Source organism: Lampris incognitus, chromosome 3 (assembly GCF_029633865.1).
Source record: "Lampris incognitus isolate fLamInc1 chromosome 3, fLamInc1.hap2, whole genome shotgun sequence".
Lineage (NCBI taxonomy): Eukaryota > Metazoa > Chordata > Actinopteri > Lampriformes > Lampridae > Lampris > Lampris incognitus.
Window position 1 is genome coordinate 14,920,342 of NC_079213.1, and position 126,920 is coordinate 15,047,261.

Genomic DNA, 126,920 nt, shown 5'->3' on the forward strand with positions numbered 1-126,920 from the left:
ATCAAACAAATTTAAATATTAGACAAAGATAACACAAGTTAACACAAAATGCAGTTTTTAAATGAAGGTTTTTATTATTAAGGGGGAAAAAAAATCCAAAGCTACATGGTCCTGTGGGAAAAAGTGATTGCCCCCTAAACCTAATAACTGGTTGGGCCACCCTTAGCAGCAACAACTGCAATCAAACGTTTGCGATAACTGGCAATGAGTCTTTTACAGCGCTGTGGAGGAATTTTGGCCCACTCATCTTTGCAGAATTGTTGTAATTCAGCCACATTGGGGGGTTTTTGAGCATGAACCGCCTTTTTAAGGTCATGCCACAGCATCTCAATCGGATTCAGGTCAGGACTTTGACTAGGCCACTCCAAAGTCTTTATTTTGTTTTTCTTAAGCCATTCAGAGGTGGACTTGCTGGTGTGTTTTGGATCATTGTCCTGCTGCAGAACCCAAGTGCGCTTCAGCTTGAGGTCACGAACAGATGGCCGGACATTCTCCTCCAGGATTTTTTGGTAGACAGCAGAATTCATGGTTCCATTTACCACAGCAAGTCTTCCAGGTCCTGAAGCAGCAAAACAGCCCCAGACCATCACACTACCACCACCATATTTTACTGTTGGTATGATGTTCCTTTTCTGAAATGCGGTGTTATTTTTACACCAGATGTAATGGGACACACACACCTTCCAAAAAGTTCAACTTTTGTCTCGTCAGTCCACAGAGTATTTTCCCAAAAGTCTTGGGGATCATCAAGATGTTTTCTGGCAAAACTGAAATGAGCCTTTATGTTCTTTTTGCTCAGCAGTGGTTTTCGTCTTGGAACTCTGCCATGCAGGCCGTTTTTGCCCAGTCTCTTTCTTATGGTGGAGTCATGAACACTGACCTTAACTAAGGCAAGTGAGACCTGCAGTTCTTTGGATGTTGTTGTGGGGTCTTTTGTGACCTCTTGGATGAGTCGTCGCTGCGCTCTTGGGGTAAATTGGTCGGCCGGCCACTCCTGGGAGGGTTCACCACTGTTCCATGTTTTCGCCATTTGTGGATAATGGCTCTCACTGTGGTTCGCTGGAGTCCCAAAGCTTTAGAAATGGCTTTATAACCTTTTCCAGACTGATAGATTTCAATTACTTTGTTTCTCATTTGTTCCTGAATTTCTTTGGATCGGAGCATGATGTCTAGCTTTTGAGAATCTTTTGGTCTACTTCACTTTGTCAGGCAGGTCCTATTTAAGTGATTTCTTGATTGAGAAGAGATGTGGTAGTAATCAGGCCTGGGTATGGCTACAGAAATTGAACTCAGCTTTCCAAAGATGTGATAAACCACACTTAATTTATATTTTAACGGGGGGGGGGGGCAATCACTTTTTCACACAGGGCCATGTAGGTTTGGATTTTTCTTTTCCCTTAATAATAAAAACCTTTATTAAAAAACTGCATTTTGTGTTTACTTGTGTTATCTTTGTCTAATATTTAAATTAGTTTGATGATCTGAAACATTTAAGTGTGACAAACATGCAAAAAAATAAGAAATCAGGAAGGGGGCAAACACTTTTTCACACCACTGTAGGCTATAGCCTAATAAGTTGAAATTGGTTTAGTGTCGAAAGTTTCCACATACTTAAGCCAACCTGGACTTTGTGAATTCGTTTTTGTGATATAAAAATAGAAATCGTATGATTCATTGTCTTCTTAATAATCTGCCGTAAATAATGCATTATTGAAAATGCACTTTTTGTGCCAAACAGCGTCAAACCTGCTGACCGGGTAACATGGGACCTTTCTTTATAAACAGGATCCTATGTTCCCCGGGTGCCCTAGGGGAACATAGGACCCTTTTTATAAAGAAAGGTCCCATGTTTCCCTGCACATACAAAACGGGGAACATAGGACCCTTTTGGGGAAAAGTGGGGAATATAGGGCCTCTGTATACAAAAAGGTCCGATATTCCCCGGTCTCATACAAAGCGGGGAACATAGGACCCGGGGACTATAGGACCCGGGGACTATAGGGAGGACCCCTTTACTAGAAGACCTAAATTGCTGATGGGGTAATCCACTGAATGTTGTTGTGATGCACTGTGTGACAATTTACAGTAAAATCCCAGACTGTCTTTCCTTTAATGCCACCACACTAAATTCCTTTGTTTCTGATCTTTGTTTCAATCAACGCTTTAATGGCTTTAAATGTAAATATCAAATGAAAAATTAGAGAGAAAGTGCAACTTTTTGAATGCTGACTTCCTTTTGGAATGTTTTTCTATTTAGTCAGTAACTGTGAAAGGCAGTTCAAAGATGCTACATGTTTAGTGCATGTGTGTGTGTGTGTGTGTGAGAGAGGGGGGGGGGTATGCCCTCACACACACGTTAAATCACAAAAAAATATTCGTAAAATTGAGGATTTTAGTAAGTTAAACATTAACCTGTCAAGACTGTCAGGCCTTTAATTTTGGAGCGGGGAAATTTCAGTAATTTATTCCTTTTAACATTTAGAAACATCAGGAGATCAAATACTGTACCCTGATTTCCATGAAATGTTCAGCTAATTGGCTTATTAAGGAGGAAAAGAGCCGCAAACATCATTTTTAGCCGTTTTTCAAAGTATAAATTTGTTGGTGAAAATACGACTGGAAATCCATTACAGCAGGGAGTTTCAACAATCTCAGGATAGCAACCTAAATTTGAATAAAGCTAATTTTAATTTATTTTCTCAGACTGGGACTCATTAAAACGTCTTGCCAGTCTTGCCATGAAGGAACCCACTGGCAATTGGCCCAAGACCTATTATAGAAGCTAACCCATAATTCATTAAGCAGACAAACCATTAAAAAGAGATTGTACACACACTATTGTCTCCAACATAATACAATGACCCCGCCAATGGTGTGTTAATTCCCATTTCATTTACTACCAAATGCTTGAAGGCTTATTGACATACGAGAGAAAGACAGACGGATAGACAGACCTGTGACAATTGATTGATTGATTGGCCATTGTGAGATCAAAGGATTTTACATTAGCTCATTATCAAACAGGCTATAAATTAATGTTTTTCTGGCTTCTGCTAATCGAGCACAAGAAGATAATCCCCATACAGTTGAAAATAGGGGACTGTGACCTGAGGCTTACATTTGTACAATGTAAAGATGGAAATAGAAGGAACCTGTTTTTACGACTTGTGCTTTGCAAAATGTTGCCATAAAAAGGTTAAAAAAAATTAGAGGCATTAGCATTGTTGAGGCTCTATGTGGACATTAACTTTTCTTTTTTATGATTGTGCAAGTAATCTTTCTATTCCTGATCTCCTATTTGATATAGCCTATATGACTGAGACTAAAAATAGTCATTGTGTAAGAGTGCAAGCACTTATATAATTTTTGAATTCTGCTAATAAAACCATAACCACATATGTTTGAATTATTCACGGTACATAAATATAGCCTAAAGCATACACCATGTTCTACTGTATGGGTTTACATCTACTGTAATATTCTTTTGCAAGTTGTTCTATGACTATTCAATTTTCTTAATGGTATTGGCAATTAACATCGTGAATGGAAATATTAAGGCCTTTGGGTTAGTTTTCTTCCATGTGTCCTTGAAGCACTTATTTCATTGTGCAATTCAATAGAACCAGCTTTGCTCAAGTACTTGTGGCTAAACTGTCAACTTAAGTACCATGATCGGTTTTGGGGTTTGTGTGTGTATGTCGTCCATGATTACGAGTAGGACTCACTTTTTTTTTGCCGATGAAGGTTATCTTGTTTTGTCCCTACGTTCCATCTTGTTAGATGAAGCTGACCGTGCTGTGGACATCCAGAAGACGTATCCCGCGGTCAGACACAGAGACAGGAGAGGATATTTTCATGACTGCACTCGGATGGGTGAATTCCTCTGGCCCAACAAACTCATCTCGCACAATCAATAACCACCGTGACAACAGCGCCTCTCGTCACAGGCCGAAGAACAAGCTGTTGTGGAGGCCTGACACCGGGAGATAGGCCCTGGAGGGGAGGCTTGATTTACGAGCTAGGGTTGAGATGGAGGTATACTCCCGGTACATCTCGCCCACATATTGTAGATGGTCTTTCTCGAGTCGTATCAGTCTCTCCCCACCCCTACCCCCTCGTCTTTGTCAGCCTCCGCAAATGTCCTCCTTGTAATGTCAGTTTGCCTGCCTGTTGACAGGGCGGATAGGCTATCTAGCAATGGTTAATAGGACATGCCACCCGGAAAAAAAAAACATCAGCTAATGTTTCTCATCTTGAAGTGGTTGTGTTGGACAGTATTGTTGTTAGGAGCGTAAATGGCCCCTTGGCAATTTTCAAAATTATGTTTTACAAACTCGTGTCACGCCATATGGTTCATCGAAATATGTCTGGGGAGAACTGAGAGGAACAGTGACAGTCAGGTAACAGGTATATCAACCTTCACCTCAAGGTACAAAATAAAAAAACACATTTGTTCTTGTTGTAGCTCAGTGTCTGACCATTTGGGAATAAGGAATCATATAGTGATATCCAAATTTCAGCTCAAATCATCTAAAAAAAAAAACAACTCAATTTTTAAAGATTTTTTTCTTTCTCCATGCACCCAAGCTATACTTGCACTGGCCCTGCTATGATTATGGCGCAGCACTGATTTTCTATTTGGTTATTTTGTTGTTTTTGTTTTCGTTTCTTTTTCTTTTCTTTTTTTTATATGTTGGATATATGTTTTTGTAGTTTTTTTGTAGTTTGCATATGTGTTTTTGTCTTTGTGTTGCACTGCTGGGGGTCGGGGGAAATTATATTTCATGAAACAAAACATACGTTAAACATACAATATTTTTATATATATATATATATATATATATATATATAAATTTGGCAGTGGAAAATGGTAGGTAATGACTCTACAAAAAACAGGAAGATGGCGGTACTGGATTTTTCTTTCATAGATACTTTAAAGGGGAAGTGGTATTGGAGAGATGGACGTTTTTCCTCATTCGAGTCGAGTTTACAAGGATATTGGGTGTCGTTCATTGCACTTTCTTTTCCATCTGTTGGAGGACATAATGGGATTGTAAAGCCCTCCAGGACCGCGTTGTGATTTAGGGCTATACGAGTAAAATTTGACTTGACTTCAAAAAGGTCGTGTAGTTTAAAAAAGGGACTTCACGGGTCTTTGCCTCATAGTGGCTGCACGAGCCTTTAAGTTGGTGCTGTTGGGAAATGGTCTTGTTTTACTCCGGCCAGATTTCTTCCAATGCCTCAACTCTTAAATCAGCTATTGGACTTGGCTGCCTGTAATTCCAGCAGTGTCGGAGCGCAGGCACGTCGTGGCCTCCTGTGCCACTCATTGTTAATAGCTTTAGCTATGAGCTATCTAGAAGCTTAAATTGTGAACAATGTTTGGGACTCTTAACGCTTCCTGCGGTTCTCAATCAGGTCCTCAGAGACCCCAACCCCCACCCATTACTGCTGGTTTTCTATCCTGACAGGTAGCTAATTACACTCACCTGTTGTGTCAGGTATTCCAGCTGTCTAATCGGGGGTTTTTTTAGACCCAGCACAACAGGTGAATGTAATTAACTACCTGGCAGAATGGAAAACGGGTATTATTTTGGGTCCCTGAGGACCTGAGTGAGAACCACTGCTTTAGGAAATTAGTCTGTGATCACGCTATTAGGCCATTAGGAGACTAGGTATCCTGGCGAAGGGGGGACGTGTCTCCATAAAAAGCAAGGGCTTAGAATTCGACGACCTTCGAATCCATTGTCACCACCTCCACCCCTACACACACACACACACACACATATGCACACACACGTCTACGTGCACACACACACATGCGTTCACACGCAATCCCTTTCCAATTTATCAGGCTGCTGATGAGCGATTGAAGATGCCCTGCCTCCAAATCTCGCCCGAGCCATATCAATATTCATGGGTCTGCCGGGTGCGTTTGTGCGATGGCTGTCTCATTAGCCTTTGATCCCCTTGCGCGAGGCCTGTCGGAGCGTTACTGCGCCAACAACAGAGCACCGTTTGAAGTGAGGAGAGAACAGCTGCTTGCATTGATCTCCATATACTTTCTTTGCGTTACACACACACACACACACACACACACACACACACACACGGATGTGTCTACATTCATGCACACATGAATATGAGATACACCAACAGACTCGAGCCTGCAGGCACAACATCCAGCCTTGTACCTACTACAGTCTGAGTTGAATCACAATTACGATGAAGCTGCACACATACCATGAGACCTGAAACGGTTTATTTTGTGTACGGCACAATATTCAGCACCAGCCTACACCCTTAAAAATGTAACCCGTGCATACGGTTTGTTGGTGACCCAAAACACCGATGTAAAGATTCGCCTAAAATGTGTTCAGCAACAACATATGTCGTGCACTGTGTAATTTAAACAGATGCATGTTGCTGCAAAGAGACACGCAGGCACGGAAAACATCCTTTCAGCGAATGTGCGGAAATCAGCTCCAATAGCCATTGTAAATCATATTGCCTTGTCAACAGGTTTTAATGTGCACACAATGAGCAAAGTTACAATAATATACAGTATATTGTATATCTAAGTAGCTAGATAACCCTTGCTTTGAGCTAATATGGTTCAAACAATAAAAGGAGTTAAACATGAAGAGTAATATCATTTTTAAGAGTAACGCAACACTCAAAAGTACGGCGTGAGATGAAACAGAAAAGTGAGCGTTCTCACTGGATATCATAGGTGTCCCTTTATAAACGGGTCTTAGCATGACTTCATGCCAGGCACGTCTGAGAAGGACACATTGAAGCAGTGATTGTGGGACAATGACATTGCAGAATTAACACCTACAATGTTGATATTGTGCTTTCACCCTGAAAGCTTTCCAAATAACATGTTTTCTGTGTATTTTACATGCAAATCTACCTCCTATTGGTGTTTCCTGTTCTGCAGCGGCGTGCGCTGAAAGCAGGAATGAGGTGGCCAAACAAGTATGACATCATAACAGAAGCCTACACAGCCACAGCATAGACACGGCTCTGCTCTGCGATTCTTATAAATACCAAATACACTTTTCAGTTCAGTTATTCTCTGTCCTGAACAAAAAATGACTTCATACAGGCTAGTGTTGAGTACAGTTTACACACTGATTTCAATTTCAAATGCCATTTAATTGCTAAATCAAAATATATATATATATACATACATATATATATATATAAAAATAAAAACGCCAAACGCCGGCCTCCTGTTATTTTTGAACAGAGCATATCATGCTGATAGAATAGAACCAATAAATAGTACATCGTGACATATTGTTGGTCGTTACAGTCACAGCACAAAGACGGTTTCCATGCACGCCCGTTCACCAAGACTGTATTGTGATTTTAGAAGGGGAATTGTTAGAAAAACAACAACCAAATAAACAGTTAAAGCGAAGACTGGGAGCTTGTCTGGACTATTGCTCCCATAGGAGTAAGTTAGAGGATCGATATCTGGGATGCTCTTGATAACATTACCCTTTCCTAATGGCAATAATGAAGAGAGCTGTTGATGCGGTCCTGGTCAGTCTCTCAGCTGCAATGCAACTTGCCCACGTTGTTTAGATTTTCAGAATAGACAGGATTCGAACTATCTGAGATCAACTTAAATGCATTTGCATTGGTTTTACTGAAGATTTTTACTTCAAACAACTTAACATCACATTGAATTGTTTAGTAAGGAAGCTTTCAGGTGTTTTTTTTTTAGTTACCATGTTACACACAATAAGAGTAGAGTCACAATTTATAATAGCATGTAACTGACTTGAATCTGTGCATACCTTTAAATACAAATAAGGCTCAGCAGTTGAGAGAATGTGGAAAGGGAAAATATCACAGATTCCTCCTTACTGTCTTCAAAACACTCCAAACGCCTGGCCAAAGACTGGAGTTACCATCATGCCTTGGTCTGTACTGCACAGTCGAGTCAGTTAATGCACAAGACACCTCACAAGGAAGGTTGTACATAGTCACTATTACTCTCTGCAAACAAGTCTACACAATTCTACACACCGCCTTAAAACTGAGAGCCAAAAAGATAAATGAATGCAAACAATGTCACTGCCAAGTGAGAAGGCAATCACCATCTTTTCACTGTACGAAGAAAACCTCTGATTGGAGAAAATCTAATCAGCCTGCAAATGTCAGACACTATGCATTTGTTGAATCGCTGCTGACATTTCGATAAATCACACCCCTGTTTTGTTCCATTGTATTCTGTGCCGCATGCACACACAAACAAGTGTGCACGTGCACAAACACACACACACACTTGCATATAAAGTAGCTATGCATGTGCACACAACTACAGCATGCTGTTGAACAGCATTGTGAATGCGTGCCTCCGCACACCCACGGGCGTGCAAGCACGCACCCACACGTGCACACGCGTACACACTCACACAGGGCTCCAACTTGCTGCTGAAAGGCTTTGCACTTGTCAGTACCTTTACACCGACCTACAGCATATGCACTACTTAACAGCCCAGGAGCCTGACTGAAAACTGTCCAGTCTGAAGTGGTTTGAGGGGAAGATGGGTGCAGGACGCGGTGTGAAGGAGAACAGGGGGGTGAGGATGGGGGTAGACATACCTCACACAAAAAGGACGACTTGGTCTCAAGTTGCGGAGCTGAAGCTGCTGTCAGACGTGGCTGTCGACTCCTCTTCTCTCCTCTCTCGCTCTCCGTCGGCTCTGGGCTGAGGACTGGACCTCCCTTCAGGAGGAGAGGAGCACCTTCTTTGCTTCCCTCCCCCCGGCTCGCTCAGTTACTGTCTCAGTCCCTCTCACTATGATACCTCCCTCCCATGCTGCCCCCTCCCTCTCCTATTTACTCCTCCCACTCCCTCACCTACTCCCTCTCTCTCTCTCTCTCCCTCCCTCCCTCCGTAGTCCTCACCGCCCTAGTCCTTAAACTGAAGGGTGACGGTGGAAACAAGTGGTTTAGTTAATACATTTTTTGAGGCCAGCTTCTGCGGGGCGACATATGCAATTTATTCTTCTTTAAATGTTGAAACAATTTTCCCGAAGCGAAGTTAAATAAAAAAGAAAAGGGGAAACTCATTAATGCTTTTTTTGAAATTGGTGAAATGAATGAAGGGGCAGCTGAGGTTTCTTCATCCCCTTGGCTGAGTCAATACGACCAAAGAAACGTGGAAAACATAAATATACACACTGCCTCACAGAATCAGAAACAGACAGCCTCTCAAAATGGTTGCCGTGTCCCTGGGTAGCTCGATAGGAAGAGCGCTAGCTACACTGACATGGAGGCTTTTATTCCACTAATAATCAGACCAAAACTCTGTCTGAATAAAACAGCATCATGTGACCATCTCCATCAGAATAAGACATCTCATCCTGTATAAGAGGTGTTGGTATCAATCTTTCATAATTTGTTTTGACAGATGAAATTTTGTAAAACGCTCCATCCGAATATTTTCGAAATGTCTGTACTCTTTCTGCGCATGCTGGCCCACTTCAGGCGAAGTGACGTTGACTTGTTTTCAGCACATTGCGAGTGTAGTAACCCTTCTATCTGATTACTAACTGCTGAGCATGTAAACACGACATCTTCAGTTGTTACGCTAATGCTAATGCTAACGTTAACGCTTTTGGGGCAATCGTCGCTAAACCTTAACGTTGCAGGCCATTCGTGATGCAGAAAATATCCCGTAGCAAACGTGTACGATAGATGTGAATGTACTTTAAGGATAGCATGACATTCAATATTCACCTTATGTTCAAGTTGAACAGCTGTTACTATTGCTAAATCCCTGCAACACAAAGAATTCCGAATGCTTGTGTTTGCGACAATATGATTTTGAATTCAACCCATTCAGTGTTTGGTGTAGATTATACTTAACTTCTTCTTTCGACTTGTTCTCTGTTTCTCAGGGGTCACCACAGCAGATTTTACAGTTTCCATGGGTACCATGTGCGGGCACAGCACTAATGGCAGCCGTTGTCAACCGGGCCTCCACCGATCCGGTATAGAGCCTCGACCGATCCGGTATGGTCTTGTCAATCCACATACTGATTTGGCAAATTTTATGTCGGCAGCCCTTCCTGACACAACCACTAACCCTATGGACGGGGCGCAGGTAAAGCGCTCGATGCTATCCCAGTATTCATGGACACGCACCTATGCCTGTCACCAAGTAGATTATACTTAAGATCACATTAAAATAAGGAAGCAAACTAGAGATATAGAAAAGCCCCTATTTTACTCACAAGTTACTCAGTGTTACTAGTTGTCATAATTCCGTTATATTTATTTAACTGGTAGATTACCTGGGTATTTCTGAGTAATGGTTGGGCTTTAATGAAAAGGGTTACCAAATCGTCAATCAGACTGATTTCATTCAGAGAGGGGCTGGGGAAGTTTAATGTTCCACCAATCTTAAAACTACGTCCCACAGAGAGAGAGAGAGAGAGAGAGAGAGAGCGAGAGCGAGAGCGAGAGCGAGAGCGAGAGAGAGAGAGAGAGAGAGAGAGAGAGAGAGAAAACAGCCATTAAAAACCACATGAACCCATACCGGCAGATCATCACTTCCAACCACAGCCTTCCTTCTTTGTTACCAAGAACTCGGTGTCCCTTTACTGCTTATCTGTTTTCTTAATAAAAGAACAAAAACACAAATGGGAGTGGACCGTGTGCTGCTTTGGGTGAAATATTCTCACATTTCATGCTCCACATGAAATATGTGCGGCATATGCATCCCCCCCAATAACTGACTGGTGAACAAAATCCAGTTGTTGTCGGCCTGTTTTAGTCTCTTCTGAGAAATTCGACGGCAATCGACTCCATCCATCCCTCTCTCTCCCCCACTCCCCCCCACAGAGAGCCCTCCGCTGCCTCTGCCCCTGTTTCCATAGTGACACTTTCCCCGACTCTGGCTCGACATAATCAAGTGAACAGGATAGGGGTGGGGGTTGGGGTCTGGAGAGAGAGTGAGTGGGGGGGGGGGGAGTCGGGAATGGTGGTGTGGGTTTTTTTTGGGGGGGGGGTTAGCGAATCAAAGGAATGCCAAAGATGGGGAAGAAAAAAAATCTGGCCAGGCAGCATCAGATAAAGGAGCAAACAATGAAAAACAAGGGCAGAGTGTCAACACAGATGTTTTGTTAGTGGAAGTCGAAAAACACAATCTCCGACGCGGTCCCATGCATTATCGATGGTGAGCTGGGTTCCGATCGGATGATTTAGGAGGCCTTGGCATATGGCTGACATAATTATCAGGCTCATCAAAGGACTGGATGGCCACTTGTGCTTGTGTGACAATACCCCCATCAGAGCAGAAATGGATTACGGGATAGAGATGATCAATCTGAATTTTAATGCAAGTGGTGCTCATCATTGGTTTGCTGTATGATTTTGATCAGTGATTGCGCGAGCACACACACACACACACACACACACACACACACACACACACACACACACACACACACACACACACACACACACACACACACACACACACACAAATACCTTGAAGGGTAGGACACTTTAAAATCTAGGAAATAAACAACAAAAAACGGTCAATTAACTCACTGCATTGCGGCTTCTATGAAAGATGCAACCAAAATGATGCCAGATATTTCAACCCCAACCCCCACATCCGCAATCCCCATAAAATACTTTGCCACCAGGCCTGTTCATTGCAGGAGGTTGCAGTGTTGGTGTTGCCTTCATTTTGTCCATGCAGTATAATTACAAGCCAAGACAATCAATCTGAGTGGTCAAACTCAGGTTTTATGTGCAAATGCTGAATATTCCCTGAAAGAACTGCTTCTAAAAGACATACTGCAAAATCATAAACTCGATAAATCAGTTTCGGCATCCAAACAGTCTCCAATCCCTATCCCTGGTATGTTTTTGTGTTATGTTAAAGATATGCTTGTTTGTACATGGGTGTTTGTTCCTGTGTGACTGCAGGTACCGCAATGACAAGCACCCAGAAATAAAGAACAAACGCAGCAGGTGTATAATTGTGCCGCTTGCAGATCCCCATCTGGTCTGTGTATACTTGCAGAAAACAATCTCTTCCTCAATCTGCCATGATGCCAGCCATGTCACTTTTAAATATCTGGAGCAAAATAAAGCAACCCACCTTCTTTTTCTTAATGAAAACAGAGTTGGGCGGTCGTGATCTATTTGCACCACAGCGTTGGCAAACAGTCTTATCACCCATAGCCCCGGACATGAGAGCACTACCTGACCAGCACCGACTTGTTAGAGAAGATTTATATCGGTCTAACTCTAAATTCCAGTCTTAGGCTGTTAGTTATCCCTGGCTTTAGTTTAGTTGGCCGAATGATTGACAGCTAGCTGATTGGGGAGCCGTGGATTTCTGTGCCCTCAAGATGGATTCTGGAGGGATTCAACCAATTACCGCCCAAGGGCATTAAGACAAGGTGCAGAAAGAGGGCTCCTCTGCAGGTTCCTGCTCACCCTTATGGCACTTGTGAAAGACCCAGAGGGGAGGTTGCACCTGCAGCAGAGTGGATTAAATAAACCCAATCAAACCAAGCAAGGCTATGTCTCTGGTAATTGGTCAAAGAAGACCCGGGCGACGGTACCTGCTTTTAAAAGGGCTTCTTTCGTGCTGTGGAAACAAAAGAGAAAAGCAGCAACAGTTGTACAACTAGTATAGGCCCAAGTACGTGCTATCACGTGCACCTGCTTTTCAAAAGGGCATTTGGGCTGAGCTGCAGCCGTCCTGGGAATTGACTGTCAACTGGGGTTTTCGAATAATGATAACAGCAAATGGGTGAAATTATCTCTTAAAAAAGTATAATTCAGGAAGCTTAATGAAATGATAGTATCTGTTGTTCGGGGAATGAAGCTGGTGCTTTGATACGGACAGACTTTCAGTACTAAAAGTTCAACCAAGCAGCAGTAGTACATCATGTACATATCACCAATAAACACACACCTCGAGAAAGTATGTGTTTTCAGGCATGCAGCAAAGAATAATGGTTAATTTTTTCCATTGATAACCACATATATTTTTTAAATTGCAAGAGATTTTATCAGGCGACAGAGGCCCGATTTGTTTTAAAGAGACTTTTTCAATGCATAACCAACCAGAGACACTTTCAAATGAAGTAAGAAAATGAAAATCACCAAAGTGCTGCTGTGTTCTTTTGCACCCATAACTCTGATGGCTATGTGGTAGTGTGTTATCGTACGTACCGTGTCGTGTACGCGCATCTGCGCGAGACAAGCGCGCACACGAGCTCCACTCTTCATTCACGCCGTGTCACAGAGACCAGACGTCTTCGTGTAAATGATGTCTTTTATCTCTTGCCTTCAGATGTGGCTGCCATCCACCTCCATTACAAAGTATGATCACCTGAGACAGACTCAAAGACGGGAGTGAGAGTACAAAGGGAGCCGAGAAACGCTTCTGCACGTCGACACACATGTGCATGTGTGCACGCGTGCACGGGTTTGTGGAGGCTGTGCACGTGCATGCATAATCACTTAAGCTTAGAAAAAAAAATTATTATTCTTTTTTTTGACCTGGCCGTAGAGTATTCAATTTGAGGACACAATCTGGGAATATGTAGTTGTTGAAAGTGGATGAGCAACACTTCCCTCTCCTGCCACCTATCATTGGGGTGCCCTTTCACAGAGGCACTTTAAGGTCCCCTTGAGGAAGGCACTCACCCCTGTATGGCTGCTCATTGGCCGGCAGTAGAAGGATTTCATTGTATTTGGCAGCTCCCAGGTGTGAATGTGTGCAAATTCATGAATGCGAAACAGGTTGGTGTTGAAGAGGAGCGAGGATGCTCAGCAAAAGCCCCCCCTCTGGATAATGCTTGAGAAATAAAGGATGCAAGGCACAATTTGCTATAGTGTGTATGTATATTACACCACAGGTAAACGGTAGCTACCAGGCCACTAGCACCAATATAACATCTAGCATTGCCACTAGTGCTACTACTAGTATTTCTACTGCTCCAAGTACTACCGCTACTACAATAACTACTGCTGCTACTAGCACTACCAAGACTGCTACTAATTCAACAACTACAACTACTACTAGTTCTATTTCTACAACCACAATAACTACTACTACTAATAATTAGTAAAACTATGAATTTTACACTACGACTAATTCAACAACACAAGAACTATAACTACTACTACCACTACTAATAATAATATTACTACTACCACTATTACTACTACTATCACTACTACTGCTACTACTACTACTTATGATACTCTACTACAACTAATGATAAAATTACTACTACTACTACTAATGATAATATTACTACTACTATTACTTATGATAATATTACTACTACTACTTATAATACTCTACTAATAATGATAAAATTACTACTACTAAAAATATTACTACTACTACCACTACTACTAATAATGATAATATTACTACTACTATTACTACTTATGATAATATGAGCACTACTACTACTACTACTACTACTACTAACACTACTACCACTAATGCTAATGTCTTGATGCATGTTCAATAATCCAGGTAAGAAAATCCCAGAAAGTTGAATCAGTTCATCTGGACACGATGTTTATTGAGAGAAATGTTTCATCACTCATCTAAGTGACCTCTTCAGTCTCAACTGACTGCAGGAATCCCCACCCTTATAAACACCCTGCAGTCAGTTGAGACTGAAGAGGTCACTTAGATGAGTGATGAAACATTTCTCTCTCAATAAATGTTGTGTCCAGATGAACTGATTCAACTTTCTGTGATACTAATAATATCACTACTACTACTACTAATGATAATATTACTATAACTAATTCAACAACAGCATCTACTACTACTTATAATTATAAGGGTGATAATAATAATACCAATATTAACATTGATAATGATGATAGTGACAATGGCAAAACAAACTATTCTGTATGGTACTTGGAAACAGTTGACAAATTACTTATTAGTCCACAAAATGCACTCCACAAGCAACAAAAAAGCAAGGCTACGGGAAGCAACAAAAACAACACCAAAAACAAAGTGGGCAGAGAAACATCAGTACATGAAAGCGTATCTGCAGGAATAGATAGGTCTCGGTGTAAAAAAGGGGATTTAGAAGGGATAATAATTCGGGGAAATGCAGATCCCAGTGCTGCTCCATAAACAACCAATTACAACAAGTCCTTTTTCCTTCTGTCATGGGCCGGACCACAGCCGTTAGTAACTAGGAATTAAATTTTCTTTTCAGTGTCTCCAAAGTCCCATTTTATTCTGCATACCAAATGCTAATGTACCCATGTGACATACAGTCTCTTTTCTCACCATATATAATAAGTAATTCATCGCTCCCTATCGTTTATTCCGGCAGGGTGTCCAGCGTAAGTACCTATAGGGTTCATCTGCAGAGGATAACGCTTTATTTGAGCCCATCGAGAAGCTTATCGTTTCATTTTCATTTATTCAATTCATCCCTGATTTATACGGGCCACGTCCCGTTCGGATCAAAAAAAATTTTGCAAGGGAGATGCTGCCATATGTACACATAACATACACAAAATCAATTATGCAAGATTAAAATATTCTATAGCATAACCAAAGACTCATCTTGCGCCTGTATTCAGATCCCTTTAGAGGGTGTGTGTGTGTGTTTGGGGGGGGGGGGGTAAACAAGACACCACATTTTCCTATGAGGTTTAACAAACCAACACGTCACCCCCCCTTTTTTTGTCCCCAATTGTATCCGGCCAATTACCCCACTCTTCTGAGCTGTCCTGGTCGCTGCTCCACCCCCTCTGCTGGTCTGGGGAGGGCTGCAGACTACCACATGCCTCCTCCGATACATGTGGCGTTGCCAGCCGCTTCTTTTCACCTGACAGTGAGGAGTTTCGCCAGGGGGACGTAGCACGTGGGAGGATCACGCTATTCCCCCCAGTTCCCCTTCCCCCTGAACAGGCGCCCAGACCGACCAGAGGAGGCGCTAGTGCAGCGACCAGGACACATACCCACACATCCGACTTCCCACCCACAGACACGGCCAATTGTGTCTGTAGGGACGCCTGACCAAGCCGGAGGTAACACGGGGATTCAAACCGGCGATCTCCGCGTTGGTAGGCAACAGAATAGACTGCTATGCTACCCGGACGCCCCCCAACACGTAATTCATAAGGGAACGGAAACCACATACCTGTCGTTTATAGAGGACCCATTCCAGATGAGTGGAGCTCCAAGTTTGTTTGTTTTTGTGTGCACCTCGTCCATCGGTAATGCCAGAGGCGGTCGCTAATCTTCCCGCATGGGGTCCCTTTAAACACAATTTGACCAATTAGTACACTGACAACCATCATGGTTTTATGCCAAGCAAGTCACAGCACAGCACAAGATGACCGATACTGATTAAGTTCAACTCCAGGAGGCCAAAGAACATTAAAAAAAGGGGGATTTATTATCAAATGAAAAAAGAGAAGCAGGAAAAGAGGTAGAAGTGAGTGGAAAAAAAAGAAGCAAAGAAATGGTGGTGATGTGGGAAAAACGATTGTAATTAATGTTGCATGCAGAAAGGGCAAACTGCACGCCTCACCTCGGGCGCCGCGGCCCCGGGCTTCATTAAGTCCACCGGACTGCAGGCTGTCACTCCTGAAAACGGGAGAGGTGGTCCAAGGAATGGGAAAACAACAACACAGTAATAACATTGACATTTGCAATAGGTGTCGGATATCATATCCAATTTCTCCCTGCACACCCTTAATTCCTTTTTAATTGCCTTTCCGTGCCGGTGCCGGAATAAGGCTGTCTGTCCTCGTTTATGAATATGGAGCGATGGGGACACCGGTGTGGAGGATGGGCGGCAGTGGAGGAAGAGTGGTATTAGATACTAATGAAGACGTTGGCTGCTGGAATCTTCTCTAGCAGCTATTTTGGTGCGTTGTTATGAATGAGATAATTGGTGCACATCCCAAACAACTGAAATAAAATACACGGGGGCTCTTTAATGAAAGCCATTAAAACACTTGTTACTACCTTTGATGAAAACTACTCTGTCTGCAGAGTTAGATGGCAACACGTTGTGTCAACAGACGTGATTAATAAGTATGCGGCAGACTGGTAGTACATCGCCACATGATGCTGTTCATTATCTAAAGGTATGCATGTGGATTTTGTCTTAACAACGGATAAACTTAGCCTAACAGCAAAGACAAAAAAAAAACACCTTTTGCAGAAGGATGTCATAAAAAAAGTATATATTTTCAGATAAGGTGGGCATTTGTGACGGTTGACAATCGCCACATAATGGCTGCAAACAAGGCACAGCACAATGAATCCAGCTCCGCTATCAACTAAGAGTGATACAAAGCACACAAGCAGGTAAAATGTGGCAAACATATTGTACCGTCCATGTTATGATGTGAATGGATTTGGTCGATAGACTGGAAAAAAGGCTGATTTGGCACAAGTTTTTTTTTGGGGGGGGGGGGGGGTCCCCCTTTTTCTCCCCAACTGAACTTGGCCAATTACCCCACTCTTCCGAGGCATCTCGGTCGCTGCTCCACCCCCTCTGCCGATCCAGGAAGGGCACCACATTGCAGTAGTACATATTAGTACTGTAGTACCATATGCCTCCTCCGATACATGTGGAGTTGCCAGTCGCTTTTTTTCACCTGACAGTGAGGAGTTTCGCCAGGGGGACGTAGCGCGTGGGAGAATCACACTATTCCCCCCCCAAAACAGGTGTTCCGCCCGACCAGAGGAGGCGCTAGTGCAGCAACCAGGACACATACCCACATCCAGCTTCCCACCCGAAGACATGGCCAGTTGTGTCTGTAGGGACGCCTGACGCCTGGAGGTAACACGGGGATTCGAACCAGCGATCCCCGTGTTTGTGGGCAATGAAACAGACCGCTACACCACCCGGACGATTTGGCACAAGTTTTGACCCCTCTGCCACTGTGGCTTTGAATGAAGTACCCCAGTGATAGTCCAGCTGTTTGTACTTACTGTATGGAGGTATTCACGTGTATGTGTATATATAAGAATATATGAAGGTCAACTGGTATTTTTGGTGTGATTGACTATTTTGATGCTTGGAAGTGATGTGTCCACACATTTCCTCAAGTCGGAAAATATAGAACGTGAAAAGATCTGTTAGTTAGTACTGTAATGGTATGTTTGGATGTCCCCCTGGCCAAATTTTAGTGAAACAGGAACAGTTTTGAAGATTAAGTCCTAAAACCTTTGCTCTGACTTGGATCAAGCTGCTGACACCAGACTGGAGAATTCCAGTTCCATCATGCTGCCGAGTGACTCGTGGCAAAGCCCAATGCATCAGATAACTTGGCAACCCTCGAGTTACTTTTATCCAGCAGAGTGTGTGGTGGTTAATCAAAGCCCATCATATCCATAATTCATGGATGCCCATCTGTTTGCCACCTACTCCCATGCCCAGTGCAGAATAAACAAATTCAGGAGAAGGGCCAAGGGGCTATTTAATGACAGCTCCAGCCAGGGCATGTGGAATTACACCCACACGCGTGCACGTGCATGCACATATGGGTGCGCACACGCACACAGACACACACATGAAATGGTGCCATCCATCATCTGGTAAAACTATAATGCATTCTAAACACAAACATTAAAAGCATGTAAAATACAACAGTCACATCATAATGAAGAGACGGCTTCATGTTATTTTTTCATGAGCACCGACTATCTATCCCAATCTTTTTGCATCTTACGAGACTAACAACCGGATAGCATCTCACAAATAAAAGCTCTGATTCCTGTTTCGGCAATTTCTCGCAAAAGGCTCACCACAGTGGAGCATCATACAGATTTTCTTTCTAATAAAGCCAAACATCTTTTTACGTCAATGCAAGCCCCGAGTCGGCTCGCTTCGACTCAGAGGAGCTCAGGACAGGAAAGCAGAACACCATGAAACTGTGAAAAGACGGTTTGGTGAATGTATTAAGGATGAGTTCTCACCTAAATAATACAATCCTTCCATAAAGGGCAAATTTTGACCCTTCCCAGGACCCTTACTTCCCCTGCAAAGTGAGAATGAGCATGATACTGCAGATTTTGCTATGCAATTTAATTACATTTCAGAACTGATTTTTACATCTTCCTTATTGAAAGACATTGACCCACACCAAGATGACACAAGCCTTAGAAAGCCACATGACCCGGGGCTTCGTTAAGACATGTTTGGAGCTGTCTGCTTTGGCAAATCGAAAAGGTTTTTTTTTGTTTTAAAAACAAGATTTTAATCCTTTGTTTGTTTTTTCATAAACCTCAATCAAAATCGCACTAAAATAAACTATGGTACTTTCTAAACAACGGCAGGTTGCTAAAGTATAAAGTTGATGGACTTGTAACACTTAACAGGCGAGATGGATATATAGTGTTTGGTAATAGAAATCTTCAATTATTGTCTGGTGTGAGAAGGTCACAGATCCAATCACAACTCCCTGACACAGCTGACACCGCTCTATTAAAGCACTAAGGCTGGAATGTGCCGGGTGAGACCGGACAAATGGAGAAACTTTTCCCTCTACACAACTGATGGAGAAAAATAGCCAAACTTAACAAGCTTTGTGAGGTATCCAAAATATCGCGGTGTGTAAGTTGACAACATATACGAATGAATCTCAAAAGCATATACGAATGAATCCTTTTTTCTTTTTTTTTGGCCCTCCAAATTCCAGGGAAGATATTGTCATTTGATGCTCTCTGATGTAGAGCTAGATACCAAAGAGCTTGGTGGTGGGTTGAGTATTGAAAAAGGGGTAGAGACAGTAATTTGGGGTTTTTCTTACCTTCAACAAAAGGTCGTGATGATATCTTATCTTGTTTATTACTCTCACACAGGTCTGTCAAGTCATGCCAATTTTATTTGTATAGCCCAATATCACAAATTACAAATTTGCCTCAAGGGGCTTTACAGCACTTACCGTCCACAGAAATGACTGGGCCCCAGCAAAAGTCCAGTAAATGCCCCCCCAATCTGCATGAACATGATTATTGCTGGCCTTTATGCCAGGTCCCAAAATATATTGACTGCCAACGTATTAATGACTGACAACTTAGCTGAAGACGTCCGCTGAGATCTACTTTTAACCCCGATTTCCATTCAATGCAGACTGTAACACACCCAGATCCTTACCCTGACCCTCAATCACACCTCAACTTAAAGCTGCTACAAATCATTTTTCACATTATTCACTCATTTTTTACTTTGGTGCCGCTATGACTGACAAGATCAAATGGACCCCTCAGTGAGAAGATTAGATTTTGCCTTATAATGACTCCAACGGTCTTTCTCAAACCAAAGAACGCAAAAAATGGACTTGTGTCCTTTGAGGGGAACGTTCTTGCTAGTTGTCCTTGGAAGAATGAACTCACAAGTTCACAAGCACACAGAACGCTCTTGACAATTTCAGACGATGTGTTCTTTCTGGTACTGCGCAATATCTCCAGCACAGAGGCTGCCGGAAGTGCTGCAAATCAACAGCTGGGCTTTATGACCCAAAACAATTGATGTTGTACAATACACTAAGCTCAGCTGATTATGCCACAACTGTACACTAACAATGCAATGTCTATTTATAATAATAAAGCAACGTCAGCCCCCTTTCGTACTACTTCTGTTCTTTATTTTTTCCCAAAGGGCTTTAAAGTGAATTTTCTGTACATCACGAGCCAACAGTGGGGGGGACTGGCAAAGGCTGCTGTTTATGCTTTTGATTCAAACAATAAAGGTAATAAAACTATTACAATAAAAGATGGACTGGGCATCTAAAATATTTATTCATTAAAAGTACAACAAACAATAATCAGGAACTGAAAGATTAAATGTAAATTATCTACATTATTTACAATTTATTTTGAAGTCTTTCAAAGAGAGACAAGTATCTCTCTGCCCTTTCAGAGGCTGCTCTCTCCCTCGACACTGTCTGCTGTTCCCGCTCCTCTTCTCTTTCTGCCTGCGCCTTCATAAAATCCAGGAGCTCCTCACTGACCCTGACCCTCTTTCTCAGTGGAGGGTTGGCCCGTTCTTTGGAAGGTGCAGAGGACAGGGAGGTGACAACACCACCTGTAGTGACAGTTGTGTTTGCTGCAACTACCAGGGGCGGGCTGATTGAGTGCTGCCCATGGAGTGCAGCATCCATAAGACTATACCACTGCCAGGTGGCAGCAGTCACCCCAACCACCTCCACTCCTTTCCCTATGGGAAGATCCCGAAGTTCTACAAAACAATTCATCAAAAATGAACACTGTAAAAACTTCTGTTGAACATATTTGCAGTCCAAAAATGTTTCTGCAGTTTGAATGGCTTCACAAATGTTGTCTATTATGTGTTTCTTGCAATGCTATTCTGCTTAAAGTCATATCTTAAAATAATATACAATTATTTTAAGATATCTTGCAAAAATGAGGGAAGCTGAAATACTGATGCCAAAAATTTTGTGTAATACCATTATCTGTTCCTAGTTTGACTTTTCTGAGCTGATGACAGTGTTGGAGTCGAGTCACTAAACCTCGAGTCCCCAAAGAAGAGTCCGAGTCGAGTCCGAGTCAAGTCCCCATTACCTGAGTCCGAGTCATCAAGGTTGAGTCTGAGTCGAGTTCCAAGATGGGCTCCAGTGCTCCACTCTGGCACCGTAAAAAAGATGACATACAAATAAAAAAGGTCTACATTAAACAAAAATGACACAGCTGTCACCATTTCAAAAAGGAGTTTATTTACTTGGTGACACAATAGCCAAACAAATGCACTCGCAAGCATGCGCGCACGCGCACACGCACGCACGCACGCACGCACACACACTTTAGAACAGTCTGAATTTCTTTGACATTCTGAACAGTGGATGTGCTTCAAAACACATTGATAGTGTGAATAGTGTGACATTAGTAAATGGTGGATACAGTATAAATATTCGATAAAAGAAGTATGTTCCATAGCATAGAATAAATTCACAAAAACTAGTCAAAAAGACATTTGTCTCTCAGGATTGTTAGGAACAAAAGGCTGGCGACACTAGTGTTAAGCATACATGTTGCATTTCAAAAATATAAGCTCTGACAGCATGGAACTACTCAACCTTGCACGGCGAGGCCTCATCAAAATGCCTACGTGACTAAATACCCTTTCAATGGGCACACTGGAAGCAGGGATAGAGAATACCTGTGTGCCAATCTGACAGAAAAATATCCACATATTCATAGTATGACACGTAACAGTTAACGTTAGCTACGAATCAAACTTTGGTTGAATTACACATCATATTGTAACGATCGCTAGTGTTAGTCTAAGTATGTGGATCTTCTTCTGTGCACTGCTGCAATAGGGAAAATTCTAAAAATAGTAACTTAGCTAAGCAGTATGTGCGATCAAAAAAATATTCTTGTAGCTTTCTAACAATAACGTTACTTAACTTATCTATAAAACTGCACTTGGTTCTACCGTTCTAGTGATTTGATATACCCCCACGACCTAACCGAACATCTTGGACCCAGTGGTTGAGTCACTTCAGAGGCTAACGTTACTGTAGCTAGCTAACGTTAACGTTAGCTTGTCAGTCAGCCAGCCAGCTATCAACAGTCCAAGTAACGTTATTTTCTGTGCACATGACATGTTGTGTGGGCGACAATGTAAAAAACATACATGTAGCTAGCTTTGGAAAATTCACGTTATCTATAAAAAATCAACTTGGTTCTAATGATATGATTCTACTGGCTATCGACACTCATGGCACACAAATTAGTAAGCTAGGTTAGGTGTATAACTTGGCGAACGTTGGCTAGCTAGTTAGCTAGCTAACGTTAACTGATCCCCAAACATATCAACTGATTGCATCTCACTTACTTTTCTGGGTGCATCCTTGAGAGATGTCTGTTGAAGTTTGAGGTTGTCCCGGTCTTCTCCTCAATAGTTTGTTTACATATCAAACATCTAGCAGTGCTCTTGCTGGAATTTGATGTAAAATCCATGTAAGCAAAGCGCACAATTCGGGGCGTCTCTTTAGGCATCTTAGCCCTGTTACTGAACATGAGGGTATGCACATGAATCCGCATATAGGTGGAACACACGTGCCTGCCCTTGCACGAAATTGAATAATGTTACGGTATTAATATAGCTATCAACATCTTATAACAAATTATTAGGGCCTATTACAAAAAACTAACAAAAACAAAAAACAGTCTTTATCAATTAACAAGTCCGAGTCCTGATCTCCAACTTCCAAGTCCGAATGCAGTCAATGCTCGTGTCCTAGTCCAAGTCCGAGTCATCAGTGCTCAAGTCCAAGTCAAGTCACGAGTCCTGAAAATCAGGACTTGAGTCGGACTTGAGTCGAGTCCTGGACTTGAGTACTACAACACTGGCTGATGAATTCCACACTTATGAAATAACAAAAGTTATGTAGTTTAGTTTACAGTTTTAGCACACCTAGTGTTAAATAAAGTTATTTGTCCATGCCCACTGCATCTGTAGAATAAGTTTTCTCCACTGGTCAAAGTAGTTGCATATTAATTTGACAAACTTAGCTTAAATTGTCAGGCATGCCCTACCACTTCATCACTGAAAAGCAGATAAAATGGTAGGTTACCTTGTATTTTTCACTGAGGTTGTTCCATTTCTTCTTGGCCTGTTTGGCTGTGATGGTCAGGCCAGACTGGTCCTCGAAGACTCTCGACAAAGCAAAAAAAAAAAAAAAAAAGAGCCCTGTGACGTCCTGGCAGCCTGTCCAGGGTGTCTCCCCGCCTGCCGCCCAATGAATGCTGGGATAGGCTCCAGCATCCCCGTGACCCTGAGAGCAGGACAAGCGGTTTGGATAATGGATGGATGGATGGAGACAACATAAACATCATATTACTGTGAATAACACACAAATTGAGAGAGTCTATTGATTATGATGTAATTATTGTATGACAATACAGAAATTTAGAAGGCAGTATTGCACTTTGCTGTGCATGGCAGTACATGCATGCAGGGAAAAGCTGAGTGACAGTTCTACAAATAAGTTATTATTATCACTAATGCTAGTAGTATTAAAAATGGTGTTAACTACATTATAATTGTCACCTGTGCTATTTCTTTTGCCTGTCACTAGTACTAGGCACTGTTTGATATCGCACTACAGCCCACTTTAAGTCATATCTATTCATCAGATTACAATTTACACAACTTCTTTAATTCCTAGGTTAATATTTGCTTTCTGAACCTTATAGTATATTTTTCTTTCTTTCTTTTTTGATGCATCAAACTTTTCTAAGAGGCTGGCAAGTGTGACACAACTAAACACACCAATCGCCCACCACCCCTGACTAACAATAACACAATAGGCATACTCACTCCCATCCCTTTTTGGAGGTATTCCTCCGACCGGTGAAAATGGTCTCATTTGCGGCACGCCATTCCATTAGGGCCCTGGTTTCCTCAGATGTCCCTTGATTTAAGCTAATAGTGTTACAGCATTACTCAAAATGTAATGACATGACAGCGGTAGTAGCAGTACTCCTTACCAGAGATGGTTAACTATTAAGCCAGGTTAAGTACTAGCTACTAGCTAAACTACTTAATTTTTCTCAAAAACTAATGTAATGATAGAATAACAGTGGAATGAACATTCAAAATATCTTACAGTTGTGGGCCTGGCTTTCCTCTGCCATCCTAACGTTAACGCTGCTGCTGTGGTTGTGTCGTGGCTGTGGGGCAGGAGGAAAAGGAAACAGGACAGGTGTGTGAGCAGACAGGCCTGCTGGCGAGCCAGTTTGTGGAGCTGCTCAACTCCGAAAACGTTTGAGCAAATGTTCTATTCGCCATCCATTTTCGTTAAACTGCCGGTATTTGAAATATACATAGTTGATTTGTCGCCTTAACATTTCTAAATGACTTTAATGATGAAATACCATACGAAAAGTGTAAAAAACTTACCGTTGCTCGCCTCTGCCTCCGCTGCTTTCAGCGCCGCGCTAGAAGACCGAAAGGAATGCTGGGATATGTGTGTTGAAAAATTCATACATGTTACCAACAGATGTATCCTAGGTAAAATGGGCGCGTCAAGAACACTTCCGGGAATTTTAACCGTTCTTGGCGTAACGCCAACTTTTGTATTGGGGCAGTACTTGGGCTGCGTCTGATGACGCTTTACAAGGACACAAGAACGCAAGCACAAACAAGAACGCAGATTGAGAACAAACGCTAGTCTCCAAATTGGATTACCCGCGAAATCTGACGAAACGATTTACGACACACCAACACGAAATACTGTAACGCTGGCCGCCGGTTGGCGGATCTGAGCCTTTAGTCTAGCGGTTAGCGATGTCTCCTGCGGTGCGGGCGAAACAGGTTCGCTTCCCGGCCGCGGTAGTTCCTGTCGTTTGTGTTGTACCCCGAATTCGCTACAATACATTATTACCTCATCGTTGTATATCTTGCCAACACATGTATTTCAAAAACATCCCTACATCTCTCACTCCTTTCTTCAAAGCAGCTACCAGAGGGTGAATGGAGATCTTAGTGATGAGGTGACGAATATGAGAAATGAAGTCGTTCTGTGAAATACAGTCGTTTCTTTAACATAACACCTAAACATAACCATTCATAGAATTACAGCTAAATTTATTCAACTATTTCTGATCTAAGAATTAAAAAGGAGCTAAACGCCAGACTATTTTTGTGAGTTTGCTGACATCTGCAGGTTAAGGTTAAAACATGCCAAGCTGGTCTTGGTACTCTGATGTTAGCATAGCGGGACAAATACAGCTGCAACTAATAGCATTAATAATAGGTCTGTTGAATTTTGGTGCAACAGTATACCTATCAGCATTGATAGACAGACAGAGCCAGTACTAATTGTCAATGCGGCACACCTACATCCAACAAAAGCATTATTAAGGTTATTAGCTGCAGCTGTGTTTATCCTGCTATGCCAACATCCGAGTACCAAGACCAGCCTGCCATGTTGTTAAACTTTCTACCTTGTAGATATCAACCTCACTAAAATGGACTAGGTTTTATAGTTACTCTTTAATGCTTTAGATCTGCATTTGTTTTGATGTAATTTAATGTACAATGTGAACCAAATTTAACAGTGTCACACAGAACAATGCTGCAAGTGTCTGAAGGTTGAGTCGATCATAGGAAAGCTAATTTATTTTTCTTCCGTTTGACAACTTACCTGACACAATATGAATGGTCTTCCACTGTTTTCACTTTCCAATAAACATGAGATGTAAAAAAAATAAACTGACATAAAAAAGTCAAATCTCTCCGAACTTTGTTATAGTTCCCAGTTATATTTACAGAACATGTTTTTTTTACTTCTTTATTTTACATATTTCTTAGTATTTATTTTCATGAATTTACAATTTTGATCATTAGTGCCAAAATAATAAGCCAAATGAAGTCGTTTGGCATTTTTGAAAACAAAAAAAAGATGTGTGTGCATTAACAAACAATAATAAAAAAATGCTAATAAATAAAACATGTCTCGTCTGTGGGGCGTTTACATAAAGGAAAGCAGGTTAATGATGTTAACCAAGCATACTTCATCTTAACCGGATGCATTTTACAGTGTAGAGTTCATGTAAACAGTTTGTTTTGGCAGAGGGCTATTTAAAGAGGCACAATTCCAACAATATCCTGATAATCTTCAAAATGATCAGGAAATAACCACTTTGTTGTTGCAGTTCACTTTCCAGATAACTTGCTCTCCTCGAGGGCCACACACAAGTTCAAGTTGTCCCAAAACTGCAGTTTGATCGATGGGGCCAAATGTACAAGTTCAACTTGTGAAGTAACTTTAGACATTAGCTTAAGTAGGGAAATTATTGTTCTAACAACTTTGTTGCAATACAAGTTTAACTTGTCAAAAATGTCAAGACACCATATGTAAGATTGACCATCAACATTTTTTCTCCATTCTTGTCCAGACAATTGCACACCTTAAAATACCCCCCTGCAAAATACGTCCCGACTATAAAATTTCATATTCACCACATTACAAAAGTGTCTTTCTCAGAGACTTGACATCTGCTCCCATAACAGCTTCATCATGTCAGATGTACCGTATACACAGTTTTTTGAAGCACCAGTTGGCAAAAAGCAAAACACATCAGCTGTTGGAACCTTTCCACTTCCCTTTCAGCTACCTTTTCACTGATTCTCGTGACCCGAAACTGGACAAGCATTCAATGCAAGATGACTGTGTGTCAGATCATGTAAGTTTCATCATCTCTCATCAGACTTCACTGTGAAAAGGCAGCTGAAAGTGAAGAGGGGAAGTCATCAACGTTCTGCTCATTCACACTCAACCTAGGATCTAGTGTAGTTATGCATACGTAAATCACTGCTTTTCCACTTTGACTATAAAAACCCCAGTATGTAAATGTAATTTTTCTGACTGCACTTTTAAAGGACAGCAAATCAAACCTAAGATGAGTCGACGCTACCTTGGTAGCTGCCAACTGGAGCCAAACTTAACCCACCGCCCCTCGTTTCATGCTTGCAGAGCTGCCTATTGAATGGTGGCATTAAATGAGAAGGCTCGGTAAAATCCAAGCTCCTCAGCACTACTCACATTTCAAAATACTCCAGACTGTTATGATATGTAGACATTATTTACAGTTTGTTTTTTCTTTTCAGTAAGGCATGCCATTAGTCAAAACTTTGCTAACTAGCCGTCGCTGTGGTTCTTATGTTAGTGGGTTACAGTCTCTGTCACAGCTGAAGTCATGATGATAATACCACACACCAAGGGGAAAAGTTTCACAACCGGGCGACCTTTGTTAGTCAACTTGTGTCACGGTCTCCTCGAGTCACCTTCACACGGCACAGCAAACCGTGGCCCTCGACCCATGATGGGATCAGCGGGTATATCGCTGAGTGAAAGTTACTCTTGTTGTACATTCACAGTTTTAATACCAGCTTTTCCCAATGCAATAAGTGTCATTCAAATTTGGGAAACCCGGGATAGAAACACTCTTTTGTCTGCAATGAGAGGTATACATCACCTAGACAAGTGGGCCAATGGATTATGAACCAGACCAGATGGTGAAATTGTGGTTTAAAATTATTTCTTAGTTTGTTTTCAACCTGCGCAGAGCACCAGCTGGGTGGGGTTTACCACGTCAGGCCGATTCAGGTAATGTCAAACTTTCAGGCCATTCTTTGAAAAGTGCTGTGTAACAAACCTTACCCATCCACCTCCTCACACTGTAAAAACAAACTATAAAAATAATTTTTGACCCTGGTCTCAGAAAACACTCCACAGGCGCATTGCTTGTACATATAAAAAAAGTACATTCATGTAACTGGTATGTTTTTGTCACACTAGCTTTGGTTCATATGAGGACATCTTTAGTTCAGAAAAAATAATTAGTAAACAGACAACACAGTTACTTCATTAAAAGGTTACTAATGAGGAAAGGACGTAGACAAATGAATATAGCCTGTAGGCAAAACACTGCTTCTTGATGAACGTGTGTGTGTGTGTGTGTGTGTGTGTGTGTGTGTGTGTGTGTGTGTGTGTGTGTGTGTGTGTGTGTGTGTGTCTTTCTGTCCTTCCCTACTTGAGGAACATAGCGACACATTGAATACTTTGCCAGCATAGGAAGTGGCGTCTCAAATAATGTGTTGAAAGTTAAAGTGCTGATTGTATGTCACAGAACAATACACACGGTATCATATCAACAATGTTTGAAAACATATACATTTGACTGAAGACCATGTGCGGGTTCACCAACCCCTATATGAATAATATATAATCTGTTGCTACCTAGTGGTCAAGATCGGTGGTGCGTCACTCCGAGCAAGCCAATAGAGAAAGCTGGATTTACACAGCTCAAAGGCCAACTCCAGCGACCTCACCGCCTCATTAGTTTTTCAAAAGCTCCCCTGAAAAGGACTTACCGCAGAAGATGATGAGATAAATCATTCTGGGTTGCTCACAAAGCAATTTCCTTCCGTTCTAATTTGTTGTTCAGTTTGTGTGTTTTCCCACCGGTTTTACGTGACACACGTAAAATTGCCATCCAATAATGTAAAATACGCAGCAGGTAATTATTGATATACTTCAAACACCAACAGAAAAAACTAAACTCAACTTGTACAGATGGAAAAAAAAAATTCAACACTGCTCTTCTGTTATTTCTACATCAGCGACCATAGGAATCACCTGAAATGGGGATACACATTTTGTCAGCTATCAAAGTAATGTGGTTTGTGTATAAACATCTTGACCTCCTTTTTTTTGGGGGGGGGGTGTTAAAATCAGGAATATCGGAGTAAGGCAATTGGATATGGCTATGGTTATAGCATAGATCTCAACTAGATGTGTGGTGTGTATGTCGTTGAGCACGTCTGTGTGTATGAGTGTGTGTGTTCATGTTAGTCTCTGTATTTGGCTATGTATGTGCATGTGTTGCATTTGTGTTCAAACATTAGAACACAAAACATATTCTCTGTTGACTACATTGTTATCTAACAACTGATCACTAAGTCATTTACAGTATGCAGTGCAAAACAACGCAGAACTAAAAAAAAAAAAAAAAAAAAACTTCATCTGCAATGTTTGCTTCAAACCTTATCGGTCATCAGAAAGTCTGTCAGTCTGCCAGCATCAAACATTTCTACACAAGGCTGAAACCAGGATTTTGCTTTTGTTTCTTTGCTTGTTTTTTTTCCTCCATTTGTTTGTTTTGCTTTTTGTTTTTTTATTCTTCAAACTCAAGCTGTTGTAGGCTGTCATTGTTTGTACTCACTATTCTGTATATATAGATGGTATATCTAAAGATTTTGCAGCGCCTAAGTATACTGACATCAGTTTGACCTCCTCACAAGATGGAAGACATGCCACTGAGTTGATTTGCAGAGTTTATGGGGGGGGGGGGGGTAGAAAGGTGCAAAAAACATAAACTAGCTATGTTTTTCTCTGTTGTCAAGCGTTTCTTTAGAGATACTATAATCGCTCCTCCATTGGGGGTATTTTGTCTCTTGGCATGCCCCCCTCCACAGGCAAGGTCGACTCGCAGGGTAATCTACAGAGCGTCACCCCTGAAGCCCGGGGGTGAGATCAGTGTCTTGCACAAGGACACTTTGGAAAGTTTTACACTTTGGGTGTAAATGGGGGTCACGGGAGGTTGAAACCTCGGGTCATGGGATATGGTCCCTCCATCCGCTCTGATGCTCAAACACTGGCTCCTGGACATTTCCGAGGTCAAACGTAGATGCCCTCGGGGTTGAGGCTGGAGGTGACAGCGTTCTGCAGGGTGCGGAGGTCGCTGGGTAAGGGACGTGAGGAGCCCAATCGTTTCAGCGAACCACAGTCAACTTCTACGATGACATGGATGAAAGAGGACGAAAAACAAAATGATTATCATTATCTGTGTATCCATTCATAAAGCGGGTGCTGCTTATTTGAAGAACGTTCATATGGTATTCTTATCTTCAAGGACAGTCACTAAGCAGGGATTATTTTCAGTGTTTTACAGGGGGGAAGAAAACCAAAATCTGCTATTATTCCATATCACAAATGTGGGCGATGCAGTCAATAAAGGAGTACTCGTTTTTTCAACCAAAGACATAATCTAGACACCATTCTTTAAAAAGTACAACATTTATTATGGTTTTGTGGCAACAATATAAATTGTTTTTTAGATCAGAACGAGAGCAACTTTGGAAATTAAAATGCAAGCAAAGATCACTCACCTGATAAGCATTCACATAAGCAACAAAATAGATTAATTTGCTCGGCAAGTAAACATTACTACACTGTGTAAGCCAAAAATCAGTGAACTTACTTTCAAATTTGTGATTACATCACATACCAAAACTGCTGATCAGTCTTCTTATATAGACCCACAGTAAACTCAAAAAGAGGCTAGTAACAAATCGTAAAGTTATAAATTATAGATCATTGACCCAGCCCGAAAATCCTAACCTATCATTCAAAATGTGTCCACAAGGTGGCACTACAACCATACTTATTTGCCACGACACCGTGTACTGTATGTTGGTTTCTGAAAAACAATGCTTTGGTTGAATAACTAAAAGTTGATGAAATTTCCACTCGTCATACTTATACAATGTGTGTGTGTGTGTGTGTGTGTGTGTACCATTGTTGTTCTCCTCACTGGGTTGAGCAGGCAGGACGGTGACCTTGGTACCAGTCTGCTGGATGAACTGCTGGAGGTTAACCTGTCTCAGCTCCTTGGTCAGCTGCTCCAACTCCTGCTCCTTCTCCTATGTCAGGGAAAAACACCAGGAGAATCAGACAGGGGCGTAGGCAGCATTCTGTTCTTCGAAGCAAACTACCGTGAAAAATATTAATCTCTGTGAGGGGGGGTTCCCATGCTGAAAATGAGACAATGTCTAAACCAAACGATGATGAAATGTTAACGGTCCATCATGCTTTTTCATTTCGCTTTTACATTTTTGTCAACAGTTTACACCATTGAAATTAGCACTGGTGGCACGGCAGCTTAGTGGTTAGCGCCAATGTCTGACAGAAAGAGGTTTGCTCCCCTGTGGGTTTCCTCCAAGTACTCCTGATTCCTCCCACAGTCCAAAGACCTGCATGTTAGGTGAGATGAATTGAGTTTAACTACACATACGTGTGAACAGAGGGTGTATGTGGGCTTTATAATGGACTCATGACCTGTCCAGGGTTGACTTCCACGCTGCATGACCCCAAATTAAATTAAAATAGACAATGAAATAATGGATAAATTAGAGGGTGTCTGAACCTGAGGCTGTCATAGGTAAAAAAAAAATATATATATATATACACACACGGAGTTTATGAGATATTGGGGTCACCTTCTTCATGGTGAGCAATTTGTCTTGCTAACATTGGTATAGAAAAGTATTGACATTTCAGAGAATTACACACTGCATATTGACGTACTCCCCACAAGGACAACAGGACCTTTTAACTGGGTGTATCAAGACGGACAGTAGGGATACTCTTATAAGACGTCACCTTTACGCACAAATATAATCTCAGTGTTTAATTGCAGTACCCGCTTTGGAGATCATAGGTTTATTGTTCCATATCTTAACTGTAAATCAACTGGATTTTAACCCTGAGCAGGTCATAGTCACTCGGTGACAGGCAGAGAGACTATTTGTTAGGTGTAGATCACTTTGGTTCTCAAAATCCTTATGCAGCTGAAAGCGAGGGATTGTGTCCTTATCCAGGCCCCTTTCTAATCAGCCAAAGAATGCTGTAATACCCTCCTCCCTTCCCCCTTTCATTACCTCACACTCCCCACACCCTGCTGGACCATACCCGGAGGTGTAGCGTTTCGATCCATGCTCGGGTGGAAGAAGCCAAAGATAGTCTGCAGTCCTGAAAGCCCCACATTAAACTCTACGTCACCTACCAAGAGCCTCACGAGCTTACATTTCTTTTGTTCTAACCGTATCCAGGGGTACTTTTATAATACTCGGCTCTGAGGATTTCAAACCCCCCTGCAATTACTTTTTAAAATCCTTTTTAATTCGTTTCTTTTATCCAAAAGTTCAGCTGCATGTCAAGATCTGTTTGTGGAGCAACATTACTTGGAAAACAAAAGGAAAAGACTTATTTTTGACACAGAAATTTGATGAATTCGAAGTTGCAACTTTGAAAACAAGTTCAAATACAATCAGGGAAACGTGTGTTGGACCTGCAGTCTTTTGCTGGAGTGTCCCAGAGAGCGGTCCAGCGACCTGCAGCTGCTCTCCAGTCTCGTCGTGTGTTGACTCTGCATGTCCAACTCTGCCCTCACTTTCCCCAGTTGGGCTCGCACCTGATAGACACAATAAGTGAGAACCAAGAATCAACCAATCAATCAACCAACCAATCAGTCAACCACTTAACCAATTAATCATCTCTATCTATCTATCAATTAATCATATACCCTGGAATCAATCAAATCAATCAAACGATCTATCCTAGAATCTATCTATCTATCTCAGTTAATCATCTCTCTATCTATATACCCTGGAATCAATCAATCACTCAAACAAACAAACTATTTATCCTAGAATCAATCAATCAATCTAACATTCTAGCTATCCTAGAATCTATCCATCTATCTATCTATATACCCTGGAATGAATGAATGAATCAACCAACGAATGAATGAATGAACCAATCAATCAATCAATCAATCAATCAATCAATCCCTCAAACTATCCATCCTAGAATCAGTCAGTAAACCTGACATTCTAGCTATCCTAGAATCTATCAATCTATCTTAGGATCTAGTCAATCAATCCATCCATCCAGTCATCTATCTCCTATACAATTTTCTAGGCTGTCGGTTGTTACAGAGGTTCGTATAGAGACTCTTCAGGAATGTTATGACTGAATGGGACTGTGATAACATTAACAAAGAATGTAGAGGGGATGTGAACATGGACAAGCCTTATTTGTTCATGTGTTTCACGTTTAAAATCGAACACTGGAAGCGAAGATGAACTGTGTGTCTTATTCACCCTTGGTCAGTGAGAAGGTTTAAAAGATTTATCCGAGTCAAATGCAAAAGGCCAAATATTCCAAGTTGACCAGATTTTATCCAAGATATTCCCATATGATGATACTTTTTGCTTGACACGGTGTGAGTGAAAACAGTTTTACGTGCTATGGTTTACAAGGCTATGGAACAAATTCTACTAAGTGGAAGAAAGCTAACATAAGACCCCGGAAGACCCTCAGAATATCAATTGGAAAATACCGTGAAAGACTAAATGGACATTTAATAATTCATCGTGTGGTCAGTGTGGCTGACTCATCACTGCATTGGATCATATATGTCCATCTATATTATAAGCAAGCAAACATGGGGTTTGTGTATATGCATTGTTTGCTTGAACCCTCTTTACAAAGCCACGGTTATATGACAAGTACACACACACACACACACACACACACACGCGCAAACAATTGTGGCCACTTGCTTCTCACTATTTCACTATAGTCTTAGAAATGTTATTTCTTTGTGATGTATTTGTGCATTTCTTTTCAGTGTATTCTTCTTCTTAAAGTTTATTTTTTCATTTCTCTGTAAAATATGATTTTCACTTTGGTGGATCAGCCCGCCAACAAGTATGATGCTGGCTCATGTCTAATCATAATGCCCTGGGTTCACGTTCACCCCTCCCTTGTCCATCCCATCCTTCTTGTCTGTCTCTTCATCTTCCTGTCTAATAAAGGCTAAACTAACAAACACTATGGCCTGTCAAAGCCAAAAAGAGCTCTAATAGTGGACGTTATTCGGCGAGGGCTATTGCCCCTAAGGATTACATTGCAGCTTGTAGCACAGTTGGCTGACACTAGCTTGCTCAATACTGAGTCAGTTTAAAAAGATTCCACGATCCATGTCTCGGTTTGACTCCTTACGATAGGAAAATAGGGCTCAGGTTAAAAAAAAAATTTTTTTTAAAAATACCAAAGTTTCCTTGAAGGGAAATGACACACGACTGGCTCTCTTTTTATAACCAACCCTACCTCCTCCTCATTGGCCTGCTGGTTAAGCTCTGTCTCTTGCTGCAGGCGCTCCTGCTCCAGTCCCACTTCCAGACTCTACAGAGGAGAAAATAGGATTAATACTGTGTCCTATGGGATAAGGCACACATCATATACCCATGATGCCTTGGGGTCTGGAACTGCCGAAGGACCGCTATCTCATAATATGCTTCCAATCTCAATTTCCACTTCTCTTTCTTTCTCTTTCAATCTCACACAATTTCTCTTTCTTTCTCACTCTCTCTCCCTTTGCCTTATCCTTCAATGCATATAATCTAAACAAACAGAATTAAACGGGTATACTTCAACAACTTCCTTTTACTCTCCATTTTAGTTGAAGTGCTATAGGAATTTTACAATGGGAATAAACAATTCACAAGAAATCAAATGATAAAAGAACAAAAGCAGGTAGAGCCACACAGAAAAAGACATTTACTTAAGTGCACTTTTGGTATACTGTTATTTATTTATTTATTGGGTGAACCCCCCCCATTTTTCTCTCCAATTGTACCCGGTCAATTACCCCACTCTTCCGAGCCGTCCCAGTCACTGCCGATCCGGGGAGAGCTGGAGACTACCACATGCCTCCTTCGATACATGTGGAGTTGCCAGCCGCTTCTTTTCACCTGACAGTGAGGAGTTTCACCAGGGGGACGTAGTGCATGGGAGGATCACTCTAATCCCCCAACCACTTCCCCCTCCCCCCTGAACAGGCACCCTGACTGACAAGAGGAGGCACTAGTGCAGCAACCAGGATTCAGTCTTCAGTATCTCAGTTCAGTTCAGTGTCAGTGACAGTGTCTGCGGGTGGGAGGCCGGATGTGGGTATACCGCTTTTTAAAATGAAAATAAGCAAATTTACTTTTATTTTATTTTTGTTGCATTTGCAAAAGGTAAACTTGAGAATAGTATACTTAAATCTGACTTGTACTGTACTGTGTAGACTTGAGTACACTACTAATATTTGTGTGAGTCAACTAAAAGTATACCTTTCAATCCCACCAGTATACAGGTATATTTTTCGTAACTTTAAGTCCGCTCAAAAGTATACTTCTATAAACTAAAAGATGGGCCAGTTTAGTCCCAAACAGGAACATAATAGTATGCTTATAAGTACATCTTTAGTTTCCTGAAGTTACAATACTTTTTATACTTAGTTATACTTTAAAAAATACACCTGAAGTACTATAGGACATTTTTTTCATAAGGGCTCACCTGTATGCGGGTGAGGTACTCCATCAGTTGGGTCTCACAGCCACACACGCGGCTCTGCAGCTCTGCCAGCTGCTGCCGGAGCTGCCGTTCGCTCTCCTGCTCGATCTGGAGCTCGTTCTTCCAAAACTCCTCCTCCTCTATCTCGGCTTCATTCCTCCGCACCTGCTGCTCCATGAGAAGGAGTTCCTCCTCCAGGTCTCTGCCCTGGTGAGTATAAGCCAAATCGAATTAAAATCCTTTTTTCTTTTGTCTCTCTGTGGGAATATAAAAGCACAATAAAAACGTAATAGCTATAAATATAATGGGCAGTAAGCTGCAGACATAGTGGCCCTATCCTTGAAATACATCATGATATGCACAGTAAGAAGGGCTTGAAAATATTTAAGAAAATTTAGAATTAACAGCGGCACAGGGTGTTAATATCCATGTGTGTCAGTCAGAACATACACAAAAATGTGGACATGAAAGTAAAACAAGTTTGCTAAGAGCTTAAATTCAGTTTGCAGATATAATCTATTCCTAACTTTTATCCAGCAGCGGTCATAAAATGCATTAGATGTCCACATTTTTTTTTAAAGTTCTTGTAATCCTAACCCATTTTCCCCACAGAGATTTTTAGAAAAATGTTTATCTTATCTTATCTTAAAATACTGCCGGCCATGTTCTCATTCTTTCATACTAACCTCATTGGTCTCCCTGGTGGCCTCCTCCCAGTCCAGCAGCTCAGCCTCACAGCCCAGCAGACGGCTTTCCAGGGCCTGAAGTTTGTCCCTCTGCAGCTGCACCAGTCGACTCAGCTCTCTGGATGGACTCCCAGGCACTGCCGCTATACCGCCGCCAAAGCCGCCACTTCCAACCCTGCTCCGGTTCATGTTTACATCACCCTGCTGTGACTGTTTGACTGGGGGTTTGGGTCAGTGAATGGATAGATGGGTGGATGGATGGATAATGAGTCAGGTTGATGGACAGATGGATGAATAAGTTGAATTGATGGATGGACGGATAGATGGATGGATAATGAGTTGAGTTGATAGATGGATGGATGGATGGATGGTAGATAAAGAGAAGGGAAGACAGATACATAGTAAATTCGTGAACTTGGCAGGCAACTAAGGGAGATGGAGATAAATCTAAACAGATGAATCTAAACATCATGGAGACGTCAACTGAATATGCATTGCTAATCAGTCAATAAGATGGACTACTCAGTGGCAGTAATATCTTACCATAAATAAAACAAGAAACTGTCTACATTCACACTGGTTAGGTTCTCCTGCTTTAGGGTGCTAACACATCAAACATTATTTTGGCAGCATGGATGGGCTGCAATCCCGGGGAAAGGAAACAAATCACATCCCAGGGTCAGAAACCATTTAGTTGCGATTCCCAACAACAACAACAACCACACACACAACCATGTAAAAAACAGCAACAATTACAACACAACTCCCAGGACTATGTTGCCTGTTTGTGCTGTACAGCCAAAACGCTGCGCTGTGTATCACTGCCTCAATCTCTTATAAATCAAACCAGGGATTCTTAAACTCAATCACATTATAGAGCTGGAGCTAAAAGTTAACGGTTGAAGAATTCCTGAGTTTAAACACGCTACCTTCATTGTCTCGGCTCTTCCCAAATATGTCCCGCAGACCCTTGGCTCCGCCAGTGAAGGTCAGAGACTTGCGCTTGGGTTCCCTTCGTTTGAGGGAGCGGTCTGTGGCGGAGGGGCGGAGCTTGGCCAGTGGCGGGAGGCTCTGTCGGTAGAGGCCACGCTCTGGAACGCGGGCCTGACTGTCCGAGGTGGGCCGCTCGCTAACCGACGGGCCGGTTCGCTGGAGGATGAGCTGAACGTCGCTGGCATACTGACCCCACTTGTTGAGAGACACCACCGGGTTCTCGTGTGGGGCAAGGTGACGCTCTGTGTCCCGCCATTTCTCAATCAGAGTATATCTTCCAGTACGTCCTTGGAAAAAAGAAAACAAAATCAGATTTGTGCATTTAAATGGGCTGCATTTATATAGCACTTTTTCCAAAACCCTTTGCAATTAATGCCTCACATATTTACTCACGCACACTCATACACTGATGGCGGTGTCAGCCATGCAAAGTAACAACCAGCTGATCGGGAATGGCTAGAGGTTACTCGTCTTGCTCAGGGATACCTCAACATTTTTGCAAGGAAGAGCCGAGGATCGAACCAGCTGCCCTCCAGTTACTAACCTGCTTAACCTCCTGAGCCACTGCCATTCCCAGTTAAAGTGTACCAACTGCATTACTGTAAGGAAGTTTAGTTAAATGGATCAATACATGTTAAAACTTGAAAAGGGGGAGTCCGGGTAGTGTCGCGGTCTATTCCGTAGCCTACCAACATGGGGGTCGCCGGTTCGAATCCCTGTGTTACCTCCGGCTTGGTCGGGCATCCCTACAGACACAACTGGCCGTGTCTGTGGGTGGGAAGCCGGGTGTGGGCATGTGTCCTGGTCACTGCACTAGCGCCTCCTCTGGTCGGTCAGGGCACCTGTTTGGGGGGGGAGGGGGAACTTGGGGAAATAGCGTGATCCTCCCACGCACTACGTCCCCCTGGCGAAACTCCTCACTGTCAGGTGAAAAGAAGCGGCTGGCGACTCCACATGTATCGGAGGAGGCAAGTGGTATTCCCCGCTCTCCCCGGATCGGCAGAGGGGGTGGAGCAGAGACTGGGACAGCTCGTAAGAGTAGGTAATTGGCCAAGTACAATTGTGAGAAAAAGGGGGAAAACCCCCTCCTCCCCCCAAAAAAAAACAACTTGAAAAGAAATGTTCATGTTGCGCATAAAAAGCCAATGAGTCATTTGGTAAGACTGAAAACACGCAACGATTAAAGACGTCTTTTTAGTCAACATGCCCGCTAAAGAGCAGCAAAAAAGGACATGAAAATGTACATTTGACAAAACCCCTTCACATCCCTCCCACGCTTGCACACAACACGTAGATTCAACGAAATTTGCCGGCCAGTTTCGTGAAAGAACTTTACAGTAAGAATTTTAAGGGATAGCCGAGGGCACGTTTAATGGTTCAAAGCGTGTGTGTGTGTGTGTGTCTGTATATGTCGGCCCACATGAAGATAAGAGCAGAAAGCGGCCATTCTAACTCCACCCTCCTCTTGCACAGTAAGGCCCCTCATAAAAGAGGTGCATTCATCAGTACAGCTCAAGCTTACAGCCATTCACATCAAGCTGCCCTGGCCCGCACAAAAGACTAGAGGAACACAAAAGGCGCTGAACGCCATAATTCCTGTTTACTGTCTCTGTGAAAAAGCACATGCACTTTAACTCTGAAAGAAATCTCCATAGGGCCAGTGCAAAATTTCTGTGCAAAAAAAAAAGAGAAGCCATATACACTCACTGGCCACTTTATTAGGTACACCTTGCTAGTACCGGGTTGGACCCCCTTTTGCCTTCAGAGCTGCCTTAATCCTTCGTGGCATAGATTCAACAAGGTACTGGAAACATTCCTCAGAGAGTTTGGTCCATATTGACATGATAGCATCACGCAGTTGCTGCAGATTTGTCGGCTGCACATCCATGATGCGAATCTCCCAGTCCACCACATCCCAAAGGTGCTCTATTGGATTGAGATCTGGTGACTGTGGAGGCCATTTGAGTACAGTGAACTCATTGTCATGTTCAAGAAACCAGTCTGAGATGATTCGAGCTTTATGACATGGCGCGTTATCCTGCTGGAAGTAGCCATCAGAAGATGGGAACACTCTGGTCATAAAGGGATGGACATGGTCAGCAACAATACTCAGGTAGGCTGTGGAGTTGACACGATCCTCAATTGGTACTAAGGGGCCCAAAGTGTGCCAAGAAAATATCCCCCACACCATTACACCACCACCACCAGCCTGAACCGTTGATACAAGGCAGGATGGATCCATGCTTTCATGTTGTTGACGCCAAATTCTGACCCTACCATCCGAATGTCGCAGCAGAAATCGAGACTCATCAGACCAGGCAACATTTTTCCAATCTTCTATTGTCCAATTTTGGTGAGCCTGTGCAAATTGTAGCCTCAGTTTCCTGCTCTTAGCTGACAGGAGTGGCACCCGGTGTGGTCTTCTGCTGCTGTAGCCCGTCTGCCTCAAGGTTCGACGTGTTGTGCGTTCAGAGATGTTCTTCTGCATACCTCGGTTGTAATGAGTGGTTATTTGAGTTACTGTTGCCTTTCTATCAGCTCGAACCGGTCTGGCCATTCTCCTCAGACCTCTGGCATCAACAAGGCATTTTCGCCCACAGAACTGCCGCTCACTGGATATTTTCTCTTTTTCGGACCATTCTCTGTAAACCCTAGAGATGGTTGTGCGTGAAAATCCCAGTAGAACAGCAGTTTCTGAAATACTCAGACCAGCCCGTCTGGCACCAACAACCATGCCACGTTCAAAGTCACTTAAATCACCTTTCTTCCCCATTCTAATGCTCGGTTTGAACTGCAGCAGATCGTCTTGACCATGTCTACATGCCTAAATGCATTGAGTTGCTGCCATGTGATTGGCTGATTAGAAATTTGCGTTAACGAGCAGTTGGACAGGTTTGCCTAATAAAGTGGCCGGTGAGTGTATCTGTCCATTTTAAAAAGAAGACTGCCAGTCAGTTTAAAAAGTCATGTTTATTGTTCCTGTAATCTATGAAAGTCGGTATTTGTGAACATGCTAACTAACCCCAAGACTTTTCCAAATGTAAAACATAAGGATAAAGAATCAAACTTGATGCTATTAAGTTTAAACTAAATCCGGAGCTGCTCCATATGCAGCAACACGGAGACTGATTTTGTGGACCCATATAACGTTTGGCTGCTTCTATACAAATTTGATTCATGCTGTAATGAGATTGTCTGTTTGTTTTGTTTTTTTAATCGCCCCCCCCCACATTTTTCTCCCCAATTGTATCCGGCCAATTACCCCACTCTTCTGAGCCATCCTGGTCATTGCTCCAGCCCCTCTGCCGATCCAGGGAGGGCTGCAGACTACCACATGCCTCCTCCGATACATGTGGAGTCACCAGCCGCTTCTTTTCACCTGACGTTGAGGGATTTTGCCAGGGGGACGTAGCACATGGGAGGATCACGCCATTTCCCCCAGTTCCCCCTCTCCCCCGAACAGGCACCCCAACCGACCAGGTGAGGGGCTAGTGCAGCGACCAGGACACATACCCACATCCGGCTTCCCACCAGCAGACATGGCCAAATGTGTCTGTAGGGACGCCTGACCAAGCCGGAGGTAACATGGGGATTTGAACCAGCGAGCCCCACGTTGGTAGGCAATGGAATAGACTGCCACGCTACACGGATGCCCGAGGTTGTCTGTTTTGAAGCAAAAAGTCTTATCCTTGGGAAATGATAAAACTTGGGTTCTCTGTACCATCTTTTCCTGCATCATTTTCTATACGTATATGGATGAGCTTCAGACTTCTGTACCTGATGACATCACAAATTGAGCCTTACTTCCATGTTCTGGATGGAAGCATGAAATACATGAATGTCAGAATGGTGTTCCCTTTAAAACTTAAATTCATATAAGGGAGAGCATTACTGTAAGCCAATGACAAAACTGCGATACAAGTATTCCTCAATGACACATTCCTTGAGTATGAAGGACATGTAGCAAGAAACAAACGGAAAGATGATCCAGTAAGTTCAATGATTTAAATGCCTTTAGTCGAGTTACATACATATATAATGACACCAAGTTTCATGTATTTCCTACTACATACTGAGTATCCCAGTGCAAAGTGTGTAGTGTGAATTATCTTGCTTTTGTATAGCTCATTTATGGTTTAAAATGTCAACTTGTCTCACTAGTCACTCCTCATTTTGGTGCAATGTATCACTGACAGACAGCCTAAAAACCTGCTTCCCACACCCAAGGGTTGATTTGTCTGTCTGTAGAGGTATTTATGAGTACATTTTTTAGGCTGTTCCTTAAAATGAAACCAAAAATAGAAAATTGTCAATCACATCATTATCATTATCATCATCGTATGTCATTAGATTATTACTGATAACTGTGTCCAAAGAGGTCAAGCCCCTGTGTGTAAATGTGTGGAGTGCAGATTTTAAGCCATTATGATGCATTTATGGGGAATAAAAGTTGTATTGTGAGCTTACCAATGGCTTGTGCCAAAGCGATGACCACTTCCTGGCATGTGGTGAACTCTGTGACGCCGCATACGATGCGCTGTACTCCGTCCACCCACACTTTCAGCTCCATGGCCTTCATCCAGGGGCCCTCATTCCTCCATACCAGAAGGGGATGCTAACAGCATTCTCTTGGACATCCTTCAATAAAAAAGAAAAAAAATGGAAATTGCGAACCAGGAAAATATGTGTGGGACAATACTATTTGTCCATAAATTGTTATAATAGTAAAACATTTAAAAGTTGGAGCTTATAATTTTCAAACGAGTCTTTTTTTAAAATTATTCACAAACACACCAAAAAAAACAAAACAAACAAAAACAAAACAGATTTCTTGTCCACAGTTTAACTTACAAGCAGGAGAGACAAAATGTCTGTTTGGTAGATTTTAGATAGGAGCATGAATAGTTTCTCTTGGTCCAATGACAAAAAAAAAAAAAATTTAAAATCACTTCCAATTAGGGCTGATCAATATATTGTTTCAGAATCGACATTGCAATTTACACATGAGCAATAGCCACAATGCAAAGGATCCAGTGCAAGGCAAATTTGGCCTATCAGTCATGTTAGCGGGGACGGCTGGTATAAATAGGCTAGCAGGGCTAAGCCCTCCCTATCTTTTACAATAAAGATGAGAAAATGATAATTAAAAAAAACCTTAGAACAGATTGTTTTCAATTTTGGGTGGAACCAAGAGCAGCAACAGCACCAAATAGTCACGAGAATAACACAGGATACATCTAAACGGGCTTGTTCTTTACAGCCCAACCACAGTAGCATCAGCTTCAGTTCATCTTTGTGGTGAGTGAGTGACAGGCATCATGACACGCCCCCTTAATTTGCTGATCATTTTGGGCTAAATTCAATCAGCCCCCAGGCTGCTGACTTTTGACCAATGACAGCGGACGTACAAAGTAACGGTATATACAGTGAAGTGCGAGAGTGGGGAGGAGAGGATGAGCGCGAGTGTTAGCATGAACGAGGTGGATATTTACTTTATCGTCCATTTTCTTCGATTTCTTTGGAGGAAAGAATGGAAGTGAAGAGACTGGGGACACATCGTCCAAACAATGTTCAAATAACACAACTGGACAAATGACAAAATCGTGAGTTTGTGTGACTTGGTTTCAACGAAAGGACTGCCTAACAGCAAGTGTAGCTAAGAATTCACTTTTCTGTTCCCCATGCTTGCTTTTTTGGAGGAGACACGGCTTGGACCCAACAAGGAATTCAAGGAATTGTGGATCTGAAACATTTATCTGACAAAATTAGGAAATGTGTGTGTGTGGCAGAGAGAGAGAGAGAGAGAAATTGGCATCGGGACATTCTTGAGGGTACTTCTCTATGGTGTTGTTGTAGAGCACTTGCAAGGTTTACAAGTTATATAGTGTCGTTGCTGTAACTTGGTATGTCGGATGTGATGCTGCTGTTTCTGTAGTGTGAACTATTTTATGGGTATAAATTATACCCATCAATAGAAACACAATTTCGAGACTAGGATTAATAATAGTCGAAGCTGGAAACCATCTTAGTAGCTACAATAAAACATTCCCCATGGCTGAGCTATGTTTTCTTACCATTGTTTTATCGCTTTAGAATGAATTAAATCCATTTGCCTAAATTTGTTTTATAATTATAAAAACCACGACATTTAAACACATCTGAAATCTTTTAAGAAGGGCCCCTTCTCGTGGTAGATGAACAAAGGGGTGGTTGGTCACCAATTTGGTGCACCGGAGAAGGGGAGATACGCCTGGTGGAGATACTGAGTGCACTCTTCTAGTTGTTTTTGTTTTTGTGCCACGTGGTGTGCATTTGCAATCTGGTTGCTGAGTGACATAAAGGAAGATCTGATGGTGATGCTGCAATAGCTGCTATAGTGCACAGTGGTGTACGTTGTGGTTGTTGAAGTCAGCTGTCTTGGTGTTGATCCAGTAGTGCATATAGTGCGTGATAGTGTATTTTGTGTGTGGCTGTATCGGCACCCATATGAGGAATTTGTGTGTGTGTGTGTGTGTGGGTGCAGTTGGTTACTGAAGGCCCTAACTGAAACCCCACAGTACGCTATTGGGTATAATACATTTGTTAGCCCAACTACCCAATATCAGCGCCAGCCGTCACTAAATGTTAGGCTTAAACTCTCATTGCCTTATAGAAAACGAAATCTAGCAAAGTCCCCTTTTTTAGGACGACTCTTGTTCTAGCGTTGGTTCTAGCACATCTGAAAAACATTATAATTTAGTCTGATTTAATGACTTCTTGGACAACTGCCTTATTTCTGCCTCCAAATTCTTTGCAAATCGAGCTTTTTATTCTTTAATGCTACACTACATATCGCCAAAAAAAAGAAGACTTTTCAACATTGATATTTTCAACATCATTCAGCCCTGTTAACAAGGTACACAATGCTTGCTGGATCACACTGATGGATGTGCTTTTTGCTCGGACCCTTCTACCGTCACCCCAGCCAACCATTACACCATAAAACAAGACTGGCTGGATGATTTTCCACTAAGCACAGATTACAAAGAAACAAAAGCTATTGCAGCTGTCCAAAAGACACGTCTTTAGCCGTCACATCTTGTACCATGACAAGTTTAATTGCAGTGAATTATGTAACATCTGCTCTCATTCAAATTACCTTCAGTTAATGGTTTGCATTTTAATTTCGATGCAATCAAACTAAACACACTTTGACTGTTGAAAAGGAAAGAGCTGTATGGCTGACAGTGGTGCCGCAGAAAATGACTTTCAAACGTTAGAGCCACTGTCCATTGTTCTACATGTGGTACATTCCCCTAATAATTGAGTTATGTAATCTTGTTCCTCTGCCAGATGGGCAATTTCTGTGATCTTGTTAGTAGTAACAAAGTGAAGCACAGGGACAATGGGACCTCACACCCAACACAGACGAACAGGGCAGGGCATAACAAGAGGCCGTCATATCGGTGGAAAGGGTCAAAAGGATGACTAACGCAAACATCATCCGAACCAACAGGACATACTTGTATGCCGTGACGTCAGCTTACTGTAGGTGAGGGAAAGGAAGGTGTTTGGGGAAGTTGTGAAAACAAACCAGAGCAAGTTTATGTTTTGTGCTGATAAAATGCTGAAAATAAGGAATGTGCCTTTGGTGCAGTGATTTTGACCATCTCACAGGCCTCATCCAATATCTTTTTCATTTGGCAGAATGGAAAAAGGAAAGGAAAGGAAAGCTTACAGCGGTCGCAAGCACGCAGAATGAGAGCTATTTCAAACTGCTGACACAAGCACCTTAGCAGCGAGGCAGTCATTACAAAAGCTGGCAAGGCGAGGAGAGCAGGCCGACGCAACAGAGCAGATCGGAGCAGCGCAGGAGCAGACGGCTAATGTTCAGATCTCTGCCACCATACCGGGGACGGGGCCATCCTTTTCCCTGACTGTCCGATAATTTCAGCACTGATCCCTGACTTCCATGCTGCCGAAGGCCTCCCATAACCATTCTAGACCCCTTCCATCTTCATCACAGATGGGATGGCACTCCCACAACTCTTGCGATATCAACACCGGTTCCTCCGAAGCCATTTTACTAATGTGAACACATTACACTCTACTCCTCTTCAATGAGGGCATTTGGTGAGTAAGGCCTGTGTTTTGACAGGGAGTGGGAGGACTTTAGTGACTGTACGAGGCCTTAAAGCCTGGACGCCTGTTCGGACAAGTGATGGATGATATGTAAAATATCATTATCACGATAATCATGGGGTATTTTACACAACATCAATATATATCACGGTATCTGCTAGCATATGCAAAACTGCTACAGACTATGCCAGAATCCAGCTGAGGTTCATCACATTGAATTATTCAGCAACCAAAACTAGTTGGCAAATAATACTCACTAAAATGTTTCAGACCATGTTTTGCAAGGCATTGTAGGTGATAGACACATTATTAATTTAGACAAAAAAATTGCATACCACGATATGGCAATATTTGAACTTCACAGTTCATACTGAAGATGATAAACAATAATATCGAATTACCCCCCAGTCCTGGTTCAAACTCAGTAAATGTGACAACACCTATGAAAAGATCTCAGTGGGACATGGAGGAGAGGGGAACGACTGAAGAACAGAGGTGTGGGTCGATGAAAAGGAGACCCAAAGAAAGGAGGGATGGGGGGGGGGGGCAGAACAGATGGGAAGTCATGGAAATGGAGAGAGACTATAAAGGTGTAGGTGGATGAAACGACAAGTGCAGAAGTTTCAAGTGAAGCGGTATGAAACATTTTGGTTGGTTCTTCCCAAATGCTTTAAAATGCCAAGAGTGAATATGTTTTCAGTTACAGTCACCTCTGGAAATCCATCTCTTAACTCCGCCAGTTTTAGTTGCGTGCTCTACCCATTGAACTGTACAGGGATCCAAACCACAAACCAGCGTTAATGTTATGCGCTCCCCATAGAGCTACGTCAGAAAAACAGAGGAAAAACAAACAATCAGAGGCAGAAGAGACGGACAAGCCAAGAGCAGAAACTGAATACTGACTTTTGGCTGGAACGCACCAGCAGGCCAGCCCTACGAATGCGAACGTCCGTGAAGGATCATGTTTAGAGTGACTGAGTGACAAAGTTACACGATTGGGCTGCTGGGTCAGGTGACCAACAACATCGCTGGAGTTACATGATTGGTTGGCCAAACAACGACGCCACTGGTAAACAGGGAAGTGGGACTTTCCCTATTGGCCACAGCGGTTCCAGCTCATTCCGCATTTATCGCACGCTCCTGAAACGCTTATAACGGGATATACTGCTGCTTGTGGATACTGCTGAGACGCTTATAACGGGATATTCTGCTGCTCTTTCCACATGTGGTCACGCGCTGTAACAGTTCAGCATAGAGCAGAGTAGGAGAAAACAGCTCTCCATGCACCGAGGCTTAACACACTCCAAATAACAATCACTGACAAAACACTCAAAAACGGGACACCCGCAGATGGAAACAGATGAAAGAGGGGAAGTTAACACATAATCAGAAGTGATAATTACAATTCAATCAACTTCTCTTCCAAATCAAACATCCCAAGATATGAGTGGAAAGTATTGTTCTTACAACTGCATTTATAGCTTTTTTTTTTAACTCGACCATGTCATGTGATATGCTATTTCAGCACACTTTAACATTATTACTGGGACCACTACAGAAAATTGCAGATGAATATTTAATATCCAGGAATTCACCTTATAGATGCTACCACCGACTATCCCCGCAACAAACTGGCCACAATTTCAAACACTGACCATACACGGACCAGCCATATACTAGGTTATGACCTAGTCGTATTTTTCCTCTTTTTCTGCAATCTATCCAACCCTGATGTTGAATGTTAATACTTAAAATTACATCGCTGTATTTTTCAAGTTCAAACTTTTATTAGTTATACTTGACACGAGCCTCATGCTTTGACACATCTGCATTTGAACAAAACCTGCTTATGAATGCACACAGTGTAATAAATAATGTGGAAAAAATGTAATGGCTGTGGAAAATATGCTGTGATGAAATGCTCATTAAATGATAGGCGATAGTGAAATCTCACAGTGGCTTCATTCAGTATGAATGCCATTTGAGACACATTTGTAAGTCTCTTTGTATCTCCTCCTCTTTCTGCGTCTGTCACAAACAAGTACCACACAAATACAAAATGTATAAACATGCAATATAAGTAAAGTTTAATCAATGCTTTTACGCTTGCATTTACATCGACTTGTGAGCGTGGAGTCTTTCATGCGCGCACGCACACACACACCGCACGTGCACACACACACGCGCACACACACTTCTATTGTGCAATTATCATGACACAATCCATAAATCAGAAAACAAAATAGCGAAAACAAAGCAGCAGTCCTGGATGGGGCTAATTAAGTTCACTTCAAGCCAAAATATACATTAAGACCCCCAATTCACTAATCGAAAGACATCAACAGATGCATGTGAGAGAGATCGGTGCAGAAGTCTAAAGCAATAAGCCACACAGTGAATATGTAAAATGAAATGTTCAGAATTGTCATAACAACCTTTAATTGAAAGTAATCCAGTGATGAAAATCAAACGTTATTCTTCTGCCGGGAATTAAAATTCTTCTGAGTGATGCTATTCGATCCGGCTGTTAATGTGGCCACAGTTGTGCTTTTAATGAGTATTTTACAACAGCTTTGAAAGGGACTCAGCCAATCAGAAGGGAGGACCAGAGATATGCGTTCGACAGCAACAGTCCGCCAACTGTGAGAGTGGTCCAAAAATATCTGGAGAAAAGGTCCTGGCTGGGGGATGGACACCAGAAGAACTACAGCTCCTACCTTTCCACTGAGTTAGCAGGCTTGTTATGAAAGTTATTCTAGTCCTTAGACACACCCTTCAACTGTCACTTGGCAATTAGTGCAAGTGCAGCCATTGATTTTTTGTTTTGTTTTGTAGTCGGCGTGCTCTAATGTCAGAAATAACAACCAGTAATACTGTACGTCCCATAAACTGTGAAAATGCCACTTATGCGTTACGTAACTAGTCCTTTCTATTCCTTGACTATACATGCTTTGCTTTCTCTGGCTCACTGCCGCAAATATACCATTTGGACGCTTTTATCCAAAGCACCTCGCAGTGCTGTGTGCATATACTGTACATTTTGGGTGGTAATAAAAGAGCAGATGGCTAATGTTCACATTTTCTGCTACCCAACCGGGCAGAGCGCTCTTTGTTTTCAGCTTGGCTGCAACACTTGACTTTGATGCCGCCTAGGGCGATGATTTAGACCTCTTCCATCCATGGCTGTGGTGAGACTCAAAACCCTAACTCTTATGTTTGCCATTATATTACATGTGTAACCTTTAACTCTGGAAATGCTGGTACCATGCTTTAATATGACAGTGTTACCATCAGAACAGCATAACTGCGTCATGCTCCAATTACTGAGCTACACGGGACCACAATTATCACACAAACAAGCTGTGGGAATGACTGGGCACTGTGGACTTATTGGAATTTCCTTCCCCCATTAGTCACAGTTTAATAAACAGACTGCTCATCTCAGCCTGGTGGATTCCAGGTGGGTTCTGAATCCTGTGGTCATTTATTAACTAGTGTCTAGGACAGTACTTTGATTAAAACCTCCAGGCCGGACACCCTTATTTGGCATATTATACTGTTTAGGCGGTCTGCAACAAGTTACCTCTGTATATAAAAGCTCCTCTACAGACTTCAACCTGAATTCTGATAAGCAAGCGCCAAACTGTTATTTTTATCTGTTACTAGTAGCATTGTTTTCCTAACTAAGAAGACTTCATTCAATTGAACTGAACTTGGTGGTCCACCTCTGAAAATGTGGCATCATGAAATTAGCCTAAATGCTTTGCTATCATTTCCATGTTCGTAGTGAGTTAGTGGTAACCAGTTGCATGCAGGGGCTAAATTAGGATTTTTTATGTGTGGGGGGGGGCGGGCTTTGTGGTTTCAGGGTTGCCATGTGTGCGCATAGATTTCAGTGCATGCTAGCTTGCATGACAATTTAACTCGAAGAACTAGAGCATGCCAGCTAGCTTAATGTAACGGTTAGCTACAAAAAGACTGGAGGCAACCTGCCGCAAACTATCTTGTGTTTGTTTTGATTTTACAAAATGATACTTTGTTTAAGCAGAATATCAGAGCAATTTACATTCTGTTATTAAACCTGCCAGTTTCTGACCTATTTTTCTCCTTACCTTGCCATCCACCTATGCCACATAATGCCCTCCAGCCTAACAGGACGGTTAATATCAGTTTACAGTCACAAAATTAAGTCTAGCAAAATGGCCCTGGACGCTGATATTACTGCCATACCTAGCTAGCTAAAATAAGTTACTTGGCTGTCTGAGGATATGATGATTTTGCCTTGATTTAAAAGTAAAACCTTGATGATAACGAATGACCATGGTCGCTGGTTGTAGTTAATTAAGTTTACAGCAGTTTGCTAAAATATCAATGCTGATAGAGGGAACATTTAGTGGGAATATCAGACAAACTGCGTGGCATACCCACTCCTGTCTGAAGGCCGTCAGTTAGAATACCATGCGGTTCGTCTGATATTCCCACAAAGGATGCCACGGTGAGGAAATGTTTAGTTTGCCACTGACTGCTAAATTTATGATGCAATGTTGCTGATGGAAGATTTTTTTATTGTTTTGTGCCGGTGCTTAACCCCGCTTGATGACGTTTGAGATGCTATGTGGCGGTGCTGAGCCCCAGACAGCCCCAGCCAAATTTAATCCCTGGTTCCATGCAGAGTAAATTCGAGGAGTTTGGGCCCCAAAACACCCCAAAAGGCTTATGTGTTTAGTCCCTTCTATGTTGAAGAGTGACATCCGAGTAGTTTCTCAGCCTTCAGCCTATTTGACGGCACGCATCGCTCTTCCAGCAGACTGCATGGCGCCTCCTAGTGGCAGTACAATAACGGTACAAAAACACAACTTCCTCACAAATGGTCAAACATGCCTGAAACTTTTTCTTACAGGCTCTTCACATTACAAGCTACCAAACCATTGCTTGCTAACCCTTTAAAATCTGCAGTGTAGTTTTTAACTGCATCCACGTACATCAGTCTGAAAGCAACTTGGCCTCTGAAAACGGTGCCGAGGCACAAGGTTGGCACCTGACAGCAGGAGTAGGCAAACCGCCCGCTGATGATGCAGTCGGTGGGAGCCATTAAAAGGACGAGGAGCTTGAGGTGACAGAGGGAGGGGTTGCTTTGGCGAGCGGCATACAAACAAAAGAGCACGCTGGAAAGAGGGAGGGGGCGGTATGGGGGGACGTAAGGGGGGAGGTAAGGGGAGGGGGGGTCTATGGCCAGCGCTGGCATGACTGGATGCAAACAATTCCTCACCATGGTGACACAGCTCTGGCTTTGTGCGAGCCTCACACAGATGACTGGATTGATTGGTGGGCACGGTGTGGGAAAAAGGGACCAAACAATCACTAACAATTAAGGAGCTGCCCGTGCTTTCCTGTCACTTCCTCTTTGTTCCTTCCTGGGAGTAATGGTTGTCAACAAGGGGACACGGTGGTTTCTGCCGGTGCAGGGTCTCTTCCTCGGGGCCGAAGGAAGGTTATCACTTTTAACTGGCACGGTTCCAATGGGCGGTGGGGGTTATAGAAAGGGTGTGTGCGGGAAATTTTGAGTTAAAAAGCGTCATCTATCAAAAGAAAAATTCATTTCCAAAGTTAAAAACACACCCTCACCATACATATAGGGGACATACACTGTAGCCACACGGCAAAACTCTTCTCAAAACTTAGGCAAAACAAAACTTTTATTGCATTCTGGGCCCAAGGACACAAGGACAAAAATCCCCCTGTCAGTGTTTGAGAAATGCTGTGCAAGTGAGACTACACACACGTCCTCTTTACAGACACATCTCATTTATCACGCCAGCTGTATTAATCCCCGAAAGGCAAAGTTTTCTCTGAGTTAAGGCTGCACAAGTCTTGCGCTACGATGCGTACTTTATCAGCAAGCTGTGTCTTAGTGAAAAAAGGCTGCTAAACACATAATCTCAGTCCTCTTCCCTAAGGCGGCTCTTTGAATCTAATAAGCATAAACTGAGAGTCAGCACAATATTCTGTGTGTGTGTGGGGGGGGGGGGTTATTCCTTATACCACCCAGTGACCACGATCATGGACAATCCAGTTAGATATTACAGTGCTTCTCTGATTAAAAACAAAGAAATATAGAGACACATATTCCTCATTACTACCTAACACAGCGGATAAACAGATAATTGCATTTTGTAAAATATATCACTATGCACAATTACCAGTAGCCATCTACAGTACTTGTTGCAAAAGCACTACTTACTGGTTGGAAACCAAGCCACAGGAACAGACCGGACTTTTAAATAGCAAGTGAAAATGTCAAACATGATTAAATAAGCAAACTTGTGATTTTACCTCAATGCAGCCTGAGAGGTAGTGACATTTTCTTTTTTCTTCTTCATGATAATTGAAATGGTTGGATATGGTTGAGCTGCAGCGTCCTGGTGACTGAGGGGTATTTGGTGCACGACATGTACGTGTGATTTTGTGAGTGTGAGATGGTTCACTACCTTCATCACGTCATGCCATCTCCCTACCGGTTATCTCACGTTCATCCTATTCAGTGAAACAGAACCACGGCAAAAATTTATATTTATACTACTGCTAGTACTTCCACCAACATGACTACTACTGTTGTTACTACTTATGGTAGTACTTCCACCGATACTCTACTACCACTACCTCTGTTATGTATTAATATATAAGCAGTTTAGTCATTCCTACAATCTCTTAAAAGAATTGTCAGTGTTTCTTGAACAATTTCTTGAAATGAGAAAAACACCCTGATTCAATAGGGAGAACATCAACCTCATTCTCTTTCTGAAAACTGTCCAAATTCAAAAGAGATTTTAACTGAAGACAACAAATCTATTACACATGGAATTTCCAGTTCAACTAACATCAATTACAAAGTTTAACTAATATAAATACGTACCATGAAAAATAATCTTCACCAGATTGGAAAGGTTTTTGAAACAGCATTTAGCTCACCCTCCAGTGACGCTAATGATAATTAAATCATTTTAACCCAGGGGAGGGGTGGGGGTGGGGAGTGCGATGGTGGGTTTACTGAAGGCAAAGCAGCCCACACTGTCTTCCTCCCAATTTCCCACTTCTTCATCCGTCGTTCTATATCACAAAACAAGCGGTCGGCTGGTTGTATGCTTCTCAGTACGGATCGTATGCAAGGAAATTATTTCCCCATTGACTGTTCGCCATGGAGAGTGAGGCGGCTGCAGGTTAGAGTAAAAGCCGGAATAAACTAAATCAAACGCTTTATGGCCACAGTTGGACTTAACCGATTTCCATTCACACAGATTTTATCATTTTCCACAATCAGAATTTGCTAAATAATAAACCATTTCAGATTTGAATGAAGAGAAAAAAAAACAGTTGCTTTGTAATTACATGAAGAAAACAGCAGTGCTTGTATGTAACACGCCACTTCATAGACGCTTTTCATCAGTATTACAATGCCCCTGGCTGCACATTAGTCGATGGCCAAAGCTTGATTAGCTTGACATATAGCGTGTCATCGAAGCCACTGCCATATGTCAAACAGTTTATCAACTGACCGCCTAGATTAAGAGAAACATCACGTTCACAGTTCAGTTCGTACCTTACGTCCTACCACAGCGGGCCAGATTCACCTTACTAAAGGTAAACACTCTTCCGACGGTTCACGTCCAGTGTGAAGAGCCTTTCCATCTCAAAAGTTAAAACTAATCAGCTTGGTGGAGCTAATAAGCCCTAAACCCTGTAAGGCTCTGGGCTTAGGCAGACCTTGAAGGGGCGGGATGAGGAAGGCCATGAACTGATAGGCAGCATTTACATCACCAGTTATAACAGACAAGAGATTTTTCACCACAGAGGCAGATTTCAGTCCAGTTGCAAAGGCATTTCGAGATTATCTGATTTGCATATCGTGACGTATTTCCGAGTGAAACGGGTTTAGACAGGCGTGGCATAATATTGGGAGGAATTTGATTTGAAGGTTGAAAAGTGGGCGTGTTGCTAGCTAGCTAACTTATGAAGCTTTGCTCTGTGCCGCTAAAAGTTGAAGATTGATTGATGGGTGGATGTCGTGATATTATTGGTTGAAATTGCTTGGGTCAACTCAAGCCTACGTATGCACGCGTCATATTTTGTTTTACAGGAAGAAAACATGATTGGATTTTGATATAAAACTACGAAGAAATTAATTTTTCGTATTTTTTTGTTGCCTGTATTGTTAAATAGGTGCACAATATTACGGGGGATGTGATATAAAAGGGTTAAAAATACTTTTTTTAAATTTCAAGTCAACTTTAAATTACACTATCTATACTATATATGGATAACAACACAAAATCAGATATTTCCCCCTTTTGGACCGCTGAGAGGACTCAAGCTGGGAATGTGAAATTTTATTGTAGCTCACCTCATATTTTCACTGCAGTCAAATTCAACCTGAGATTGAATTCCTCTGCTAAAAGAAATTTAATGAGAAAGATTTGATGTGAGAAGATTTGAGTGTGTTTTGATGTGAGGGTGTTTGGAAAGAGCCACATCGCAATGACTAGATTTGGGTTTAGCGAGCCAGATGGATGGGATGGACTGTTTAGGGAAAACTCTTACTGTTCTTGACTCGTTAAACAAGATTTATTTTGAAGGTAAGGAGGGCTGCATTTAGTTTTGACTGTAGCAAAAAGGTTATTTTTTTTCATTAATGAAGAAGTAACAGGGTGTTGTTGTTTTTTGTATACCAAAAGAGTTCAGAATTTCTGAATCTTCTAAATACGTTTTATGATGGGTTGAGAAGTGCACTTACAGCAAAATGGCTTGATTTTGCATGTCTTTTTGGTTAGATAAATTAAAAATGGACAAGGTGGATAAAAGGTTTAAGGGAGTTTAGACTCTGAGCAGCAATGCATCTTGCATGACCCTTGGTTTGTTTGCAAGTTGTTTGACAGATCGTAAAGTGATGTATGCATGCATCTTGTGAGACCATGTGAGTTTAACACCTGTAAGAGGAATAATGGAAATGAAATCAAAAGCATTCCCCTTTCTCCTTTTTTTTCGTGGTGAGTTTGTACAGCCGAGTATGGTTGGCTCAAAGATGTGGGGCTTAGCAAGCAGTCGTCTTCTTTTATTCCATCACACATGTGTGCACAGACTCAGATGCATTTCATGCTGTCCGACTCCAGCTTTACCAGTCAGATGAACACACGATTTCACCAAAAATCTCAGCTGAATGAGTGATTGCAGGCAGCACCAGTCTGGAGGGAGATTTCGCCGTTGCCAGAGCTCACCAAATCCACTTAAACGGTGACCTCTCTGGTCACTTCCTGCGAGGGCATTGATCGGGTGTGCTGCCATTTCCAAAGGTTTCACCAAGATTTGACACAAGGTCATCATTCATACCAATGGACGTGTTTGCACCCCCCCCCTCCCCAATTAAGCCAAGAAGCAAAAGCAACATAGCCATTCATAAATGTGTCCCAGTTACTGGCACACAGGTCTTACTACTGACATTCATCAGTGCATGATGATGACACAGAATCGATAACACGATGAAGAGGGGTCAAATAATTATCATATGTGAGTATAGTGTAGTGTAAATGAAGTTATTTAACTTGGTGATCGACAGCGCAATATAGCCTTCACTAATTTGTCCCAGTCACTGGCACAGAAACTACTGGGACGTTTGTCAGTGCGTGAAGAGGTGGAATAGACTGAAGGGGGGCCGGTTAATGTCATTTTACGCGCCGCCACACTGTGAGGATCCTGTCAAAATGAAGTTATGCGGCTACTGACGAGTCTGACTAGCCTACTCAGGATCCCTCTCACGCTATTATAGCCTCCCTCTCTCTCTCTCTCTCTGTGTGTGTTTCTGTCGAAATATTCAACGCCGAAACTAAAAATAGGCTCCCGTTGTGCATGTGGCGAAATCAACATATCATACCGTACCAATCGGTACTGCGGGACATTTCATTACCACGTGGCCAATACGGTCAGTAAAGCTTTCAACCGTCGGGGCTGACTGGCGCATTTAAGTTGTTCGTCGAGCCATGTGATGCACATAGCCTAGCGTAAAAGCCCGTCGCTTACCTCGCAGTCAGCCGCAGATGTGTGGATGTTGAGCGGGCTCCCTATATCCGCAACTCTCCCGGCGTTCACTCAGCCCGGTTGTGACAGCCTGTCTGGGTCCGGGATTTTACCGTCAACCCCGTTACTTTCCTCCGCATGTTAGGTTATAGGTTGCGCCACCGGAGCGCAGTCCGGTCCGGCTAGACGCCGGATCAGATCCGGATCAAAGTTTGCGGCGTGCGCACGGGTACGCGTGTAAACACACGCACATACAAAAACACGCGTACACATGCGCCGCCGCTCCTCCTATCCGGACGTCGGACATCCGACAACGGGGACTCGCGTCCGCTTGCTGACTCCGCGTCCACTGTGGCGAGCTCCCCCGTATGCAGCCGCGCAACTTACCTACATTGGAGCAGAACTGGGACACCGCAAGGCATTATGGACCGGTTAAAGCTGCAATGCGCCGGCGACGCCCCCCTCCCCCCTCAAACATAACAAGTTCTAATGAGGCACAAAACACGTTTTGACCGGATGCCGAATTCACCCGCGGGTACTCTCGATGGACTGAGACGAGCCCAAGTAAAACAGTTAGGGGGGGGGGTGTATATGACAAGTGATAAATAATCTTGGTTTTGACTGATGCTTGAGATTTTTATCATTTAGGCTTTCTCATCAGCTTTTGTTAAAACTCCGTTGTTGTTGTTGTTGTTATTATTATTATTATTATTATCATCATTATTACCATTATTATTATTTATGTATAACAAGCACAAAAAAGGAAAAGAAAATGAGTAGAATCCCGCTGTAGTTGAGTCCAGGCACAAGTTTTTATCCACAATTCACATAATCGTTTTTGTTTAACGTACTACTGACAACTATGGCGATATTGATAATTGTACTAATGATTGATCACAGCAATCCCAGAGATCCAGTCGAGATCAATCAATCAATCAATCAATCAACCAGTCAATCAATCAATCAATCAATCAAACACTATTGATATTGCACGTTACAATACAATGCACTTTACATTAAGTGAAAGTACAAGCATTAAAGCATGGCAAAACAGAATAGATAGATAGATAGATAGATAGATAGATAGATAGATAGATAGATAGATAGATAGATAGATAGATAGATAGATAGATAGATAGATAGATAGATAGATAGATAGATAGATAGATAGTTTCAGACCATGAGAAAATGGCCTGATTATTTGAAACAGCTAGTGCGGTTGTGTTTTCTCCACAGTCTGCAACCATACAGGCCAACCTACATTCATAAGAGGTTGGGTAGATAAACAGCACATACACAAACACCGACACTGTACCATCCACTCTGCGAGGTAATCAATAATATTAGGTCAAAGACGCTTCAGACCAGCTGTTCGCAGCCCTAGTCCTCGGGGCCCCCACAACACCGCCTCCAATCCCCACCCCTCCCACACACACATACCATGTCACCCTACACTTTTGGGGACCCCTCATTGACTACATTCATTCCTTAGCCCTTAACCCGAACCATAACGACGTGCCTAACCTTACACTCTAAAAAATGCTGGGTTGAAAACAACCCAAATTGGGTTGTTTTTAACCCGGGTGCTGGTTAACTATTGGACAGAACACACGTTGGGTTGAAAGAACCCAACAAGATGGGTCGTTAATTTAACCCAGAAGCTGGGTTTCTCAACCAGACCAAATATTGGTTCATTCTGACAAGGATGCTGGGTTAAAATCACCCGGAAATTTGGTCTGACCTATCAACCCATTACTACCACCCACCCACCAATTCTGGGTTGTTTTCTGTAACCCAGCTGCTGGGTTACAGAAAACAACCCAGAATGAGTTAAAATAACCTAAAATATGGTCACGCAGCCTCAACCCAACGTTTGGGTTGAGAAAACAACCCAGCATTTTTTAGAGCGTAATCCTTACCCTACACTCTAAAATACGCTGGGTTGAGGCTGCTTGACCATATTTTGGGTGATTTTAACTCATTCTGGGAAGTCAAATAAACCCAACAAAGAGGTCAATATAAACCAGTAATGGGTTGATAAATCAGACCAAATTTCCAGGTCATTTTAACCCAGCATCCTTGTCAGAATGAACCAATATTTGGTTTGGTTGAGAAACCCAGCTTGTGGGTTAAATTAACGACCCATCTTGTTGGGTTATTTAACCCAACGTGTGTTTTGTCCAATAGTTAACCAGCACCTTTGTCCAATAGTTAACCCAGCATTTTTAGAGTGCAACCTTAACCTAATCCTAATTCTAACCATAACCCTAAACCCAAATCCTAACCCTAAAAGAGACCTTTTCCTCATGAGGACCCATAAAATATCCCCACAAGGTAGGTGGTTTCAGGTTTTTCTATCCTACTGGGGACATGTAGTCCTCATTAGGATAGAAAAACGTGGCACAGACACACACACACACACACACACACACACACACACACACACACACACACACACACACACACACACACACACACACACACACACACACACACACACACACACACACACACTTGGAGAACAGTTGAGAACCGCCGTTTCTGGTTTACACCCTAGCTGGGAATCAAAATCGAATACTGGAGGTTTTCTTTATTTTGAAGGCGCTTATTGAAATACAACCCAGAGGTTGTTGGGACTGTTCCCCGGTCCTGCCCAACGTTCTGAGTCCAAGCACGCCAGCCTGCCATCACACATTACAAAACCATATCACACGAGTTACATTTAAACCTGAAGATGCTCGTGTCTGTGGCAATACAAACACTGATGTAGTATATAGTACACTTACACAAATGTGCAGGTTTACTGCGTAATAACATACATAAAAGTGCAATAAAGCAAGCAGCATCCTTCGTGGTGAAGCGTAAGGATGGAAAGGCTGACACCCTCACAGCTCGGCTGCCTCAGATAGGTGCTGCTGCAGAATCCATTTGCTTTTGCCGTTCTTGCCCTTGGAACCCTTGGATTAGCTGAGGTAGAATGGCGAGGAGTGGGTTTGCAGGGCGAGAAGGGTCCAAGGTCATTTTGGCTTTTAGATTTGGTTCAGCTCACATGAATCAAAACCACAGATGAGTGGGAACAGTCAACATCCCCCTGGTGAAACTCCCCACTGTCAGGTGAAAAGAAGCGGCTGGCGACTCCACATGTATCGGAGGAGGCATGTGGTAGTCTGCAGCCCTCCCCGGATCGGCCGAGGGGGTGTAGCAGCGACCAGGACGGCGGGAGAGTGGTGTAATTGGCCGGATACAATTGGGGAGAAAAAGTGGGGGGGGGGGGGGAGCATAATGAGTTTACCATGCAGTACTCAGTGTGAACACTAGTATGGAGAAATGGAAACGGCATTGAGCCGAGCACTGGGTGTGCATTATTTTTCATATATTTCTGCAGCAATAAATTATATTCATCCATCCATCCATCCATCCATCATCCAATCCACTTATCCTGCTCTCGGAGCTGCGGGACGCTGGAGCCTATCCCAGCAGTCACTGGGCAGCAGGCGGGGAGACACCCTGGACAGGCCGCCAGGCCATCACAGGTCCGACCTATATATTGCTGATACATATAATATATTGTAACAACCACGAATAAGTAGGCTCGCCAGCCCCCGGCCAACGGGGCTGGCGGGGCTAGCAGTAACCTGAATATTCCTCCCACCACCACCGCCATACGATGGTTCCCCAACTTGTGACAGCTGTAGATATCGCATTCATGTCCTGAAGATAGATGCGCAGTTTGTGTGTGTGTGTGTGTGTGTGTGTGTGTGTGTGTGTGTGCACGCGTGTGTGTGAGTGCATGTGTGCGTGCGTGTGTGTGTGTGTGTGCACACGCGCATGTGTAATATCAACAGCAGGATCACTTTTGACCTTCTGACCTTTAAGCGTGTGAGTTTGTGGGGCGGCGGCGGCTGTTCGTGTGTATATAGGCTACTGTCGACTTTAAATTCTGTTCAGCGCTCACGGCTGCCATCATTAATCATGACAAATGCCCCCATGGTGCTGATCAGGCAAAACATCATATGATCCCCTCCTTCTCTTCACTATACAGAACTCCATCCCACCACGCTGCCTCCGCAGGGAGGAAGCACTGGGGAGCATGGTGTTGTGACGGCAAAGCGTTTCAGACCGTGACAGGAGTCGCTTATCTGTTTTTGTGATCATCTTTGCGTGTACTGTAAGGTCGGCAAAGTTTGCATAGTGATTCTCGTTTGTTTCCATGCAAGTCTTTGTCCTTGTTCACCCCGTCAACACTCTGCGGGTGCTAGAACAGAGTGGAGATGCTGGTGGCGGGCCACCCGTGTGATTGACGTCTCCTTCCTAGGGGACCGCGACAGAGCGTTTGACAGATGTTCCCTGGATTTACGGTCCATCTTTCAGAAAGCAGACTGGAGTAAGACCGCTAAATCCTAATCCTGGACAAAGTCCTAAACAACAGGTTGGCATCGTCACAGAGAGTGAAAACGTGGGATTTAAGGAATTCCGGCATCATTCTCAAATCAAGTGACTGAGCGAGACATGATATACCTCAACATATGTCAGTGACACACTTGTATAAAGTGGGTTTTAAAGGTCAACAACTGTGGCTCATGTACGTTTGTGCAGTTTGCAAATGGTGAAACAAAATGAACCTGTTCCTTGGGATTTAGTTGGATCTGGAATTTGTGGAGAGATCACACTGAATACGTTTTGCAGCTCCTCTTTCACAATTCTCTGCACACAGGGTTGATTAATAGGACTGAAGATACATATTTCTCCCTAAAACATATTGCATGGACTTTCAGTCACAAGGACGAGTCTGCATAAGCGCCAACTGTGGGTGTGACTGGTGCATTGGATGTCAAACTGACAGATTACCAGAGAACATATTGTTGGTCCATGACCAACAAAATGTTCTCCTCATTTCCACAATAAGTCCATTTCAGGCCTCTTTGGACCACTGGACCTGCTTGTTTGTCTCTTGTTAAGTCCCTGATCCCAGTTTCACTGCAGGCGAATACAGAAATAGGCTTGCTGGTGATCGCCAAACTACTTGCAGCTGCAACTGCCGACCAGCAATTAACCACTGCTATGTTCTCAATCTGCAGCCCACTCCATGACCGCACTCCTCCTCCGCAATGAGGCCTACAACACGCACTTTGTGCATTTAAAATATTTTCCTCGCATTTCTAATTTCTAGAGAGAATGTTAGAAACCCTCATTCCCATGTATAAATGTAACTTCTCGAGAACACAGGAACACTCAAAAGTGAATCCTTCAATAGCCAAGTACTTCTCAACCGAAACCCTTAATCATAATTAATACACAGAAACAACTACACACACACACACACACACACACACACACACACACACCCCTGCCCTAATGCACTGTGGTTACTCTGAGTGAGAGAGTAAGGACACACACATACACACACACACATTTGTTTTTCTGCACACAAGGACCCTACATTCATTCCCTTGCCCCTAACCCTAACCTTAAATATCACAGCTACATGCCTAACCTTAACCCTTACCCTGACCTTGACCCAAAACTAATTCTAACCTTAACCCTAAACCCAAGTCCTAGTCCTTGAAGTGAACACTGACCAGAATGTCCTCACCTTGCAAAAATGTCCTCACTCAAACTGGTCCTCACAAATATAGCTGCACAAGAACACACACTCGCATGCATGCATTGTGTACAATGCATAGGTGTAAAAACCAGATCCGGGAAGTAAGCAGTCCCAACCATGTGTTTGTACCAACCGTGTGCACAGCCAGCTGATTCTAATCAACACCAGCCCTCAGCTAGGTAGGGGGACTAGTTAATTAAATCAGCTGGTTTAGTTTAACACGTGAGTGGAAGACTTTTGCTTTATGGGCCTGGTTTTTACACCTCTGCATACATGTAACATGTATGTATGTGTATGTATATGTTCATACGTATATACCATGTGTGTACTACGCATGTGCCCAAACAAACACAACCTCTCTAATGAATGTGCACTCACTTGCACACATGCTGCACACATCGCTGTCATTCTTCAAGACAGAAACTGTTGCATCGACTTGGGATGGAATAAAAGCTTTGAATAATAACTATCATTACATCGTTTGTCATGAAAATAGTGGCCATGTGTGATTGTCCTTTAGACAAGACGGAGCATGTCTTGAGTCCTTTTTACTTTTCCCCGTGCCAACAATTTTCTGCATTCTTGGTATCCATTGTCTTTTTTTTTTTAATGCCCTAAAACACAAAATTTGACTTAAGTTACATAGTAAAATATTACATAAGTTGCTATCATTGCCAGATAGCAAGTATTCCACCCTTGGCCTACATCTTTCCCAGTCCCCTCGCTGATTTCTGCGAGTAAAATTCTTGGGAAATTAGTTTGGGGAAATTCTCAGAAATTTCTGGGAATTGGGCAGACAAATAGTCCTCTCTGAGAAAGTCTTTTGTCCTTGAGCTCTTAAGGCTGTTTAATCTGGCAGGTCCTGAGAGAGGTCTGCAGGTTGAAACGTCGACTTATGAAAATGCAATCAGCTGCTTCCAGCCAGTCTTATTTTTCCCTCCTCACTGTACACGGGTGGTGCAGTGCAACCTGTGAAGGGCTGCCATCTGCGCGATTATAATCGTCTGGTTCTCAGACACACCGACCAAGCGCTGCCAGTTCAGAATGGTTCAGATGACACCGACTGACCCCCGCGCGCCACATCGGAGGGTGGTACCTCATTCCATACATTCTTAGGAGATCACAGGGGTCTCCGAGCCTCTTTCAGCCTCTGGAAACATGAAATGACTGTTTTCCACAGTGGCTGTTCTTGACAGAATATTCCATAGAAATTTCCCCCTGGATGCTGCCATCATTGACAATGGCGGCCTCAGTGTGGAGCAAAAAAAAAAAAAAAGGCGAAAGACTCGGATTGCTCAGCTTTGTCAAACAATCTGCGTCTTTCATTCTGGAACGAATGTGAACTCTGGATTTTAAAAGCTGTCAAGTGGTGAACTGCGAGGCTGCAGCGTGGCATTGCTCCGATCTACTTTGGTGACTCCCGACACCAAACAAAGCCATTCCTCGTGTGTCTTGACATACTGTGTACTGTTTTTGCATTTTGAACGGATATTATTTCCATGTCGGTCTATAATTATCTTTCACCAGGCATCAGAGTCGTCTGTTTCTTACCCACACACGGTTGATTCGACAAGGTTGACATATCAAGAGGCATACTTTGGCCTCAATGTAGGTCAGGTACATAACACTTCATAGATGGCCTCTGAAATGGCTGTGATTATCTGTAAAACTAGAAAATAAAAGCTAATCTCTCATTGACCTCTTGTACTCCGTCTTTGCCCACATCAGTTTTTCACTAACTTTAGCTGAGTAATTCGTAATATCCATCCATTATCCAAACCCCTTATCCTGCTCTCAGGGTCACGGGGATGCTGGAGCCTATCCCAGCAGCCATTGGGCGGCAGGCAGGGAGACATCCTGGACAGGCCGCCAGGCCATCACAGGGCCTTTTTTTTCTTTTATCTATCAGTTCTGTTAAATCTCAGATCTTGCTAGTTGCTAGCTAAGAAAGATCCGAGCTTAACAGTGTGGGCTAAATAAAATGTCCGGCAGGAGTCATAGCCCACATTTTGCACATCTTTACTGGGACAAAGCAGTTAAGCCCATTAATTAAAAGGAAGATGGAATTTTTCTGAAATGATTGAATAGCATTTGTTTCACACCCAATCTCAGTATTGACAGATTATTACATTTAAGTACATAATAGTGCCTCTACTGTGACCCTCACCCTTTGTAGACCCCACTGCGATAAGCGATTATTTTCACTTCCCTGACAGCACCAAACTTTGCAAAGACGTCATGGATTTCCCTTTCGTCCACCTCCATGTCAATCCCATGTCAATCAACCAAAAAAAAGAATGACGAATGGCCCCCGGGTAGTGTAGTGGTCTATTCCGTTGCCTACCAACACGGGGAACGCCGGTTCGAATCCCCGTGTTACCTCCGGCTTGGTCGGGCATCCCTACAGACATAATTGGCTGTGTCTGCGGGTGGGAAGCCGGATGTGGGTATGTGTCCTGGTCGGTCGGGGCGCCTGTTCGTGGGGGAGGGGGAACTGGGGGAATAGCGTGATCCTCCCACGCGCTATGCCCCCTGGTGAAACTCCTCATCGTCAGGTGAAAAGAAGCGGCTGGCGACTCCACATGTATCTGAGGAGGCATGTGGTAGTCTGCAGCCCTCCCCGGATCGGCAGCGACCGGAACGGCTCGGAAGAGTGGAGTAATTGGCCGGATACAATTGGAAGGGAAAAAGGGGGGGTGGGTAAATAAATAAAAGAATGAATAAATAAATAGAAATAGATAGGGCTCCTTAAAGTGGGATACTAACATACAGTGCAATGTAGGCCGTGGCAAGAGAGACACATCAGGCCGGCTTTAGCTTCATTAAACTTCATGTCTGCCAGTGCCATAACTGCCTCTTAGACACAAACCATAGACTCTGGGCCCTAAATAGTCCACTGCGTGAAATAATTAAAGAGGATTAGAGAAAAAAAAAAGGAAGAAATTGTGGTTTAGTGGGGAGGGGATTTTAGTTCCAGAAATAGAAAAAGTGAGTTAAATCTGAATGCCGAATCCCTTTCTGAATTTGCAATAAAGAGCTTATGGACTTAATGGACAAGTTTTGTTTGGGGGACAAATTTGTACATATGAAAAATCAAAGTAAAAGTCAAGACCCCCTTTTTTCCAGCTTTTTCCTCACACTTCCATGGGGAGACAGTCTGTGTTGTGGTTGGAAATTGCAAATGCCACAACACCACTGCCATCTGCAGGAAACACTCAGAGGCTTTAAGGTGCTATACACCAATCAGCCAAAACATTAAAACCACTGACAGGTAAGTGAATTACATTGATCATCTAGTTACAGTGGCACCTGTCAAGGGGTGGGATATATTAGGCAGCAAGTGAACAGTCAGTTCTTGAAGTTGATGTGTTGGAAGCAAGAAAAATGGGCAAGTGTAAGGATCTGAGCAACTTTGGCAAGAGCCAAACTGTGACGGCTAGATGACTGGGTCAGAGCATCTCCAAAACGGCAGGTCTTGTAGAGTGTTCTTGGTATGTACTGGTCAGTATCTACCAAAAGTGGTCCATGGAAGTACAACTGGTGAACTGGCAACAGGGTCATGGGTGCACAAGGCTCATTGATGCATGTGGGGAGTGAAGGCTAGGTGGTCTGGTCTTATCCCACAGAAGAGCTACTGTAGCTCAAATTGCTGAAAAAGTTAATGCAGGCTGTAATAGACATGTGTCAGAACACACAGTGCATCATAGCTTGCTGTGTATGGGGCTGTGTAGCTGCAGATGGGTCAGCGTGCCCACGATGACCTCTGTCCACTGCTGAAAGCACCTACAATGGGCACATGAGCATCAGAACTGGACCATGGAGCAATGGAAGAAGGTGGTCTGATAAATCACGTTTTCTTTTACATCATGTGGACGGCTGGATGCATGTGCATCACTTACCTGGGGAAGAGATGGCACCAGAATGCACTATGGGAAGAAGGCAAGCCGGCAGTCAGTGTGATGCTCTGGGCAATGTTCTGCTGGGAAAGCTTGGGTCCTGGCATTCATGTGGATGTTACTTTGACACGTACTACCTACCTAAACATCGTTGCAGACCAACCACACCCTTCATGGCAGTGGCATTCCCTGATGGCAGTGGCCTCTTTCAGCAGGATAATGCACCCTGCCACACTGCAAAAATTGTTCAGGAATGGTTTGAGGAACATGACAAAGAGTTCAAGGTGTTGCCTTGGCCTCCAAATTCCCCAGATCAGTCTGATCAAGCATCTGTGGGATGTGCTGGAAAAACAAGTCTGATCCATGGAGGCCCCACCTCGCAACTTACAGGACTTAAAGGATCTGCTGCTAACGTCTTGGTGCCAGATACCAGAGGACACCTTCAGAGGTCTTGTGGAGATCATGCCTTGTCGGGTCAGAGCTGTTTTGGTGGCACGAGGGGGACCTACACAATGTTAGGCTGGTGGTTTTAATGATTTGGCTGATCGGTGTACGTCAGTTGTTTACATGTGATCTTGGAAATATGTATCTTCAGTCCTATTAATCAATTCTGTGTGCAGAGAATTGTGAAGGAGCTGCAAAATGTATTCAGTGTGATCTCTCCACAAATTCCAGATCCAGCTATATCCCAAGGAACAGGTTCATTTTGTTTCAATGTTTGCAAACTGCACAAACGTACATGAGCCACAGTTTCTGACCTTTAAAGTCTAGTAATGTGAGGTTGGTACAAAGGGTTGTGTGAGTGCAGTTTTGACAAGCTTATCATGTGTACCCTGAGTTGCTTTCTTTCAAAGACATCACAGGTGCACTCGTAAATTAGAAAGGGCAACTGGAAACAATTTAATAAAGACAGGTAATTGTACATTCATTATCACCATTTTGCAAGATTATGTTTTACTGGAAGGGAGACAGCGCTGGGATACTAATGGAAGTGTAATATTGAGTCGAAGGTCAAAACAAAAGCCAAGGTGAAAATTTCAGGCAACCATTGCCTTGAAAAACATTGTTAGAGAATTTGATCGATTATCAAAAATGAAATATCTTTTTATAAACTTAACTTTCGTACAAATACATCAACCCTACAACATGAAATAGTTGTGACGAGTTTGAGAACATGATCATGCTAACACCAACATTTAAACCACAGTTTTGTCCTGTCTTCTTTCTGCCTTCATTCACATTATTTTGCATAACCTCTCAATTTGTGTTTGTAATATACTTTGACAAAGGAGGGAATATCTCTTGCATGTATTTATACTGTCTACAGTACACCTGGTCCTTGGTATCGTTGAAGACATGTCTTTGTGAGCTGACTTGTTTACTGTGCAGGAGGAGGTCAAAGTCTTATATTAACTGCCTTTGGCAAAAATTATTATCAGAAAATAAAGCTTAGAGAATTACACACACAAAAAATAAAATATGTACACTACCGTTCAAAAGTTTGGGATCACCCAAACAATTTCGTGTTTTCCATGAAAAGTCACACTTATTCACCACCACATGTTGTGAAATGAATAGAAAATAGAGTCAAGACATTGACAAGGTTAGAAATAATGATTTGTATTTGAAATAAGATTTTTTTTACATCAAACTTTGCTTTCGTTAAAGAATCCTCCATTTGCAGCAATTACAGCATTGCAGACCTTTGGCATTCTAGCTGTTAATTTGTTGAGGTAATCTGGAGAAATTGCACCCCACGCTTCCAGAAGCAGCTCCCACAAGTTGGATTGGTTGGATGGGCACTTCTTTGAGCAGATTGAGTTTCTGGAGCATCACATTTGTGGGGTCAATTAAACGCTCAAAATGGCCAGAAAAAGAGAACTTTCATCTGAAACTCGATAGTCTATTCTTGTTCTTAGAAATGAAGGCTATTCCATGCGAGAAATTGCTAAGAAATTGAAGATTTCCTACACCGGTGTGTACTACTCCCTTCAGAGGACAGCACAAACAGGCTCTAACAGGTACTATTTAATGAAGATGCCAGTTGGGGACCTGTGAGGCGTCTGTTTCTCAAACTAGAGACTCTAATGTACTTATCTTCTTGCTCAGTTGTGCAACGCGGCCTCCCACTTCTTTTTCTACTCTGGTTAGAGCCTGTTTGTGCTGTCCTCTGAAGGGAGTAGTACACACCGGTGTAGGAAATCTTCAATTTCTTAGCAATTTCTCGCATGGAATAGCCTTCATTTCTAAGAACAAGAATAGACTATCGAGTTTCAGATGAAAGTTCTCTTTTTCTGGCCATTTTGAGCGTTTAATTGACCCCACAAATGTGATGCTCCAGAAACTCAATCTGCTCAAAGAAGTGCCCATCCAACCAATCCAACTTGTGGGAGCTGCTTCTGGAAGCGTGGGGTGCAATTTCTCCAGATTACCTCAACAAATTAACAGCTAGAATGCCAAAGGTCTGCAATGCTGTAATTGATGCAAATGGAGGATTCTTTGACGAAAGCAAAGTTTGATGTAAAAAAAATCTTATTTCAAATACAAATCATTATTTCTAACCTTGTCAATGTCTTGACTCTATTTTCTATTCATTTCACAACATATGGTGGTGAATAAGTGTGACTTTTCATGGAAAACACAAAATTGTTTGGGTGATCCCAAACTTTTGAACGGTAGTGTATGTTGTCTGTGTTGGCTATAATATCATGCTACAACAGGACAACAACTCATCCAGTGCAGTATTTATTTTATATTAATTGTGTGTGTGTGTGTGTATGTATGTATGTATGTATGTATGTATATATATATATATATATATATATATATATATATATATATATATATGTATGTATGTATGTATGTATGTATGTATATAGAACATAACATGACATAACATGACATAACATAACATATAACATAGCATAACATGACATCACATAAGCTAATATAACATAACATGATACAAGACACATGACATGACATAAACATGGCATAACCTAACATAACATGACATCACATAAGCTAACGTAACATAACATGACACAAGACACATGACATAACATAACATGATATAACAAAACACAACATAAACATGACATAACATAAAATGACATGACATAAGCTAACATAACACAACATAACATGACATGACGTAAGACACATGACATGACATAACATAACATGACATGGCCGATACAACATGGCATATTCAAAGTATCTGATTCTGCTACAGAGGTCCTGAATGGACCAAACCAATGAAACCTTCTTTTCCAAAATAACATACATCCAGTTTAGTGAAATAACAACTTTAAGTTCAGTATTCTCTTATTTGTATCAGATTCACTCTACGGATACAAAAAAATATTTTTAGATCACTCCATCCTGCACGAATTATCATAACTTGTTTCAGTTCTGTGTCGCCAGTCATTTGGTAATGGCGGATGCTGCATATTTGAAATGGTATATATTGTGTTTTTGCTGAAGTAACAAATTTCTTAAAATACAAATAATAGGAAGAATCACTGATACAGATTTATAAGCACTATGTGGGATGATGTTAATTTGACCTGGGGATTTACTTGTTTTAATCTCGTCTCAATTCCTGTGAGGCGTTGGGGTGAGTGCTGTTACACACCGAGTCTCTGGGGTAATTTCTTTTTTAAGTAAAACTGGCTCAGGGAGGATTTCAGTGTCCCGGTGGACACGAACTGGTCCGCTCTGAACTGTGAGTCCCAGTATGGCTCACATTTGTTTTATGTCAAATCTTCTGTCACACACACTTTCTTCATCATCTCACGCACACACACACACCTTTCCAGTATCTCGTCGCTGACCACTAACCTCTAAATATCATCCATAAAGATGCTCTTTAACCAAATGACTCGATATGCTGTGCAGTCTTGGCTTTGACTGTGTAGCCAACATACTACTACTACCACTTCATATAACTATGATATGATTACTAATGTTGCAAATGTACATCTACTACTACTTCATATAATACCACATACTATGATTAACTGTGTAGTGCTCTCTGTGGTGCCGTTTGAAAATGCTTGAATTTATCTGCTTAGTGCTGACTCTTTTGTAAGCTGCTTTGGACAAAAGTCTCTGGCAAATGAGAAAACGTTAATGTAAGTGTAAAAAATATAAATCCGTCTTGAGGAATATCATTTTGTTTGACAGAGAAACGACATGGGACACGGACCTCAATAAAGCCAGTGTACATCTTTCTTCCAGTATCTCAGCCATGTACAGGTGAAGCGGTGTTGACTGGCACCCGGCGCCCCCGTTTCTTTTCCTCCCCCCTCCTGCAGTTGTTACCGCAGTGCAGTTCACCTCAACACACCCGGCAAGGTTATCTCCGCTTGATGGGCTCAAAGTCACCATGACGCGACCCCCACCATCCCCCCAGATATGGCACTGACCAAAACAGCACTGCATGACAAATGTGGACATGTGATGCATTAGCTCATTGCGTTGGCACACACCTCCCCTCATACATTTAACTCTGCAAATGTTTGAAAGATGGATTTCTTTGAGTGTTTCTGGAAAAATAAAATGCATGTACTGTACAACTCAAGTGGATTCAAGTTTGTTACGGATCATGATTTACCTCCATTGATCATGTTTTCATACATCTACCCACTGCTGATGGTAAGAGAAAAGATAGTTTGCACATGAGCCGTGTACATTATAATATCATTTATCATTATGTGTAAAATAGATACTCATTTTGGTAATATATATATATATATATATATATATATATAAAACCGTCAATGGTATGTGTGTGTGTGTGTGGGTGTATACATATATATACACACACACACACACACACACACACACACACACACACACACACACACATTAGACGATTTCAGTAAAAAACGCTATACATATATAATTTTTTAGATATATTATATATATATGTGTGTATATATATATAATTATAATATATCACATCATAGTATAGTATAGTCTACTACTACTTTCAGCTGCTCCTGTTAAGGGTCGCCACAGTGGATCATCTGTTTCCATCTCTTCCTGTCTTCTGCATCTTCCTCTGTCACACCAGCCACCTGCATGTCCTCCCTCACCACATCCATAAACCTCCTCTTTGGCCTTCCTCTTTTCCTCTTCCCTGGCAGCTCCATATTCAGCCTCCTTCTCCCAATATACCCAGTATCTCTCCTCCACACATGTCCAAGCCATCTCAATCTTGCCTCTCTTGCTTTGTCTCCAAACCGTCCAACCTGAGCTGTCCCTCTAATATAATCGTTCCTAATCCTGTCGTTCGTCACTCCCAATGAAAATCTTAGCATCTTCAACTCTGCCACTTCCAGCTCCACCTCCTGTCTTTTCGTCAGTGCCACTGTCTCCAAACCATATAACAGCATTTGCTGTTGCTAGTATAGTATAGTATATCATATTATAAGGGTGCTGAGAAACCCAGCCACTGAGGATGCACAAGCCAGTGCATCCTTAGTGCCGGTCCCAAGCCCGGACAAATGGGGAGGGTTGCGTCAGGAAGGGCATCCGGCGTAAAATCTTTGCCAAATCAAATATGCGGATCATAAATAAGACTTACATACCGGATCGGTTGAGGCCCGGGTTACCAACGACTGCCACCGGTACTGTTAACCAGCAGGGTGTCGGTGGAAACTATGCCACTGTTGGGTGAAGGAGAAGGAGAGGGGGAAAGCATGTCCAGAAGCAGCTAGAGAGGAGGAAGGGTAGGCATGTGGAGGTGAGAGTTGGAACTTTGAATGTTGGCACTATGACTGGTAAAGGGAGAGAGCTGGCTGACATGATGGAAAGAAGAAAGGTAGGCATACTTTGTGTGCAAGAGACCAGGTGGAATGGGAGTAAGGCCAGGAGTATCGGAGGTGGGTTCAAACTCTTCTACCATGGTGTGAATGGGAGGAGTAATGGGGTAGGGGTAATTCTGAAGGAAGAGTATGTCAAGAGTGTGCTGGAGGTGAAGAGAGTGTCAGACAGAGTGATGAGTATGAAGCTGGAAATTGAAGGTGTATTGCTGAATGTTATCAGCGCATATGCCCCGCAAGTTGGGTGTGAGATGGATGAAAAAGAAGAATTCTGGAGTGAGTTGGACGACATGGTGGAGAGGGTACCCAAGGAGGAGAGAGTGGTGATTGGAGCGGACTTCAATGGACATGTTGGTGAAGGGAACAGAGGTGATGAGGAGGTGATGGGAAGGTATGGAGTCAAGAAGAGAAATGTGGAAGGACAGATGGTGGTCGATTTTGCGAAAAGGATGGAAATGGCTGTGGTGAATACATATTTCAAGAAGAGGGAGGAACACAGGGTGACGTACAAGAGTGGAGGAAAGTGCACACAGGTGGACTATATCTTATGTAGAAGGCGCCATCTAAAAGGGATTGGAGACCGCAAGGTGGTGACAGGGGAGAACGTAGCTAGGCAGCATCGGATGGTGGTCTGTGGGGGGTACTTTGGAGACCAAGAAGAGGAAGCGAGTGAAGACACAGCCGAAGATCAAATGGTGGAAGTTGAAGAAGGAAGATTGTTGTGTGGAGTTCAGGCAGGAGTTAAGACAGGCACTGGGTGGTAGTGAAGAGTTGCCAGATGGCTGGACAACCACTGCAGAAATAGTGAGGGAGACAGCTAGGAAGGTACTTGGTGTGTCATCAGGACAGAGGAAGGAAGACAAGGAGACTTGGTGGTGGAATGAGGAAGTACAGCAAATTATACAGAGGAAAAGGTTGGCAAAGAAGAAGTGGGATAGTCAGAGAGATGAAGAAAGTAGACAGGAGTACAAGGAGATGCAGCGTAAAGCAAAGAGAGAGGTGGCAAAGGCAAAGGAAAAGGCGTATGGTGAGTTGTATGACAGATTAGACACTAAGGAAGGAGAAAAGGACTTGTACCGATTGGCTAGACAGAGGGACCAAGCTGCAAAGGATGTGCAGCAAGTTAGGGTGATCAAGGATAGAGATGGAAATGTGCTGACAAGCGAGGAGAGTGTGCTAAGAAGGTGGAATGAATACTTTGAGGGGCTGATGAATGAAGAAAATGAGAGAGAGAGAAGGTTGGATGATGTAGGGATAGTGAATCAGGAAGTTCAGCGGATAAGCAAAGAGGAAGTGAGGGCAGCTATGAAGAGGATGAAGAGTGGAAAGGCAGTTGGTCCTGATGACATACCTGTGGAGGCATGGAGATGTTTAGGAGAGATGGCAGTAGAGCTTTTAACTAGATTGTTTAACACAATCCTGGAAAGTGAGAGGATGCCTGAGGAGTGGAGAAGAAGCATACTGGTACCGATTTTCAAGAACAAGGGCGATATGCAGAACTGTAACAACTACAGAGGTATAAAGTTGATCAGCCACAGCATGAAGATTTGGGAAAGAGTAATAGAAGCTAGGTTAAGAGGAGAGGTGATGATCAGCAAGCAGCAGTTTGGGTTCATGCCACGAAAGAGCACCACAGATGCGATGTTTGCTTTGAGAATGTTGATTGAAAAGTATAGAGAAGGCCAGAAAGAGTTGCATTGTGTCTTTGTAGATTTAGAGAAAGCTTATGACGGAGTGCCGAGAGAGGAGGTGTGGTATTGTATGAGGAAGTCAGGAGTTGCAGAGAAGTATGTAGGAGTGGTGCAGGATACGTATGAGGGAAGTGTGACAATGGTGAGGTGTGCGGTTGGAATGACAGATGGGTTCAAGGTGGAGGTGGGATTACATCAAGGATCGGCTCTGAGCCCTTTCTTGTTTGCAATGGTGATGGACAGGTTGACGGACAAGATCAGGCAGGAGTCTCCATGGACGATGATGTTCGCGGATGACATTGTGATCTGTAGCGAGAGTAGGGTGCAGGTTGAGGAGAGCCTGGAGAGGTGGAGGTATGCACTGGAGAGAAGAGTAATGAAAGTCAGTAGGAGCAAGACGGAATACCTATGTGTGAATGAGAGAGAGGACAGTGGAATGGTCAGGATGCAAGGAGTGGAGGTGACAAAGGCATTTGAGTTTAAATACTTGGGGTCAACTGTCCAAAGTAACGGGGAGTGCAGTAGAGAGGTGAAAAAGAGAGTGCAGGCAGGTTGGAGTGGGTGGAGAAGTGTGTCAGGAGTGATTTGCGACAGAAGGGTACCAGCAAGAGTTAAAGGGAAAGTTTACAAGATGGTTGTGAGACCAGCTATATTATATGGTTTGGAGACAGTGGCACTGACGAAAAGACAGGAGGCGGAGCTGGAGGTGGCAGAGTTGAAGAGGCTAACACTTTCACTGGGAGTAACGAAGAAGGGAAGGATTAGGAATGATTATATTAGAGGGACAGCTCAGGTTGGACGGTTTAGAGACAAAGCAAGAGAGGCAAGATTGAGATGGCTTGGGCATGTGTGGAGGAGAGATACTGGGTGTACTGGGAGAAGGATGCTGAATATGGAGCTGCCAGGGAAGAGGAGAAGAGGAAGGCCAAAGAGGAGGTTTATGGAGGTGGTGAGGGAAGACATGCAGGTGACTGGTGTGACAGAGGAAGATGCAGAAGACAAGAAGAAATGGAAACGGATGATCCGCTGTGGCGACCCCTAATGGGAGCAGCCGAAAATAGTAGTAGTAGTAGTAATAGTAGTTAGTAGCAGTAGTAGTAGATATTATATATATAATTGTTATTTTATTATTATATTATTTTGCTCCTTATTTGTTGAGCACTTCCGCTACCGTTGAGTGTACTTCGCCAATTACCCCACTCTCCCAAGCCGTCCTGGTTGCTGCTCCACCCCCTCTGCCGATCCGGGGAGGGATGCAGACTACCACATGCCTCCTCCGATACACGTGGAGTCACCAGCCACTTCTTTTCACCTGACAGTGAGGCGTTTCACCGGGGGGATGTAATGCATGGGAGGTTCACACTATTCCCCCCAGTCCCCCCCCCAAACAGGTGCCCCAACTGACCAGAGGAAGCACTAATGCAGCGACCAGGACACGTACCCACATCCGGCTCCCCACCTGCAGACACGGCCAATTGTGTCTGTAGGGACACCCAACCAAGCTGGAAGGATTCGAACCGGTGATCCCCATGTTGGCAGGCAATGGAATAGACTGCTACACCACCTGGACACCCCCGAAAACATAATTTAAAAAGGATTTATTCACGTCAGTAAACCATTCAAGTCAGACAGCGAAGAATGAAGATCAGCTGTTTTTATTGCAGTAAATCAGGTTATTTAAGTCACTTATGTACATTTACATATAAAACTAAATTAGATTGACAAGTAGCAATGCTTTTCCTTCTTTAATTATCATCCTTCACAATTACTTAGTTCTAAGGTAGCTTCTGACGTAGTAGGTTTTTTTCTTTCTTTTTTTCTAGTAATGTGTGTACTTATATTTGACACCTGAAGTGCTTGAAAACTTACTGAAGCAATCTGACCTGTGACGTTGCCACTGCCGGGGCTCCAGAGGAGCTAACGCATACAAACACAAAAACTGAAAACACTACAAAATACATCTTTTTTACAGTAACAGGATACGTGAATATTTTGACATTTTAATTTCAATTGCTTTAACTCACATTCGGTGGAAGCGTGACATGTTTGCCTTTGGTTTTCTGAAACTGCTGGTTTGGATTCTTCAGTGAAACCATCTATTCACGGTTTCATGAGGAAACCCAACAAAGTGAAATAGCCCTTTTATTCTGACACTTGATTCTGGTATTTGACAGTAGCCGGGTAAAGAAATGTAATGAACAAAACCTCAAAATTTTCCATTAAGAAATTTTTGGTTGATTGCATCTCCATAGAGGCTCCAATACAAAAGAGCAGTGCTTTGAGTGACGGGACCAAACTAACGAACTCCACCAATTCTCCGCAACCTTGGTTCATTTTCCTGCCCTCTGCTTAGTCTCGCGATGCGTTAACAGCCTTTGTTGTCCTCCCATTGACGAAATCGGTTTTCTTATAGCCAGCCTGTTGAGAGAGGAGGTATTAAACCCATATGACATTTTCCAGAATCACACAACTTTTCAAGGGCCTAGATGAGAATTTCAGGGTCTTGCGGTATGACTGGGTTCATGAAAATATTCGCCAGAAGGATCCAAATGAATCAAGCCTATTGACTCATTCTACATCCCAAACCACTGTTTCTATGTATACCCTTCCCTACAATGGGCTGGGAACGTACGACCCTGGGAGGTACGCCCATCAGAAAGGGATCAACCCTGACATGTCAACACCACCGAACGGCCCCGGTCGGGTTCAGAATTGACATACGGGGGCGGCCCGGTGGCTCACCCGGTAGAGTGGTACCACATAAGGCTGAGTCCTTACCGCAGCGGCCTGGGTTCGAATCTGGCTCGGGACCTTTGCTACATGTTATCCCCTCTCCCTCCCCTGCCTTTCCTGTCTCTCTCTCGGCTATCGCTGTCTAATAAAGAAGGGACATCTGGAGCCAATGCTTCCACTTTGTGCAAATTCTTCACTGTGAATCTATGGAGCCGCACCTCCTTGGCCCACACAAACGTGTGAAGCTGGCATTTAAAAAGTTACAAACAGACGCACAACAAAGAAGCAAATGATGCCTACCTGCTAGGAAGCAAATATTTTGAAACACTTTCTCCATCTTTTGGCTTTAGCTTGGTCTGGCATCGGTTTACGGGGACAGTACGTGTTGAGAAACATTTCAGTAAATGTGCCAGTTTGGCCTGCTTGGTTAATTTTCAACATTAGTCCCCAGGCACGTACAGTAAAGACAGCAGATGTGCACAGATAAGTTCAGCTACAACACACAAGCACACACACACACAAACACACACACACACACACACATGCTGTATAAATAAATGACACCACATAGAAACGGAGACAACAATGGTACACACCCGATGTAATACTGAAATAAGTAAAACACATCAGGCTGTTGAGGTCATTCACAGAGCATGGCCACACACTTGATGGTCTTTGAATCATCATTTCAGAGTGTTGCAGTCTCTCGTGTGCATAACTAGTTTACTGTATTCCTTGTGTGAACCGCCCTCGTTGAAAGAGCTGACTGTCCAACAGCGGTCCTCCTCTTGGGTATTATACAACCCCTCCAGCCATTGATCTACTGGACCTGCTTATCAGCCGTTTTCTGCTTGGCTAAAACAATATTAGGGGAGGGCGTCCGGGTAGCATAGCGGTCTATTCTGTTGCCTACCAACACGGGGTTCGCCGGTTCAAATCCCCGTGTTACCTTTGGCTTGGTCAGGCGTCCCTACAGACACAATTGGCCGTGTCTGCAGGTGGGAAGCCAGATGTGGGTATGTGTCCTGGTTGCTGCACTAGCGCCTCCTCTGGTCTGTCGGGGCGCCTGTTCGGGGAGGGGGAACTGGGGGGGGGGGAAATAGCATGATCCTCCCACGCGCTACGTCCCCCCTGGTGAAACTCCTCACTGTCAGGTGAAAAGAAGTGGCTGGTGACTCCACATGTATAGGAGGAGGCATGTGGTAGGCAAAAGTCATATTATCATTTATTTTCAGGGCTGCTGGACAGAATGTCCCATCCAGTGTACACAAGCCAAGCTAGGGATGACACAAACACTCCCAACCTGGTGCTATCTCAGGCGTTGAAGGTCAACTGTACTGATAAGGCCAGAGACAAAGATGCCTTTGCTCTCCAGAACCGGCCATGATACGGCAGAAATGAAATCACAATGATGAGAGACTGCCCTCATTTACTACAGAGAAACATTTCAACCTCTCTCTCTCTCTCTCTCTTTCTCTTCCCCTCTCTCTTCCTCTCGCTCTCTAACACTGTCCTTGCAGCTGCAATAAGGCATCTGAGTTGACCCTGTATCTGACTTTACAAGTCTGTTGATCGTTGAAATTTGAATACTGAATCCGTGCTTCAACTGCACAACATAGCCACATTTACAAAAAACAGTTTTCCAACTATGACAGCAAAGCCACCACCACCATTGCTCAACACAGATTGCAAACACGTTTGTTTTTGATGACTGATAAGCTCACAGCCCCCAATAGAAGTGATGATTAAGGGATCGGGGATTGCTGTGAACAGTCGTGCACATGGGATATTTGAAGGTAAGGTGTGAATTGCTTCTTACATGGGATGGATCCAGATTAGCGTTGTGTCATATTCGGGGGTTATGTGTGAGTGCTCACCTTCCGGTAGGCCCCGTGCAGTTCGCTGTGGTTCCACATGCTGTGCAGCAGGATGCAAGCGGCCTGACCTGCCCTTGATGGTCCATAACTGTAGAGATACAAGGGGAAACTGTTTCAGGGTGTCTGCAGGTATCAGAGAGTTAAATTTAGTCCTTTATAAGAACTTTTTTTTTCATTTTTATTTTGATATACTTTATTAATCCCCCGTGGGGAAATTCTGCTCTGCATTTAACCCATCCTAGCTGTGTAGCTGGGAGCAGTGGGCAGCCGCAGTGGGCAGCCGCCGTGCAGCGCCCGGGGACCAACTCCAGGTCTTCTTTCCATTGCCTCGGTCAGGGGCACAGACGGGAGTATTAACCCTAACATACATGTCTTTCTGATGGTGGGGGAAACCGGAGCACCACCGCAGACACAGGAAGAACATGCAAACTCCACACAGAGGACGACCTGGGATGACCCCCAAGGTTGGACAGTCCTAGGGTTCGAACCCAGGACCTTCTTGCTGTGAGGCGACAGTGCTAACCACTGGGCCACCATGCCACCAATGTGTGGAGAAATGTGAAGAGATTTAAGACCGATTTTAGTGCAAATGATGTGGGAACGTTTCATTCGACATGTGGCACAAGTAGGGGCAATTTTTAGGATTTTTCAAATATGGAGGGCCAAAGTGGCCATAATTTGTTAAGAGGGGTTAATTTGACATTTTAATCATATTTGTTCTGGTAGGTTTAGTTAAGTATGACAGGTAAGTGTGTAAGGGAGTTGGACTATTGTAGAATAGGCATTTGCCCAACAGGTCAGTGTAGCTGGCAAGGAAAGGCTCAGTGTAGAGGTAAATATTAGGCAGGTTTTGGGTTTTATATTATTCTGCTGAAGAAAAACTCAATCATTTCAAAAATGTTATAAAAAGTGAGTTTAGAAATTGAGACCCTGATGGTCTGGATGTGTCAGAGTCTCCAACAAAACACCTCAGTTTTGTTGCTTTTAAGACAGAAATATCTTATTGGTATGAAATAAGTGAAAAGATGAAGACATGCCTCACTCAGCTGCCACCAAAAAAAATCTTTACTTGTGATTCACTTTCAAAGCACATGAATAATGTGCTTCAAAGGGAAGTAAAATAATAAGATTTTTTTTAAAAAAAAAGTGCACCTCTACATATGTCACTAAGTGATACGGCGCGCACAAACCCACCCCCTGTCCTTGGTGCTGATGTTGATGATCTTCGCGAGGGCGCCCTGGTTGATGATGGCTTTAACGTTCTGCGTCTCGTTCTGGCTCAGGTTAATGAGGATGTGACACAGGGACATCGTCACCTCAGTGGGCAAGTCAGTGCCCGTGTCGGAGTTTGGCAGCATCCACACCAGCTCTGGTAACACCTGTTTGACTTTAGAGTGACGAGAAATGAACAAAATGGAAGAATAAACACATTTTTCCGGCACTTTCGAAGCAGCTTCAATTCAACCAAGGTGCTTCAATTCGGCGGAGGACTACTCGAGAGGAAAATTCAGCAGCTGGTTGAAATGGCAAAACTAGATGTACTAGATGTTAGCATTCATATCCATCCATCCATCCATCCGTTATCCAAACTGCTTATCCTGCTCTCAGGGTCGCGGGGATGCTGGAGCTTATCCCAGCAGTCACTGGGCGGCAGGCGGGGAGACATCCTGGACAGGCTGCCAGTTTTCAAACTGTGACTTAATAACTGCGTTATCCACCCTTTTCCTCAGTTGCCTTCGTAACAGACAAGTGCTGACGATTTGCAATTTTGCTTTATATCCTAATTTCAATTTATACCATAATAACATAATTTGCATCATTGTGCTAGTACCTACATGTTAACATATTTTTCTTATATCTATTTTTTTTGGTGATTTCAGGTACCAGTGCATGAACAGTTTCCTCTCAGTTTTTACAAATTCCAAGTGGAGGAGTAAAATCCAGACAAAACTAACAGAGTCTCCCAAGTATAAATGAAAAATCACCAATCTCAGGGTGCAGTTCCCTGTGGCGGGAGAGGTTTTTCAGGAGAGATACCGCCATCCGCTTCACATCTCTCTTTTCCTCCTGCAGCATCTTCCTGACCTGCTGAAGGCCGTTTTCCCGCTGCACGATGGTGTGGGCAATCGCTTCAGTCATCTGCCAAAACACAGCCAGCACACGCCGGACAAATGACTGACAGTTACAGAAAACAAATCATTCTACTGTTGTGCTTCAAAAAAGTTGTTTGTTTTATTTCCACACTTCATCACATACCACCGAAGCACCGCTGGAAAAGATTATTTGCATTCAACACTATCACTGGATTTTTCAGTTCAAAGTAATAGCAGACAATTTTCCACAATGTGTAAGTTTCTTAACATTAACACCAAGCAAAAGCCTTCAAAAATGTGACACAAAATTAAAACACACACGTGTAAATGGGAAAAAAACAACTTTTTGTTGATGAAAAGGTCTATTTGTTGGAGGATGAAGTCATTTTCAGAACATAGATGCCCCTTGTGCCTTCATCTCAATCATAACCCTCCTATGCAGTAGTTTATTATCAAGCCTGTTAATCTGTTTTATGTTAGCAAATATGTATATCAAAGTATTTCAACTGCATTTCTTGACACATTTAGATGAAAGGACACACTCACTCTCGACTAATCCAAACTAACATTTCTTATCTGACCTCGAAACCCAAACTGTACAGCAGCTTGTGCAGAAATTCCCATTTAGCCTTCACGAATAGCGACAATGTTGAACTCCAGCCGTTTCGACTCCCTGCCGGCTGTTTTGTTTCTCCTTAGATGACTGAATTCACATTTTCTGCCTAACAGTGGGCCAGCAGCTGGACCCGTCCATCCTCACCAGTCCGTTTCCAGCTGTGATGTTCTGCAGGGCTCCCATGGCGGCCTCCTGGGTGTAGTGCCGGATGCTGCGAGCCATCAGCGACAGGTACATCCTCACCGTGATGGCACTCCACAGCCACTCCACGCCCTGAGGGTTGGCCTTGTCTTCCAGCAGGGGGTGCTGCCGCTCCATACGCTGGGAGCAACGGATAAAAGAAAGTACTGTAGCTGATTTTAGTCTGCTGAAGTGGGTCAATGACGTCACCACTGGACAACTATTATGCTGCATATTAATATTCAATAGCATATTATATATATTTTTGTTTATCTCGTCTTCCTTGTCAGGTGTGTGTGTGTGTGCGTGTGTGTGTTGGATAGATAGATATACGTAGATAGATATGAAGAGAGAGAGAGTGAGAGAGAGGGAGAGCCCTGGTGTATTTTCAAATATTATTTATGCAGGTAAAATTAACAATTAACAGAGCAGGCCGGCTATTTTACAGCCTGTTAATAACGCCTTCTGTTTTTTGTTTTGTTTTTTTGTTTTTTTTTTGGGAGGGGGTCAGGTTCCCTCTCCCTGGCGAGATTTCCCTGCGTGATCCAGGAATTCAACTGACAGCGGTGTCATCACAATCCGATTTCTCTGACCTTTTGGTTACTGATGCCCGTCTGGGTATTTGTTCTCAATGTGCAGGATGGGAGAGATTTAGGGTAAGTGTGTGAATGCAGGGACTGGGGTAAGTAAGACCTGGTAGTTGAGATGTAATTATTCTAATTTTTTTAATGATAGCCTTTTTTATCATTAAACCTTCATTTGAAAAGAAATCAAATACTCACAATAGCACATGACACTAAATTATGTGGTGGTTACATGATTAATGCAAGTGTGGTTGTGCTTTGGGCACTATTTCAGGATAAGTCACTGCAGTCGAGTTTGTCCTTTTATCAGATGAAGCACTATAGTATGTTGCCAATGAAGCGCTCACCTCAAAACCAAACACCACTTCATCAAATCAGAAAACAAGTTTATCTTCGCACGACATATGTTCAAACACATATATACGCATCCGCAGTACTGTACACAGCAGAAGCTGCAGGCAGAAATAAACTTGGTGAAACACTGAAAATGTATATATATACCTGAGAGTTGGTCTTTTAAGTGTTCACTGAATCGTCAGGTTTCACTGAATATTGCCATCAAGGACTCGCACCCCATGAGAACAAACCTTTATACTGTCAGCCTGGAATCTGGAAGGAGGGGATTTACCTCTGTGATCTTGGCACTTTGATGACCAAAACAGCCGGGGGTCTTTGGCTTGGGGGCCAGACTCTGTCGAGATTCATAGAGATCTCTGAAGTACTTCTGGGGGAGCTCTGCCTCAATCTGATAGGACAGGTTGTGCAGGATGCACACACAGTTCTCCGTGGCCTAGAAAGGATATCAGCGGGTGTACGAATGACAAGTTGCACGCTGCACGGCAGGTAAAAATTCATTCCCATGCAACCCGGATTAGAGGGGCAGCTCTATAAATAAGGGTAGAATCCATGAGGGATGAAGCATGACTCTCTATCCATATGAAATAATATGCTTTATTCTCATTAAGCAAGTAAAGGCACGTAGCATTGCAAATATACTGCACCAACACAACTGAAACCACTACCTTTTGGCAATGCCCTTTTCCAAGTTTTGTATTTTTGTTTTTTGTATTCTTCTGCCTATCCTCTCCTCCTTTTCCCTCACTAATGTTCCAGTTCACCAAAACTGTCAACATGGTTTTCCATCGTGTTGGTGCAAAGCATTTGCAATGCCTGTTCATTTTGAGTCTGCTGAAGGTCGAAACGACAGACACACCACACCTTTTTACTTGCCTCATTAGAATAACGAATAACTAATGAACACTTTTTTTAATGCATACAGTTGTACTTCATCCCTCATGGAAGGTGAAATATGCCACGCTGCTCATACATACACATGTAGATAGAGTAGTGAGATGGATGGACGATAGATAGATAGATAGATAGATAGATAGATAGATAGATAGATAGATAGATAGATAGATAGATAGATAGATAGATAGATAGATAGATAGATAGATAGATAGACAGACATTAGATAGATAGACATTATCATTGGAGCAGAGTCTGAATTGCTGAGTATAAGATATGATTGTTTAAAAATGCAATGTTGAGATAAATCTATTTGTCAGATTATAATTTGAACTGCACTGGTGGGGAAAATTTGGCAAACCTTATATCTATAACGTAGTAATAGCAGTAGTACAGGTTGGTGATAAAGAAAATTACTTATAAGTTACTAAATATATTCCCAAAAATGCAATGACAGTCAAGGTGTTTTTGTTTATCATGAAATTTAAGGGGAATACTAATTGCTAAGTAAGGTAGATTGAGATGTTAATTGCGTCGCTAATTGAAAAAAACAACCTTTCACTGACTTGACGCATAGTCAATAATCGTTTCTCTCACTAAACATTGTGTCCAGATGAACCGACTGAACTTGCTGGGAGCGTTTCACTGTGTTGACCACTTTACCTTGTCATCTGGTTTGTAGTCCGCTATGGTGCCACGGATATAGTAGACCAGAGAGTCAATCAGATTCTCACACTCCCTCATCGCCTTCCTGCAGTCTGGACCGGCTGAACTTATGTTTCTGGAAACAACAGAGTTCAGCAACACTTTAACTGAGGCACATCTGGGAATCATGGGACTTTTTTGAATACAACATGTCAGCATTACTTGGAATACAAGCATTGCTCTTTATCGGCTGATGTAAGACTCCAACTCCATGAGAAATGATCATTCATAAAATATTCTAAACTCGGTGAAATCATCAATACACAATGATAGGGATGTAAAAAATATTGGGACTTTTTTTTCTCCCCCCGTTTTTCCTCCCCAATTGTATCCGGCCAATTACCCCAGTCTTCTGAGCCGTCTCGGTCACTGCTCCACCCCCTTCTGCTGATCCAGGGAGGGCTGCAGACTACCACATGCCTCCTCCTATACATGTGGAGTCCCCAGCCACTTCTTTTCACCTGACAGTGAGGAGTTTCACCAGGGGGATGTAGCACGTGGGAAGATCACGCTATTCTCCCTAGTCCTCCCTCCCCCCTGAACAGGTGTCCCGACCGACCAGAGGAGGCGCTAGTGCCGTGACCAGGACACATGTCCACATCCAGCTTCCCACCCGCAGACACAGCCAATAGTGTCTGTAGGGATGCCCAGCCAAGCCGCAGGTAACACGGGGATTCGAACTGGCAATCCCCGTGTTGGTCGGCAATGGAATAGACCGTTACGCTACCCGGATGCCCAAAATATTGGGACTTTGACATGACAGCTCACCTGAACCAAGTCAGAAAGTCAGAAAATGGTCAAAAAGAGAATAAATCAGACAACACCGGGGACTGACACTGAGTCTGTAACAAGTACTTCATGCTGTGATGGGAAATGAATTTAAGGAATTCACCATTTCACAGGCTGTGGCAACAAAGGACAATAAAGAATCTACCTATCCGTCGATCTATCCTTCTATCCATCTGTATGTTTTACTCAGTTGTGAGAGAACTGCCGACTGCAGAAGGTTCTGAATGTGATATGGAGAACTGGATAGCATGGGTCGGTGAGGGCTGACTGAGTCCAGTTCACTGATGTGGACAGGAGGAGAGGGCCCGATGAATAATTCAGTCTTTCAGTTAGCCGTTGTTGCAAGGGACGTGGTACTTCTGACAGCTCCTGTTTTGTAAATGGGGAGGTGGCGTCTTTGTCTCAACAAACACATGGCTAACTGGAGGCCACCATGCTTGCACATGAACACAGACCAAACAGCTAAGTTGTGTTCCCATTGTCTCCCACGCGGAAAAGAAGTTGATGTGACAAAATTATCAAGTGAGCTAGAGGACTAACTATCCTTTTTGTTTCAAATGTAATGCTGCGACTAAACAACTTTTCTTTCCAGTTCATAGTTTCACCCTTTGCGTAGATTGCCGTTGTAATCTGTCTTGTGCTGTTTCTGTTCTGTTCAAGCTTGCGTGGAGACAGACAATGGTTGTCCAGTTTTACAGGCAGTCGTGCGGTTTACTTTGTTTCTTTTCCTCCCTTCATTTGAAAAGAATGTGAAAAAGAAATACTTTTTTATACTAAATTGTATTAAGCTGCGTATTCAAAGCCATTTCTACTGCTCCATTTCATGCCGACAGCATGGCGCGGTAGAGGGACAGACAGTACAGGCTTGTGTAATGTAGTTCACTTCACCCGTCTCCTCTATTTCATGCAAACTAACAACTGGACTTTGCAGTACTGTTTACTAAGATCACTGCGCACAAAATGCCCTTCTAAAACAGCCCTGCAAGCTCCATTTATACATTCTGTTCTTTTCTAATGAGTTATGGTATTTGACCACAAAATTTCAGTCACGGGGCATCCGGGTAGCGTAGCGGTCTATTCCATTGCCTACCAACACGGGGATCGGCGGTTCGAATCCCCGTGTTACCAAGCTGGATGTGGGCACATGTCCTGGTCGCTGCACCACCACCTCCTCTGGTCAGTTGGGGCGTCTGTTCAGGGGGGAGGGGGAACTGGGGGGAATAGCATGATCCTCCCATGTGCTATGTTCCCCTGGCGAAACTCCTCACTGTCAGGTGAAAAGAAGCGGCTGGCGACTCCACATGTATCGGAGGAGTCATGTGGTAGTCTGCAGCCCTCCCCGGATCGGCAGAGGGGGTGGAGCAGCGACCGGGTTGGCTCGGAAGAGTGGGGTAATTGGACGGATACAATTGGGGAGAAAAGGGGGGGATAAAAAAAAAATTTAAAAAATAAAACCGCCTCTCATGCTCCATTTATATATTCTGTTTTTTTCTAATGACTTATGGTATTTGACCACAACATTTCAGTCACGGATACATGTGAGGGTCCAGGAATAGTATTACAACTCAGTTTGCAAATTCTCATGCAATGCTTGAAAGTAAGATAAGCGCATATGGAAGATGTGCTAAATGCTTCTAATTTTATTTCATAAATTTAATCTACATAAGTTTCGAAATGCAAATCCAAATAAGTGAAGTAACATTTTCTTAGTCGTTTGTCTGTATTTTTTCTTAATAAATTTCGTTGTATGGCTGTGATAGATAGGGGCGGCGTGGCTCAGGAGGCAGAGCGGGGCGTCTAGTAATCGGAAGGCTGCTGGTTTCATCCCCAGCTCCTCCAGAGAGTGTGTCGAAGTGTCCTTGAGCAAGACACTGAACCCCTGACTGCTCCTGATGAGCAGGTTGGCGCCTTGCGTGGCAGCCTCCACCATCAGTGCATGGATGTGTGTGTGAATGGGTGAATATGAGGCATGCATTGTTAAGCACTTTGAGTGGTTGGCAGACTAGAAAAGCGCTGTATAAATGCAGTCCATTTACAAGTGCCCGAATGGCTTATCTTTCTATTTGAGGTGTGCTCGGTAAAGCAATGAGCAATACTGAGTTTTCCAAAGAATAAATGAACATTCAGCAACAAACCTAAGGCAACTATCTCAAAGAGCTTACACTTGAGCGCAAGAAAGGCAGAGCACAAAAGAGCATTTTGCATTTTATGAATGGTTTCAGTTTGCCAACATGCCAGCAGGCCTAGCTTGTTTGTCTGCCCCCTAAGGCTGGACCCACACATGGAGATTGCTTCTCACTTATATATGAATAAAAACATTTGCATATCTACCATGCTGCATCGGCCGAAAAGATAAATGAACAGAGAAAAAAAATCTATTCATAAATAACAATAACAAAACATTTGATTGAACAAATGATTGCCTATGTGCACTAACATCCTCTTCATGTCTATGCAAATGACTCTCATTGACTGTTGCTGTTCGGCACTCAGGAGAACGGACGACTGATGCCCATAAATGCAGGACTTGGGTAGATGGTTGCAAATACTAAACATTATTTATATTTTAGGGTTGATTTTTTTTACATTTTTTTTTTAAATATATAGATACTTTATTAATCCCCGTGGGGAAATTACGCTCTGCATTTAACCCATCCTAGCTGTGTAGCTAGGAGCAGTGGGCAGCCGCCGTGCAGCTCCCGGGGACCAACTCCAGTTCTTCTTTCCATTGCCTTGCTCAGGGGCACAGACAGGAGTATTAACCCTAACATGCAGGTCTTTTTGACGGTGGGGGGAAACCGGAGCACCCGGAGAAAACCCACCGCAGACACGGGGAGAACATGCAAACTCCATACAGAGGATGACCTCGGATGACCCCCAAGGTTGAACAACCCTGGGGTTCAAACCCAGGACCTTCTGACACTGGGTTGATGTAACTAATCTGCCTGCAAATGAATCTGGGTGGTAAAGATTGAATCTGCGTACCCCTGACAATCCCAGTTTACTTTTTGCAAATTGTTGTTTTGACTGAAATGGATCAGGAGCCATCAAACCAATCAGACTGCATTTGTGCGGCACTTTTCATACAAACAAATGCAACACAGAGTGCCGCACACAATAAAACAATAAAATACTAAAAGAGAGGAACGGTCTAGGCATGAGTAAAACCATAAATAAAAGGTAGGGTATTAAAAAGAAAAAGAAGAATTAACCCTAAAATCTATTCATAAATAACAATAACAAAACATTTGATTGAACAAATGATTGACTATGTGCACTAACATCCTCTTCATGTCTATGCAAATGACTCTCATTGACTGTTGCTGTTCGGCACTCGGGAGAACGGATGACTGGTGCCCATAAATGCAGGACTTGGGTAGATGGTTGCAAATACTAAACATTATCTATAGAGGAGTGGTCTAGGCGTGAGTAAAACCATAAATAAAAGATAGGGTATCTAAAAGAAAAGAACATAGAATTTAAAAGGATAGATGAAGAGGTAGAACGGACTAAAACAAGTACATAATAAATGAATAAATAAATAAAATGTAATCAAAAGCCAAACTAAAAAGGTAGGTCTTGAGTTTGCTGCCCTCAAGTCTTCAGGAAAGCTGTTCCAGAGACTCGGACCATAGTAATAAAAGGATGCTTTACCGGGGGGGGGGGGGGTTTGTTCTGACTTTGGGAATAATTAAGAGGCCACTACCAGAAGACCTGAGGGTTCATGGGCTAAAAGCAAATTTGATAAATAGGTAGGACCAAGACCATTAAGAGCTTTATAAACCAATAAAAGGATCTTACAATCAATTCTGAAGAAAACAGGCAGCCGATGCGGAGACTTTAAAACTGGTGTAATGTGCGCTCTCTCTTCCTGGTCTCAGTCAACACACGAGCAGATGAGTTCCCCCCCACAGGATCTCCCCTCAAGATTGCTGAGTGGCACTATAGGAATAAAGGGGCCTGCTTGTTCTCTTGTGTCTGGCTTTAGTTGGACAACATTCAATGTAGTCGGGTTCTGATTAATGCTAATTAAGAATCAGCTTTATGACGGGAGATTACGGACCCATAGCAAAGCTGGGCTAAACCATAAAACGTCTCCAGTTCCGGGTAAACGCTAAGATCTAATTAAATACTGCCCTTTTTTAATGCCATGAAATAAATTCTGTATGATGTAAAGATAGCCAGGCCTTAAAAAAAACTCTTAACTCCAGCCATGAAACTGGGTACACAACACTTTCCCACAGCTGGCAAAGATTATCAGAACTAAACCTCGAAGAGTCAGACAATATTGAGTAGAAATCTGTTTACTTACACTGAATATGAATGTAGACTCCTACCTTTAGGCCAGTGAAAAAAAGCATGTATAAAATCCATCCAAGGCAGAGAATCGAGACACAATAAAATGTTGTTTGGCATGGATTGGTTCTGGGTAAATTTTTTGATACCTTATTTTATCCTGGGAGCAACTGAATATCGTTTTTTTTAAACAATCTCCTTTTCTCAATCTACGCTGTGAGAGCTTTGCAAGTACTCCGTTTTATAGATAGCAAAGCAGCCTACCGCAGACAGCTTGTCGCATTGTGAAAAGTGTCCGGGTCGGCTAGGAGTTCATCTTTAGGTTTTTCTCCCTCGGATATTCCCGAGCAGGGGACCAGGACTTTGTTGGTGAGGATGGACAAGGCATCTCTGGAGAGGTGGTCCTTCAGAAGGTCGTGGGATGACAGGTTCCACAGTAATCCTTAGAGAAAATTTGAGAGAAGAGTTGTAGTTTTTGTTTTCAGTGATATCCTACTTGAGCTCAACAACATATAATTTCAGAATTGATGTCACAATATACACACGTGCAACTGTCCCATTGTAAAGGATGCAATGTGAGGTGAATTGAGCCAATGAGGCATGGCTAAAGCTCTTATTGCCTGCAAGAAAATGAATCCGTGAAGGTAATGGAGCTGTGAGGCATTTGGTGTCTTGCTCAAGGATACCTCAGCAGGGTAGATATCTGTTGTCATGTGGACTCGAACCTCCGGTTCTGGGACCGGCTCTCAACTTACTACACCACCCTGCTGCTGCATGGTACTAAGTTATTAGTCATTTCTTTCATAATGCTGGTGACCGCATGAGGAAACAATATCCATGAATGATGGGCTCTCCACAAACAAAGTCTGTAAAATACATGTCAAAACCCTTCAGGAGATGACAGTCTCACACTACAGGAATCCTGTACATGTACAAACACTCTGCTACCAGCATCTACTAAAAACCTTCACACAATATTGGTGAGCCATATTTTGGATATGGCTTTTTTATATCACATTATATTTGGGACTATGACAACGTACTTAACCCTGTACAAGAAGCTGACAGTGATAAAAAACAAAAACTATCCCGTACACTAAATCACAATTTAAAGACAGCCTTCAGGTTCAATTAGATTTGAGTCAGCAAACAAAGGATTGCTTTGTGGCGTGTCCGGTTATAAAGCTCTTCTTCTGTAGAAACTGACCAGTAAGTTGCCGTCTGGTCACTACGTTGTGGTTGGTCTCGAGGACATGAAGTACGGTGGTCAGGCCCTGGTTCTCCTTCACCTCCATCTTGTTGTCGTTGTTCTGGAAGACCAAATTACGCAACGCCCCGGCGGCAAAAAGCTGTACGTCCTCACTGTCACTTTGGATCAGGTGCAGGAGTTTGGGAATCCCGTTGAGATAAAACACCTAGAGATGGGAAAGAAAGAAAGAATGAATGAATTAGACAGACATATCAAACAGAGAGCGCTTGAGAGAGATAAGAAGAGAAAGAGCTACAGTATTAGCCAGTTATTTAGCAAATATACACACAAACAAATGAGATAAGTGAGTCATAAAGGCTGCCATACAAAAGCCGGACGTCATCGTGACTCGTATCAACATCTGTCACCGAGATGAAATTCATGTTTATCTGGTTTTTCATCTTTATTACCTGGAAGTCTAACCGACGTACACCCACAGCTCATTGTAGCGTGAATTCTGATTCATCTTGAAGTGATATCTCCACATAGGGTTGAGCTAAATTTCTTACTTACGGCATTCAATTTAGAAAGATATCTATGTGACAGAAATATCATTGTCAACAATAAACTGCTTGTGAAAATCTACTTTGACTTTTTCTATCTTGTTTTTTTTTTTTGATTCCCCCCCCTTTTTTTCTCCCCAATTGTATCCGGCCATTTGCTCCACTCTTCCGAGCTATCCCGGTCACTGCTCCACCCCCTCTGCCGATCCGGGGAGGGCTGCAGACTACCACATGCCTCCTCCGATACACGTGGCATCGCCAGCCGCTTCTTTTCACCTGACGGTGAGGAGTTTCGCCAATGGGGACGTAGTGCGTGGAAGGATCACGCTATCTCCCCCCACCCCCAGTTCCCCCTCCCCCCTGAACAGGTGTCCCAACTGATCAGAGGAGGCGCTAGTGCAGCAACCAGGACACATGCCCACATCTGGCTTCCCACCCGCAGACATGGCCAATTGTGTCTGTAGGGACGCCCGACCAAGCCAGGGGTAACACGGGGATTCGAACCGGAGAGCCCCGTGTTGGTAGGCAACAGAATAGACCGCCATGCCACCCGGACGCCCCGACTTTTTCTATCGTTGTCATGATTTTAAATGCTTTCACTTTTTTATGCTCAGCAACTTCATTTAATCACTTGGTCACAACAGTATAAGAGTAGTGTGTGTGTCCCACATGACAGCCCATCGAACATACCATCTTTTTAGCATCTTCGCTATGAAAGCATTGATTTTGAACGAAGCTGGCTGCGGTAATGAGCGTGTCCTCGTCGTCCTGTGTCAGCAGGCTCACGGCCCTCTCTATTGTCAGCTCTGGAGCCTTGTTTGCCACCCTCCTGTAGGACCGAGACACCAGGAAGGACACATAACATATCTTAAATATGAATATATACAGTTTATAGGCCAAAAACACAAACCAAAGAGAGCAGCATATGACCATTTAATTCTATTCACTTTTTTTGAGTGGCTTGTTTTCTGTGATTAAATTGTACATAAATCAATTTTAAAATTGTAAATAAAATCTTGCCGAACAATTTCATAAAAATATACTCTTACATAACTGCTCCCAACACACACATGCACGCACACACACACGCAGGTACTTCTATAGTTGTGAGGACACCTCCTTGACTGCATTCATTCCTTATCCATCAGAACTTTATGTCTAACCTTAAACCCTAACCTGAACCTCATCCTATTTCTAATTGTAACCCTAAACCCAAATCCTAACCCTGAAATAGGCTCTTGAAGAAGTGAGGAGCCAAAATGTCCATTTTGCAGAAATGTCCTGACTCTTAGGGTTAAACTCAAATCGATCCTTACACACATAGCTGAACAAGAACACACACACACACACACACACACACACACACACACACACACACAAGGAGAAAATCTTACGGTGCTGTAACGCTCTTTATCTGTACCGCCTCCACTTCCCTTCTCTTCGCCCAGTCCACCTCCATGCTGCCCACTGAGGCTGGATATGAATTTTGTCTGTCAAGCTCGAGGTCGTCTCTCCTGAACTTGGCGGGCCAGGCAAACCCGTCTCTATGCTGGCCAGAGCCAAGCGTGGCTCTCCGCACACTACTTGTTCTCTCGGTTTGGGTGTCCATCTGTCGGGGACTTTGGATGGAGCCAGTGAGGGTATTGTGCGTGGTGTCAGCCAAAAGGGGCTGTGGCACTGCCGTCTGTCTGCCGGACCTGCAGCTGAAGGTTGCTCCTCGAGAGGACAGTCCAGCATTATGAATGGATGTGTGAAACCGAGTGCCATGCGGCACCTCGGAGAAGGCATACTGCCGAAAAGAGTCAGACCGAAAGGAGCGGTCCAGGAGGCCGCACATCCTCTGTGGCTGACTCGGGCTGGGGAGGGTGTAGGTCCCGAATTGAAGGGTCCCATAGTGCAAGTGGTGGCGGGGTAACCCCGGGCTGGGCAAAGGAGATACCTCAACCCTCCTGGTTGGTCTCCGCTCAAGACCACTTGAGAGAGACTGATTGCCGAAGCCCAGTCCACTTACCTGTTAAAATTTGTGAGAAGTTCACTTCGACCACATACTTTGTGAAGCTTATTTCATTGCTGCAAGTCAGTGTGCGATAAAAAAAATTTCTCCAGTAGTAAAACATAATTTGTTAAAGCCTTTCTTATTTTGAAGTTTTAATCATATCTCGGTGTGAGTAAAGCAATCTGTTTGAATATTGTTTAGTCCAATTCATGTTTGGTAACGTGAAACTTGTTGTGTTACAGAACATAAAAAAGCATGTGATGAGCTCAGACATAATCCACTGACTGAGTGCATTACTCCATCCAGAAGAATAAAGCCATTTAAAGCATCAAATTACATAATTATGTAATGTGTGATTATAACACTGAATTTGGGTTAACATGCCGACAACACTGACTAATCATTAAGCTGAACGCAGTGCAAAAACATCTAGAGAAAATGTCCGCCTTGTAGGCTGAGTGCAGAAGGAAGCACAATTTGGATATATTCAAAGCTTGAAAACCGCCTAAGTGCCGCCCCGCACCCATCTGTCTAAAGACTGTTGCTCTCTGTACTTACACATGCACAAGATTTAATCCGGACAGTTTAGGTCACCATTATTACTGAAGCTAGATAAATGTGTCCTATAAAAGAGAGAGAGAGAGAGAGACAGACAGAGACAGAGAGACTGTAACTTGCCTTAAAGTTTGGTGAGGGTCCATCTTTAGGATCAGGGTACCTTGTTGCGTTTTTCTGTGAATGGACACTACCTGAAACATGTCGAGGCGGTATTGTTAGTGTCCCGTTTCACTTGGGGATTACCAAGTAGGTCCAACATGGTGCTTACATTGTACTAAATCTTATCACCAATATAGCCTAGGTATGTATATACTTGAGTCTACTTAGAATAAACGTGACCACCAAATGGCTTGTGTTAATTTCTGTGTATAAAAGTCGGGAACAAGGTGGAAGTTGAAGCAGACCAGAAAGGACTGCTAGAGATTTCTTCGAAAACTTGACAAACACACAGTGTTGTGCTATGTAGTGCATTTATCATAATGCCTTCCAAAACCACTTCATTCCCTTTGGCTGAAAATCTAAAACTGATTTACCTGATTTTAAGTTAGTTTTAAATTAGCCTGGCACAATATATTGAGTCTTGTTTATTGGTATTAACTGCAGAGTGTATCATTTTACAGTTTGATTTGCCCACATAAAAAATAATGTCTTTTCCAATAAATAACCATCCACCATAAATAGCTGCCCAGCATACAAAATAAACAAGCCAATGTTTATTTCAAGTCAATTTTTATTTGTATAGCCCAAAATCACAAATTACAAATTTTCCTCAGGGGGCTTTACAGCAACACAACATCCTGTCCTTAGACCCTCACATCAGATAAGAAACAATTCCCTAAAAAAAAACCTTTAACAGAGAGAAAAAATAGGAAGGAACCTCAGGGAGAGCAACAGAGGAGGGATCGCCCTCCCACGATGGACAGACGTGCAATGGATGTTGTGTGGACAGAATAGAACACAATTTACAGAATACAACATTGAAAGAGGATAACAGAATTATAATGGAATTATAAGATATGTGAAGAATATGATGAGGAGGATGCCAAGCAGTGTCCAAATGCCCCTGGAACAACCCGGGACCTGAGCGCCCGACCACCATCACCATGTAGACTTGACAGGAGGACAGACTACGCATATACACAGGGAAGACTCACATCACACCATTCACATACATGGGAGCAGAGACAAGAAAACACATTAGTCACACACCGGAGAAAGAGAAGGAAATAACATTGAAACTGGATAACAAAATTATATGGCTTTATAGGCTATATAAAGAATGTGATGAGGAGGATGCCAAGCAGTGTCCAGGTGGTGACCACTGTCACCATGGACACGTGGGAGGAGGACAGACTACACATGCACACAAGGGAGACTCACGTCGCACCATTCACACCCAAAAGAGAAGGAAAAGGAGAAGACACCATTGAGACAGAAAATACATGTGAGAGAAAGGAGAGCAGGTGCAATAGTCAATAATCTATATAATCTCATCAGCAGAACAGTGGTTGGTAAATTCATTGAGAAAGAAACCAACTCGCCATGCAGTACAGGTGGTGAAGTACTCAATTTAAAGGCAACTAATTGTAGGTTAAGGCAAAAAGATGAGTTTTAAGTTTGGATATAAAGGACTCAAAACACTCTGATTGTCTGACGGCAGCAGACAGTTTATTCCACAAGAACGGGCCCGATAGGAAAAGGACCTGCCACCAGATGACTTCTTTTTAAGTTTGGGTACACACAGTTGCCCTGTATTTTGAGAGTGGAGAGCTCAAGGTGGAATATACGGTTTAAGGAGATCAGACAGGTATGATGGGGCAAGCCCATGTAGGATTTTACAAGAAGAAGGAAGAAGAAAGTGACTTTATTTTTGTCCTTGCACAGTTGTTTGATTTCAATGAAATTAGTTCTCTGCATTTAACCTATCCTATTGTATGGGAGCAGTGGGCAGCTGCAGTGCCCAGGGTCCCCAGGGACTAACTCCAGTTCTTCTTTCCTATTGCCTTGGTCAGGGGCACAGACAGGAGTATTAACCCTAACATGCATGTATTTTTTTGATGGTGGGAGGAAACCGGAGCACCCGCAGGAAACCCACGCAGACATTGGGAGAACATGCAAACTCCTCACACAAAGGACCTAGGACAGCCTGGGGTTCGAACCCAGGACTTTCTTGCTGTGAGGCAACAGTGCTAACCACCAGGCCACTGTGCTGCCTAGCAGAAGCAACTTGAAGTCTGAGCTAACATGGCTAGGGAGCCAATGAAGGGAGGCAAGAATTGGTGTAATATGGTCAAATTTCCTAGTTTTAGTGAGGATTCTAGCTGCAGCATTTTGAACCATCTGAAGATTTTTAGTACTAGCATGAGGCAGACCTGAAAACAGAACATTACAGTAATCAAGTCTGGATGAAACAAATGCATGTATTAGAATCTCTGCATCAGCTATGGGCAGGAAAGACCGAATTTTACCTATGTTATGTAAGTGAATAAAGGCAGTCTTGGTTATTTCTTTAATTTGCTTATCAAAGGAAAGACTGGGAACAAATGGTAACACTGAGATTTTTGGCTACCAAACTTTTTGAAATCACAGAGTTGTCAAGTGTTACTTTTACTTGCCCAAATTCGTGTTTGTTTCTAGCAGGGCCAATGTCCAGCATTTGTTTTATCCAAATTTAAAAGCAGGAAATGTAGTGACATCCAATTTTTCACAGCAGCCAGGTAGGCCTCTAAATCAGTCATTTGAGTATGATTATCAGCCCTTATCGGAACATACAGCTGGTATCAGCCACATAGCAATGGAAATTTATTCATGACTGCATATAATTTGGCCAAGCAGTAACACATAAAGAGAGAAAAGAAAAGGGACAAAAACTGAGCCCTGAGGAACGCCATATTTAACGTCAGAGAATTTTGATGTAATATTATTATAGCACACACCGTGTTCTTCCAGATAAGTAGGACTTAAGCCAAATGAGAGCTAAGCCAGAGACACCAAAATTACAATTTATTTTGTCTAATAGTATAGAGTGATCAGTGTTGTCAAAGGCTGCACTGAGGTCCCCTACAGCACAGAGGTGGAATCACCATAGCTAGTAGAAGATTGTTCATCACTCTGGTCAGAGCAGTTTCAGTGGAGTGACAGGCCCTGAAAGCCGATTGAAAAGGTTCATATAGATAGTTTCCTTCTATATGGGTCGAAAGTTGTTGATACACAACTCTCTAGTACTTTAGAAAAGAATGGAAGCTTAGAGACTGGTTGATAGTTATTAAGAGACCCTGGATCCAGATGTGGTTTCTTAAGTAAATGTTTGACCACGCTGTCTTAAAACTGCTGGGAACAATGCCAATAGTAAGTGATAAATCAACAATGCCTAGCATTGTAGGTCCCAGTAAAGGCCAAAGGTCTTTAAAATGTTTTGCTGGTAAAAGGTCAAGCAGGCAAGTAGTTGATTTAAAAGTTGACACAAGCTTAGTTAAAGTATCAAGAGAGATAATACCAGGGACTATCTGTGGCTTATTGTATAGATATGAATTTGGTGAGACAGGATCTGAAGGAGTAGCTGGAGTTGAATAAGTTATTTTGTTTCTGATCTCATCAACCTTATTGCAGAAAAAGTCTAGAAATTCGTGGACCGTGAATGGTGAGCAGCTAATAGACGGCTGCTTTTTAGTAAATTTAGCTACAGTGTCAAAGAGAAATCTGGGATTATGTTTATTAATATTGATTAAGCGAGCGAGATATGCTGCTTTCGCAGCAGATAAAGCATGCCTGTATTTCTCTTTGTTAAACCAGGGTGTAGACCTATACAGTGTAGTCACCTAGCTCTGGTAGAGAGAGGTGTAACTGAATCCAGGAAACTAGAGAGGGCCACATTTAAATCACTAGTGAGATTTTCAGCACAGTCTGTCTCTACCGTGAAAGGAGCCAAGACTTCAGGCAACTGCTGGCCAAATGCAGCTACAGTGGACAGATCAATGTGGCAAGTGGCAATTACATCTGTGCCGACACTAACAGGACAGGCCAATGATGCTTCAAATTTAATGAGAAAATGATCTGACACAGAAGATGTGGTTGGTAAGACATTCAGATCAGAAACAGTTATCCCTATCCCTTTGGATAAAACAAAATCAAGGGTGTTACCACTGCAATGAGTCGACAACAAACTGAGCGAACCCAAAAGTATCAACAAGCGCCAGAAAGGCTTTACCTAAGAGGATCACCAGCCCTGTTCAGATGAATATTGAAATCGCCAAGAATTAGAATCTCATCAGAATGAGTAACAAGACCTGAGACAAATTCTCCAAATTATTCAAGAAATAATATGAGCCAGGGGGTATATCACAACCTGGACTGATTAGTCTGTTTGTGGTTGAGGAAGATGGACTTAGAATAATAAGAGCCTCAAAAGAACTGAACGTAGTTTCAAGTTTAGAAGTTAAATTGAAAATAGATTAAAACAGACAAACAAACAAAAACAATCAACTAATTGGCTAACCACCCAACCAGCTTTATTTATATAGCACATTTCATAGATTAAAATGCAATGCACTTTACATTAACTGAGAAGATGGTAACGATTAAGGAAGAAAACCCAAAAGGGAAAATAACAGCGTAAAGAAGATATAAAATAACAATAAAACAGAATGGCATGAATCAAAATAAAACAGATTAAACTAGAAAGACAGGGCCCTATAGGACCTGAAATGAGCTGAATCGTCAATGTTCAGTATCTTTGACACAGTCTCAGTCTACTAAATCTTGACCAGGACACAACAAATCAAATGTAACCTCCAAAAAATAAAATTTAGCAAGGAATATCATATTCCTTCTTGTGTCGTCCAAGTTTTCTCAGCTGTCAGTATACAGCCTGTCATTTCACATAAACCTGTTGGACAAAGAACAACAGCAGACTGCATTGCCATGTTAAAATACACACATTCCGGCATAAAACAAAAGCGTAGGCTGATAATGGCAAAGCTCCCTGGTCTCTGGTTCAGCCTGGCTACTCTGTGCTGTGTGGTATTGTTTAAGACAGGGGGCCAAAACGTCTCGACAACGCGAGAAGTCCTCCATACATTAGTTCACGCGCACAACTACACCCACGCGCTCTTTAGATTTGAATCGAAACGAGACTCATCGCCGGCTCACGAGGAACTGAAAGGCGGGCTTAATATATATATATATATTTTTTTTTGTTTGTTTTTGTTTTACCAAGCGAAGTCGTCTTTTTCCCCCTTCGTGCCAGTGTGAGTTGGACCTGCTGCAGCAGTCGGGAAGTCCGCTCGTCGGAACGCGGGCTCTTCGTCGGGCTGGTTATGTGTTCCTCCGGCGGCAGAGCCAGAGTGGTGTCAGCCAGCGACGCGGAGTCCTGCGCTGCCAAAACCGACTTGAAGACCACCTCTTCCATTGGGAGTTTCTCCGCGTTCATTGTCCGCTTATTTCAGAGTCGTCGCGTTTCATTCAGGTGTGCTTATCTTCCGTATTCATTTTTGTTGTGTGCTAATCTTGTGGAGCGGCCAGGTGAGTGTTGACGGCGCTCCTGTTCGGAGCGGCGCTGCCACCTGAAACCGAAGGTGTGGTTTGTCTCGCGGTGTCGTTTTACACGCGCGCGCGCGCGCGCGCGCTCAAGAGAGGGGAGGCTGCCGTGGCCCTGCAACACTGGAACACCCACCCATCCCTTATCCAAACCGCCCTACCCTCCCTTTTGGGTCGCGGGGATGCTGGAACCTATCCCAGCAGTCACTGGGCGGCAGGCGGGGAGATGCACGCACGCACGCAAACACATACGCACACGCACGCACGCACACACACACACACACACACACACACTTTAGGGGCAATTAAGTATGGCCCATTCACCTGACCTACATCACATTAAATACCCCTTATACATCCAAGTGAATATTCCTTGCCACCAATGAAAACAGTGACCCCGTACTTGACATGGCTTGTTTCCGAGCTGAAAGTAAAGGCCATGAAGTTACTCACCTCACAGTTACTAAAAGACTAAAGTTAACTTTTATAAGGCTGTGAATGGGGACAAGGACATAACCTTTATGAGGTAACCTTTTTTTTGATGCCGTTCATTTGGGGAGCTGCAGTGGGGTTGTCGATTGATGAGTCCATCCATTATTCAAGCCGCTTATCCCAAGTGGGGTCACAGAATGCTGGTGCCTATCCCAGCAGTCATGGACGGCAGGCAGGGAGACACCCTGGGCAGGCCACCAGCCCATCACAGGGCTGACATATTCACACCTATAGGAACAATTTAGTACGGCCGATTCACCTGACCTACGTGCCTTTGGACTGTGGGAGGAAACCGGAGCCCCCGGAGGAAAGCCACGCAGACACAGGGAGGAACATGCAAACTCCACAAAGAGGACGACCTGGGATGACCCCCAAGGTTGGACAACCCTGGGGTTCGAGCCCAGTACCTTCTTGCTGTGAGGCGACCGCGTTAACCACTGCGCCACTGTGCTGCCCCTAAAGGACCCGAGCCGGATTCGAACCCAGGCCGCTGCGTTAAGGACTCAAACTTATGTGGTACGTACTCTACCAGGTGAGCCACCGGGGCGCCGGTAGCGATCCAAACAGCCAAATTTCCGCGAAGCACAAAACGCAAGATGAAGAAAAGCCTCTATTCTTCCCCACCAGTAGGCGAAGTTGGTCTAGTTTGTTGCACAGTGATCGCATGTTGGAGAGAAACATTCCCAGTTGGTCAGTCGGTCAGTGCACCATGAATTGTTAATTACAAAAAAGAAGCATATGCCACCTCCCTTTACCTTGCCAGTAATCGCCATGGAATGGTCCATGCAGTGTGCAGAAAAACCCTCCGGTTTTACAGCCCCATCAGGTGTACTGGGGCGCAGCCAGGTCTCTTTATTACAAGCGGGCCCAGACCAGCCAGCTGGACAGTGACACTCAAACCCGGCTGGAACCTTGTGGCAGGTCCCTCCGTTGGCACATGGGTTGGACACACAAGCATGCTCAGCTAGAGAGACAACCATCTCACACTTCCTGCTCATCGATTCATCACCATCATCATTCATCAGAGCAATCATCGGTTGATGAATCCCCTGGGAATATTATCATATAACCATAAAGACAAGCCTGAGCATACATGCGAGTCACAGAATATCTGCAAAAGATCAGGTGGCCTTTACTCTTTCTCTGAAGATTACGAACAAGAGTAAAAGACACGACAACGGTTACAGTAGGTTTCTCCTTTTAATGTACGCTTACTCCAAAAACAATCTTTCCATCTCAGGTCCATTTGATAACCTTCTCTCACAGTTCTACTGCGCATATTGTTCATGAAAATGGTGCCAAAGCTTTATCTTGCCTTGAGGAAATGAGACAAAAAAAAAACAAAAAACAAAAAAAAACCTTGTTGTGATATTACACATACTTAGCCTACATTCAAAGCCGTCTAAATCCACGAAAAATATGTTGTTAATAAACATAAAGGGTAATCACTCCATATGTCAAGATAAAGATGATCTAGTCAATGCATAGTATCGTGTGTGTGTGTGTGTGTGTGTGTCTGAAGTGCGGCCGAGGGCAGCACTGTGTTAAAACACCCCTTCTGTCAAGGAAACCATCAAACACAACCCGGGGCCTTTATTTAAAAACCAATTAAGCCAATCTAAGTGTTTTTTTGTTTTTCATCAGATAGGAGTTGAAGTATAGCGATAGAGGACTGTACTGTGGCTGACATAAAGAATATAATACACCAACACATTTTTTTTAAATTTGGCACAAGACTGAATTTTTAAAAACTTGCAGGGCAAGCACGCGCGCACACCCAGAGCAATGAAATCAGACAGCTACGATACAGGGCTCCAAAACCTTGATTTAATCTCTTTCAGACCAGCCGCCCTTATTTGTTTTGACTCGCACCGACTCTCAGATGAGTGCAGTTTGCCAGGTTCAGAGGTGGCGAGGACAAGCGACTGATAGCCATCAGGTCAAGTAAGTTAGAAATCACAGGAAAGCCATTTAGCTCACGTTCAAATACTTCTCCTTGGTTGTTTAAACTTTCTGGCTCCTACAGTTAAATCAAGCATTTAAATATGCACAATAAAGAAGGGAAGAAAGCTTTTTTTTAGGATCCTGAACACAAAGGGGAAAGGTTTAGAAAACTGGAGTTAATCTGATGGTTGCATGGGTGGGCACGACGGGAAGAAATCGGGCAACCTCCTGGTTCTGCAGCATTACATATGATGGGTGTCTGTTGTAGTGTCTCTTTTGATGCACACCGCAACGCAGTAAAGGGTCAATATCTCATGGGTAAACAGAGAAAACAACATATATACATTTTTGTACGAAGCATCATGAATATCAAATAAAATATAAAACGCAGGTCCCTCTTCTTTTTTCACCCCATATTCGTATGTGGTACATGTAAATCTTTTTGTTTGTTGTTGTAATTCTCCACCAATAGCCTTCAGATTTTCCCCATCTTTTGTTCTCTAGACTTGAATTTAGTGTTTCACAAATGCTATACAGCATAGCTATTAAAAAATCCTGAACTTCCTTGTTCAATATCTCCAATATAGATAGTATAATGGCATTAAATAGTGTTTTTTTTTTGCCCAGTTGCACATGACATAATCCTTTTAAATGATTCCTTTTGTAAACAAAAACAAAACAAAGGGGGGAAAAAATGATCATGTTTTAGTGTATTTACTCAGCATCTGTAAAATCTAGATCAAGCCAGTGTGTTTTCTTCTCGACCTTCACATCCTTCAATCGTGGCACATCAAAGTCTCAATAATACAAAATGTACATATCCAAGAGGACCTTTTTTTTTTACATATTTCTTTTTCAACCATTTTGTACAATGTTGTTTTTTGTTTGTTTTTTTAAAAAAAAAAAAAGAAAGAAAAGAAAGGAAAGTAGAAAATATGAAGAGCAGTTGTGCAGCATCGTCTGCGGTAGAAATTCGTACACATTTCAAATGTTTTCTCTTTTTAAAGCTATGTACAAGTCGCTGCCCGTGGTGTGAGGACTCGGTCGTCATTCAGCTGTCATTATTTATCAGTGTTGCCGTGGAAACGCCTCTCGACGTTCAGGAAGACAGTAGTAAGACGTCCCTGACAGGACATGTTAAGAGGATAACGAGCACCAGTCCATCCGCCTTTGGTTGGGGGAGGGAGGGAGGGAGGGAGGGCGGGGGGTGGTGGGGCACCAGGTCAGGTAGGAAAAACGTCGAGGGGTTACGTTCCCTCCTTTCCTCTTTCACAACCGCCCAAGTGCCAAAGCCCTCCAATGAAAAAAAAGGCTCAGTATCCAGTACTACAAAATGTGACTATTGTGTTTGACCCTGCTAGCCTCCTCCGAGCAGTTCGCCACGTCTGTCGTATTTTTTACAAATGTATTCCTGTGCAAGTGATAAAAGAACCACGTCGTCTTAAAAGGAGGAGCGCTTGCCTCCGCTATGTCAGCATATTCATGTTTCATTGCTATCTATACAAGACATTTTTCTGAAAAGATCGGTTTCTGCCACAGATAAGGTCAGCGTCACCCGTGAAGGCGGTATAAAATTTGGGTTTGCAAGCAATGTTCTCCTGTTTTAACCCCCCCCCCCCCGTTTGCATTCTGGACGTGCCAGAACATTTAGGAAACGGTGGCTAGGCTGAGAGGCGATGAGAGAAATCGACGACTCTCGAGCAAGTAATCCTAGTCACGGTAGGTGGAGGAACACGACAATCATTACGTTCAAGGCAGGGTTGGGATCAACGCTCTTTCAATTCCATCATATCCGTCGTTTGGTGTCGACTCTTACCCCAAATGCCCTACATCAAAATTAATGCATTGACTTTTTTTGGGGGCATGGGGTGCCCCCAGTTTGAATGGGAGCCCTAATTCTTGCCGTGCTGGTGCCATGTCCAGCTCACTTAAGTACACATCTCTTTAAACCAAGATGGCAAAACTGATATAGTTTGTTAAGAATATTGTCTGTGTTTGAGTTCGGACAGACACCAACACCCCGCAATTCGGATTTGGTTAAATGGGTGTAGATAATAGTAATGGATGGTAGGAAGGCTGAACTGAAATTACCCTAACCCCTGGTTCAAGGCATCACATACAACTTAAGGCAAAGATATTGAACTTTGCACCATTGGACACATCCTTAGAGGTCACTCCAAGATCAACTGACAAGGGGTATGCGGTTTAAAAAGGGAATAGAAAAAGGAAACCCCTATATTCCATCAATCACGGCTCATTAACGCTGCCTGATATCAGACAGAATTGTCGAGTCGTTACACCCCATTTCCATCTTCAGTCCAACACCGCTTCCACTCTTACCGGATTTCCGTAGGGGAGGGGCGTTCGATTTTCCCTAACCGATCACCGGAGACCAACATATCCACCTGAATCTAACCTCTTTTTAAGTCGACACTGATGCACAGCCATGCCAAGATACTGGTTTTGCTGGGGTTTCAAGAGTGGGGCCAAGTAAAAAGAAACTATGATCACAGGTGATATTGAGAAGACATGTCGTCTAACGCTTGACAGCGGCGTTCGTCCCGCCCGTGGCGCTGGCTGGCTAATCGTTAGTCCCCGCGGCGCTCATTGGATAATCGCTTTTTCAACCGAGAAACCGCGGTTTCATGTCACGATGCCAGACCAGAAGAATCAGTCAACTCAGTGGAGCGGGTGGGATTCACAGGTCTGGACCCAGGCAATCATCAACTAGTAATTTGGGGACACCGGCTTGCACGTAACTAAACAGGGTGATGTTTTTATGCCGAATGAAATCTGACAGAACGCAGCATCACGACACATATCCAGTTATCAGTTTACTGAGGTAGCAACTTGGCCACAGCTTCTGTAAGTGAGACAGTACACCTTCCTCTAATGGGACGAAGGCCATTTCTGACACGGCCATGTAACAAACCCACCACATCATTTCCAGAAGGAGCCGATCTCTGCATATTTCACGTCTGAGGGGTTTCATCATGAAACGCTATGGACACAACTGTCATCTTCTCTTTAGCGCTCAATGTTTTATACACGTAGAGCACGCGTTCATTCGTATATAGTAGGTAATAACTTTGACTATATTCCATTTTAAATCTCGCTTTCATGCCAACATTCATTTTGTGGGAGGGGGTGTCAAAGTTGTGGGCTGATAAGAGTTGTTATGATTTTAGCAGCAAACTCCTCAGTTCTGTTAAACATCAATACCAAGAGGATTAAAAAAAAAAAGAAAACAAAACTTTAAAGGAATTTACACTCCAGCATCAAATGTAACCACCCAAGTGACTTGATCAGTAACACAGGTAAGTAAGCTGAGGTGTTTTTTTTTCCTTTTCAATCTAATTTTACACTTTACCATATCCACCCTTGCTTTAGGTCAGGAATACAGTTCTCTTTGGGGGTAGATTGGCTTTTAATGTACCATCAGACATCACCACGCCGCTAAAATATAAAGGAATAAAATGACCCCAATAGAATATTCATCTAAAATTTCTGTAAGGCATTCCCTCACCGAATGTCATCTTCACAAGTGTCATTCATGTCGCGTGTACTGTTTCCTCATAGGGCGGTTCCCGTCCCGGTCTCCATTGCATGAGTCCTTTGTTTGTCAGCGCCATAACCGGGTACAACCAGTAAAAGCCAAGCAAGGCATTGCTGTGGATTGCTTTGGACTTCTCCGACTTCATTACACGGGTCATTAACACAGTTCAGACAGTGGCTTTGGTCTGTCCAGGGGGGTGTTAAGAGCAGCAATTTAAGATACGTGATAGCCGAAATTCTGCAACTTCATAGATACATGCAAAAATAGTGTAGACTGTACAGACTTTCTGTGGATTGTCCAGGTTAAGAGGTTGGACAAGCTGAGGGAGTTTAAGGGACAGTCCTATCTGCACGAGGACCCCAAAACAGTGGCTGCCGAGGGGGATGTTGCGCTGTAATGGGGGTAGTTGTCGTTTGGAGGCGGGCTTGGAAGCAAGGTGTTCCCATTGGCTGGAGAGCAGCTGAGCTGGAGCCTCCGGAGATACTCGGCATGGACGGGTTTGTTCCTCTGCAGCACCTTGATGGCTTCCTCCACGGTGAACCACTCCCGCTTGCGGCCTGAAGAGGGAGACAAAGCTCATCGAATGAGACACTGACCATTACGCTTCCCCATAGGCACACATGATGTATTTGGGCTGACGCAGGCAACAAGGAGACTAGGAGTTGTGTTGATTTTGGGAAACGTTGTGGACAAAAGCGGTAGTGTTTCTCAGCAGAAAAACATTTCGAGGCAGCGCGTACATTAGTTTTGAAGAGAAGAGTGAGTGATGTAGTGGTGTTTTGGAAAAAACGGCTGTTTGCAAGATACACAGTGACGAGGTAATGTTATCTCTAATTGTGGCTATGTATCACAAGGGGGTGTTGTGTAACTTTTTGTCAGACTTCACAGGGAATCTGACCCTGAGACAATCGTTTACAACCGTTATAAAGGAATATCTAATGTTCTTGCTGATGCTATCATTTGTCATGCTCATCTAGTAAAATCATAATAAAACTGAGACTGAATCAGTGAAAAACTACCTTGTAGCCATGTTAAATATTGATATTTATAAGTTTTATATATTAAAAAACAGCTGCCTGAAAATCTGATATTTAATATGCAGTCGTTTTTCTGCTTGTGCTGCTGGAGTCTCTCTATCCTCTGCAAGTACACATGCGGTAGAGATCACATGAGTTACAGGATTTATGGCTGTAACAGAACCCATTGTGAGAAAGCTGTCAGAAATTATCTGCCAATTTCACTGTGATTTCCACAAAAAAAAAAAACATCCTTGAGCTCAAGTATGATTTAACTATTGTGCAGCAATTTACCACAAGGGGCAGTCTCTTATCATTCTAGCCTACTGCTGATAATTAATCTAGTCTACCAGATTAAACTAACACAATGGAAGCTGGAATTCGGGAATCCTCGAACCACATACAAATGGTTGGAAAAGATATTAACTAAAAAAAAAAGAAAACAAAACAAATTTGTTAATGCAACTGCTAATATGGCTTAAGCTTCCATGATCCGTTTTCCAAATGAGCAAGGAGCCAGCATAGCAAGCTCACATTTACAGTAATTGGTGGCGTGGGCTTTCTGCAGAGTGCCCCACACAGTAACTCTGGCTACTGGCATCTGGACTAATGACAGCTGTAATATAGTGCCTACTGAGTTACAGCTTAGGACTTCTGCAGCTTGAAGGAGAGCGCTAGATTTATAGGCACCTGTTCTTCCTGCATGCTCCAGTACTCAAATGGCCCCCATGCATTATATAGTTAGTACACACATATATAGGCGCAGAAGTAAATGCTGCAACACACACAGTATCACATACACACACAAATATACAAACAAACACAAACAGACACACACACACATTGCACAGTTACCTAACAAAAGAGGGTAAAGAAAGAAAACGGATGCATTACCAAAAACAAAAAAACAAAAACTTACCAATGTTAACTGAATCTTCCCAGGCCTCCAGTGTTTCAGTGACGGTCAACACGTACACATACGTCCGATGTTTACGATCTTGGTTTTGCTGCAGGGGGGAGAAAGAAGAGAACATTCAGGCTTAACGTGACAACATAAACATGGCCGCCTGCGACAAGCACAGTGATGTGATATTCAGTTCCCAAACCTGACTACACAAATACAGGGACTAAATTTTTTAATCTACCGGTCTTAACTTTCTGTTTTACTTTTCTACCATCTGTGTGTAAGGTCCAGTTGTCCTTTTACCATCTGTATCAGTATGGATGCACTGTGGAGCGGTGGACATTGTTAATGGTTTTGTCTCTATACTGAAGTCGCCAAGAAAAAGTCCTCTGTATTTATTAATTTATGTTTTTTTTGGGGGGGGGGGCGATCCCCCCCCCTTTTCCCCCAATTGCATCCAGCCAATTACCCAACTCTTCCGAGCCATCCCAGTCGTCGCTCCACCCCCTCTGCTGATCCGGGGAGGGCTGCAGACTACCATATGCCTCCTCTGATACATGTGGAGTCGCCAGGTGCTTCTTTTCACCTGACAGTGAGGACTTTCACCAGGGGGATGTACCGCGTGGGAGGATCACACTATTCCCCCAGCTCCACCCCCCGAACAAGTACCCCAACGGACCGACCAGGACACATACCCACATCTGGCTTCCCACCCGCAGACACAGCCAATCGACTGTGCATAACTGTGGTCCACTGACTTCCGGTTTATACTGCAGTGGTCATACCCGTTTCCTGTTTGTTGGCATGTGCTATTGACAATGGCATATTTTTTCGCGATGCCTGCAAGATTTACCATGAATAAATGTCAACGACATGCACAGAATCGTCGACAAACTTTCACCTGCACCTACCGGCAAACAGGTGAAAAGTTTCAAGTTGTACATATCAAGTTACGTCCACAATTATGAGGATGGTCCGAACAGACGGACAGATGGACTTAACTTGATATGTACAATTTGAAAATTATCACCTGTTTGCTGGTAGGTGCAGGTGAATCTTTGTTTAAAATTCTGTGCATGACGTTGACATTTATCCATGGTAAATGTTGCAGGCATCGCGAAAAATATGCCACTGTCAAAAGCACACACCGACAAACAGGAAACTGTTACGACTGCTGCAGTAGAAACCGGAAGTCAGTAGACTACAGTTATGCACAGAGCCGATTGTGTCTGTAGGGACGCCCGACCAAGCCAGAGGTAACACGGGGATTAGAGCCAATGATCTCCATGTTGGTAGGCAACGGAATAGACCGCCATGCCACCTGGATGCCCCTATATTCATTAATTAAAGTAATTCTTACTCCAGTTTTTAAAACAATATCTAAGTCTTGATGTGCACTGGGCCAAAAGAGAGTTAGTACTGAAAAATGTCAACTGATTGAACATTTGCCACACTCAAAACATGGTCACAGGTTTTAAGTTCAGCGTCCGATTTGTGTGTTGAGGTAGTTTCATGACTATTGGGTGTGTGATCTGTACGTAAAGTTAAAAGACAAACTGAAACAAGATACAGAACATAGCACAGCTGGAACTTACCTCAAACACACCCAGCAGACGTCCTAGCTTGCCCTTCACGCCAGCCTACAGAAGGACCAGACATAGGAAATCATTAAAACAACAACACTACACACAGATTTCTGTTTCCCAATTGTTCCTGGTGTACAGGGCTGCTAGGAGTGCAACGTGGACCGGGTCGAGTTTCTCTTGCTTGGTTTTGGTTTCAGTTCTCATTGGCGGTCACAGGGATGGGCAATCGTTCAATTTGATCATTTATCACCTTCAGTAGTACTGAATCAAGATGACATCAGATATTGTCATGTCATGATACACAATTTTGTTGTCTAACTTAATGATAATGAGAATCTGTTGCCGAAACGTTCTCACAAAATCAGGTCTTGAAATATCTGAGGGGGTATTATTTGAAAACTAGTTTTGGTTTGATGTTGTACGTTATACATTACCAAACAGATCAGTGTGATGAACCTCACTTGGACTCTTAAGCATTGCATTTCTGCATATTTAAACAGATATCATGATGAATATTAATATTGTGTAACATTCTCTTTGATTATCATGACGAAGATATTTTCCAAATAGCCAAATGGTAGACGGTCATGGGACTGTGGAAGGTAAGACGGAAAAATGTAACAGCTCAAAACTCTGAATATCCCAAGTCAAAAACAATAGAGTCATAGATTTTGTATGCTACACATTGACATTAAAACTGTTTACATGGCTGACCGGCTAAAGAATCCCCTAAAGTATCAATTTTATGATGCGAGTCCGAGAAAGGCAAGCAAACCTTAGTATTTATCAAGCTGTAACCGGCAAATGTTTGGTATTTTCACTTGAAAAGTGACTCAAACAATTAAATTGATTGCCAGAATTCGAATCAATTAACTTTCCATCGATCGACTAACCAACTAATCATTTCAACACTATCTCCGGGTGAGCCTAAAGACTGTGTCTGGGTATGTTTGTGTGTAACGCACTCCCCTGCCGCCTAGACAGACTTTGTTTGGATTCATAACGCTGGCCAGTCAACCAATTGTTAACTAAGCACCGACGTGTCCGAACGAGGCTGCACAATAAGCCCAAGTACGCAGAATGAATTGGTTTTGTTCTCTGGGCTTCACCTTCATCCTTTGTGGCTTCAGAGCCCCTCGGCTGCCTTCATTCTGCGGGAATCTCTACTGAACAGCGTGCCAAAATGTATTTACCGACTGCACGGCAGCCTGTTCTTTTCCTCAACCTTGATATGGGTTTAACCAAAAGCTGCGGAGCGTTGGGAGTGCGTTCGGAGGATCGAGGCGAGCGTTCAAATGATCGACCCATCCCATACAATCACAAGTGGTTAAATTGGACCTCATTCAAGTAACAGGTGCTGTGATGAATCATAAATACATCTGAACAGCCAACAAGACGTGACATAACTTCCTCTTGTACTGTAAGACTCGCCCCCGCGTGGAAACCTGGCCTGAATGCTAAAGGATTAGCATGATTGAAACTTTTAATTAACCTCGATAACTATTATTGACTTTGCTTATGTTTACTTCACAGAAATCAAATTACTGTCAAGACATGTGAACCTGTCCTTTAACCTACTCCGGTCCCCTCCTCTACATGCTTGAGAGGTGTCACTCGGTCCTGCTGACGTGTCTCCCCGGCCGGGCTGGAGGGCCTGTGAATGCACAGGAATCCGGTAGGTAGCCAAGTTTAGCCTGCCGACGTGGACGAGGACACGAGGAGCCCCTCACTCACCCGCACACTGACAACACTGCCCTTCAACCAGCCTCTCCCTCGCAACACGCGCATTTTTAGCGTCGGGCGGAAACCCCACAATTCCAGTTTCAGCGATTCTTTGCTCACGTTCAACTTCTAGCAAGTACAGCTAGCACAGGCAAGCAATTTTGACACTCGTCAAAAAACAAACCAAACACACACACAAACACACACACACACACACACACACACACACACACACACACACACACACACACACACACACACACCGGGGTTAGGAATGAATCAGCACAAGGGAATTTTGAAGAATTTAAGTTTTGGATTTTACAGAAACTGACAGATAATTGTCATTTGTGGAATTTAGATTATCTTAATAAATCAAACGTAATAATAAATCAAACTTACAAGTTGCTTTACAATGAATGGCGGTGAAACAAGAGAACAGATAAACATAACACAGCCATACAGGGGTGGATGGGAAGGGGGGCTATGAGAGGGAGAAGCGGCAGGCACACATGACGCCAGCAGTACTCTCCCACTTAAACACGTACAAAAGGGCAAGAAACCAAAAAACAACAGCACCGTGGACGTTGATTTTCTGTGGGGGTTTACTCCCGTAGCCTATTCCTCCCCCGAGGTAGCCACTAGGCAGTGGCACTATTTAACCCATAGCTGAGGGCTGGTTCATGGGCATCAGGGAATATCCATACACCAGTGGGCCTGCTATGCACGTCTAGGGGCCAGACCTCCTCTGAGTCCCTTGTAGTTCAGCCAGGGTCCAAGGTGTACTCAGTTACCGTGTGTCGCCACGAGGAGGCACTACATAGGGCTTGCCGTTGGAGAGGCTATGTACTGGCAGGGAGTCTTATGTGCTCGGCTCTCCTGTTTGCATTTCTGCTAGCCAGCGGTGAAGGTTGAGAGTGAGACGTGACAGGCACACAACACTACACCAACAATCTTCTGTATTATTTGCAGTGGTCATCCACTAAAAACATGTTTTTTTAAATGGATTCCTGGACATTAGGGGGCAGGGCTGTCTGATGGATAGAGAAACTAAATAGAGGTCACAAGTTTCTTCTCTACAACAACCAAACATGCCACTTTGTCAAGCAAATAAGCCGCAACCTGTCCACTTATTGTTAGTTACTTCATAAAACAGCATTAGCTATCTGAATAGAAAGTTGATTATATTTTTTAATATATAAGGTTTTAAACTCAAAGCAGCACTGTTTCCAGTTCTGGTACCGAGTTAAATCAACAGAGACGATTTGGTCTGCCATAATGATTTAACAACCAAGTTGGTGGACAGCCAAAGCTTATGTTTGGATATTGAGATGGTTTGGACATGTGCTGAGATGTTTTGGACATGTGCAGAGGAGGGATGCTGGGTGTATTGGGAGAAGGATGCTGAAGATGGAGCTGCCAGGCAAGAGGAAGGCCAAAGACGAGATTTATGGATATGTGATGGAGGCCATGCAGGTGGCTGGCATGACAGAGGAAGATGGAGAAGACAGGAAGAGATGGAAACAGATGATCCGCTGTGGTGACCCCTAACAGGAGCAGCTGAAAGTAGTAGTAGTGGTAGTAGTAGTAGTAGTAGAAGATGGCGGACAGCCATAGGTTTGTCTAGTGTAGATCACATCCATGAAATTAAACTTTTAGGGGAGAAAACCCTGTAATTTTAGGCAATGGGTATCCCCCTCCGGTGACATAAAGGGGGTGATGATACATGGCGGTGGGACAAGACAGAGTGATGACTCAACTAAAGCTGAAATGACAAGGGCAGTTTCAAATAGTCAGACCATCAGCTGACTGAACCGTCAGGCTGGATGAAGTGACTGCTTACAGGGCAACAGGTACCGGTTGGTATATAGAGGGGAAAGTTAGGCAAAGAGAGAACAGCCCTCCCTGTTGAAGTTGCACCGCGAGTTTTTTTCAGCCTTTTAGATGACTTGACACCACAGGTTTAAATCTGCATAGGTTCACTAAGTGCTATGAATGTGTTCGTGTGAACAAAGCGGTAGCATGTGGAAAATTCTCTCGGTCCTAAGATAGGAAGGGTGTGAGGCCAGGAAACATTTACAGTAGCTACAACGGCATTCGTACTACAGGACACACACATACTGGTGGTGGACTAGGTCAAGGGGAGAGACTCCTACAGTCAGTGCCAAAGGGCATTTCAAATACCTGTCATAACAGGTGGAGTGGGCTACTCGTGTGGTATGACGTGTAAATGATATTCACTTAATGAATCAATGAATGAATAAATGGAAGTTATTTGTAAATTCACCTCTTCAAAGACCTCCCGCACTGCAGCGCCGCACGGTTCTTCTTCGGGCTCCATCCCTCCTCCAGGGACAATCCATTGGTCCGGGTGCCTGCTGCTGCTAACCAGCAAGACCTGCCAAAGACAACGCGAAGAGGAATTTATTTCCTTGCATACCCTACTAGAATAAAGACACGCCTGGATGTATCCTATTCGGGGCCCCTATTCGGGGTCCACGGGAAACTTTATTTCCAGTGAAAGCAGAATCTGGATGTCTTATGTTTGGATGTTGAATCTTAAAATCTTGTTTTCTGTTTGCAGGGGCAATTAGAGCAATGACATATAACAATTTCACTGAGATTAGCTTGACTTGAATTGGAAACAAGCACAATGACCTCACTCCATCCACAGTAAGAGGTTTTGCTCTCTGTTTAAGAAAGGGATTTCAGATTAACTCTTTTAACATGACTTATTTCCCAGCCTTGTCTGGTACTAAGACTTTTTCTTACACTTGACTCTGGATGACAGACGTGCCAACACTAGCAGACCATGACCAAAACTAAGTTCATTTGGGGGGCTTTGTTAAAGTACATTAGCTAAACATGTTTCTGTAATCATATTTTTCTGCACTAAGATTCACCTCGGCATGAAATCACGCCTCTTGTTACTGGACTTGAACGAGCTCGTTACGCTGGAATTTCAGACTTGACCTTTGACCCCTTCAACTGGCGACTTCATTTGGGTCTTAGCTGTGGTTTGTTACAAGATCCCTAACAAACCTAAACAATGCAAGCAATTAACATTTCATTGAGGTTTGGAATAAATGAGGTTTTGTGTCAAAAAGGACAAAAAAGGCCTCTTGTGGACCATTGGCAGAAAAATGACATTATTGTACAAACATTCATTTCTAATTGCTGCAATATTTAATAATTCATCAGTGAAAAACATCCAGTGTATGTCTCTTTAATCATCTTAACATTTATTTCTTTATTTTGGGGGTTTTTGGGCATTGTAAACTTTTATGCCAACATTACATATTGTTTTTGACAATGTGTTGGTTCCAATCCGTGTTTTCATATGCTGAACTGAACAACTTCTAACCCTCTCAGATACTTCACTTTTGAGATACTTTCCAGTAAAACGGTGAAGTTCAAGGAAGCTAATTTTCTGGAGCAACTCCAACGCAATCTGACCCCAGTACACAACCCAGGTAAACCAAGCGGGACTCCGATTCGCTCCCCTAAGCGGCTTGCTGAGCTTGAATTTTATGCTACAGCTGCAGTGTGCGATGATACGCGTGGATCGGATGAACTTGCGTCTGCGGTTTCTAGCTGCATCAAAACAGCAAACACAACACACAGGAGCATGTACTGCTTATGTGAACATAATCCCTTCCTTCTTTGGGCGCTTCAGCCATCCAGAAACAAACACAAAAGTCTGTCAGATGCCAGAACATAACATCATCACCATCATCATCAGGTTAATATTCAAAATAAGGCAAGATGATGAAGCAGTTTTCAACGGCAACACCTCCAACACACCCTTTACCGTCAACCCTATGATCATCTTTCTTTTCCCTGGAAATTTAGAGAGCGACATTGTGATTGGGCGTTGTGTTTCTTTGCATATCCCTCGATATGACAGTTCAGATTTAACCACCCAGTGCAAAGGGTCATCCAGCAGCAGCTTCCCTTTAAGCATATGTGGGTTTCCGTCTCTTACACAAGGACACTGTGACACATTGGTGTTGCACGATCAAGCCTGAGACCTTTCAGTTGTGCCAGTCTTCAGTAGCGCCACCTTTGGTGTGACTTTTATCAGTTTAACAATCATTCTTAACATGCGCCTGCACGTTGTTTTTAATGACAATAAACTGAATTGAATTAAACCACAACATTGAACACTCATTGATACGCAACAAGTAATACACATAGATGCACTGAAGAAAGGAGCCCATATTCAACAGCTTGCACAGCAGATGGTACCAGCCACCTTGCCCCCTTTCCTTACTCTACCTGCATCCAGTAATCCTGCCCTGAGAGACAGTCTGTCTCTGTCAGATAATCCCAACTAAACTTTCATACCACCACCCTTGCTTTCCCTAATGGGATTGCGGTTATTGCTAGCAAAGGCCCTTCCAGGTCCCGCTTGGGGCCACCAGGTGACTATGTGGGGAGGCCGGGGCCAAACCGATTGGACAGCACATGCCTGGGCCTTGACAGTGAGCTTTACCGGCTGCTGTCTAGATCATGTGCCGCGCACCACGTGCCACGCTAACGCAACGCAGCCACCTGCTTCTCATCGGCTGATAAAGGTAAAGAAGGGTGGGGGTGGGTTCTGTATCACAGGACATGGTACGGTGTGACTGTGTATGCCTGTCTGAACCTAAAGCAGGGAGCTGCAGAGAACATCTACGTGTGGTCAGCAAATCTTTCCTGGATAGATAAAGATTAAAAATAATACTTGTGTGTCTGTCACCGAAACAGGTGCTTGTCCTATTTGTGTGTATAGCAGATGTTGCAAGTTTCAGGACGAGGCCCTCAATACTGATGCAAACACCACAAGTACAGAACAGATTGTCTTCCCAGAGGAGTGGGAACTGTAAAAACGTGCGGCGGGGAACCTGGTAACCCAGTTCAGCCTGCTCTTTGTGTGTGGATATGTGAATGCATGTTTGTGTCAATGATGACAACCAGAGAGTAACAGCTCGCACCCCCCATAGACACACACACACAACCACACACACACAACCACACGTCTTTGCAGGGGTGTGAAGCGTCACTGTTGTGATTGTGTTGCTGAGCTACAGCCAGGCTTAAGTGGAAATCTTGGGTGTAAATGTGTCCTAGAGAGATAATGTGTTTGTACACAAAACATAAGCTGCATAGCTTCCAAAGCAGAAAGGACAAAGACATTTTCCGCCTAGTTTTTTTTTTCATTTTAATGATTAGGTCCTGGGGGACTAACAGTTTGCCATTTTAAGAATCCATAACAGGCTACAATTTGTTATTTTTTTGTTTCAGAGAATTATGAATGCCAGGCCACTGAATTAAAATATGACCCTTATTGAAAGGCTTGAACTCTCTTTCCCATCTTTCCTGTCATTTCCAACTGGTTTTTCGTCGTAACAATCCATGCGAAACAATTGTTGTAGAAGTGCTCAGCATTTAAGTTTAAAGCTCAGGTTCAACACCCGCTACCATCAAAACGATGGCAGAGAAAAAAAAATATGTTGCACCTACATGATGGATAGACCAAGGGTCAGGTCAGGTGACAGCTGAGCACAGAGCACACACAGATCTGGAATGAGAGGAGGGGTGATATGGTGCCGGAGTGAAAAAGACACCCCAGATGAAATACCACAGTTTCCCAGTGAGATTTCACTTTGCCTTTACAACCCCCACCAACCCACCCCACAAGGGCCAAAGCCATAAGAACACATCTACGACCCCAAACTCCCGAGCCTTCCCCTTACATGGGCAGTGAAAACTGCCCCTGAAGGCACTATAAGTATTAAAAACCTCCAAAAAGCTGCAGTATAATATTTTTTCTTTTTAGATATTACTCATGTTCTGATCCACAGCGATTTACAAAGAGGGCTGATGAGGAAGAATGCTTCTTGGTTCATCAATATTGCAAACAACCAACAGCGAGGGGAGCAAAAGTCAAAACAAATAAATCTCAAATCTTCCACCAGTTTACCGTTATTTTCCATTTAGGAAATCAAAGGTGCACATCCCGATTCTATTTGGCAAAGCACTAGTGTTTATATGACTTAGAACAAATATGTGGCTTAAAAAAACCTCTTATTTCATTCGTTTATTTTCCCATACACAAAATTTGCTGAGCCTAAAACTTACACCATCAAGCTACGGCAGTAGAGCTGAGCAGTCATTCAATGTTATCTTTTGTCATCTTTGAGTGGTATTGTATTGGGATGAATTTCAGATACTGTAATATTGTGACACACCATTTTATTGTCTAAATCAACAGTAAGGAGAATCTGTTGCCTGAAAGTTTTCACAAAATGAGGTCTGAAATATTTGAGAGAGTATTACTTGAAAACCGCTTCTGGTTAGATGTTATACTTAACGTTAAAAAACAGTTCAACTGGATTCTTAAACATGGCATTTTTCCACGTTAGCAGGTATCATCATGATTTTATACATATATGTAACGATCACGAATGACTAGACTCGCTAGCCCTTGGCTAACGGGTCGGATCCTTTAGTCGACTGGTTAACGTAGTCACCCGAGGTGTGGGAGACCCGGGTTCACGTCCCGGCTGCCCCCCGAATTCGCTACATTGGTGTCAGAAGTGGGATGGTGAGACCGTGAGGCCATCAGAAGCGCGTGTGCACAGAGGCGTGAGGGAGCTGACATGCAGAACCGTGAAAGAGGGGGATAGTGTAACAATCACGAATGACTAGACACGAGTCGACTGGTTAATGTAGTCGCCCGTGGTGGTTCGTGTCCCGGCTGCGGCGGTTCCTGGCTGCCCCCCCGAATCTGCTCATCATCATCATCAGTTCCGTAACCTATGGAGGTCGTAGGGGCACAGCTGATGCCTCAACAAGTCTCAGTTGAGCCATCATTGTGTTTCAGTAGGGGGAGTACCTGGTGGTCCCTATCGCCTCTCCAGGTATGGATTGGTTCACAGAGGAACTCATTCGCCCTTTGACAGGTTTTGTTTTTAGTCCTGCTGAGAGTCCACACACCCTCCTCACAACAACCCAAGGGTTGAAGTGGGGGTGCCGGTTTAGTCGCTGACGAGCCAACGGTTGCGGTTTAAAGTCGTACCCAGGACCACGGAGAAATCCCCTATGATGATAATATTTTCCATATCTCCCAGCCCTATAAGGCAATGGTCTACAAAGACCTGGCTTAGATAGAGAGGCAGACACATCAGTGTATGTAATGATGTTTCTGATATCGACGTGTTGGTGTTGTTCCTACGACATCATAATTAATGTTGCTCCAGGGCCATCATTGCAACTGACCAATCAAGTTGTTGTGATGTCATGCCTTTGCATCTCAGGGCTATCGGTTAAGTAAGGTTAGCTATCGGTTAGGTTAAGTTAGCCAACGGTTAGGGTAAGGTAAGTGTTAGGTTGAGGTTAGCTAATGGTTAAGGTTAGGTTGAGGTGATGTTAGGTTAGCTTTGGTATTTTCCCGGTCTTTCTCCCTGTATCGCAAAAGGCGCAACATTACAACAACGTGATTGGTCCGTTGCGATGACGTTCCTGTAGCGACATTAATTATGATGTCGTGGGAACAACACCAACACGGCGGCATCAGATCATGTGTATGTAATTGTTGTTAGCAAAAAGACATCCCATTACAGAGGTTTCGTTAATTTTGACCCATAACAATTCCAAAACAGCGGTGTTGGACGACAGTATAATTACAGTCTGTATCAAATCTGGGGCGCAGAAACTGCTGTCGGTCAAAAAACAAAAAACAAAACAAAAACTACTGGCAAAGACAAACAGTCCTTCACCCCAACCTCAATACGAACAGCAAGCGAGAATATTCCGGAGGACATAAACACCTCTTTCTTTACTTGCTGCTCGCACCTCAGCAAGTGAAGAAGTTTCCAAATGCCAGGCTGGGTGTGAGGGACAGAAGGATGGAAAGAGGGAGTTTAAGAGAAAGTCAAAGGGGAGGGAGAAAGAGAGGGAAAGAGCGAGAGAGAGAGATCTTTTTTATTAATCAACATTACAAACTGCCAATATATGAGAAAAGCTTGGGCCGAATCGATGGCCCTTAAAAGAGTCACCTAATCAAAACCACCGGTCCACAAATACGGCTCGCTTTGTAGAATATTTAAGCTCCATCAATCCCTCAAGTAACCAAATAAGAAAGAATCGATGTCCGGGGGGGGGGGGGGGGGCAACAAGGCAGATAGATTGATCATCTCCACCGTTGACTAAATAACATCACTTAAACTTTGTGTAGGGGGAATCAAGCTCCCAAAAGCTCGAGTCTCGTTTGGATGCAGAAACTGAGCATTATGGTTGTTACATAGCAGCTTTAAAGTCATAAGACGTGTTGCGAGTTTTGTTTTTTTTTTCTAACCAAAAACTTTTTGGAACTACACGAATGAAGTGGCACTCATCAACTGATTAACATAATCATTCATTTTTGAAGCTATAAATATTGCAAACATCACAATTGCTGAGACGCGCTCGGGTTGTGACTATCAAAAAGCTCCACACAGCTCACATGTGCCCTTTAAACTCACGTGACACCGCCCTTGTGTCACTTTTGTCCCCGTGTTGTCAGGCTCCTGGTTTCGCTCATTGAGAACTCAATTGCTGTCACAGAGTGCACCTGGCCCCCGGGGCTCAGCTTTCCCCTTTCCTCCCCAAACAAAACACTACGCCGCATGTAGAGCTCTTGTTCCACCAAAGGCACAAAGAGCTGGGTCTCCTGTGTCTAGCAATTGTGTGTTTGTGTGTCCACGTGTGTGAGTATGTTGACGGCAGAAAGAAACAGATAAAGTGTGTGCGTCTGTGAGTGACAGACAAACTGACGGACACGGACAGATAGATGCGGACAGACAGAAAGACATACATACATACAAACCTACATGCATACAAACACAAGACAAATGAATTTTAAAAAAGTGCGGTTTGGTGGATACGTCGATGGAGTTGCTCTGAGTAAGAGCATCACCTACATACCCTAAAATATAAAGATAATGTACAATGACATTCAGGACTCTCTCACTCCCAAAGTCCTCTTTGTGACTATATGAGCTGACATGAGTGTCGCAGTTTGGGAATACCACAAGTCACATTTGCAGTATGCCTCTGTAGTCACAATCTCCTCTCCATTCTGTTCTGTCCTTTCTTAAGAATTAGCCAACAGTGCATGAACAAGCTCTTACATAAATTAGCCTTGAGATCATGCATAATGGAAATCCTCAATTCACCCTAGGAATTTACTCTCTCTCACACACACACACACACACACACACACACACACACACACACACACACACACACACACACACACACACACACACACACAATCAACAAGCCTCAAAAGAATGTACTGTTATATAAGTGAACGTGTAATAATTTAAATAGGGTGGCATCAGCAGAAGGAAAACTCAAGACACAACTACCTTGCAGATGGACCATTATACAGTCCCCCCCCCCCCAAGTTGCGTCTGTGCGTGTCATTAATCTCCAAATCTCTGCAAGTTGTAAAACAAAATACCCAAAAAGCTCAGACAGACAAAGCTCCCTTTGCCAGTCTGGTGACATGAAACTGTAATGTTTTGGTATTGCATAACAGTTTAGTCTGGTGGGCCTCCATGAGGCTGAGAAAAAAAATGGGCATTTTAAAGTGTCGTCACAAGAGCAGATTCGGAGCATTTGAAAACACCACCGCTGAAATTGGAAACATCTGCTTATTAAAAAAAAATAAATCACCGTGACATAAGGTCCAGTTTATCAGACGTATAACAAATGCAGCGAACTGCACTGTGGAGAAGGCAGGACACCGCAGCGTTGATATGGGATATGGCTGCACACCGTGCATTAAATCCTCTCATAGGCTATACGGTGTAATTGCGAATCCAGCTGCCCACTCAAGGCCGGTGTTGCACCGCAGCGACATGGACGCTCCCTGCGTGGCTGCGTGTCAGTCGCCTCAAATAGAATGCCAGACGCGGTCATCCGTGAAATGTACATAGCTTGTTGACCCATTTTCTTATCTCCTAACTCGCCCGAAAGCGGTCGTAAAGTAAGCCAGCGTTGCGTATCCCGCTGCCGGAGGAAACACGCCACACGGCGCCTCGCCCCCTTCGCCCTCTCTGCTCCTCAAACTAGACTGAACTGGATGGCCCCTGGCACGGCACGCAGCCCCGCCGGACAAACCGCAGGAAACAGGCTCGGCTCGCGCTAAGGAGACGCGTGAAATGCACACATTCTAAAGCCGACCGCTCGCGTGCTTGATCGGGAGAAAGGGAAACGGGTGACGGGAAAGGAAGAAGAAGAAACAGAAGAAGAAGAAGAAGAAGGGGGGGGGGGACCGATGGATGTCGTGTTGAATCTTGTATACTCGTACTTAGCAAAGCTGATTCCAACAAAGGGCTATTTATGGGTGGTTTCGGAATGAATGAATGAATAGATCTGTCCGGGGGGGACAAAACAGATCGACGAAAACGTTAAATGGTCTTATCGCGTGCACGGCTCAGATGTCCATACCTCCTCCTCCCGCTCGTTCTTAAAGCACAGGCACGCCGCGCGCTTCTTGAAGCCCTCGCCGTCGTACGTCCTGGTCTGGTTCGGCTTGAACTTCATCATGGGTCCGGTTCTCCTCCGACGGAGAGCTGGGCAGCCGGCAAATCGAGTCGTCGAGGTGGGGGGTAGGGGTTAGGGATGGGGGTGGGGGGTGTCACCGCATCGCTGTTGCTCTATGTGTCGGAGGGAAAGCCAAGCATCAGTAGACAGACGGTCCTGCAGCGAGAGCTTGAGAGGGCTCGTCAAACTACGCAGCGATATTTTCCCATTTGCAGTAATCGTACCTCTCCGAGCTGTACCACGTGGTACTGCTGTCTAGATAGCGACAGATTGATGGATGGAGAAGGCTCTCGGCTCCCGATACTCCATTCGACAGTGTGTGCAACAGCCCAGGCTGGGGTAGATTTTATGTACAGCCCTCCTCTAGCTCTATTGCGCATGGCCGCTGAGTCACTATGAGGCACCATTCATTTGTTGCTGCTGCAAATCACAGTGCCTGTGACTGGCAGGAGTGGTCAGCACAGTTCACACACTCACTCACACACTCACACACACACACATTAAAACCCTGATGTTTTTGTCGGAGACCCTATACAAACTGCTCCAGGTGAGGTTTTTTTATTTTTTATTATAGGGTGACGGGGGACGGAATTATATTCATTCTCTACAGCCTTTCCCCATAACCAATGTAACCTTAACCCTAACTAACCAATATCTCAAATGTCCACCCAAATTTGGGGGGGGGGGGTGCCCACGCCACCCTGAAAAACAGAAGTTTGCGTGCTGCAGAGGGCTTCGGAGGAGGGCATCTGCAGATGTGATCAGGGCAGCAAAGAAATAGTACAAATGGAGGAGATATCCGCTAATCAATCAATCAACAGAGCCATCGATCAACCAATCCAGCTTCATTTGCATAGCGCATTTCATACACAAGCAATTTGCTTTGCATGAACCACACGGATAAAAAGGTGACGATTGAAAAAGAAAACCGACAAAATAACGCATAAAAAGTGAAATATGAAAGAATCAGTGATAAATAAAATAAAATAGAATGACAGTCAAAGCAGAATTGATGAAATTAGAACAAATATCTATAATTGATAGACGGCAGATTAACAGTTACTAAATAAATGTAGAAGGGGTTACTATCTTCTTTTCTTTATTTTTTGTTAAAACTTAAAAGCTGCTGTTTGTTGTTGCATTTTAAACTTAGACAAAATACAGAAAAAATACTTCTGGTGATGTATATATAACTGTTAAAAGAAACACTCAACAGTAGGGGAAGTGCTCGACAAATAAAGAGCCAAACGAGCAAAATAATCTAGATTATATATATATATATATATATATATATATATATATATATATATATATATATTTATTTGTTTGTTCAGATAAAGGAAAAGAAAAATCCATGTGAATTTCATTTTTAATATCTTCTTTTTTGTGGTGTAAGAACAAACCAAAGACAATGTCAATATAAGGTTCTGTTCTATTCTAGTATTCCATTTTATTCTAGTCTAGTCTTGTCTAATGTAGTCTAGTCAAGTTTAGTCTAGTCTATTCTAGTATACTCTAGTCTTGTCTTAGTCTAGTCTAGTATACTCTAGTCTTGTCTACTCTGTAAACAGTCCACCTGTCTTTTTGTTGTGTACTGTGTAAAGCAATGCACTCTCAGCATTGTCTTTGGGAGTCCTGTGCTGTTGAGTTCCACCTGATGTGTAAACACGTGTGAGGACAAAGGAACTGGTGAGCCTCTGGTCATTTTGTCTACCTGTATCTGAGGGAAGATGCATTAATGAAATTTGTATCGTGTGCAAATATTCCAACAGCTAAAAGAACAGGTCCACTGATCACATCTTCTGAACAGTGCACTCAGTATTTCCGCTCATCAGCGGCTTATCATTTTCTATTATTTTGATTTATTCCCGAGTTAGCTGCGGAGATTGTTCACAGCGTTGTGGATCTAGATTGTCTATCACCTCATGGCCACTAAGATATTGGCCAAAGTGGGATTATTCACGGCATGCCGACATCCATGACAAGTATTTACATTGACACTGGCCGGGCTTTGAATCACAAGAGCTAGTTCCATGAAACCCATAGGATTAGGAAACGTTCATTAGCCGCGTTTAATACCTGTGAATGTCTGTTTGTAGTTCCAAGCGTTTTAACAAAAATCGCATCCAGTCATAAATTGTGTCTGCTCATCAATCTTTGTCTTTCTGCCCGGTGAGTTTACCGACGCGGCTAACAGGAAACAGATATTCCGCAATCGATTATGGCGTCGCTCATAGATATGACTCAATAATTTGCAAGTAATTTAACCAGACTGACGTGTTCTCATTCAGCTGCTGAGGTCATGGCCCTTCGTGTTGTAATACGTTTAAGGGGGAGTTGTCACTGTGATTAAGCACCACGCCTCTCCATGACTAAAATCATAACACATCAAGCAATGCTCCTATAGTAATTTTGTTTCTAAAGGTAGACTTTTGTAATATGAAATGAATGGATACTCTTCATAAACTACTGTTAAGGTGCCCTTTGAGCAAGGCATCTGGCTCCCTTGTTGCTCAGCGGCCAACAGTAGAAGACTGTGGTTGTGTTTGGCGGCTTGCAGACATGATCATGTGTAAGTGCTTGGTGGATTTTGAAGCAGGGCAGGGTTCGAAACAGAGGATGCGACAACCAGGAGACACTCCTCCCTGGCTGAGTAAAGGTTAAATAAGTTTGGTATGTGCTCATTATCTGAGAGTTTGCTATCACTCCAGAGGTATCTCGTCCTATTGTTATGGTTATCGCTAATCACTTACACGTCATCTGTTACTGATTGAATATGATCTATATTCAAATGAAGTACTTTACCGAAATACTATAAGACGGCGGGCAAAGAGTGCTAAATAGTGGCGTCACATGCTTGTATATAATCTCATCTCTCGATTCTAGGAGGCGGCATTTCAAGTACGACAGCATTTGTATCCTCGTTTCACCTTTGGCCCGTCGGGTCCGGAAAAACGAGGTCAAACTCGAGGTCACATTGTCATGTTGTGACAAACAACAAAAGACAAGTGTCATTGATCGAAGTGGTTCAAAGGGTGAGGAAATCTGCTTGTTCGGGCTGATAATCAATTGCTGTTGCCAACGTCCATATCTTATCTGATAGCGTTCTTTTGGGCTGTAGAAGGCCAGGGGCTTTAGTGAGAAACCTGGCTCCCCTTGGATTCCCCACCCCGCAGCATCTAAATTAGCACACTGGCGCCAGGTTGGATAAGCGGAACAGGGCACTCGCTGGAGAACAAGATGCTGCTGCTGTGATCCTTGGCACCATCAATAGGGTGTAATACATCCACGAAAGATGGACTTGGTGGATGTTCGGTGGCGTTACCTCTTCTGACGGAGCTGGTGGAACATGCTTCATGAAACCACACTGTGGATGAGGCATCATTCTGAAATTTCTCAAGACGCTTAAGATATTAAGCTTTTTTGAGATGTATGCGGTGACCATTAAGTACTCTTTAGCTTCCTCTGTTTCTTGCTCCTCGGTCAAAATCATCAGCGCCGTCCAAGGCTGTACTCAGCCTAGTAAAAAGAGTCTTTTTCCCCCAAATGTGGACTTTTTTATTCTGAGCACAGGCCGTCTTATGCAAGCCTGTGACCTACTATGGCTACAAATACACTACACTTTATAGTCCACTAAAACATGTAAATTAGTGGGAGGAACGCCGGGCTAAAAACCTCATGTAGTAATTGGACTTGGTATATATATCCAGTTGCACTTGATTCAGCTCCTTTGGATAACCATGACCTGGATGAATGAGAACATTCACACTCATGTAGTAGTGACAATGAGCTTATTTTGTTCCTAAAGTAACTGCTGCTTGGTTTCGTTGAATACACTTTAGTTAGACTTTCTGGACCTTTCATTTTTCAGGGGTAGGTTGAAGGACGCACCCGACCCTTCCTTGGCTACACCAAAACCTCTTCTCAAATGCTTGTTTACCGAAAAATGTTGGGAGACTGTTCATTATCACATTTTCCTGAATTTCTTCGCCTGTTATCAAACTCTCAACACCACCACCACGCCCAGAATTACCGAATGCAACTGTAGCATGATGTGAAGTCACATCAGTCATTAGATTCTAAGACAACAAAAAAAAAAAGTAATCAGTCATCGCGTTACTGAAAGTGGGGAGTGAGAGGAACAGATTGCGTAAAGTGCAAAAGCAGTAAACAAGACTACGGACACATCAGAAAATAGTTGTTATACTACTGTAACGTGGGATAATGTAATTTTGCACATTTTGAAATAACGGTAGTAAATAACAGCTTCTAAAATGGACAATAGATTATAAAAATAACCCTATTCCCCAAAAAAACCCCAATTTCCATCTTCTGTGGATTTTGGAGGTAAAGTGACATATAAGTAATTGAAAGGACGCACAGTGGCCCAGGGGTTAGCACTGTTGCCTCACAACAAGAAGGTCCTGGGTTCGAACCCCGGGGTTGTACAACCTTGGGGGGGTCACCCCAGGTCGTCCTCTGTGTGGAGTTTGCATGTGCTCCACGTGTCTGCGGTGGGTTTTGTCCGGGCGCTCCGGTTTCCCCCACCATCAGAAAAAAAAAGACACGCATGTTAGGGTTAGTACTCCTGTCTGCGCCCCTGACCGAGGCATGGCAAGACAAGCTGGAGTTGGTCCTCGGGTGCTGCACGGCGGCTGCCCACTGCTCCTAGCTACACAGCTAGGATGGGTTAAATGCAGAGAAAGAATTGCCCCACGGGGATTAATAAAAGTAGCAACAAAAAAAAAAGAAAAGAAAAGAAAAGAAAAAAGTAATGAATATGGTCCAGTAGAGCTCAACAGGTACAGCATGGCACCAACCCTGACAGGGATAGGGGCTCCATTCCCCCCAGGAACCCCGGATGTTAAAACGCGTCCGCCCATCATACTGTAAGGGGTTTATCCGTTACCGATTACATTCTGAAGCATACCCTACTAACCATACCGCCAGACAGGACAGAAAAGTACCCTGTCATGCTCCCCTCTTAATTGGGTCACGAGTCTAACTCAGAAAACAAAATAAACCCGTCCGTCACAGCGACAAAATTTGGTTCATTGCCGTCGTCATCTTACATAACTAAAGAGGGCAATCAAGACCTCCCGATATTTTGCCAAGCTGTGAGGGGAAAATGAGGCAGACGAGGCTCCAGTTTCACTTGGCCGAGACTGAGGCAGATGGAGGGGGAGGCTGGAGAAAGAACTGAATGTCTGCCTATCACTGTCAACACTGTCAGGAGAGAGGGAGGACTTCTGCTTTCTGGCAACACAACTAGGCTGATCTCACTGCATCCAGCGCACGTGCATGCACACACACACACACACACGCACATCTACATAAAGGAAATACATGCAAATTAGTCACTTTATTTTGTCATTGCACAGGTTACAGTGAAGTTTGTGTGCTGTATTTAACCCCTCCTTTTGTATAGGAGCAGAGGGCAGCTGCAGCACCCGGAGGACCAACTCCAGTTCTTCTTTCCACTTAGTGACTGTTTCTCTGTCTCTATACATCACACACACAAAGACCTACATAATGAAACACATACAAACAGACTCTTTCTCCCTCTCTCCTTACATGTCTCTCTCTCTCTCTCCCTCTCTCTCTCTCTCTCTCTCTCTCACATACACACACATTGATATAAAGAAAACATAAAAATAGTGACTGTTTCTCTGTCTCTATACGTCACACACACACACACACACACACACAAAGACCTGCATAATTAAACACATACAAACACAGTCTTTCTCCCTCTCTCTCTCCTTACATGTCACACACACACACGCGCACACACACGCACATGCACACAGAACTTAATCTGCATCCTCATCAGCTGCTCGGTCATCTTCTTCATTGGTGTTTGATGTAGTCAGTATTTGCAGCCAACTGGGATTATGGATGTGCAGTCCTGAGCTCATTAGCTCCGCCAGAAGTCTCCTCTTTGACCTCAGCTCGGAAGCTCTTGCAGAGCTCAGGCATGTGAGGGAATGGCTACTTGCCAGGCTAAAACGTTTTGAGCTGCAAAGCTGAAGCGCACGCTAGTCCAAGTGATGCCAACGTTTAGTTTGAGAAAATGACGAGGCAGCGTATATGCCCTGCTAAATATAGCCCATGGTGTACGCTGTACCCTGTGTTGGCTAATGCTAATTTTAGCCCATGCCGTCTGTTTTCCAAATACATCGGTGGCTGGATGAAATTGAGAAATAAACACCTGACGAGGATCTGGTTAAAATAATTTCTTGAATGATTATACAGCAATTGCTTTTCACGATACATTTCAAGTCACAGTCTCTGTTTGAGCATGTACCTCTTGGGTACTAAATAGATACACTCCTCTTCAGAGGAGTTGTATTGAGTTGCACATATGGGGTAAACATTTTCACATGACAGACCTCATACAATGATGAAGCGATGTCCTGACATCTGGCCAAGGCCACCGTGATGGATGTGAGTTTCTGTTGTCACCTGTTGCTGAAGATAGAACTTGTGACGTCTCTGCAAAGCAGTATGTGTCCCCCGTTGGTGTGGCTCTCGAGCGAACAGGCGGCAGCGGAGAACCAGAGTCTCCAAGACATGGGTCAAAAATGTGGCTGGAAATGATCGTTCAGTCCGTGGCACATCAGATGGGTGAGGTCTGCTGCAGAACTGTAACACAGATGGCGTCAGGTAGGTTAGGTTGTTATTTACAGAAAAGTACACACGATTGATTTTCGCTCAATTTCCATTGATTGTCTTAACGTTGGGCCCTGTGCATTGTTCTTTGTAGCAAAATGCACTCATCTGGCACTTAAGCGGGGTAAAACAAGTGTATTTGTATTTTACGCTGTTCCTTCTTGAACCAGCTCCTAAACCACATTTTGTGTGGTTCATTCGTACAGATCTTAAAACGGTTTATCCGGTTTGTGATTCACCAGTAGGCCTCTCACATCTTGCGGGGTTTGCTTCAAACACAATTGACTTATCCCACATAATGTAGTGAGGCACTCTGTCGGCAAATGTTGTAAAACAAACCATCCCAGTAACTGCAGGGCTTTTGAACAGGCAAGAGTCAATACTCTCAATGGGTAAATACCATTTTCAAGGTTATTGCAGACGAGATCACAATAACTCGGTTGTGAGAGACACAATGGGGGCTTGTTGGCTGCTGCCAAGGCCTGTTGTTGTGATAGTTGAGCACAAAATAGTCTAAGCATGGGTAAACATCACTTAGGGATAAATTACCCAGTGCGCTCTGAAAGACAAGGAGAGCGCTATGGAGAAGTGGGCGGTGGTGGTGGTGGCAGTGGATTTCCCTAACTACTGCATGGCGCCCCCTGTTGAAAGACTGTTGCCCCCACCGTTGAATCCATTTACCCAGGTAGTGTAAATGAAATGCCTGAGATTTCCCCCCCCCCCCCACACACTTTTTCCTCCCCAATTGTATCCGGCCAATTACCCCTACTCTTCTGAGCCGTCCCAGTCACTGTTCCACCCCCTCTGCTGATCCAGGGAGCGCTGCAGACTACCACACGCCTCCTCCGATACATGTGGAGTCGCCAGCCGCTTCTT

The 126,920-nt window shown here is 43.3% G+C and overlaps 3 protein-coding genes across 4 annotated transcripts; all 3 read right to left on the reverse strand.

Moving 5' to 3' along the window:
- Positions 1 to 26,275: 26,275 nt before the first annotated feature.
- rassf8b (Ras association domain family member 8b) lies at positions 26,276 to 55,952 on the reverse strand. 2 transcript variants are annotated; one of them, XM_056276547.1, is made up of 9 exons: positions 55,596 to 55,952; positions 41,874 to 42,044; positions 37,343 to 37,693; positions 36,414 to 36,631; positions 35,731 to 35,934; positions 34,498 to 34,572; positions 32,672 to 32,794; positions 31,118 to 31,244; positions 26,276 to 30,335 (listed from the first exon to the last, which is right to left on the reverse strand). In XM_056276547.1, exons 2-9 carry the CDS (start codon positions 41,983 to 41,985, stop codon positions 30,220 to 30,222), a joined length of 1,326 nt encoding a protein of 441 aa, XP_056132522.1. In that variant the 5' UTR covers positions 41,986 to 42,044; positions 55,596 to 55,952; the 3' UTR covers positions 26,276 to 30,219. The 2 variants fall into 2 exon arrangements, with proteins under 2 accessions (XP_056132522.1, XP_056132523.1); XM_056276548.1 differs by lacking the exon at positions 55,596 to 55,952 and adding an exon at positions 47,963 to 48,002.
- An 18,319-nt stretch (positions 55,953 to 74,271) lies between these two features.
- pkp2 (plakophilin 2) lies at positions 74,272 to 97,569 on the reverse strand. Its single transcript, XM_056277466.1, has 13 exons — positions 97,254 to 97,569; positions 92,163 to 92,233; positions 90,883 to 91,499; positions 90,179 to 90,317; positions 88,944 to 89,151; positions 88,001 to 88,178; positions 82,610 to 82,727; positions 81,327 to 81,488; positions 80,079 to 80,255; positions 79,211 to 79,364; positions 78,420 to 78,612; positions 77,226 to 77,313; positions 74,272 to 75,033 (listed from the first exon to the last, which is right to left on the reverse strand). The coding sequence occupies exons 1-13, from the start codon at positions 97,468 to 97,470 to the stop codon at positions 74,965 to 74,967; spliced, it is 2,391 nt and encodes a 796-aa protein (XP_056133441.1). The 5' UTR covers positions 97,471 to 97,569; the 3' UTR covers positions 74,272 to 74,964.
- Positions 97,570 to 103,576: 6,007 nt separating this feature from the next.
- On the reverse strand, positions 103,577 to 119,663 carry nudt4b (nudix (nucleoside diphosphate linked moiety X)-type motif 4b). Its single transcript, XM_056277236.1, has 5 exons — positions 119,277 to 119,663; positions 111,082 to 111,192; positions 107,085 to 107,129; positions 105,505 to 105,592; positions 103,577 to 104,126 (listed from the first exon to the last, which is right to left on the reverse strand). Exons 1-5 carry the CDS (start codon positions 119,373 to 119,375, stop codon positions 103,912 to 103,914), a joined length of 558 nt encoding a protein of 185 aa, XP_056133211.1. The 5' UTR covers positions 119,376 to 119,663; the 3' UTR covers positions 103,577 to 103,911.
- Positions 119,664 to 126,920: the final 7,257 nt, after the last annotated feature.

Bases quoted from the DNA above. Each gene is read 5' to 3' on its own strand.
- rassf8b (XM_056276547.1), bottom strand. From the start codon at position 41,985: ATGAAGGCCATGGAGCTGAAAGTGTGGGTGGACGGAGTACAGCGCATC. The intron at 35,935-36,413 runs GTTAGTATGAAA...TATACTCACCAG, and splicing joins CCACCAGGGAGACCAATGAG to GGCAGAGACCTGGAGGAGGA. The intron at 34,573-35,730 runs GTGAGCCCTTAT...TCTCCTCTGTAG, and splicing joins AGTACCTCACCCGCATACAG to AGTCTGGAAGTGGGACTGGA.
- pkp2 (XM_056277466.1), bottom strand. From the start codon at position 97,470: ATGAACGCGGAGAAACTCCCAATGGAAGAGGTGGTCTTCAAGTCGGTT. The intron at 80,256-81,326 runs GTAAATCCCCTC...CGTTGCTCCCAG, and splicing joins AAAGTGCCAAGATCACAGAG to CGTATGGAGCGGCAGCACCC. The intron at 79,365-80,078 runs GTGAGGATGGAC...GTGTTTTGGCAG, and splicing joins TCACAGCTGGAAACGGACTG to ATGACTGAAGCGATTGCCCA.
- nudt4b (XM_056277236.1), bottom strand. From the start codon at position 119,375: ATGATGAAGTTCAAGCCGAACCAGACCAGGACGTACGACGGCGAGGGC. The intron at 111,193-119,276 runs GTATGGACATCT...TGTCTTTGGCAG, and splicing joins AGAACGAGCGGGAGGAGGAG to GTCTTGCTGGTTAGCAGCAG. The intron at 105,593-107,084 runs GTAAGTTCCAGC...TCCCCCCTGCAG, and splicing joins GTCTGCTGGGTGTGTTTGAG to CAAAACCAAGATCGTAAACA.